Here is a 144179-nt window from a genome sequence, read left to right as displayed (position 1 = left end):
TGTCTCCCCCTTTTTTTCCACTTCCATTTTCGAGGTCTGTATTGAAGGAAATGGATATGAACTGAGCCTTGAGGCCCTTTTTGGAGAGCAAGGTTTCACCCCTGTCTCCAAGGCCTGTACTGGGCTGGTCTCAAGATGCCAGACTCAGTCCAACAGGTGCTGGAAAACTGTATAATTTGATATATTGCTGCTCAAGGAATAGTCTTTTCATTTGGCTTTTCAGTGTGAGCTGAAGTATTTAAAGACATTTTTAATCATCCATATCTTACAGGCCCCGCAGGAACTCGTAAGAGACATTGGACAGAACTTCCAAAAGCTTGTCAGGGAACTGCACTCTCAAGACTCCGCTGAGGCCATGGCCTACCTAAGGATTCTTGGAGATGAAGTTGGATACATCAAGTCCAGTGAGATGGAGCACATGGCCCCGACCCTAGCTATGTACTGACGTGTTCTTCAAGATAATGCCTCTGAAGGTAAATCATTGTTGACTGAATAGGTCATTCTGAGGGGGAAAGCATATAATAATATACAGTATGTGAAAACTAGATAACTAAACAAAACAGTAAATTACAAATGAAGCTAAACATTTATTTCTATACATTTAGAGTTTAACTGACCCACACCCAAAGTCTCTTTGTTTCAATTAGCCTTTTCTTTATTTTTGTACAGGCCATGCAGTCTCTGATGTCCAGCACTGACAATGAGCTTCATGCCCACTATATCTTCCTGGATTAGAGTTTTTCCCTTCCCTCTGTGTCTGGCTTACCCCTGAAATTCTCCTTGTCTGGTGTCTTTGCCCCTGGAGCTAAGGGAGGTCTGAACTTTTCCACTGGAATGGTAAACTGCCTGCTCTTTTGTTTCCATTCAATTAAATGTATAGGCCTTATGGAACATGTTTTATGGATTTTGACTATATTTGAACAAATTCTTTCATTTATTAGGATCCTAGGTGATTTTTACATGTAAATTATGCCTTTCTTACCTGTAGCAGCAGCTGTCTTTCATGCAATCTATTGATGTGGAGTATATTACACAAATGGGCCTCAACATTCCTGAGTTTGTGGTGGCTGGCATCGAGATGCACACCAGCATATACCATGAGAGTTCCCTGAATGCCAAAGTCACCATTAGCAGGAATGTTATCAAACTGTCACGCCCTGACCTTAGAGACCCTTTTTATGTCTCTATTTGGTTTGGTCAGGGTGTGATTTGGGGTGAGTATTCTATGTTCTTTCGTTCTATTATTTGTATTTCTATGTTTTGGCAGGGTAGGGTTCTCAATCAGGGACAGCTGTCTATCATTGTCTCTGATTGAGAACCATACTTAGGTAGTCCTAAGTTGTCTTTGTTTGTTGGCACTATAGCCTTCAGCTAAAGCTAGCCTTTAGATTGTTTATTGTTTTTGTCGGCGTCATATAAATAAAGTAATATGTACGCTGACCACGCTGCACCTTGGTCCTCTTCATTCAACGGCCTTGACACAAGCTCTCCATATTTGCACCCAAGGGAACCACTCAGCTGCTATTCAGCGTCAGGTGGGAATTACTCTAACTTCAACTTAAATTATTTTAATTCTAATAATTTAATTTGAAATATACAGTAAGTGGCACATTATGGTTAGCTCACATACATATTAAGAGTCCAGTTTGTATTAAATGCCATCATCTTTAAATGTAGACCAACTTGACTTAAACCAGCCTCAACTTGCATCAGTTATATTAAGCATTACTATATGATGTAAAAAGTTATATTAAATATTCTTAAATTAAATTCCTACAACTCTTCAAAATCCAGAAAAAAAGATGATGTAAGTGTCCTCCCCCCAGACTAAGATGGTGCCCTCAATAGGAGAGCGCATGACAGACTCCTGAGTGCCAGCTCCTGTTTACTGGTATGAATATCTGCACCACACTGTGTTACGCCAACGCAAACTCAGACGATGCTCCATACTACCCCCTTACAGGGGAGAGCAGGTGAAGGCTACGTCCATTGCTTGGATTTCCAAACATGATTGATTTCAACTGTATCATTCTATTTATTAAAAGGATCATATTTAAGAGACACATGTCTGTCAATCCATTAGGCTTGATGTGGAGCTCCAGAACAGGGGAGGTCACAGAATACACTGCTGCCATTACTTCTGAAACGCTCAGAGGGTGCAAGGAGGGACGCAAGAAAATGGACTCTCTGAAGCTAACCCCGAGGGTGGATGGTATGTGTGTCCAATGGAGAGAAAAAAAATCTAATTAAGACAGACAAATGCCATAGATATCCACATAAAATTAATTGGGGTCTGCAGAGCGTTCTGGAAGTATTCAGACCACTTGACTTTTCCATATTTTGTTACATTACAGCCTTATTCTAAAATGGATTAAATAAAAAAATGTCCTCAATCTACAAACAATACTCCATAATGACAAAGCGATAACAGTTTTTTTAGGAATTTTAGCAAATTCATTAAAAATGTAAACAGAAATACCTTATTTACTTAAGTATTCAGACTCTTTGCTATGATACTCGAAATTGAGCTCAGGTGCATCATGTTTCCATTGATCATCCTTGAGATGTTTCTACAACTTGATCGGCATCCACCTGTGGTAAATCCAATTGATTGGATATTATTTGGAAAGGCACACGCCTGTGTTTTGTGTCGAGGCATAGATCTGGGGAAGGGTACCAAATAATGTCTGCAGCATTGAAGGTCCCCAAGAACACAGTGGCCTCCATTCTTAAATGAGAAACGTTTGGAACCACAAAGACTCTTCCTAGAGCTATCTGCCCGGCCAAACTGAGCAATCGGTCAGGGAGGTGACCAAGAACCTGATGGTCCCTCTGACAGAACTCCAGAGTTCCTCTGTGGAGATGGGAGAACCTTCCAGAAGGACAACCATCTCCGCAGCACTCCATCAATCAGGCCTTTGTGGTAGAGGCCAGATGGAAGCCACTCATCAGTAAAAGGCACATGACAGTCCGCTTGGATTGTCTTGGAGAATACCTCCCTTAGATCCTGATATTCCTCCGGGATGTTGGGCTGAAGTGCAACCGACGTGTAAACAGAGGACAGGAAAGCAGATCTTCCGGCATTCAGGTGACCAGTTGGTGATTCTCATCCCCGACCATGAGATGGTAGGGTTATGGCGCTGAAGCCAAGGTAGGCCGAGGATGATCTTGTGAACTGGTGCACAGGTGATGAAGGGGATGTTTTCCTGGTGATTGGGCTCTATGGTGAGGGTGAGTGGTTGGGTGATGTGTGTGATGGTTCCGGATCCTAGAGATCGAAGGTAGAGACTTTGAACCGGAAAAGGAGAGGAGAGCGGGTAGGTAGTAATATTGAGAGAGGAGGCAAGGGTCTGAGTCCCCCGAGGCGCCAGAATCCACTAAAGCTGTAGACACAGGGCATGAGGGACAGGCAGCCAGAGTGATGGTACTACAAAGAATCTAACAGGAAGAGCAGTAGATTGAATACTCACTCCTGGTCCAGGGGATGTAACATCACGTGACCCTCCCTCTGCTCTAGTGGATCATGGATTCTGAAGAAACGGACACCGCTGGCGCTTGTGCCCTCCCTGGCCACAGTACAGACAGAGCCCCAGCTGTATCCGTCTGCGTCATTCCGCCACGGGAAGGCGTGTGACCCCTACCTCCATGGGTTCAGGCTCTGATCCCGAACACTCGCCGAAGGAGGGAGAGAAGCGATGAAGATGCCCACGCTCCCGGAGGAGGTTATCCAGACGGATGGCCGTATCAATGAGTGCGTCCAGGGTGAGGTTGTCATCTCGGCAAGCCAGTTCCGTCTGGATCTCCCCGCGCAGACCTCTTCTAAATAACGTGCTGAGCGCCGGCTCATTTCATCCACTGGAAGCTGCTACTCTCCGGAAGGTAAGCGTATACTCAGCAGCTGTCTGATTCCCCTGCTGGAGCTGAAGCAGATGCTCACCTCCCTCTCTGCCCTCCGCGGGATGATCAAAAATACATGAACCCCTCATAAAACTCAAGTTCCTCTCCTCTCTTCCAGACGGCCGTAGCCCATTCCAATGCCCGCCCAGTCAGCAGAAAAATAACCGTAGCAACCTTAGACTTCTCGGTGGTGGGGGCTCCCATCTGATGTGCGAAATAGAGGGAGCACTGAAGGAGGAAGCCACCGTATTTGGATGGTGTCCCATCATATTTCTCCGGGAGGGATAGAAGGGTATCGCTGACCTGAGCAGTTTGCTGGATGGGCTTGTGTGCTAACTCGTTGGGTAGACTGGCTCTAGAATATCCTCCGCTGTTGAGACATTGTAGACTGCCGAGAACATCTTCCATGGCCTTCTCCAGTTGAGCCAGCTGATCATTGTGTTGACGAAGAAGGTAACCTTGTTCATCAATCACCTGGGAGATGTCCGGTTGTCCTGCTGCTTCCATATTTTGAGTTGGTATTCTGTAATGATGGTGCGGTGAGTCGAAAGCAGGTGCAAAATTTTACTAAAACAACAAAACCAAGAACACGACACTAACATAATATCATGACACAAGGCGAGACCCAGATGCAGACACAGGAGGCAGATGGTTGGAGTCTTACAACATTTATTAATCCAATAGGGTAAGGCAAGAGAATGGTCATGGACAGGCAAAAGGGTCAAAACCAGTTCAAAAGAGTCCAAAAGGTACCGAAGGGCAGGCAGAATCAAGGTCAGGGCAGGCAGGATGATCAGGCAGGCGGGAAAGTAGTCCAGAGTCAGGCAGGGGTCAAAACCGGGAAGACTATCAAAAAGCAAAAAGCAAAAGGAGAATGGGGAAAACCACACTGATTGACTTGACTAACATACAAGACGAACTGGCACAGAGACAGGAAACACAGGGATAAATACACCAGGGAAATATGCGACACCTGGAGGGGGTGGAGACAATCACAGGAACAGGTGAAACAGATCAGAGCGTGACACATAAGGCAGAATGCCGATACACAAGAACAATACCAACTGGTGAGTGACCATGGGAGAGTGACATATAAAGGGGAGGAAATTATGAAGGTAATGGAGTTCAGTTGTGAATCATAATGATTAACAGGTGCGTGTAATGATGAGTGCCAGGGCCCTCATTTATCAATGTTGCCTACAAACAGAAACGTTCGTAAACCATGCGTGCGATCATTTCTAAGCAAAGTGTGGGATTTATTAATTTGTACTTATACTTGAGAATGTGCGTAAATTTAAGCACACCTCTCACCATGCGTACACACAGCACCTTGTGGTAGAAAAGTGAAACTGCTAATGAAATACCATCCACCAAATGGAGAAAGTATTGACATACTGTATCAAATAATAAACTATGAAGAAAAAAGAGAATACATTAATGGTTTATTCATGTATTTCGTTCATAGACACTTAAGCTAATAGTTTTCTCAGGGTGCTATCAAATTCATAAATATGAAACCATTTAAGCCTAATTAAATAATAAAGTAAATTAGAAAGGGAGTGGAATGTAAGGTTGGAGGCAATTTAGTTAAACCAGTTAAATAATATAAAAGGCAACACTGAGGCATTGTGACTTGTCCAACATGGCAAATCTTGCATTGCTGGAGGATCTGGCACAAGCTGCATTACACAGGGAGCGTATTTTCAATGAGCGTGCAGATGTTTTTGCTGAGAGCGACACTTGGCTTATTAGTAGATTTCATTTTCCAAGGCATAGTTTATTGTATCTCTGCAACCAACTCACTCCAGTATTAGAAAGGGAGACGAAACGCAACAATGCCATCCCAGTGCAAACCCAAGTCCTCTCCACCCTGGGATTTTTGGCCACTGGAACATTCCAACGGGAGATTGAGGATTGGTCTGGCATTTCACAACCAACCAGGAGCCGAATATTGCCTGCAGTCCTTCATGGCATTATTTAATTGACCCCACAATACATACCGTTTCCATACACTACTGTGCAACAGGCCAGAGTGAAAAGGGATTTCCACACCATAGCTGGATTTCCCAATGTCATTGGAGCAATTGACTGCACCCACATCACAATAAAAGCACCATCATTGAACAAATTCAACTTATTCAACCGAAAATGTTTCCATTCTGTCAATGTGCAGGTCCTCTGTGATTCACATTTGGCTTTGTTGAATGTAGTGGCCAAGTGGGACACACGATTCACTCATTGTGCAGAACAGTTCAGTAGGCCCTAACCTCCAGGAAGGAGCTGTTGAGGACGGATGGCTTATTAGTAAGTGACTTATGTTTTATTTGCAAGGTTTTATTTGCCATGTTAGACCTCTATTGGGAAACAATATCTGAATGTTGTGTTCATAACTGCAGGAGACCGGGGCTACCCATTACAATCATGGCTGATGACTCCCCTCACAAATCCCTCAAACCAACAAGAGGCAAGGTACAACCAAGCCCAAGCATGCACAAGAGCAACAGTGGAGCACACCATAGGCCTGCTGAAAGGGCATTGCCTGGCTGCAATACCAGCCTAGCAAGGCTTGCCTCTGCAATGACATTCCTTCAAATGCCATTACGTGAATGTAATACAATGTGCAAATTCCTTTTTAGGTTTACTACATTGTCAAGGCTTGCAGTGTGCAACATTGCAATCAAAATGGCATTCCCCTGAATGATCCACCCAGACCCAATGAGCCCATGCCTGACAGGTAGTGTTTCCCACCACCCATAGCTCTGGCACTGAGAACAAGAGTCAACATCATACAATGGTTTTAGGTATCTGTTCTTCCAAATATTGTAATCAAATCAATGAGGAAAACACATTTGCATTGCACCAAAATTTGTCTCACATGTTTGACACAGTCAACAGGTTCTTTCAATGATTGATTTATCTCTCTCAGGCTGTTGCATACATCCTCCAGCTGCTGTTTGAGTCCAATAACTGATGTGTTGATCTCTTCTTGTTGTTTCAGGACTGCATCAGTCAAAACATGCTGTGCAGCTGAAGCGCTCGCCAAAGAGGACACCCTTCTTGTAGGCCTGGTGATGAGGGGTCAGAGGATTCCCTTCTTGTAGGCCTGGGGATGAGGGGTCAGGCAAATCACCCACATCTGTCAAGATTTTTATTTTCATTTATTTTTCATTTCATTAACTGGTCTGCACTCAGATGAGGCAGAATTTACCCCAGCTCTAACCTGCTCCCAAGTAATATTTTGTATCTTATTTGTCAAGCCATTGCTGAGGTCTCCAAAAAGTATGGCTTGTTTTGCTTCCACTTCGGTGATCAAAAGTTATATTTCTGCGTCCGAAAAGTTTTTTTTCATTGATTTCTCCATGTTGGCGGACAGAAATTAGTGACATTTCTTGCAGCCTCAAAGGGAAGGTTTGTGACTATAAATGGTCATTTAGGGCGGTTCTTTCTGTAAATGAGACTTCACGTGCACTAGCACAGTGTTTTAGAATGTGTCTGATTTATCAAGGCAAAATACTTACAGGTGTGTGTAAATCAAGCGTACAAGCAATTGATAAATATCAACTTTTTTGTTTCTTGCGAATATTCAACATTTTCTTTGTACGAGTTAATTTCTAAGCTTTTCTACGCAACATTGATAAATGTGCGTAATGATGAATCCCACGACCGGTGGGTAGTACTCTGGCTACGCAGGAGCAGACGTGACACTTTGGTACAAGCCTCTGTATGTCCTTGAGCGGCCAAGCTAGAGCCCGGACTTGAAACCGATCTAACATCTCTGGAGAGACCTAAAAATAGCTGTGCAGCGATGCTCCCCATTCAACTGGACAGAGCTTGAGAGGATCTGCAGAGAAAAATGGGAGAAACTCCACAAATACAGGTGTTTGTAGCGTCAAACCCAAGAGACTCGAGGCTGTAATCGCTGCCAAAGGTGCCTCAGCAAAGTACTGAGTAAAGGGTCTGAATAGTTATGTAAATGTGAGTTTTCAGTTTTTATTTTATTTTATACATTTGCAAACATCTCTAAAAACCTGTTTTTGCTTTGTCATTATGGGGTATTGTGTGTAGATTGATGAGGAAAAGAAACGATTGAATCAATTTTAAAATAAGGCTGTAACGTCACAAAATTTGGAAAAAGTCAAGGGGTCTGAATACTTTCCGAATGCCCTGTATCTGTCCTCGCCATATTAGGTGCTGAGCCCACAGAGGCGACCGTAACACTGAAGCACTACAAGGACACTCTAACCACTGACGTCCAGATCCCTGATTAGGACATTGAGGCAGGGATAAAGCTGGCAGTCACAGAGAGCAACGTCAAGGGGAAGAAGATGCGTGGCACAATATTTCATAGTTGTTTCTAGTTGGCCGTTCCAGGTAAAAGAAATCACAGTGTTGTATTTCTTTCCAGTCTTCCTCTGTGCAAAAAGTAATTGTGAGATATGCTAAGTGTCAGACAGCTTTTTCTCTGTGATGTGTGACCTGATAATGTCAATAACAAAATGTAACTGCAAACAGTAATGATTAATGTCTTACATCTGGTTTTCCCATACAGATGACAACAAGTTTGAGGTGGAGATGATGTCCGACCTGAACTCTGAGATTCAAAACTCATCCCAAACACAGAAGATTACCAGAGGCAGCTACAAAAGCTCATTGATGACATACTAGAACAGAAAGTGGCTAAAACTGAAATGAAAGTGCAGCACATTGTTACCAAAGCCATTGAGGTGAGGGATGTTGCCGCTGTGTTTGAAATATTTTTTGGTGAATGCCATCGGCAGTAATTTTTCCAATTGTCTACTCCCAATTGCGGCAGATTTGTTTCCATTGATAACATTTCTCTACAATAATTATCAATCTCAAAAGTATCTATTTTTAGGCAAGTAACATTTAGACAAGGTTGCTAGACAAGGTTGCTGGAAGAAACAAGAGGAGCCTCGCTGAACTCACTCTGCCCACCGGGCCTGAGAATCTGTTTCTTCAATCGTAAGTATTTGACAATTCACATATTAAATGGGTTGGGGTTATTTCCATTTCAATCCATTCAATTCAGGAGATAAAATTAAATCTCAATTTAATATTGGCAAAGTGTCAGGGGAAACAGAATAAATTCATCACCAATGACAATAAATTAATTTGTCACTTTCTTGTTTTTCTGTTGATTTGTTTTTACAACAGTGATAGCCCTTACAAAAAAAGATTGCAGTTTTAAAACTGCAGAAAAACTGCAGTGTGCTGCAGTTGAACTGCAGTTATACTGCACTGTAATTGCAGTTCCACTGCAAACTTACTGCAGTAACAAACTTGTGTTATTTTGGACGCAGTATTTGCAGCATACTGCAGTTATACTGCATTCTAACTACAGTTATACTACAGTGTACTGCAATTATACTGAACTCTGACTGCAACCTTTTTTCGTAAGGGAGATACCAGTTCAACCAGAACAAAATGGCCGTCTCCCTTGCCTTTAGGAGGAAAATCTTCTGAAAAGCTAAACTTTCCCACTACCCTGTACATTCCTTCGATCGATGTTACTGAAATAGGTTGGATGACTCCTGCAAATGAGACCCAAATCCTAACTTTGACCATACCTCGCTCTTTTGACTTCATGCTGCCCTTGCTTAGCTTTGCTGAGGTGAACTCCAAAGTGATCAGCAACTTCAACAAATGGGAGGGATCCATCTCTGGGGGAAAAAACACTGTTTATAAACTGGGTGGTTCGAGCCCTGAATGCTGATTGGCTGACAGCCGATATATCAGAACATATACCACGGGTATGACAAACCTTTTATTTTTACTGCTCTAATTACATTGGTAACCAGTTTATAATAGCAATAAGGCACCTCGGGGGTTTGTGATATTTATTATTACTTTTATACAACGGGTTACCAACATATTCAAATAATGATTGACATATTTTCATTAAAAACGTTATTTTGATGAATTTATTGATACTATTTCATCCTTCCACAAGATATAGTCTAGGAACAAATCTAGGGTTGCTACCCAAGCCGGCTGGTCGTTCGTTCTATTGGTTCGGATGTCAGAGACGTGACCCAGTCGTTCAGTCTTTTTGTTCTGTATCTATGGACGTGACCAAGTCGTTCGTTCTGTAAGGAACGACGCTGCAGAAGAGAAGCAGGTACAGGGAGTTGACATTTAATTGGAACAGACATGCAACAGGACAGGAACAGCGTCAGAACTGGGAAACACAAAGACAGATGACAATCAATACAGCAGCGGGAAACAGAGCTGGGAAACTGACAAATATATGGGAGGTAATAAACAGGTGATTGAGTCCAGGTGAGTCCAGTATCGCTGATGCGGGTGATGAGGTAAGGCAGGTGTGCGTAATGATGGTGGCAGGAGTGCGTAACGCAGGGCAGCCTGGCGCCCTCGAGCGCCAGGGGGGAAGAGCGGGAGCAGGCATGACACGTTCTAAATATTCCATTGCCATACTGGCTGGAAACATTCTTATCCTAAGCTTGCTAGCTAGCCAACTACGGCTAACTTAGTCACGTCAAACAGTGCAGAAAGAATAAAATCAGTAGCTGCATTTGTTTAAGCTGTTTTCTAGTGACATTTATTTGGATACATCCATAACAATGAGCTAATGAGGCACGATTTCTCCTGGCATAGAAAATGTACTCTATCGTTAGGACACTGTTGTTCGGAGGAGCTACTCAACAACATAGCTTCACAATAACTTCAAACTGAAGCTGCAAAGACTGCAAACTAGCTGCACTTTGTTTCGTTGCACCTTTTTTCAATTGACTTTTCTTTGTATATATTCATAAAAATTATGCCAGCTGTTTCATGATTTCGACTGGCTGAGAAACACTGCCTGCCTCTCTCTCTCGTCCCGACTCCCGACCCTTCACATTCATTACTATGAGACAGTTGGTGATCGAATTTGAATATTGAAACCATGTTGAGAGACAGACAGTAAGGTTTATACAAATCTCCACTGTTGAAAACTTTATTTTAGTCTAAAAGAAATGTATGATAATGTCTAGATGCTTTTTATAGTGGAGATTTATAGTTTATAACTTCCCTGCCTGGGCTGGTGAGACAGTGAATTGCGCAGTCAGATGGAACAGAGTAAATAGGCATTTTAATGTCATAGATTTAGCCAGTGGTAACTTGTGGAATAGACACTTGCTGGAATGCGCTTTTAACCAATCGGCATTCAGGATTAGACCCACCCGTTGTATAAATGGCCAATATACCACGACTAAGGGCTATGTTCAGGCACTCCAAGTTGTGTTGTGGATTAAAACAGCTCTCAGCCGTGGTATTGTAACGTATACACTGGGAGTCAGAAAGCAAGTGCAGAAGGAGAGTACTGAACAGGACTGAACAGATACAAAATAACAGACTTGGGAAGTGTACTGAATGTGCAAGAAAACCAATAACACCTAAGGACTGATGACAACTGAGGGCTAAATAAAGGGGGAGTAATCATGGTATTGATAAAGTCCTTGTGTGCTTAATGATGGGACGCAGGTTTGTGTAATGAGGGTTGCCAGGTGTGCGTAATGAGGGTTGCCAGGTGTGCGTAATGATGGGTTGCCAGGACCGGTGGTTAGTAAACCGTCGACCTCGAGTGCCGGAGCGGTGGAGTGGGAGTAGACGTGACAGGTATATTGGCCTTATTGCTTAAATATAACGTCATGGCTGAGTCCCCTGTTAGCCCACTCTCCTACAGACTTGAAGGTAAACTTTGCTTATCTTTCCACATTTATTTAAATTTATATTTACCACACATGGTCCTCATATATTTAAGAATTTAGAATATAACGATATTTAGATAATTTTCTATAAAGTCACCATATCACAATGACAATGACAATGGTTTCATCCAATCATTTCAGGAACTGTGGAAGATAATCTGAAGTACCTCATCAAGGGTCACAGAGCCACAGCTCCATTGATGCCAGCTTCATTGTCTTTGAAACCTTGAGTGTGACAGACAAACTGAATGCCAGGGCCAACGACAAGATTGAAGCTTCAAGTCCTCTGGGCATGCAGACCTTTCTGTACTACTCTGCAAAGTCAGAGCACTTCTGAAGAGGTCACAGGGGATGATAACTTGGATGGAACCATCAGAGTGGGCTCATTGAAAGCTGACTCTTCCTACGGCCATAACTATGCCATTCACCCCCTCAATAGATAAGGAAGAAGAGAGTCCAACCTGCGGGTGAACTCGACACTTATACAGGCTCACAACATGATCAAGGGAGTGTATGCCAATGACAAGTTGTCCATTGTGTCCAAATCCAATGTGCAGGACGATGCTCTCAAGCATATGGCAGAGCTCAACTACAAGGATGGCCAACTATCCCTGAAGTGTGATGCTGTTTCCAACGCTCTGGGCAATATACTTAACAACAAAGTTGAGCTTGGAATCTCCAGTGAGGTAATCATTTTGAGAGTTGAGTCCCCTTCTCACAGGATCCATGAACTCTGATGGTCTTGAAGTCAACTCTGAAGGCTCCCTTACCTTTAAAGATGGCCATGGATTACATAAGGCCACTGTGACAGTGAACAGAAATGGACTGGTTACCAGTGGCACCAACAGCCTACAGTGCAGTCCCTTGACATTTGAAAACATCTACAATGGTGACATAGATAGTAGTGGCACCACCATGACCTACACGACCAAAGGAATGGCTGAATAAATCAGCGTCAAGCTAAGTTTGGAGGGCAGAATATCAAGTACTGAGGCTTCACTAGGTAGGCAGTACCTTCAGAGGCAACGCCTATGACTCAAACGCAAGAAGCACAATTAAACTGGCATTGAACAGGAGGGGGACCTTCTCCAACAACATGAAGGGATCTCTGCAGGACATGAAGACAGAAAACACCCATAGTCTGAGTCTCACATTATGGACCCTTGTTTTCTGGTCTTAGACAGACTACTTCATCTGTGAGGATGATACAAACATGATATAAAGGTTGGCATGAAGCCTTGTTTTACCTCCATTGACATGAAAAATGATCTCAAGTTCTTTGACCTCCGTATGAACAATGAAGGCCACGTGAAGATGGAGCCTACCAAGCTAAAGCTGACTGGAATTGTAAGAGGAGCCTACGGAGAAGAACATGAGCTCAGGCACACTTATGAAATGAACTATGCTGACCTACAGTAGCTGGCCCACTGAAGTGTAGCACAACTGGGAAGATAATGGATGCACAGATGAGACACAACTGTGAAATTAAAATTGCAGGACTGACCTCCAGTGTCAATGCCAATGCCATAATCAACAGCGATGGTCTGGTGGACCTGTTTGGGAAGCACACTGGGCAGCTCTACAGCAAGTTGCTTGTGAAAGCAGCAACTACTGGATGGGGCTGTAAGTACGTTAAAATCAATTGACTTCAAGCAAAGCATAAATTAATACATTTCTGGAGTCATCAAAACCATAAAGGAGTTTGACTAAAATATGTTTATTGACAATGCTAACCAGAAGATCAGTGAACTAACAAGTTATGTTAATAATCAAATTGAAGCATATGGAATCACTTTTCCGGAGAATCTTCAAATAATAGGAACAACTCAAAGAGCCAAAAGTTGTCATAGAGATGATAACGGATGTGATTGATACTACAGCCTTCGATGATATAAAGACGATTAAACAGAAAGCCCTTCAAGATATGAGAGATAGAGTTAACGGCATGAACATTAAAGAGGAGATACTCATCTATCTGCAAAAGGCAAGTGACTCCTAAACCAACAAGGTCGGCTACATTTCTGTTCAGCAGAACAAACTAATTGAGAAAATCTGCAAGGTGGCCAAGGACCAAGACATATTAAACAAGATCAGTCAGGCTGTGGATGGCATTCAGGATGGACTAAAGACAGCAGAGGTTGAGATTTCCTCCTTTTTAGTGTCTCTCTCACTGACCTCGTCATTCCCACCATCCAAATCAACCTGAACTGAACAGGCTGCAGGACATAAGCATTCCGGCCCAAAACTCAGTCCCTGAGTTCACCATTCGGAGTTCTTACACTTTACCAGCCATTACCATAGATTTTGAGGAAATCAAAGAAAAGATCATTGCATTCCTCGACCAGGTCTAAGAATATGAGGTTCCAATGCATCTACCCGAGGCCATCTTTTAAGACTTTATAGCACTTTACCTATCCGACCTCCCAGACCTGACCTATGCAAATTGCATAAAAATTTAACTAAATGTTCCATTATCTTTCAGGGTATATTGTCATAATTTGAATGTGGATATCACCAGCCAAACCTATGTTGGTGTGAGCTTCTGCGATGCTTCCCGCAAGGATGGCTTCACCACTTTCATGGCTTCGGTTGGTTTCCTCATATTCCTTCTTACCTCATATTCTCCTTCACCTTCACAGGTGTACGGAAAAGCGTTCAGCCGCTAACTGGTAAGAAACACCTGAATTACTGGCACTTTTATTTACTACACATACTACAAACCTCTTTACTATAAATTGTCATAATGAAAGCTTAGAGTTTTCTAGATGTTATATTTTATGGACACAATACATTGCATTATTTTTGCCGTAATTAGTGTTTACCCTGAAGGTATGAGACAAATGCTGATCCCCTCTTGTTCCTTATCTATCCAGTCTAACCCCGACAAGGATACAGACATAGTGTGTGTCAAAGCCACTCTGAAGAACTCTGAGAAGTTGAGTTTCCAGGTTGCCTGGAACATGGATACCATGCATTCCACCATTGAAGGGCTCAAAGAGCGGATGCCTGCCATCACAGATGTGCTGCTCAAGTTCATAAACAAGTATCACACAGCTCACTTTGGCTTCGATGTAAACCGTGCCTCCATGAAGCTGAAGAACTGTCTCCAACGTCATTGAGAGAGCCTATCATGATGTCCCAATGTGTCTCGATACACTGCAGATACACCCGGACTAGAGGAGAGACTTTCTGGACAGGAGCTCTATGAGAGGGCCAGTCGCTCTGTGTCTGCAACCATTGACCGGGTTGCCCAAAGGTTCTTAAATCTCATGGAGGCCATAACTGAGATTGAACGTTTCATTAAATGTTTTGAGTTCCCCCTCTCTGGTAGCAATGTAGTCTTCAACGGAAAGGATATTGTTGCCAATCTGAGGTCTGCCATTAAAGCCACCAAGTATTATATAACCGACGAAGAGAGCGACTTGGAGGATGTGAGTCTGGAGGAGCTGATCCAGGAAGTGAATGAACTCCTGCAACTATGTTTCCAGATGGCAGGAGAGCTGATCCAGGAAGTGAATGAACTGCAGATGGCAGGAGAGTTCCTCAAATTGGAGGAAATCGAGGAAATGGCCCGCGAAATCTTGGTTGTGGCAAGATCTGAAGCTGGCGAGTACAAATACTGCCAAAATGAAGATCCAGGAAACCTATAATGAAGTGACCATAGAGCGTGTGAACAGTGACCTCAAGGAGCTTGTCGCTATTTTACAGTCTCACTTTTATGGGGGACTCAAAGAATTTATCAACCTAATTGAGCAGGTATCGTAAAGCATGGCTCAATACATTAGAGTAAGCTTGAAAAAGATGGACGTTGATTTTCCCCTTCCCTTCTTCTGGAAGCCTTTCAGTGAGTGGCCAACGCAGATCAGGCAGTGAGTGAGCAATGCTTATCACCACTTGAATGAGAACAGCTAACTGCATTGACTGTGCTATATGGAAAAAAAACACTATACTAACATATACTTTATGCTTGAGCTGTGACTTTGCTATGGAAAACCAAAAAATATTACACTAACACATTTACATCATGTTTGAGCTGTTATTATATATGTATCTCTGTGTTAAATTTTAAAGACAGTTTTATTTTTAAATTCCTGAACAATTAACAATTCATGTAGCATGTTGTTTCTTTTTGATGACCATGTTAATTGAGACAAAAAGGGAATTTTTACAGCACAAGTGTAGTACTGTACATTGTTCAATTCCACGATATGGTCAACAATGCATTCAAGTGGGATTCTTACATCCCAACAATGGAAGATGGTTCACACACATAAAGTACAGACTCCAAGATTCTTCTTTTGTTGGAGCTCAAGGTTGGAATAGTATGGCCCTTAGATGGCAGGGTAGTCCAACTCATTGGAATATTTCTAGTTTTAGAAGTTCAGCTGTCTACAGCATAGGAAGCTAAAAACCTTTGTTTGGTGGGTCCAGTTATTCACCCTTCACCCTGCCTCTTCTCTCCCTCTTGCCCTCCCTTCTTTCTCACTCCAAATATCTCATACAGCCTCTTGCCCTCTTTCATACTGTGTGCCACATTCCCCCTGCTTATTTCCCCTGGTTACCTGGTTGGACACTTAATGCCCCCCACAGCTATTTCATATACTCTCCCGAAGAGGGGCCCATAACAAATGTTGCTAAGCATGGTGGCTGTCACCTGTTTGGAATTCAGGGCTGTGTTGGTCGCCAGAGCGTGCTGCTTTTCCCACAGTAGTCTATCAAAAAGTTTTATGTTTGAGTTTTGCTCAAACATCAAACTGTATGGACATCAACAATTTCAAAATATGTAAATGCATTCTATTTTATTAATAGCTCACATTAGACTAAAAAAGGTTCAAGATCATTGCTGGAAAGGTGAACCAGAAAGGACTTTGGCTCTATGTATTACTTCATTATGAGCAATCTCCTTCAGATTCAAGTGACTAAGTCACATGTCCAGCTTGGGCAAGTATCTGTATGAGTTTCATGTTAATTTCAGAAAATGTCAAAAATGAAAAGTTCAGTGTGGCTTTATTTTCAGGAACAAACATACATCATATTTCTTTAAATATTCATAGAGGTCAACAAATGACGGTGTGTTTTGGTGTTGGACACTAGCAAAACATTTGTTTTCATCTTTATCTAGTAAGACATATCACGTATGTAGAGTTATACAGTTGTAAACACATACTTTCTTCTGCTATTCAATCCTACTCCCTGCTCTCCCCACCTGACCCCAAAATGAAAGGCAAAAATAGAACACCCCATCCCTTTCCAATACCCCATTTCGTATTACATCGTCATACCAACATGATCACATATAGGCTTATTTCTCGAGCAGACATTGGTGGAATTGCATCATACATACTGTATGTCTGCAGGTGACCTGTGCACCTACTGGCTTGCCCAGAGGGTGCCACAATATGCTACAAGTGGCCAGACTTAACTGACGATGTTACTATAACACAAGCTATTGCCCAGATGTTAAAGTGACTTCAGAGGTCATTAATAAGATGTCCTATTGTTAAATATCCCTGAATTGGATTACTGCCAGCTTTGAGTAATCTAATTTCTGTGAAGGAGTAACAAGGCTGCAAAAGAAAACAAAATGTCTGTGATTTACGGGGTGCGTAAAAGGCAATGAAACATCCGCTGTGACACCCCCACCCCATTCCCATAATATTCCTCATGCACATTGTCAGCTGTGTGTCTTTAATGAGTACGACGCAAAGGATATACTACTTTGTCAAGACAAGGCCCAAATCCCTGTCATCAGCGTGAAGAAAAGACTGAGGAAAAGGGGGAGGAGGGCGGGGTGCCTTGTAAGAATTTGCAGACAAGTAGGTAAACCACCACTACCCTCCGTATTATTGGCCAACGTGCAATCATCGGAAAACAAACGGGATGATCTACGATTAAAACTATCCTACCAATGGGACATTAAAAACTGTAATAGCTTATATTTCACTGAGGCGTGGCTGAACGACGACACGGACAATATAGAGCTGGCTGGCTTCTCTGTGCATCGGCAGGACAGAGCAGCTACGTCTGGTAAGACGAGGGGCGGGGGTGTGGGTAACTGCTGGTGCGTGATGACTAATATTAAAGAAGTCTCAAGATATTGCTCGCCTGAGGTAGAATACCTCATGATAAGCTGTAGACCACACTATCTACCAAGACAGTTGTCATATATATCATTCATAGTCGTCTATTTAACACCACAAACCGATGCTGGCACTAAGACCACACTCAATGACCTGTATAAGGCCATTAGCAAACAAGAAAATGCTCAAACAGAAGTGTCACTCCTAGTGGCCTGGGACTTTAATGCAGGCAAATCTGTTTTACCTCATTTCTACCAGCATGTCACAAGTACAACCAGAGGGGAAAAAACTCAAGACCATCTTTACTGCACACACAGAGACACATACAAAGCTCTCCCTTACCCTCCATTTGGCAAATCTGACCATAATTCTATCCTCCTGATTCCTGCTTACAAGCAAAAACTAAAGCAGGAAGTACCAGTGACTCACTCAATACGGAAGTGGTTAGATGACGTGGATGCTACACTACAGGACTGTTTTGCTAGCACAGACTGGAATATGTTCCGGGATTTATCCAATGGCATTGTGGAGTATTCCACCTCAGTCACCGGTGCACCGGTGCATTGACGACGTCGTACCCACAGTGACCATACGTACATTTCCCAACCAAAAGCCATGAAATACAGGCAACATCCGCACCGAGCTAAAGGCTAGAGGTGCCGCTTTTAAGGAGTGGGACTCTAATCTGGATGCTTATAAGAAATCACGCTATGTCCTCAGACGAACCATCAAACAGGCAAAGCGTCAATACAGGACTAAGATTGAATCCTACTACACCGGCTCTGACGCTCATCGGATGTGGCAGGGCTTGAAAAGTATTACGGGCTACAAAGGGAAACCAAGCCGCGAGCTGCCCAGTGACGCAAGTCTTACAGACGAGCTAAATGCATTTTATTCTGGCTTCGAGGAAAGCAACACTGAAGCATGAATGAGAGCACCAGCTGTTCCCAGACAACTGTGTGATCATGCTTTCCGTAGCCAATGTGAGCAAGACCTTTAATCAGGTCAACATTCACAAAGCCGCGGGGCAAGACGGATTACCAGATGTGTACTCAAAGCATGCGCAAACCAACTGGCAAGTGTCTTCGCTGATATTTTCAACCTCTCCCTGACCGAGTCTGTAATACCAACATCTTTCAAACAGACCACCATAGTCCCTGTGCCCAAGAATGCGAGGGTAACCTGCCAAAATAATTACCGCCACGTAGCACTCACGTCGGTAGCCATGAAGTGCTTTGAAAGGCTGGTCATGGCTCACATCAACACCATCATGCAGGAAACCCTAGACCCACTCCAATTTGCATACCACCCCAACAGATCCACAGATGACGCAATCTTAATCAAACTCCACACTGCCCTTTCCCACCTGGACAAAAGGAACACCTATGTGAGAATGCTGTTCATTGACTACAGCTCAGCGTTCAACACCATAGTGCCTACAAAGTTCATCACAAAGCTAAGGACCCTGGGACTAAACACCTCCCTCTGCAACTGGATCCTGGAATTCCTGACGGGCCTCCCCCGGGTGGTAAGGGTAGGCAACAACATATCTGCCACACTGATCCTCAATACTGGGGCCCCTCAGGGGTGTGTGCTTAGTACCCTCCTGTACTCCCTGTCCACCCACAACTGTGTGGCCAAGCACGACTCCAGCACCATCATTAAGTTTGCTGATGACACAACAGTGGTAGGCCTGATCACCGACAACGATGAGACATCCTATAGGGAGGAGGTCAGAGACCTGACAGTGTGGTGCCAGGATAACAACCTCTCCCTCAATGTGAGCAAGATAAAGGAGCTGATTGTGGACTATAGGAAAAGGAGGGCCGAACAGGCCCCCATTAATATCAACAGGGCTGAAGTGGAGCGGGTCAAGAGTTTCAAGTTCCTTGGTGTCCACATCACCAACGAACTATCATGGTCCAAACACACCAACACAGTTGTGAAGAGGGCACGACAACACCTATTCCCCCTCAGGAGACTGAAATGATTTGGTATGGGTCGCCAGATCCTCAAAAAGTTCTACAGCTGCACCATCGAGAGCATCCTGACCGGTTGCATCACCACCTGGTGTGGCAACTGCTCGGCATCTGACCATAGGGCACTACACAGGGTAGTGCATACAGCCAAGCGTCCTGACGTCCAGGACCTATATACTAGGCAGTGTCAGAGGAAGGCCCCAAAAATTGTCAAAAGAATCCAGTCACCCAAGTCATAGACTATTCTCTTTGCTATCGCACGGCAAGCTGTACCGGAGCGCCAAGTCTAGATCCAGAAGTCTTCTTAACAGCTTCAACCCCCAAGCCATAAGACTCCTGAACAGCTAATCAAAGTGCTACCCAGACCCCTCTTTTACGCTGATGCTACAAGCCATAAGACTGCTGAACAATTTAATCAAATGTCCACCCGGACTATTTACATTGACCCCCCACCCTCTGTTTTTACACTGCTGCTACTCACTGTTTATTATATATGCATAGTCACTTTACAAATTACCTCAACTAACCCGCACATTGACTCGATACCGGTACCCATTGTATATAACCTCGTTATTGTTACGTTCTTTTCTTGTGTTACTTTTTGATTTGATTCGATTTTTTTACTTTAGTTTATTTACAAAATATTTTCTTAACTCTATTTCTGGAACTGCATTGTTGGTTAAGGGCTTGTAAGTAAGCATGTCACAGTACAACACCTGTTGTATTCGGCGCATGTGACAAATAACATTTGTTTTTAATTGATTTGATTTGATAAAAATCATATAAATGACTGTAAATTCTTGTAATGTTTCGTCTCAGTCCTAATTTGACCTTTAAGATCAGATGCAGCCGTGCTCCTGAGAGACCTTGGCATTTGGGTGTCATCAGCACCTTGCACCAGGATCATATTAGTCATAAGGTCAGTTTCCATTCCTTTAGGGAAGACACACTGGTACTTAAGAACGACACCAAAGCCAGCCAGTGGCTCTCTTCTCGCACCTGCTGACACCCATCGCTCTTGAAATGAAAAGGTTTTCCTTAAGTCAATCTGAGCTGACTTAACACCAACTTGATATAAAGGCAAATAAACACTATCTTCTGCCACTGAAATATTATGGCATGATACTCCTGATAATTTTGTACAAGCTTTTCAAATTACATTATTGTTTGTATCATTACTGTAAAGTAACGTTCCGCCTCCCTTACTAAGAAGGATGCCCCCCAAAAACAACTAAAGAACAAATCTGCAAATGGAAGAGAGGCACCTTTGACAGCAGGAGAGGGACATCCCACCACCTAGGAGGAGGAGTGATTTCATTGCTACACACAATGTGCTGATATTGTCTTCTCCGTCAGCCCTCAAACATTAACGGCTCCCAGCTTGTGGCTTCTAAATAATAAGGAGTTCAGGTCTGGGAACTTTTCAGCCACCCCATCACACCACACCACATCACACCACATTCCATTGGAAACAGCAGCAACTTCACCACCACTGTTGCCTCCCACAGGCTGCATGAGAGCCTCCGCTCTCCCTCCCTGCAGGTTTGGGAGCACATCCAATTTTGTGATGCACAGTGCCAAGCCTAGCTCCTCTTTGAGTGAACTCTTCACAGCTGGACCCAAATGACTTGCAGGTGTCTCTGTAGGCTGCACATCCCTGGCTCCCCACTCATGGCCAACGGGGGCATCACCTTTGCCACATTGGGGATCACAGCTGGTGCAGCGTAACACTCAGCAGGAAATGTCTGACAGCAGCCCGCCAGCGTGAATATGGAAAATGGAGAGAGAGAGAGAGAGAGAGAGAGAGAGAGAGAGAGAGAGAGAGAGAGAGAGAGAGAGAGAGAGAGAGCAATTGATGGGGTGGGAGGCGGAAAGTTGTTATGTAAATGCAACAGCCAAACAGAACATCTTTTGAATGTACTGTCCCATCTGACAAGGTGCAGGTGTAACAGTAAGTACTGTGATCATGAATTTTGCTGGACAATGGATGTGATGTTCAGTGGTTGTAAGTGTGCTATGGTTCTTACATGTTTCTCAATCATTGCCCAGCTGCTGTTTTATGGACCTGGTCAGGCATATATCAGCCCCTACATAGTGAAAGCTCGGAAATGTGGCTAAGTGATTTAGGTTTAGGCCAGATCCAATGAGTTGAGGAGAGTTTTATCTCCTCTCCCGAGGGAGGCTCTCAGTCCTGCATGTTAACGTGTTTCCTGAAATCAAAGCACACACACACACACACACACACACACACACACACACACACACACACACACACACACACACACACACACACACACACACACACACACACACACACACAGAGAGGCATCTGCATTCCCATCAACAACCAACATTAAATATTCTCTGTCCCCTCCTGTACTCCCTGTTCACTCATGACTGCATGGCCAGGCACGACTCCAACACCATCATCAAGTTTTCTGATGACACAACAGTGGTAGGCCTGATCACCGACCATGATGAGACAGCCTATAGGGAGGAGGTCAGAGACCTGGCCGTGTGGTACCAGGATAACAACATCTCCCTCAACGTGATCAAGCGGTACCGGAGCGCCAAGTCTAGGTCCAAAAGGCTTCTTAACAGCTTCTACCCCCAAGCCATAAGACTCCTGAACAGTTAATCAAAGTGCTACCCAGACCCCTCTTTTACGCTGCTGCTACTAACCGGTGCCCCCGCACATTGACTCTGTACCGGTACCCCCTGTATATAGCCTCACTATTGTTATTTTACTGCTGCTGTTTTAAAGTATTTGTTACTTTGATTTTTTATTTTCTATTTTTTACTTAACACTTATTTTTGTTAAAAACTTCTTAAAGCATTGTTGGTTAAGGGCTTGTAAGTAAGCATTTCACTGTAAGGTCTGTTGTATTCGGCGCATTTGACAGAAACAAAATAGCTTTGTTTGTTTGAAGAACAATGTTTTCACTCCAGCTCAGAAGGTGGCGGTAATGCACCTAAACAAGGTTTTGCACACTGGTATTGAACCTCAATGAGAAAGAAGAAGACGAAGCAAACGGCGACGTTTCAGACCACTTTTTTTGTAGTTGTGTTGCGCAGAATATCAAATCGTTAAGTATTGATGGGATTTCAGCCATATTAAACGCTGCTCCCATGTTTTAAAAGATCTGATACACAGCTGAATGGTCTCAGGTCCCCACAAATGCGGTCGTGTCTTCACGGTGTGATAATTTGCTGAACAGGGTTAAAATGTAGCTAGCTAATCTGGAACGACACCGAAGACTGTCAGACTGGACCAGCACGAAGCCGGGTGCGCGCTATCGCTCGTGCTTCTTCAGTCTCACTGGCACACACTACTAAGGCATCACCATCTTCTGTGTAGCAAAGCATTTGGAATACAGTAGCTGCGGCAAAACATTTAATTTCGAGAAGTAATTTGGTATGTAATTATCGCTGTGAAAATCTAGCTAGCTGACCTATTGCCAACATTAGCAACATAATGCTAGCTAGCCAGCTCACAGACAAATGTTCATATGTAATGAGCTAACAAATTAGCTAGCTAGACTTCAAATGCAAGACATGTCATGTCAAACAACCTAAAAACGATTCCTTAAATGCTCAACTAATGCTTATAGTATCATATAGCTAATGTATTACACTGACTGGGTGTCAAAGTTCATAACACGTTTAGCTGATAACAAATAGGTGAAAGGTTGAGTGTAGTGTGTTCTATTAATCTCAGTGAAATTGGATCATTCTCGAAAGGACAGCCTCTACTAGCTACAGTAGCTGTGCAGTTGAGATGCATAGAAATATTAGGCTACTTCTGTAAAGCTATTACTAAGGATAGGATGTATTTCATAGGGTGAATGTCTGATTATCTCCATAATAATGAAAGCTAGTAGCCAATATTCATCCTATGAATAAAAAACATTTTTTGTTGCGTAACAAACATAATGTAACATTTCCAGATGTACAGTATGAAATAACAATACATAACCCTGTTTATGCCTCTCTCTCTCTTGCTAAGCCTTTGAGATGGGATCCTCAGTGATGAAGGATGAGGCCTGCACAGAGCACCTATACTGCTGTGGTGCTGTCACAGAAGTCCTCAAATTCGGCACCCGTAACCTACACTCTGGCAATCAACCTAAAGTGCTTTTTCTCATCATACCAGGTGAGTGTCATTAAAGTATTTTCTTAATTCAAGGGAAATGCATTATGTTATCCCTGGTTAGATTATTGTGAGATGCCTGTAGTTTTCATCCTAAATCTGTATTGGTAAATCGACTACACCCAAGGTATTTTGAGTGGGCTATCCCTTTAAACTGGAGATATAAAAGTGGTATTGTTAATACTACAAATTAAATTATATTCCTGACTAAGCAGTTTGCTGTAATTTACCCTTGGTGTCTCATCATGTCATGTGATGTTGATATTAAATGTGTTAAGCCTTACTCACTATCCTGAGAGTCTGAGACTATATTCTCTGGACCAAATAGTACACAAACATCATTTGGGTCTCGTATGCCTCGATACAACTCTGCCTATGTCACCCACTTATTTGTGTTTAAATTTGGAAACTTTGAGAAAGATGAGCCATAGAGTCAGGGGGAGATTCAGTCATGCCAGTGACCTTTGAAAGGTCGCAGTGACTGGAGCTCGTTCATTGCCCTCTGAATATCACTGAACTTGGGGCTCAATGGACCCTTTATGGCTGACAGAGACACTGCGAAGGCCCTGTTATTGTAGACCAGCTGCCCTTTTCCCTGTGATCAGAGCACTGATCTTTGTGTCCAACCGGTGTTTCATACCCTAAAGCACTCACAGGTGCCTCTGTGTTCTCTGTAGGTGTGTGTGTTTTGATTGACGAATGGAAACCATGACCTCCTCCAATGAAACTTATGTTTTTTTGACTGTTTCGATAGAACACAGGTGCGACAGCCAATCATTCTAAAACGTCAATGCATGTAGCCGACTAGAATTATAGACATTCAGTAGATACTTTTGTGTATATATAGTGTATGTGGACACCCTTCAAATTAGGGGATTTGGCTATTTCAGCCACACCCATTACTGACAGGTGTATAAAATCGAGCACACCGCCATGCAATCTCCATAGACAAACATTGGCAGTAGAATGGCCTTACTGAAGAGCTCATTGACTTTCAATGTGGCACCGTCATAGGATGCCACCTTTCCAACAAGTGCTAAACAAGTGCTAGAGCTGCCCCGGTCAACTGTAAGTGCTGTTATTGTGAAGTGGAAACGTCTAGGAGCAACAACGGCTCAGTCGTGAAGTGTTAGGCCACAGAATCTCACAGAACGGTACTGCTGAGTGCTGAAGCGTTCAGCACTTAAAAATCTTCTGTCCTCGGTTGCAACACTCACTATCGATTTCCAAACTGCCTCTGGAAGAAATGTCAGCACAAGAACTGTTCGTCGGGAGCTTCATGAAATTGGTTTCCATAGCCGAACTGCCACACACAAGCCTAAGATCACCATGCACAATGCCATGCGTCCGCTGGAGTGGTGTAAAGCTCGCCGCCATTGGACTCTGGAGCAGTGGAGACGCATTCTCTGGAAACATGTTCTCTGGAGTGATGAATCAGGCTTTACCATCTGGCAGTCCGACAGACAAATCTGGGTTTGGAGGATGCCAGGAGAAGGCTATCTGCCCCAATGCAGTGCCAACTGTGCCAACGATAAAATATGGTGACAACAGACATGGCTAGTCTGCTTCTAGCTCTTAAGCAACTTTGCAGTATTTTGTTTTTTGTGTGTGTTATTTATTACATTATTAGCCCAGAACGTTTTTGTGTTATTACATACAGCCGGAAATAACTTTTGGATATCAGAGCGGCGGTAACTCACCAGCATTACGACTTTCCCGAATTGTATCCTTTGTTTGTAACCCACAGGACAATTGAACTTATCACAGAGGCTGCTCCAAGATGCCGCCGGCGGAGAAGAGGTATTCGGAGTGGACTTCTAGTCCGACTCAGGAGGCGGGCACACCATCCACCGCTTCTGAGTATATTGCTCGCTAATGTTCCGTTTCTGGACAATAAAGTAGACGAGCTCAGGGCGAGGATCCCCTTCCAGAGCGACATCAGGGACTGTAACATACTCTGTTTCACAGAATCATGGCTCTCTCTCACTCCAATTTTTATACCGCCCCAACAGATCCACAGATGATGCAATCTCTATTGCACTCCACACTGCCCTTTCCCACCTGGATAAAAGGAACACCTATGTGAGAATGCTATTCATTGACTACAGCTCATTATTCAACACCATAGTGCCCTCACAGCTCATCAATAAGCTAAGGACTCTGGGACTAAACACCTCCCTCTGCAACTGGATCCTGGACTTTCAGACGGGCCGCCACCAGGTGGTAAGTGTAGGTCACACGACATCCGTCACGCTGATCCTCAGCACTGGTGCCCCTCAGGGGTGTGTACTCAGTCCCCTCCTGTACTCCCTGTTCACTCATGACTGCACGGCCAGGCACGACTCCAACACCATCATTAAGTTTGCAGATGACACAACAGTGGTAGGCCTGATCACCGACAATGATGAGACATCCTATAGGGAGGAGGTCAGAGACCTGGCCGCGTGGTGCCAGGACAACAACCTCTCCCTCAACGTGATCAAGACAAAGGAGATGATTGTGGACTACAGGAAAAGGAGGACCAAGCACGCCCCCATTCTCATCGACCGAGCTGCAATGGAGCAGTTTGAGAGCTTCAAGTTCCTTGGTGTCCACATCACCAACAAACTAACATGGTCCAAGCACACCAAGACAGTCGTGAAGACGGCACGACAAAACCCGTTCCCCCACAGGATACTGAAAAGATTTGGCATGGGTCCTCAGATCCTCAAAAGGTTCCACAGCTGCACCATCGAGAGCATCCTGACTGGTCACTGCCTGGTATGGCAACTGCTCGGCCTCCGACCGCAAGGCACTACAGAGGGTAGTGCGAACTGCCCAGTACATCACTGGGGCCAAGCTTTCTGCCATCAAGGACCTCTATACCAGGTGGTGTCAGAGGAAGGCCCTAAACATTTTCAAAGACTCCAGCCACCCTAGTCATAGACTGTTCTCTCTTATGTGTTATTTGTAACTTATTTATTTATTTACCTATTGTTCACCTAATACCTTTTTTGCACTATTGGTTAGAGCCTGTATTTAAGTATTTCACTAAGGTCTACACCTGTTGTGTTCAGCGCACGTGACAAATAAACTTTGATTTGATAGACTGTTCTCTCTTCTACCGCACGGCAAGCGGTACCAGAGCGCCAAGTCTTGGTCCAAGAGGCTTCTAAACAGCTTCTAACCCCAAGCCGTAACACTTCTGAACACCTAATCAAAGTGCTACCCAGACTATTTGCATTGTCCCCCTCTCTTTTACACTGCTGCTACTTTCTGCTGTTATCATCTATGCATAGTCACTTTAATAACTCTACCTACATGTACATATTACCTCAACTAACCGGTGCCCCCGCACATTGACTCTGTACCGGTATATATAGTCTTGCTATTGTTATTTTACTGCTGCTCTTTAATTACTTGTTACTTTTATTTCTTATTCTTATCCCCAAAAAATGTAATTGCATTGTTGATTAGGGGCACCGGGGGCACACTGTCTGCCCTCCAGGACGCGTACAGCACCCGATGTCACAGGAAGGCCAAAAAGATAATCAAGGACATCACCTCACTATGTTCCAGAAGGCAAAGTCAGCACAGGTGCATCAAAGCTGGGACTGAGAGACTGAAAAACAGCTTCTATCTCAAGGCCATAAGACTGTTAAATAGCCATCACTAGCCTTAGAGGCTGCTGCCCTATGTACATAGACATGAAATCACTGGCCACTTTAATAATGGAACACTAGTCACTTTACTAATGTTGACATACTGCTTTACTCATCTCATATGTACAGTTGAAGTCAGAAGTTTACATACACTTAGGTTGGAGTCATTAAAACTTGTTTTTCAACCACTCCACAAATTTCTTGTTAACAGACTATCGTTTGGCAAATCGGTTAGGACATCTACTTTGTGCATGACACAAGTAATTTTTCCAACAATTGTTTGCAGACAGATTGTTTCACTTATAATTCACTGTATCACAATTCTAGTGGGTCAGAAGTTTACATACACTAAGTTGACTTTGCCTTTAAACAGCTTGGAAAATTCCAGAAAATGATGTCATGGCTTTAGAAGCTTCTGATAGGCTAATTTACATAATTTGAGTCAATTGGAGGTGTACCTGTGGATGTATTTCAAGGCCTACCTTCAAACTCAGTGCCTCTTTGCTTGACATCATGGGAAAATCAAAAGAAATCAGCCAAGACCTCAGAAAAATAATTGTAGATCTCCACAAGTCTGGTTCTTCCTTGGGAGCAATTTCCAAACGCCTGAAGGTACCACGTTTATCTGTACAAACAATAGTATGCAAGTATAAACACCATGGGACCACGCAACCGTCATACCGCTCAGGAGGAGACGTTCTGTCTCCTAGAGATGAATGCTTTTTGGTGCGACAAGTACAAATCAATCACAGAACAACAGCAAAGGACCTTGTGAAGATGCTGGAGGAAACAGCTACAAAAGTATCTACATCCACAGTAAAACGAGTCCTATATCGACATAACCTGAAAGGCCGCTCAGCAAGGAAGAAGCCACTGCTCCAAAACAACCATAAAAAAGCCAGACTACGGTTTGCAACTGCACATAAGGACAAAGATCGTACTTTTTGGAGAAATGTCCTCTGGTCTGATGAATCAAAAATAGAACTGTTTGGCCATAATGAACATTGTTATGTTTGGAGGAATAAGGGGGAGGCTTGCAAGCCCGAAGAACACCATCTCAACCGTGAAGCACGGGGGTGGCAGCATCATGTTGTGGGGGTGCTTTGCTGCAGGAGGGACTGGTGCTCTTCACAAAATAGATGGCATCATGAGGGAGGAAAATGATGCGGATATATTGAAGCAACATCTCATGATATCAGTCAGGAAGTTAAAGCTTGGTCGCAAATGGGTCTTCCAAATGGACAATGACCCCAAGCATACTTCCAAAGTTGTGGTAAAATGGCTTAAGGACAACAAAGTCAAGGTATTGAGTGGCCATCACAAAGCCTTGACCTCAATCCTATAGAAAATTTGTGAGCAGAACTGAAAAAGCGTGTGCGAGCAAGGAGGCCTACAAACCTGACTCGGTTACACCAGCTCTGTCAGGAGGAATTGGGCAAAATTCACCCAACTTATTGTGGGAAGCTTGTGGAAGGCTACCCAACATGTTTGACCCAGGTTAAACAATTTAATGGCAATGCTACCAAATACTAATTGAGTGTATGTAAACTTCTGACCCACTGGGAATGTGATGAAAGAAATGAAATCTGAAATAAATCATTCTCTCTACTATTTTTCTGACATTTCACATTCTTAAAATAAAGTGGTGATCCTAACTGACCTAAGACTGACCAATTTTTACTAGGATTAAATGTCAGGAATTGTGAAAAACTGAGTTTGAATGTATTTGGCTAAGGTGTATGTAAACTTCCGACTTCAACTGTATATACTGTATTCTATTCTACTGTATTTTAGTCAATGCCACTCCGATTTTGCAAGTCCTAATATTTATATATTTCTTTATTCCATTCTTTTACTTTTAGATTTGTGTATTGTTGTGAATTGTTAGATATTACTGCACTTTTGGAGCTAGGAACACAAGCATTTCGCTACACCCGCAATAACATCTGCTAAATATGTGTATGTAACCAATAACATTTGATTTGATTTGTAAAGTTTGGTGGAGGAGGAATAATGGTCTGGGGCTGTTTTTCAGACCCCTTAGGTCCAGTGAAGGGAAATCTTTATGCTACAGCATACAATGACATTCTAGATGATTTTTTACTTCCATCTTTGTGGCAACAGTTTGGGGAAAGCCTTTCCTGTTTCAGCATGACAATGCCCCGTACACAATGCAAGGTCCATACAGAAATGGTTTGTTGAGATCGGTGTGGAAGAACTTGACAGGCCTATACAGAACCCTGACCTCAACCCCATCAAACATCTTTGGGATGAATTGAAACACCGACTGCGAGCCAGGCCTTATTGCCCAACATCAGTGCCCGACCTCACTAATGCTCTTGTGGCTGAATGGAAGCAAGTCCCCGCAGCAATGTTCCAACATAATATTCCAACATCCAACAAGCATTCCAACATGCACCCGCAATAACATCTGCTAAATATGGTTATGTGTCCAATAAAACATTTGATTTTGATCTTGTTGAAAGACTTCCCAGATGAGTGGAGGCTGTTATAGCAGCAAAGGGGGGACCAGCTCCATATTAATGCCAATGATTTTGGAATTATAGGTTTGACGAGCAGGTATCCACATACTTTTTCATGTAGTGTATATTCCTTGTAAAATGTTTACATGAAAAATTTGTTCGTAAAAAGTTTGAAAACTTTTAATAACAGCACCTAATATGTTTTGTAATGTGTAGGCGAATGTTCTGTATTCTGTGTGATTGTGTTGTGTGTGTGTGCCTCTGACGTCTTGATTTCCTCCTGAGGATCAATAAAGTTAAATTAAATAAAACGTATAGAAAAAGTAACCAAGAGTAGCTCTCTTTAGCCTCAAGGGTAAATGGATAGGATAGCCTACTTGATACATAGGCCACCCTCATCGGCCACACTCCATCGATATATCCCTCCACCCTCCCTCCAGGCATCCCTCCATTCTCAACAGATGGAGGAGAGTTAAAAAGGTCAGCAAGATCAAGGGAGGGAATGGCAATTAAATGTTACCTCCAGGTTACATTCCAAAATCATTCCACCAAATATTTCAGCAATGTATGAAAAAAGCTAAACCAATAACTTGGGCTGACATTCCAGTGCTAGCCCTCAATCCACATGCCACAATGCTATTAGCAGTACCAGGCATGTCACTATTAGATAAACGTCTGAATTGTGCCCCTGTAATACCACCGTGATTAAAGTGAGTTAAAATACAAATTTTAACGTGCAGTGACTGCAGTCTGTAATATTTACCACTGCTCATTGATAACTTAAACTGCTTGATTTTCGCAGAATAAACCTACAAGGCAAATGTGTTTTTGGAAGTATAACTCAATCTTTGGAAGTGCAGTGGAAGCTCTAAGTGCACTGCAGGTGCGGGACTACGTCATTGCTGCGGTACTTCTGGCACCAAGCCGAGAGGTCAAAGACGCTAGGGAGGGAGGTCTGCACAGTGTTCAGCTCAGCAGGCCCAAATTTATAGGCACTAGAAAAGCGCCCTTTCTGGTGAGGGACGAAGGGAGGAAAGATAACAAGTGGGAAAGACTGGGAGGGGTTGGTTTGACTTTTCCTTGAATTACTCAAGCTTGAGGGATTCAGGAGTTGTCCTCTTCAAAAACTGATACATTTGGTCATGAGACATCCGTATTTAAAGAATTAGGCCTAATAGATACCCAATGGACTATTGTGTAATGAGTCAGTCTCACATTAAGGTAGTTACATTATGTCACTACATTAATAGTGCATCATCATGTGTCACTCTCTTATTGCCAGTGTCTGCTATATACCTCAAGAAGCACTTGCGCACTTGTTAACTGCTGTTGCCATTAATAAGGTGATTTTGGACCTGAACTGTGGCTAACAGGGAATTCCGTTAAAGGTGCACTATTCAGAAATTGCTCTGCCATTTCCTGGTTGCTAAAATTTTAATTGATCGCCTAATTTCAGTTTATGTGACAAAGCAAGCAAGTATAGTGTAGAGTCATTGTACCATCTTTACCGCTGTGAAATATATTTTCCATAACCAAAAATATCAGTAGCTGGTGTACAAGACTGAAAGTAAAAGACGCAAAAACTAAACTTTAGAATGGGAAGCATAGAAATAGTGCACATAGAACAGATGTATCACTTCTTAGACTTGCTTTCAATGAGAATGACAGATCTATAACTCATGTCTATGTGAATTTGGTCGGGTCGCCCAAATAGTTACATATTGAAGCTTTAAAGCGACAGACACACTAAAACAATAAGAATGTACTTTTATTGAGTTATTATATCTTAGAACCAAGGAATATTTGATTAAATAATGGATATTTCCAACAATGTAACATATAATAATAATAATAATAATAATAATAATAATAATAATAATAATGAAATAACTGTTTTACTAACTTTAATCTCTTACTAACTTATTCCCTAATCAAGAAGACTTCTGACTTTTCTTTCCCTCTATAGGCTGTCTGCTTCGTTCCTCCTATAGAGGGAGTGGTGTTACTGTCACACAGTGCTAGTTGGGGAAGGGAAACATATTAAAGTGTGGATTCAAGCCTGACAGCTCTCTCTCTACCCATTGTCTGCAGTTTGAACAGATGCAGGACCTCCCCTGGTATTTGATACTTTGACCCACAGATCTCTTTAAAGCATTATAAAGTAAACACCTTCTTCCTTAGGCTGAATGAAATACCATTATAGCCTCATAATTTGTCTGGGTCGACCCTGCAGACTTAAGTAGCATGTAGTTCACTCTGACTGGTTAAATAAACAGATATTATTTATTTGTAGTAAGACATTACATTACTAACTGGCTGCTCACCCTTTCAAGTTTTTCTCTCCCATTTTTTTTTTGTCAAGAGTTAGAATTATGTATTTAAAATACATTTTAAGAAGGCTATCTGTGAGAACCCCAAGAGAGCAGGGTGTGAGAGGAGATTGACTAATAAAGAGAGAGTGAATGATGACTGTCAAATCAAGACCGCTTGCCTGCAATGTGCAGCGTCGTCACAGATGGCTATGAAGAATGGCCTAACCAGTGAAGACTAGCATGCTGCTTATCCTTCATCTCCCTGTATATCCTTTTATCTCCCTGCAGTCTGTAATATTTATTGTATCAGTTACATTTTTGGTACCAGTTGCTGAAATCAAAAATTGTATTACATTTCCCAATTTCTTTAGGTGCATATGGGTACAGTGTGCTTGTGAAATCCTCATTGTAGTCTAAATTAGTTATGACTTGTTTGATGGCTAGCCGACATCTGGTGTGGCCTTTGCTGTTGCGGTAGATGGTGTAACTTCGTCGGAATTTCCCATCGCTGTCTCATCGAAAACAATGACATCTGAATTTCGTCCTGCTATTGTGCTTTACCTACAGTACCTGAGTACAACAATCGGAAACCCTCTTTGCTCCCACTACTTCAATACCTCTGTCATGGATCATTCAGTACTCAGGTGTTTACTACGACCACCTATTCTGAAGAGTCTTATTGTGGAGTTAAGTATTCAGGCTTTTCCCTCTCAACCACTGACTCATGACTCTGTGAGACCTCAGCCATCTCCCTCCATCAACTCATTTGTAACCCATTGTTAGTTCAGGTTTCTTACTATGTGCTCTGTCTCTTTCAGCCCACAGACTTAACATTGTGTACTAATGTCATTTGTTCTATTCATTTGTTTTTGTCCTATTTTTTTCACAAAAGGGGACTTCTGCAATCTCCTTCATGACCTCTCTTGAGTGAGAGGTACACTCGTCGCAACATAGAACCCATGTAATCCGCCCCTGGTCCATCAATTGGCTGTGAACACCAGACAGATGTAACCTCCAGCGATTCACATTCCAAACTCAGCTTTGCTGATAGAGACAGATGTTGGGCCCAAAACTCATGCAAATACTGAAGCTTATGTTCATAAAGACCAAGAATCAGTTGAAAGTTCATCTGTTCACATCCCAATTATGTGTTCAGATTCGGGTACCTGTCTACTTCTTGCAAAAGCGCGGTCTGAGGTGTGGTCCCAGACTGCTACAGTATAAAGCTGTTTTCTTTTCTACACTTGCCTTGAGTTCAAACTGATTCAAGCTGTGTGACAGTGGGATTCAGGGGGCCTTCATTACTTCTCTTGGGAGTGCAAGCCACAAGCGGGAGAATGGGGGCGTTTGTGGTGCCTAGCAAAAATAGCACTGTCATTTCCAATGGCACATCTCTGGTATGGGCTAGGTTTCTGAAAACCTGCTTCTTGAGCATGTCTGGGGCCATCTGGGAGAGATTTGGAAACCCAGCGTGAATAAAAACATACAAATGTATTTAATCAGTAGGTTAGGAGGGGCTGTGGACGGAGTCTAGAAAAGGGTGCTGCATTTAAGGAAAGCCCATCCCCTGCACACTCCCCACTGTCTGGGAGAAAGAGGGAGTTGACTGTTTACTCAGCTTGTGGAGAGCAGGAGAGAGTCAACACAATGTTCAACTGCGGGAGCCTGGCAGATATGGAGAAAGGTTGCCCAGTGATGAGGGAAAAGAGGGGGCCTTATCTGTCATGGTCGGTTAAAGGGGAAAGTTGGATTTCACGTTCAAAAAGGTCAAAACAAAGTGATGGTGTCCATTCTAACGGAATCTACTACAGTAGAGGCATGAGCTTTCATGAGATTCAAATGAGTTGTTTTTTCACTGATCATCACAACCTAGGCTTACTCCTGTCAATTAAATGAATAAGACTGAATAAGTTTCCACCTCCCTGAACTCTTACTAGGGGGAATTGTCCCTCTAATAACGTGTGCTTCATAAATACAGTGCCTTCAGAAAGTATTCACATCCATTGACTTTTTCCACATTTTGTTGTGTTAGTCTCAATTAAACATTTCTTAAATAAAACTTTTCTGTCACTGGGCTACACACAATACCACTTAATGTCAAAGTGGAATTAGGTTCTTCAAATTTTTTACAAATTCATAAAAAATGAAAAGCTGAAAAATGTCTTGAGTCAATAAGTATTCAGCCCCTTTGCTATGGCAAGCTTAAATAAGTTCAGGAGAAAAAAATGTGTACAAGTCACATAATAAGTTTCATGGACTCTCTGTGTGCAATAATAGTGTTTAACATGATTTTTGAATGACTGCCTCATTTCTGCACCTCACACATACAATTATCTGTAAGGCCCCTCAGTCAAGCAGTGAATTTCAAACACAGATTCAACACAAAGACCAGGGAGGTTTTCCAATGCCTTGCAAAGAAGGGCACCTTCAGGATAAAAAAGTAACGGAATGGAGCTAAGCACAGGAAAAATCCTAGAGGAACATTTGGTCCAGTCTGATTTGCACCAGACACTGGGAGATGAATTCACCTTTCAGCAGGACAATAACATAAAACACAAGGCCAAGTTGCTTACCAAGAAGACAGTGAATGTTCCTGAGTGGGTTTTGACCTAAATCTGCTTGAAAAAAAATCTTTGGCAACACCTTAAAATGGTTGTCTAGCAGTGATTAGCAACCAATTTGAAAAAGTTTGAAGAATTTTGAAAAAAATAATGGGCAAATGTTGCACAATTCAGGTGTGGAAAGCTCTTTGCGACTTACCCAGAAAGACTTGCAGCTGAAATTGCTGCCAAAGGTACTTCTACAAATTATTGACTCAGCGGTGTGAACTTATGCAAATGAGATATTTCTATATTTCATTTTCAATAAATTTGCAAAAAAGTCAAAAAAAATGTTTTTATCCGTTTTGAATTCAGGCTGTAACACAAAATGTGGAATAAGTCAAGGGGTATTAATTATTTCTGAAGGCACTGTATCTGTACTCTTCTAAGTCTATTTGCCTCCTATATTTACTTTTGTACACTCGGCTCAGCAGAGAAGCTTGCCTGCTCTCACACAAAGTGTTGTGCAACATCTTCAGCTGCATTTGGCTCTTGATTAATGACTCAGGATATGTGAATGAAAATATGGAAACACTACCGAGAACTGCGGCAAGTGTTCTGAACTCGGGCCCACTGTAGTGAGAGTTCAGACTCCGACTACAGGTTTTATCCCATATCCCATATCCCTCACCCTCAAACCACTGTTTATCATTATTTCCCACAAAAGCCTCATCTATGGTAGGTTCATGTACTTTATGGTTGCCGTCATCCACCTTAGAAGAATAGAGTTGAACTCATAGTAAATGTTTATGATTGTTTCAAGATTGCATCAGCTTTCACAAGGAATCCAAGCCCTTCTGCCAGGCAAAATAAGACAAGTTAATTATTTTGCTGATATTAACTATGAGTGATTGTTACTTATTAGCTTGTTAACTTGATGGGAGCATGTGGTTAGCTGATTTCAGAATGCAATACATGTGGATTCAAATCCAAGACGGTAGAGCTCTTAAATACAAAAACATCTAGATTCACATCTGTGTGTTGCAATGGCTTTACTTCGTCCTGAGAACATACCAGGGGGAAAAGTATGGGGTCTGCGTGTTGCCAGTTATTTCTTATGCATTTTATACACACCCAATATGCATAAAACTAATTGGATGTATTTTGGGGATAATAGACAAAAATTTATGTAACAGAAGCAATGTGTTCACTCATTGGCTGTATTTTCTCCCACCAAGAAATGTTCCAACATTCAATTTTTAACAGTGGCATAAGAACTATCCAACCAACAAACAACTCAACACCATTTTAACAAACAAATCACCCAGGTGAATTTTATCCAAAGTGTTAGATTGCTTTAGCTAATTGTTCCACATGCTTTAGCCTAAATGTGGCATGTTATTGAACGATGATTGTCTATGTGTTCTTGTAACACTCCTAATGGGAGTGTTCTTCCAAAGATTGCACCTGTGGCTCTCTCTCTCAGCACCCTCTCACGGAGGCAGTTATACATTGAACACTCATGAAATGACACATACAGGCAAAATCATCATAACAAAGATTCCAAAAGAATGCAGTTAACACACATCCGGATAATACGCACTCACGCTTACAGTATACATCAAAATACCATATATATGCATACAAGCAACTCAAACAAGCTCTATACAAAACATTGACGAACATTTGTCCTGTTGTACAAAAAAAGACAGACCACACAGAGTAGCCATTGTTCTTTAGCAGCTGCTATACAGTTTTTTTTGCACTTTTATCGCACCCTGATAGTTCGAAATAAACCCCCACCCAGGATAAACTCTCCTTTTTTACCTATGGAATAAAAGTCCCTCTTTGTTCTGTGTAAAGACATCAGTACCATGAGCTAAATAAAGTTCCTAGCTAGCAGCTGAGCTACCTATGACATGCTGCTGTATGGGGGCTGATGAGATTGATGGCAAAGGCCAGGGAATGACAACCGTTACATGGCCAACACTTTGTTGTCATGCGTGACATCTTCAAGAGTAGAGAAGAAAATGATTAACATACTAAGAAGTTGGTAAGGTTGGCTGTCAATATATGTTTTATATGGTTTGTTTTATAGCATTTAGTCATGTAGCCTACCTCCATAAAGTGTAGTTTATGTTTTTGTTATGGATGTGCATCTTTCCCTTTCAAGATGATTTGATACATATCTGGAGACATGGGCTCCGATACAATACAGGAATGATATGTTTGAGTATAAAACGATTCGGTTTGATTAGAGAACGAATCAAAGTGATTCTGTGCGATACGATTCCATGCACTAACATTTGGTTCATAAACACATTCATTTTCCATTCAAAATAAAAATCTGCTGCTGTTGGAGCTCATGAGCTGACTTGTGTAAGTAATTATGTATGTCTATAGGCACCTGATCTGAGCCATAATGGAGACTAGGCATCTACCACTATCAGATTAGGGGAGGGCAATGTAGCCTATGTTTTTTGTCTATGTATCCAACACCAAGACACTGAATATGTGGTCTAGAGACCAAGACCAGTCTCGAGTACTACAACACTGCGGTTTGTGGTCCACGGACAGAAGCAGTCGTGTATTTTATCTTTATTTAACTAGGCAAGTCAGTTAAGAACAAATTCTTATTTTCAATGACGGCCTAGGAACAGGTAATTGTGTTAACTGCCTTGTTCAGGGGCAGAACAACAGATTTTTACCTTGTCAGCTCGGGGATTCGATCTTGCAACCTTTCGGTTACTAGTCCAATGCACTAACCACTAGGCTACCTGCCGCCCCAGCTTGTGAATCTGTGAATCGCTACATCCCTAGTTTTTATCATGTGGTGTTACATTTGCAGAGCACTTTATGATGTTTATAGTGTTTTCGGCATCTTTGCAGGTAACCCAGGTGTGGTTGGCTTCTACAAGACCTTCATGCAGACGCTTCACCAGACATTGGGGCGGCGCTACCCTGTCTGGGCAGTGAGCCATGCTGGACACTGTGTGCCTCCTGATACTATGGACATGATTGAAGGTACATAGCTAATTCATATCTCTTATTGAGAGTGCTTTGTGCAGCTGGACTTTCTATGAGTCCTTATTGCTGGTGTATCCACACTGATCCACTTCCATTTATTCACATCAACAGCACATCTCCTGACCACTAATGACTGATTAGCTAGCTTTGAAATGGGCACGTCCTTGTTAGCTCACTCTCCAATACTAAAGACGATGCTAAGGATGGCGCAGGAGAAGAGGAATGTTAGCTGAGCTGGACGAGTTAGCCTGAGCCAAGGGGCCTCTCCCTCTCCCTCTCTAGCCAGCACCACCATATGAGCCCTGTAATATTCATTCATAAAGCAGTGAGGACGTTTTTATTGTGGCTGATACATGGGAAAGACATTACCAAGCCCTCACATGTAGTAAGTTAAATCCCTTCTCTGAGGGCTCATGAGATACATTGGACGATACAGTTTGGATCTGTCCACCTTGAGAAGGACAAATGACAAATATATCCATCTTGAGGGTTTGTAAAGGACAGGTAAGTGTGTAGGTGTAAGTTAACATTCTGTCAAATTGTACCCTGGTAGGTAGCCTCATTTGGATGTGCGATAACTAGCATGAGTTCTGATGATAACTTGACGGAAGCCTTGATTTCCAGGCTTCTCTTTACGTAGCTCAAAAGCCTGGAGACTGACATGACAAAGTCACGTAATCAGACAACCTATTTTGACCATATAGATACCAATGTTGATGTCAGAGGATTATGGTCATGACACAATATATATATTTTTTATTATAATGAGAAATAATGATGTAATACTTAGTCTTTTCCAGAGGTTTGGTATAGTTGGTCTAGATTAAATAGACATTCATGTAACAAAGTCAAGCATTGAACAGTTCCTCTTTTATTGTGAACACATGGCACACACTTGTCGAAACTTCCAACTCATAAATGATTCATGGAACACACAAGGCAAAGTCTGGAGATAGTCAATAGATACAGTAAAAATAAAATCAGACAACCCTGCCAATTCGTAGCATGTCATCCGATCATCAGAGAGAATAAATGAAAACCACTCTGTTCAGCCTGGTGTTCCAGGGGGTGACAATGAGCAGCAGCCCTATCTCAAGATGGGCAGGGAAGGACTCATCTTTTATCCCAAAACCTCAACAACGGCCCTGATTAAGACCAGAGAAAGGCTCAAATTATCTAGCAGCAAGTCCTGTGTTCATCTCAATAGTCCTTCATCATGTCTTTCCATTTGGTGAGATGCCCTTATCCAAGGAAATCTGCTCACTATGATTAGGATTTACTGTAAATACTACTAAATAATTTATCTGCTTGTGGCTATGATAGCCAGGCTAGACCTGCACGCTCATGTGGTTATCATGCAGTATTATTCCAGCATTACTAACTAGGTGTTCATTCTTTGGATGGCACTTTCCATATCCACTCGACTATTACCCACATCCAACATGGAAACACAAACATGTCTGACATATCAGCTTCCTTTTCACCTCTCTTCTTGCGGCAACAATCCAAGCCTTTGGGGATTTACCACCCTGGTCAACCCCTTGAATGCTTGCCATTGATTTACAACTCGTCAAAGAGCATTCAGTTTGCTAAGGGATAGGGTGGCATCGTAGAGCAGCAGCTTCTAAAACCTCTGGGACGTCCAAGGAAAGGCCTCGCCGATACAGAGAAACCCATACAGCATTGATTGGGCCTCCTCTGACTTTCCAGTGACTTGTGCAAATTAAAGACTGGCAGTTATTATTATTAACAGCTAATGCATACTTGATGAAGTTGAAAAAAAGTTTTCCAGTTTTGGAAAAACAAACAGAGTAAAAAAAAGTGCAGCATTAAAGGTTCTATTCCAAATCTTCCAGTGGTAGAAGTGTTCCTGTGGCAAGGCAAGTTTTCCTTGATGGTTTTGATGACTGTAAAAATATCTGTTAATGCAAACACAGGGAACATTCTCCCTGTGCCAGCATCAATAATCCATTCCTGGGTCACGGGATCCTCCAGGGGCCTCAGATCTCATTCATTTTGTCAGAATGAGTTTGCAACACTACTTTTCACCAGCAACTTTCTCACTTTGATATGGCTAAATTGCACACTATTAATGTCCAGAGTACTAAAACATGCATTCAGAAAATGTAATCCCCCCCAAAAATGCTACACCAGCCAAGGTCTAATATCTCGAGAGGTTTTTATGGAGTCTTTCTGATTCCAATTATGCTCCCACCGCTATCGTCGGTCACGTCTACAACTCCATGTGATTTGTGCCATGGATATTGGTTTGTTGATTGTTTGAGCATATCTTTTGAAAATAAATTTTGGAGAGAAATGGCATAAAGCAGTAGAAATTTGCAATAATGACTTAAACCTTTTTGTTTACCACCACTTTATGACATTTTGGTCTGATGCCCAGCTTTTCAATCTGATCAAATAATTTCAAGACAACCTTCACTTTATCTTGTTTCTTGATCTCTCGTTTTTTATGCAAGGTCGACAACTGTGGGCTACCACTGTGGTACAGATGTTGAACCCAGCTTCACAAACCCTTTTGAGAAGGAAGTTTGTATTCTGAGAGGAAGTATGCACAATGCAGTACAGGACCTAGGCTGTTGCTAATCTCCTTCTCATCTCTTTCTCCGTATCCTCGTCAGCTTCATTTATGGTGCCACCACACCCAATTACAGAGGAGAGAGTAAAAAAGAAAGAAAAGAGCCTACACCTCCCATGTTGCAATCAGTAACACCACAAGTTAGGTTTCTTTTGACACATAGGAAATCAGTTACCTTTTCCCTAGAAGAAAAAATGCAGCACACATTTATTGCACATTTGTGAGAAGGCTTTAATCGCTTAACGGGCCGCCCCGGCCTGGGATGTTCTTTCTCTTGCCAAGAGGATCATTATGTTGTGTGGGGGAATTTGTCTTTGCCATATGTTATTCTTTATTGATCCATTAATCACAATTTGCACTCATTTTGTTTTTTCCATTATACAGTAAGCATATCCCCAACCCCCACAACCTTCCCTACCCGATCCTTATGCTGTCTACACAGAACGGCTGCTCCAAATTCCACTCTGAAAGAATCAAACATCAAGTCCCTCACCAATTATGCTCAATTCTAAGCGGATTGATTTTTTTCGTTATGAAATTAATTTTGAATTTGTCTTTTCCCGCCCGCTAAATCACCATAGACACATTATATTCTTCCTTTCGGTCTTTCTTACCTTCTCTTTCATCATCTCTCCATCTCCTTTTCTCATACCCTCTAATCGTAACATTGTCTTGGATTTGACTGCTCTGCACAGGTAGGGAATTGTTAACCGCTTCCTTCAAAGCTTTGTTCTGTCCCTAGATTTACAGCATTATATGATAAAATATCGTTAAATATCTTTCCAAAAAGATTACAGAAATGAAATCAAGATGTTTCTAGAATACTTCCTAACTTCGATTGCCATTTGAATGTTCTTGTTTTAATTTTGTTGTCAAAGGGTCCTGAGTACTACTAATGAGAGGACATCAGTGAATGAAACAGTGGACATTACCATAGCATGATGTCCCTGGGCCTATGTTGGGGTGATCCATGTGCCAAATGTAAATAAAGACTATCTTGTGTACAGAGACATTGATGAATGATGCTGGCTCAAGTACTCATGTCCTTGGTCCTTGAATAGATGATGTCATACTGATGTAATACTGAATACTAATGATGAACCTTGATCTTTGCAGACCCAACAGTAATGGCAGTGGGGGACGTGTTTGGTTTGAACGGGCAGATAGAGCACAAGCTGGCCTTCCTCACGGAGCACGTTCCCAGGGACTTTCGCCTGGTCCTGGTGGGCCACTCCATTGGCTGCTACCTCATCCTGGAGATGATGAAGAGGGATCCTGAGCTGCAGGTGAGTCCCCACTTTGATTCAAGTACTACTGTAGAAGTGAGGTTGTAGTGTAATGTCTATAACATGGAGATTTGTCAAGCTTTAAGTGATCTATGAAGGTTTTCATAGATCTCTACAACCTTCTTGACCAACAGTTGACCCGCTTTTAATGTTCATACGTTAGAATTACTGCATTCATTTTTGAGAATTATGACATTCATTTACCACCATGATAAAGGATGTCTTTAGGCTGCCTAAATGTGTTAGCCAAATTGGTGCATATGGGCCTCTGAGCATTGATTCCCATATAGCTGCCTCTGCTTCATGGCACTCTGCTGTCCAGTGATGGGTTAGGCTGATTCAGGGTGGGAGCATGGCACATTGCGAAGTGCAGTGAAAACACTGCCTCAGCATGGGAGAGGTGCATGTTAGAGACGGCCTGTGAAAACATCCTAGGCCGAGATATGACTCCCCCTGTAACTTTCCCAATCCGCTCGCAACGTTAAAGGTTAATGGATTGAATAACAAGAAATCATATTTTTTTTCTGGGGGGCATTCCAGCTCTTATTTCAGATAGAGCCTTTTCACAGGTTGTTTTTGTCTTGTTTCTCTACTTGTCTGTAATTTCCCTTCTCTGTGGGGCTTTTTCCTATGTCCTATGTGTTGTAGAGACCAAAATGTAGAAACATTGGTAACTGCTCTGTCTAATCTTAATCGTGCTATCTTTAACATATCCTCAAGCAAATAGTGCTTAGTGATACAGTTGAAGTCGGAAGTTTAAGGTCCCCACCTTAGCTGAATACATTTAAACTCAGTTTTTCACAATTCCTGACATTTAATCCTAGTAAAAATTGCCTGTCTTAGGTCAGTTAGGATCACCACTTTATATTAAGAATGTGAAATTTCAGAATAATAGTAGAGAGTGATTTATTTCATCTTTTATTTCTTTCATCACATTTCCAGTGGGTCAGAAGTTTACATATACTCAATTAGTATTTGGTAGCATTGCCTTTAAATTGTTTAACTTGGGTCAAACGTTTTGGGTAGCCTTCCACAAGCTTCCCACAATAAGTTGGGTGACTTTTGGCCCATTCCTCCTGACAGAGCTGGTGTAACTGAGTCAGGTTTGTAGGCCTCCTTGCTCGTACACGCTTTTTCAGTTCTGCCCACACATTTAGGATTGAGGTCAGGGCTTTGTGATGGCCACTCCAATACCTTGACTTTGTTGTCCTTAAGCCATTTTACCACAACTTTGGAAGTATGCTTGGGGTCATTGTCCATTTGGAAGACCCCTTTGCGACCAAGCTTTAACTTCCTGACTGATGTCTTGAGATGTTGCTTCAATATATCCACATAATTTTCTTTCCTCATGATGCCATCTATTTTGTGAAGTGCACCAGTCCCTCCTGCAGCAAAGCACCCCCACAACATGATGCTGCCACCCCTGTGCTTCACGGTTGGGATGGTGTTTTTTGGCTTGCAAGCCTCCCCCTTTTTCCTCCAAACATAGTGATGGTCATTATGGCCAAACAGTTATATTTTTGTTTCATCAGACCAAAGGACATGTCTTCAAAAAGTTTGATCTTTGTCCCCATGTGCAGTTGCAAACCACAGTCTGGCTTTTTTATGGCTGTTTTGGAGCAGTGGCTTCTTCCTTGCTGAGCGGCCTTTCAGGTTATGTTGATATAGGACTTGTTTTACTGTGGACATAGATACTTTTGTAGCTGTTTCCTCCAGCATCTTCACAAGGTCCTTTGCTGTTGTTCTGGGATTGATTTGCACTTTTCGCACCAAAGTACGTTCATCTCTAGGAGACAGAACGTCTCCTTCCTGAGCGGTATGACGGCTGCGTGGTTCCATGGTGTTTATACTTGTGTACTATAGTTTGTAAAGATGAACGTGGTACCTTCAGGCGTTTGGAAATTGCTTCCAAGGATGAACCAGACTTGTGGAGGTCTACAATTATTTTTCTGAGGTCTTGGCTGATTTATTTTGATTTTCCCATGATGTCAAGCAAAGAGGCACTTAGTTTGAAGGTAGGCCTTGAAATACATCCACAGGTACACCTCCAATTGACTCAAATGATGTCAATTAGCCTATCAGAAGCTTCTAAAGCCATGACATAATTTTCTGTAATTTTCCAAACTTCTGACCCACTGGAATTGTGATACAGTGAATGATAAGTGAAATCATCTGTCTGCAAACAATTGTTGGAAAAATTACTTGTGTCATGCACAAAGTAGATGTCCTAAACGACTTGCCAAAACTATGGTTTGCTAACAAGAAATGTGTGGAGTGGTTGAAAAAACAAGTTTTAATGACTTCAACCTAAGTGTATGTAAACTTCCGACTTCAACTGTATGTAGGCCTTTATAGATATACAGATCTGTAATAGTCAAGGAATGAATAATAAAGTGATTAGTCTGAAAACATGTAGTACATAAAAATAGCTAATTCTATCAGGTTCTTTTATTGGATCTCATGTTTTCAAGTAAAAAACTTAAACAACCAGTTGGCTTTAAGTACGGTAGTGTTACCCAAATACCCCACGACCAGGCTACACGTTTATGCATCAACCTTGAGCTGCGTCACTCTCCCTCTCTGTCTCTCCTTGAGCTGGTATCTCCTCTTGAGATTTGGCACAGCCCATTCTGTGGTCCAGCCGGCTCTGCCATATTCTTGTCGGTAAAAAAAGAATGAGGAGAAAAATACTTCCTTTCCCACTGAAGATTGCAGGCTGCCAAGAAGAAAACACAAGCGATTATGTCCTGTAACGTATGATGTGTGATAATCAGAAACTCCTGTTCCTTTGGGTCTCAGGTATTTGTGTTGGAATAATGGCTTTCCTTATGGGTTGGGACACCGACGAGGCCTAGGTAAGTGGTGGCGGGGCTTTTAGTATACTTACGGACAGAAAAGGAGTCCAAGTTCAGCTTGTAGCAGGGACCAGACTGGGGTGAGTTAGCACACTTCCAGAGCAAAGCATCTGGCACGCTGCCTGCCCCTGAAAATTGGATTTGGGAGGAAGGCCTGATGAGAATGTCTAGGTTATGCCCAGAGTTTTCTCCAGGTGCATTATGAAGAGTTTATGTTTGGCCTGGTCTTTCTAACACCATGTTCATACAATACTACAAGCTTTGCTTTGCATCTGACACAATTTGGAGAGAAGTTGTTGTTTGTGTCTGTTTGTGTGTGTGTGTGTGTGTGTGTGTGTGTGTGTGTGTGTGTGTGTGTGTGTGTGTGTGTGTGTGTGTGTGTGTGTGTGTGTGTGTGTGTGTGTGTGTGTTTGTGTGTGTTTACAAGGTAGCATACAAAACATTATGAACACCTGCTCTTTTCAGGACATAGAATGACCATGTGAAAGCTATGATCCCTTATGAATGTCACTTAAATCCACTTCAATCAGTGTAGATGAAGGGAAGGTGACAGGTTAAAGAAGGATTTTTAAGCCTTGAGACAATTTAGACAAGGATTGTGTATGTGTGCCATTCAAAGGGTGAAGACACATTATTTAAGTGCCTTTGAACAGGGTATGGTAGTAGGTGCCAGATGCACCGGTTTGTGTCAAGATCTGCAACGCAAGGGCACCCGAGTGGCGCAGTGGTCTAAGGCACTGCACCGCAGTGCTAGCTGTGCCACTAGAGATCCTGGTTCGAGTCCATGCTCTGTCGCAGCCGGCCGCGACCGGAAGACCATTGGGGCGGCTCACAATTGGCCCAGCGTCGTCCGGGTTAGGGGAGGGTTTGGCCGGCAGGGATGTTCTTGTCCCATCGCGCACTAGTGACTCCTGTGGTGGGCCAGGCGCAATGCACGCTGACACGGTCGCCAGGTGCACGGTGTTTCCTCCTACACATTGGTGCTGCTGGCTTCCAGGTTAAGCGGGTATTGTGTCAAGAAGCAGTGCGGCTTGGCTGGGTTGTGTTTCGGAGGACGCACGGCTCTCGACCTTCGCCTCTCCTGAGTCCATATAGGGGTTGCAGCGACGGGACAATACCGTAACTACCAATTGGATACCACAAAATTGGGGAGAAAAAGTTGTAAATAAAAAAGAAATAAAAGAACTGCCACGGATATCATATTGGTCCATCCCCCAAAGGACATCCAGCCAACTTGACACAACTGTGGGAAGCATTGGAGTCAACATGGGCTAGCTTCCCTGTGGAATGCTTTCGACACCTTGTAGAGTCCATGCCCCGACAAATTAAGGCTGTTATGAGTGCAAACAGGGAGGGTGCAACTCAATATTAAGAAGGTTTTCCTAATGTTTGGTATAGTCTGTGAATATTGGTTAAAAGATCTGTCTGATTTTTCGGGCAGCACCATCATGTTTTCTTTACCGGTATAGAGAACTGAGTCAAACAAAAAGCTCTTTAGAAGCCAACTCACTTAACCTATCCCTTTTCAATCTCTGTACCTGTCATTTACACACAAACACCATCTCCCGTTGACTCGACAACAGATGGCTTTCCATCTTGCTCATACAGTTAGTATGTAAGAAAGGTGTCTCTGGGGATTCTCTGGTCAGAGGAGCGTTCTAAATCATTTTCAGCTTTGGGGCTGGCAGTTCTAACTGGAATCCAATTAATGTGAAATGATAGGTTAGACCATGTTGGCGCGAGATAGCCATCAGATCATGTTGTATACATCCAATATGACTTTAAGGAAACCAGCTGCCTCAAAATATGTTTAGCGTGGCAGCTCTCTCTTCCTACCGCCTTTCACCACAAGGCTTGTTGTAGTAATGGAGAGGGTGATACCCTGATACTGGGCACAGCACAGCAGGCTACAAGGAGCCAAGTCTGTCTTATTTCAAATGGAAATCCTCACACTGTTTCCACAATGGCACTTTGGTTCAATGGAGTGTGGCTTGAGTGAGGCTTATGCTGGAGCTTTCTGGCTGCCCATCACTGAGTAAATGCTGTGATTCACATTAGAATGACGTCACCTGTCAGAAGACAATGATCTATGATATACATTGACATCTGTCTCCCCCGAGATCATTGTCTAAGGCCAAGATTAAGAGCACAGCTGCCAAGAGTGGTCTTAAGTGGGAGACTACACTATTGAGACGCCATCTTTGAATGGCAGGGGAAGGCTAGATTCAAACCAGCATGTTGAACATTTATGCATTTGTTTGCTGCCTGCCCCCATGTCTAATGTTTATGCTACTGTGCAAATACTACTGGGGTTTTTGTTGCCCAAACTTCAGAAGCAGACATTGGGGTCCAGTAGCAGGGGATAGCTGGAACACTGCTGGAGTGCAGGCATGAAGAGCTGATAGCCTGAGGGGTCAGGAGAAATATGCCGCAGGAATGTAGCCTCACAACCCACTGCAACAGGGGGTGCTGGAAGCTATGAAAACAATGGTCGCACGCAGTTCAGGGAAGTTTATATTTGAGTCTGTCTATGTTGGCTATTAACTGCAATAGATCAATACTATGTGTTCTGAGTTTGTGCTTACAGTATATAGATACATTCTAAATTCTGTCTACACTAATTGTATTTTATTTTATTTATTGAAACTTTATTTAGCTAGGCAAGTCAGTTAAGAACAAATTCTTATTTACAATGACGGCCTACCCCGGCCAAACCCTAACCCGGACGACGCTGGGCCAATTGTGCGCCGCCCGATAAACAGTACTTTTTAGTAGGCTACGTTGTGATTGTATATTTAGCACTGTTTGGAAGAACATTGGATATGATATGCCAAAACAGTGATTTCACTGGTAACCACCGCTGACTTGTTTATGTTAATCTCCAGGGGATCATTATCAGGCCAGACAGACAGAAGCAGATTGGCAGAGAAATAAAGACAGAGTGGAAAAGTGATTGTTGGATATCTGGACCAGGTTGTTTATGTCTAGAGGAAGAATATGTATGGTATCTAGCCTATAGAGCCTATGTGTTGCCAAGCAGGGTAACTGACCCAACAGCCTTCAGTTTCATCTTCTGTATCTTAACCTTGTTCTGAACACCTCCAAAACAAAGGTCATGTGGTTCGGTAAGAAGAATGCCCCCCTCACCTCATACAAGAACTTGGGAGTATAGACTTGGTTTCCTCTATCATAATCGCTCCTCTTTCACCCCAGCTGCCAAACTAATCCTAATTCAGATGACCATCCTACCCATGCTAGATTACGTAGACGTAATTTATAGATCGGCAGGTAAGGGTGCTCTTGAGCGGCCAGATGTTCTTTACTATTCGTCCATCAGATTTGCCACCGATGCTCCTTATAGGACACATCAATGCACTCTATACTCCTCTGTAAACGGTCCATCTCTGTATACGTGGCGCAAGACCAACTGGTTGATGCTTATTTATAAAACCCTCACCCTTAGGCCTCACTCCACCCAATCTGAGATACCTACTGAAACCCTCATCCTCCACATAGAACACCCATTCTGCCAGTCACATTCTGCCAGTCCCCAAAGCACAAAATTAGGAAGCTACTGCTTCCCTCTTTAATAATACCTTTCCTGATGACTTGAATCAGAATACTAAAGTCATACATTTCCAGAAACAGGCAAGATTCCCAAGTTCTGGTGAAGTGAGGCTCCAGTTACGAGGAAGTTGATACTCCGGTCCACACAATATGAAACATCCTTTTCTCTTCAGTGCTGGGCCCTGACCTGAGGCTGGTCTGCTGGTCCACATTCACTCTCTTTTAGCACCCTTCTTTGAACGACGGCATGAAAAAGGCAAAGACAAAATATCCAGCGTGTAATCATCGTTTCTAACTGCAGTGTAGAGTTTCCTCTTAAAGAAACGTTTTATATTTTACAGCCTCTTAAATCAAAAATGTAATCAAATTGTATTTGTCTAATGCTTCGTAAATAACAGATGTAGACTAACAGTGAAATGCTTACTTACGGGTCCTTTTCCAACAATGCAGAGTTAAAGATCAAATAAAAAATATAAATTATGACACAAGGAATAAATATACAGTGAATAATGAATAACAATAATGATGTTATTAACCACATTGCTTATAGAAAACCTTTACTGCTAGGGGGGCATTAAAACCCCCTGGTCTAATTAGCATAATACAAAAATCCCCAAGGAATCCGTCATTTAAACTAGAGAGATCTGTTTATTTTTGCATTGGATGCGTCTCAATCCACCACATGTATGTAACATTGCCACTTTTGCAGTGAATAGTGACAGAGCTAAACATCCTGAAAATTGGTATTTTCATAAAACAGCTTTGCACACTCTTGGCATTCTCTCAACCAGCTTCATGAGGTAGTCACCTGGAATGCATTTCAATTAACAGGTGTCCCCATTAGAAGTTAATTTGTGGAATTTATTTCCTTAATGCGTTTGAGCCAATCAGTTGTGTTTTGACATGGTAGGGGTGGTATACAGAAGATAGCCCTATTTGGTAAAAGACCAAGTCCATATTATGGCAAGATTAGCTCAAATAAGCAAAGAGAAACGACAGTCCATCATTACGTTAAGACATGAAAGTCCGTCAATACAAAATATTTCAAGAACTTTGAAAGTTTCTTCAAGTGCAGTCGCAAAAACCATCAAGCGCTATGATGAAACTGGCTCACATGAGGACCGCCACAGGAAAGGAAGACCCAGAGTTACCTCTGCTGCAGAGGGTAAGTTCATTAGAGTTAATTGCACTTCAGATTGCAGCCCAAATAAATGCTTCACAGAGCACAGAGTTCAAGTAACAGACACAGCTCATCATCAACTGTTCAGAGGAGACTGCGTGAATCAGGCCTGGTTGAATTTCTGCAAAGAACCCACTACTAAAGGACACCAATAAGAAGAAGAGTCTTGCTTGGGGCAAGAAACATGATCAATGGACATTAGACTGGTGTAAATCTGTCCTTTGGTCTGATGAGTCCAAATGTTTAATTTTTGGTTCCAACCGCCGTGTCTTTGAGATGCAGAGTAGGTAAACGGATGATCTCCACATGTGTGGTTCCCACCGTGAGGCATTGAGGAGGAGGTGTGATGTGTGGGGTTGCTTTGCTGGTGACACTGTCAGTGATTTATTTAGAATTCAAGGCACACTTAACCAGCATGGCTACCACAGCATTCTGCAACGATACGCCATCCCATCTGGTTTGCGCTTAGTGGGACTATCATTTATTTTTCAACGGGACAATGACCCAAACCACAACTCCAGGCTGTGCAAGGGCTATTTGACCAAGAGGGAGAGTGATGGAGTGCTGCATCAGATGATCTGACCTCCACAATCACCCGACCTCAACCCAATTGAGATGGTTTGGGATGAGTTGGATAGGCATATTTGGGAACTCCTTCAAGACTGTTGGAAAAGCATTCCTCATTAACCTGTCTAGCTAGCGGAACCCCTCGCCAACAGCCAATAAAATTGCAGGGCGCCAAATAAAACCCCCCAGAAATCTCGTAAATCAAATTTCTCAAACATACAAGTATTAGGCACCATTTTAAAGATAACATTCTCGTTAATCCAGCCACAGTGTCTGATTTCAAAAATGCTTTACAGCGAAAGCTTCACAAACGATTATGTTAGGTCACCACCAAGTCACAGATAAACCCAGCCATTTTTCCCGCCAAAGAGAGGAGTCACAAAAAGCACAAATAGAGATAAAATGAATCACTAACCTTTGATGATCTTCATCAGATGACACTCATAGGACTTCATGTTACACAATACATGTATGTTTTGTTTGGTAAAGTTCATATTTATATCCAAAAATCTTATTTTATATTGGCGTGTTAAATTCAGTAGTTCCAAAACATGCAGTGATATTGCAGAGAGCCACATGAATTCACAGAAATACTCATAATAAATGTTGATGCCAATACACGCCAATATAAAATAAGATACAGCTATTATACATGAAACTTTAGATACACTTCTCCTTAATGCAACCGCTGTGTCAGATTTCAAAAAAACTTTACGGAAAAAGCATAATCTGAGAACGGCGCTCAGAGCCCAAAACAGCCAGAGAAATCTCCGCCATGTTGGGTAGTCAACATTATTCATATATAAATATTCACTTACCTTTGATGATCTTCATCAGAATGCACTCCCAGGAATCGCAGTTCCACAATAAATGCTTGTTTTGTTCGATAATGTCCATCATTTATGTCCATTTATTTAGAATTAGGGAGCTTGGTAAACAATCCAAAAGTGCGATCTAGTCCATTTGGACAAAACGTTCAAAAAGTTATATTACAGGTCGAAGAAACTTGTCAACCTAAGTATAGAATCAATCTTTAGGATGTTTTTATCATAAAAGTTCAATACTGTTCCAACCGGAGAATTCCATTGTCTGTAGAATTGCACTGGAACGAGAGCAACCTCTCAAGTGAAAGCGCATGACTGAGAACGAGGCTGTAGGCAGACCCCTTAGTAAAACATCTCCCATCCGGCCCCCCTTCACATGAGCAGCCTGAAACCACGTTCTAAAGACGGTTGACATCTAGTGGAAGCCTTGGGAAGTGAAAAATAACCCATATCCCACTGTGTATTCGATAGGGGTGAGTTCAAAAACTACAAACCTCAGATTTCCCACTCTCTGTTTGGATTTTTCCTCAGGTTTTTGCCTGCCATATGAGTTCTGTTATACTCACAGACATCATTCAAACAGTTTTAGAAACTTCAGAGTGTTTTCTATCCAATACTAATAATAATATGCATATATTAGCATCTGGGACTGAGTAGGAGGCAGTTCACTCTGGGCATGCTATTCATCCAAAAGTGAAAATGCTGCCCCCTATCCCAAACAAGTTAAGCTGGTTGAGAGAATGCCAAGAGTGTGCAAAGCTGTCATCAAAGCAAAGAATCTCAAATATAAATATATTTTGATTTGTTTAGCACTTTTTTGGTTACTACATGATTCCATACAGTATGTGTTATTTCATAGTGTTGATGTCTTCACTATTATTCTACAATGTAGAAAATAGTTTTAAAAAAATCCTTGAATGAGTAGGTGTGTCCAAACTTTTGACTGGTACTGTACAAGCTCTAGGATTCCCACAGGCCTTAAGACTCATCTGAAGGTCCCCCGGTACCAGCTGAAAAATTTTAATGTGTATTTAGTGACAAAAATAAGGGGTTAAAGACAAAACATTTTTGTAAATGTTTCCTGATCTTTCTTATATACTTCTTATATTTCTTAAAATTCTAAATCAAATAGCAAAATTATCCTTGGTATGACCTTCTTAAAACAATTCCATATAGCTTAGTAGACCCCCCCCCCCCCTCCCCTGGCTTAGACGGGGTTTAGATAGTAAAAAATAAAGGGTTAAATACATGTCCAAAAAAATAACAAATGTTTCCTGGCTTGAGAAAGTATTCACCCCCCTTGGCTTTTTTCCTATTTTGTTGCCTTTCAACCTGGAATTAAAATAGATTTTTGGGGGGTTTGTGTAATTTGATTTACACAACATGCCTACCACTTTGAAGATGCAAAATATTTTTTATTGTGAAACAAACAAGAAATAAGACAAAACAATATATAGATAACTTGAGCGTGCATAACTATTCCCCCCCCCCCAAAGTCAATACTTTGTAGAGACACCTTTTGCAGCAATTACAGCTGCAAGTCTCTTGGGGTATGTCTCTATAAGCTTGGCACATCTAGCCACTGGGAATGTTGCCCATTCTTCAAGGCAAAACTGCTCCAGCTCCTTCAAGTTGAATGTGTTCTGCTGGTGTACAGCAATCTCAATTGGATTGAGGTCTGGACTTTGACTAGGTTATTCCAAGACATTTAAATGTTTCCCCTTAAACCACTTGAGTGTTGCTTTAGCAGTATGCTTAGGGTCATTGACCTTCTGGAAGGTGAACCTCTGTCACAGTCTCAAATCTCTGGAAGACTGAAAAGAAATTCCCTCAAGAATTTCCCTGTATTTTGTGCCATCCATCGTTCCTTCAATTCTGACCATTTTCCCAGTCCCTGCCAATGAAAAACATCCCCATAGCATGATGCTGCCACCACCATGCTTCATTGTGGGGATGGTGTCCTCGGGGTGATGAGAGGTGTTGGGTTTGCACCAGACATAGCATTTTCCTTGATGGCCATATGTTTGGGGAGTCTCCCACATGCCTTTTGGCGAACACCAAACATGTTTTCTTATTTTTTCCTAACCTGTTTGGAGAGCTCCTTGTTCTTCATAGTGCCACCTGCTTGGTGGTGCCCCTTTGCTTAGTGACGTTGCAGACTCTGGGGTCTTTCAGAACAGGTGTATATATACTGAGATCATGTGACAGATCATGTGACACTTAGATTGCACACAGGTGGACTTTATTTAACTAATTATGTGACTTCTGAAGGTAATTGGTTGCACCAGATCTTATTTAGGGGCTTCATAGCAAAGGGGGTGAATATATACGCACGCACCACTTTTCTGATTATATATTATTATTTTTTGAAACAAGTTATTTTTTTCATTTCACTTCAACAATTTGAACTATTTTGTGTATGTCTATTACATGAAATCCAAATAAAAATCCATTCCATTTAAATGACAGGTTGTAATGCAACAAAATAGGAAAAACGCCAAGGGGGGTGAATTTTTTTGCAAGGCACTGTATTGGGCTAATAGCAGTAATGGCAAAAATATTATTTTCATATGTTTTATTGATACTTCAAGGGGTCTTACAATTCTAATCTGGTATGACCTTCTTAAAACAATTCCATATAGCTTAGTAGTTCCCCCGACCTGCACCCGACACTATAATATTGGGACCGCAGCGCATCCCGCCATAAGGAGAGACTGCTATCACGACCCAGCCATAGCCACATAGAATTGAGCTGCCACAAACTCGATAACCACTAATATCATAAATATTATAACAACAGCCAGTAGCCTACACTTCCCCATGAATGTGTCTAGTTTAGTTCAGGACGTTACACATTAACACATTAACAAGCAGTCTCAGGCCATTCTCAAATGGCAGTTAAATTACTTGATGTGAAAAAGGTTGTGAATCCCTGTGATAGCCTAACATGATAAATCTTGTGTTATGATAAATGTGACCCACCGCCTTGATTCAGTCTTATGTAGCAAAATTTGATATTGTGTTTTTTACCTTGGATAAAAGCAGAGACACAGAGCTACAAAATGGTATATCATACACTGCATTTGAAGAACAATGGGAAAGTAATTCTCCTTTGAAAGTTGATAAACTTGTAACTTCACTTTTGAGAAAATGGCCTTTGAATGTTTTGATCCGAGCGTTCTGTCCTAACAACAACAGTCAAGCACTCAAGCTAACTGGCTAACGTGAGAGAACCGTTCACTGACCATTTTACTCGCCCTAGCAGAGCTGGTTAGGCTGTTTTTATGTTATCCAGAGCTTTGGTGACTCCAACTGTGCTGCTGGCAACAATTTATGCTTTTTTGCCAAAGTTTACTGACACCAGCCATATTCAACAGGTGTTGAGCGTTCGTAAATGTGTCAGTTATTTTGCGCTCTGGCACACTCAGGCGAGAGTGCTCTGAAATCGGAGTAGGTAGCCAGAGCGAATTTACCAGCTACGTCTATCAACAGTTGTCGCGGTGACATTCTATTGAAATGGTTACTTGTATAGTGGAGTCTTTTGTTAAGACATGTAGCTAGCTAGCTAGGTAAACAATGAACCATAATCCCAACTCATGATGTTTCTACCCTGCATGAATCTGCAGGTAGCTAACCAACCAGGTTCAATGTTAGCTAGCTAACATTAGGCTATAACTAGCAAAGCAAATGGCTCTGAGATACGAATAATAAGATCATACACGTAACGTTAGCTAGCGAGCCAGCCAGCTAACGTTAGCTTGCTAGCTAACAGTACACTTTAACTTGAAATGAAAATTACTTTAGAAACGTGTAATATCATGGATGTATGCCTCTCCCTGTCACAGATGCCATGGTTGCCCTTAGTTTGAAGATGTAATCCGGATACAGGTGTTTTCTCCATCTCCTTAGCTATTATACTCTAACTCCACTGATTTCAAACCTCGGTCCTCCAGAAAGTAGAGAACAACACTTATGCAGTTCTACTACGTGATACATTTTTTTTTAAAGCTGCGTTAGACAGGATTACCTACTGTACACATACTGATCAGCTCAAATAGACAGAAATGTGCTATATGGCAGACCAATCCGAACTCATCTCTCGGCATGTCCAGCCCGCTCATTATCTCAGCCTATCATGGCTAGCGGGAAGGTTGCTGACTTTTTCTGTGGCTAAACCAACTAGGCTCGTAATTTAACAATTGTATTTGTATTTACAGATGGCATACACGTCTGTTATTAAGGCACATGAAACTTCACATGTTCCAGAAGGCATCTTTGCCAAAAAAACGTATTTTAATTTAAAAAAAAGTTTGTTTAAATGTCTCTCCTGTGAAGTAGTGACCCGAGACATGCGCCTAGTTTCCTGAAACGAGTAACAAATATTAGTTAACATGTATAATGATGGGAAAAATGAATCTTCAGAATTTCTTATAGAAGCTATGGTGTGATGACAAATGGTGACAAGGCCTCAAAACACAAGCCTCTGGAAAGACGTCAGATCTGGGAGGCCCTTAAAATCTCACTTTTTCCTAGGTGCTCAAACTGCCCCAGCTGTTTCTGTTGAATGGCAACATTTTATCACACCCATTATTCATGGTTTTGACATCGCAAAGCCAGGCTATACATCTCCACCAGGCTCAGAACATCTTTCACATGGGAATGTGAGGCGGTAGTTAGAAATGGAAATGTACTTTCCTGTGGGACTGAGTTATCATCAGTACCGTAGTAGCCCTATGAAGTCTTTGTCACTGTTTTGGGGTGGATGCTGAAACTAAGAGAGTAATGGCCAAGGTTGTGTACCACGCCTCAAATGTTGAGTGACTGGAGACATGGGTTGGACATGGATAGAAATGTTTTGAATGGCTTTTAATGGAGATATGTGTATCATTAATGCAGCTCTGTAGCTGTTCAGTGCCTCACAGCAGGAGTGTCAAAGTAATTTTGCCAATGGGGCCATTTCTGTAAAGCCAAATTTCAGGAGGGCTGCATATTGGTGACGACAAAAAAGTACATTGTTACACACTTATGTAGCCTATATACTTACTTGTAATCTGGCAATTGCCTTGACTGCATTAACAAGCAGTTTAAACAAGTGGGGTCCTAAAATATCCCCTGAGCCTCATGTTTGACCCCTGCTCTAGAGGTTCTATATACAATGTACACACCCTATATAGTGTAATGGAGTCTAATAGTGTAATGGAGAATATTGATGGCTTGTTAACTGTTTGGGTGGGCTCTGGCAAATTTTACAAACTGGATCATTTTCATCAGCCTGATGGGAATATTACATCTACAAATGAATACATAAATGAATACATATTGAAACATTTTAATCTGCTTTTGTCTTTCATCTTGATAATGAAGGTGTTTCTATAGAGCAAGAAAAAGGTTGACCTCTCATTACCTTTCTCTGTGATCAGGATTATTCATTAAATTATGACCTTCACCATAAGTGTGTCGTCACAAATCTACCTGTCATCCCCACATACGTTCTCTGTTCCAGCTTTCCATAACTGTACTTTCCACCTGATGTCACTTACCAGCAGAGACAGCTGACACACGTAGACACCACATCATACGCCATGGAGACTGGAGAGTGAGCCCTTAGGTCAACTCCATCTTTCCCAGTCTCCAGCTCCCTCCTCTTTCCTAGTCAGAAAATCCATGGGCAGGCCTATAGCAGGGAGTTTGGGCATATCAATGGAGCCTGAGCAGTCCCCAGGCTACTTCTCTCTTATGAGGTGCGAGAGAGGTACGCGAGGAGAGCTTTAGTGCAGCCCTTAACCCACACTCTGTCACTTAACAGCAGCGGCTGCAATGGGCTGCACAAGGCCCTCCACACGCTCCATGGCCAGGTGGCCTGTACACTAATGTTTTACGACCAGAGGAACACCTGCTGTCTAACAGTGCACTGGGTCTGGCCTGGCACTGCGTGGCCTGTCGGTGCATTGGACCTCGTTACAGAGTGTGTTAGGGCGGGCTGAAAGACCCTGACCAACGTTCCATGCTGTTCCCAGAAACTTCTGTTAACTTTCCTTCTCTCTTTCCTACTCCTTTCATTTCTCAACTCAGCAACAATAAAAATGGAAGGTAATATATCTATAAAACAACTAATGCTGGACGGTTTAGTCGTTGACAAATTGTTCCCATTTCGGAAAACCATTTGGTTTCCTTAGTTCCTGGGTAAAGCTGTACCTCTCTGAGCTTGTGTGTTCTTTACAAATGTTTCACTGTCTCAGGAGTTTGACTTCAGGAGTTGACTTCAGTAAACAGTACGTACGTGTGCATGCGTGCGTGTTTTATTTCACGAAACAGACTGAACATACACCCAAGTGAAATGTACGTGTCCTGTTGGCTGCAGCTCTGGTGCATCTGTAAAACATTAACATTCCTGCTCTGTCACATTTAGAGCTCAGGTCTTTAGAAATCAGCCCTTTTCACTGGGACATCTTAAGTCCACTCCGTTCGTCCATCCTCTGTCCAGCACAGTACAGCCAGATGCTGTTGCAGGTTCAAGGACTCTTCTGACCCGGCCACAGGGACTGGTCGTGTGTGTGTCCTAAGAAAACAAGCAGTGATTGAAGGAAAGACATGAAGCTTGTGTACAGTGCTTTCAGAAAGTATTCACACCACTTGACTTTTTCCACATTTGTGACCCAACACCTTGATTCAGTCGTATGTAGCAACATTTTAAATTGTGTTTTTTACATTGGATGAAAGTATAGACTCAGAGCTAGAAAATATTATATCAAACATTGCAGTTAAGGAACAATGGGAAAGTAATTCTGCTTTGAAAGTTGATAAACTTGGCCCGTGAATGTTTTGGTACACCTACTGCTCTTCATTGTCTACACCCATTCAGCATTGCTCACACTCTCTTAAGCCTTAGCCCCACCCATCTCTTTTAGGATTCACATTTGAGGCCATGTGCTAAACAGAGTAAAGTAGTGTAGTAAACAATCAAAGATTAAGACTAAAAGTGCTGAAAGTAATAGTAAAAATAGTCTTTATCTAGTCCTTGGCCTATATCCTAATCTGACTTTGGTGCAGGTCATGTTGTTCTTCACATTACCGTCTCTGGTAAACACACACTATATCAAATAAAATCTAAGTTTATTTGTCACATGCACAGGATACCGAAGGTGTAAACACTACAGTTTAGACCTGTAATCCCAACCCATACTACACTATATATACAAAAGTATGTGGACACTCCTTCAAATTAGTGGATTCAGCTATTTCAGTCACACCTGTTGTTGACAGGTGTATAAAATTGAGCACACACAGCCATGCAATCTCAATAGACTAACATTGGCAGTAGAGTGGCCTTACTGAAGAGCTCAGTGGCTTTCAATGTGGCACTGTCATAGGATGCCTGTAACGGCTTTCCTCTTCCTCTTCATCCGAAGAGGAGGAGCAGGGATTGAACCAAAATGCAGCGGTTTGATACGACATGATTTTTAATAAACAAAACAGAAAACACGACGAACACTTGAATAGATACAAAAACAATAAACGACGTAGACAGACCTGGACGACAAACTCACATGAAACACGAAGAACGCATGAACAGGAAAACTGACTACATCGAACGAACGAACAAACAAAACCGAAAACAGTCCCGTGTGGCGTAACATACACTGACACAGGAGACAACCACCCACAAACAAACAGTGTGAAAGCACCTACCTTAATATGGCTCTCAATCAGAGGAAATGAAAACCACCTGCCTCTAATTGAGAGCCATATCAGGTCACCCTTAACAAACATTGAAACACACAACATAGACTACCCACCCAAACTCACGCCCTGACCGTCAAACACATACAAAATAACAGAAAACCGGTCAGGAACGTGACATAACCCCCCCCCCTCAAGGTGCGTACTCCGAACGCACCACCAAAAGTCTAGGGGAGGGTCTGGGTGGGCGTCTGACCACGGTGGTAGCTCAGGCTCAGGGCGAGGTCCCCACCCCACCATAGTCAATCCCAGCTTACGTCTCCCCCTCAGAATGACCACCCTCTTACTCCACCCACTTAATTTAAGGGGAAACACCAAGATAAAGGACAGCTCCGGGACAAGGTAGCTCAGGACAGAGAGGTAGCTCAGGACAGAGGGATAGCTCAGGATAGAGAGGTAGCTCAGGATAGAGAGGTAGCTCAGGATAGAGGGGAAACTCCGGACTGAAGGGCAGCTCCGGACAGAGAGACAGCTCTGGACTGAGGGGCAGTTCTGGATTACTGGCAGCTCCAGGCTGGCTGACGGCTCTAGACGCTCATGGCTGGCTGACGGCTCTGGACGCTCATGGCTGGCTGACGGCTCTGGACGCTCATGGCTGGCTGACGGCTCTGGACGCTCATGGCTGGCTGACGGCTCTGGACGCTCATGGCTCGCTGGCGGCTCTGGCAGATCCTGTCTGGTTGGCGGCTCTGGCAGATCCTGTCTGGTTGACGGCTCTGGCAGATCCTGTCTGGTTGGCGGCTCTGGCAGATCCTGTCTGGTTGGCGGCTCTGGCAGATCCTGACTGACGAATGGCTCTAGCGGCTCCTGACTGACTACCGGCTCTGACGGCTCGGGACAGACGGGCGGCTCTAATGGCTCGGGACAGACGGATGGCTCAGACGGCACTGGGCAGACGGATGGCTCAGACGGCACTGGGGAGACGGATGGCTCAGACGGCGCTGGGGAGACGGATGGCTCAGATGGCGCTGGGGAGACGGATGGCTCAGATGGCGCTGGGGAGACGGATGGCTCAGATGGCGCTGGGGAGACGGATGGCTCAGATGGCACTGGGCAGACGGATGGCTCTGGCCGGAATAGGCGCACTGTAGGCCTGGTGCGTGGTGCCGGAACTGGAGGCACCGGGCTAAGGACACGCACCTTCAGGCTAGTGCGGGGAGAAGGAACAGGGCATACTGGACCCTGGGGACGCACATTAGGCCTAGTGCGTGGTGCCGGAACTGGTGGTACCGGGCTGGGAACACGCATCTCAGGGCTAATGCGGGGAGCAGCAACAGGATGCACAGGACTCTGGAGACGCACAGGAGGCTTGGTGCGTGGTGCCGGAATTGGTGGTACCGGGCTGGAGACACGCACCATAGGACGAGTGCGTGGAGGAGGAACAGGGCTGAGGAGACACACTGGAAGCCTGGTGCGTGGTGTAGGCACTGGTGGAACTGGACTGGGGCGGGGAGGTGGCGCCGGAAATACCGGACCGTGCAGGCGTACTGGTTCCCTTGAACACCGAGCCTGCCCAACCTTACCTGGTTGAATGCTCCCCGTCGCCCGACCAGTGCGGGGAGGTGGAATAACCCGCACCGGGCTATGTAGGCGAACCGGGGACACCATGCGTAAGGCTGGTGCCATGTATGCCGGCCCGAGGAGACGCACTGGAGACCAGACGCGTTGAGCCGGCATCATGGCACCTGGCTCAATGCCCAATCTAGCCCTACCAGTGCGGGGAGGTGGAATAACCCGCACCGGGCTATGAACACGTACAGGAGACACCGTGCGCTCTATTGCGTAACACGGTGTCCGCCCGTACTCCCGCTCTCCACGGTTAGCCTGGGAAGTGGGCGCAGGTCTCCTACCTGCCCTCGGCCCACTACCTCTTAGCCCCCCCCCCAAGAAATTTTTAGGTAGTACTCGCAGGCTTCCAGCCTTGCCTCCGTGCTGCCTCCTCATATCGCCTCCTCTCGGCTTTCGCTGCCTCCAGCTCTTCACGAGGGAGGCGATATTCTCCCGGTTGTGCCCAAGGTCCCTTTCCATCTAATATCTCCTCCCATGTCCATGAATCCTTGATGCCTTGATCCTGTTGCCGCTTGTCATGCTGCTTGATCCGGGTTTGGTGGGTCATTCTGTCACGATCGTCTTGATATGAGAGATTGGACCAAGGCGCAGCATGATATGAATACATCTTCTTTTTTATTATACGAAGACGTAACACGAAACACTTATACAAACTAACAAAAACAACAAACGACCGTGAAGCTACAAACGCAAGTGCACACACAAACTACTTACGTTCAACATAGACTAGACATAGAAAATGACCCACAAACAGCTAAAGCCTATGGCTGCCTTAAATATGGCTCCCAATCAGAGACAACAATAACCAGCTGTCTCTAATTGAGACCCAATTCAGGCAACCATAGACTTTCCTAGACACCTACACTGAACATTAAACCATCTATTCTACTAAACCCCCTAAACCAAACAACACCCTAGACAATACAAAAACCACATACTTCACCATGTCACACCCTGACCTAACTAAAATAATAATGAAAACAAAGATAACTAAGGCCAGGGTGTGACAATGCCACCTTTCCAACAATTCAGTTAATCAAATTTCTGCCCTGCCAGAGCTGCCCCGGTCAACTGTAAGTGCTGTTATTGTGAAGTGGAAACGTCTAGGAGCAACAACGGCTCAGCTGCGAAGTGGTAGGCCACACAAGCTCACAGAATGGGACCGCTGAAGTGCGTAACACGTAAAATGTGTCTGTCCTCGGTTGCAACACCAACTATCGAGTTCCAAACTGCCTCTGGAAGCAATGTCAGCACAAGAACTGTTCGTCGGGAGCTTCATGAAATGGGTTTCCATGGCCGAGCAGCTGCACACAAGCCTAAGATCACCATGCACAATGCCACGCGTCGGCTGGAGTGGTGTAAAGCTCGCCGCCATTGGACTCTGGAGCAGTGGAGACGCGTTCTCTGGAGTGATGAATCACGCTTCACCATCTGGCAGTCCGACTGACGAATCTAGGTTTTGCAGATGCCAGGAGAACGCTACCTGCCCAAATGCATATTAACAACTGTAAAATTCGGAGGAGGAGAAATAATGGTCTGGGGCTGTTTTTCATAGTTCGGGCTAGGCCCCTTAGTTCCAGTGAAGAGAAATCTTAACGCTACAGCATACAATGACATTCTAGACCATTCTATGCTTCCAACTTTGTGGCAACAGTTTGGGGAATGCCCTTGCCTGTTTCAGCATGACAATGCCCCCGTGCACAAAGTGAGGTCCATACAGGAATGGTTTGTCGAGATCGGTGTGGAAGAACTTGACTGGTCTGCACAGAGCCCTGACCATAACCCCATTAAACAGCTTAAGGATTAATTGGAACGCCGACAGCGAGCTAGGCCTAATCTCCCAACATCAGTGCCTGACATCACTAATGCTCTTGTGGCTGAATGGAAGCAAGTCCCCGCAGCAATGTTGCAACATCTAGTGGAAAGCCTTCCCAGAAGAGTGGAGGCTGCTATAGCAGAAAAGGGGGTACAAACACAATAATGCCCATGATTTTGGAATGAGCAGGTGTCATGCAGTGTACCATGCACAATGCATGAATCTGCAGGTAGCTAAAGCTAACCAACTAGGTTCAGTGTTAGCTAGCTAGCTAACATTAGGCTATAACTAGAAATGCAAATAGTTTTCTGAGATACGAAACAGCTCATACACGTAACGTTAGCTAGCGAGCCAGCCAGCTAACCTTAGCTAGCTAGCTAACAGTACGCTTTAACTTGCAATGCAAATGGCTTTCTGACAAAATTAGAAATGTAATATTCCGCATTCAAGACAACTGGGAACTTGGCCAAAAATGAGCCCTGACTGGGAAAAGTTGTTTTGAACTGTCATCTAACTTGGAATTCCAACTCGGGAACTCGGGCCTCATTCTAGAGCTCCCACTTTCCGACCTGAATACCACTGATGTCATGATTTGACCTCGTATTTTGCTGAGTTCCCAGTTGTCTTGAAAGCACCATAATGTCTGAAAATGTAGCTAGACTTTTACCAGTATACATGGATGAACGCTTCTCCCTCTCCCTGGTTGCCCTTAGCTAACCAACTATGATCAATGTCAGCTAGCTAACTAGCTAACACTAGCAAATGAAATGCAAATAATATTACTACACAGCTCATACACATAATGTTAGCTAGAGAGGCAGCCAGCTAACGTTAACTAGTTAGCTAACAGTATGCTTTAGCTTGCAATGAAAATGACTTTCTGACAAAATGTCAAACTTAAAATAGCTGAAAATGTAGCTAGACTTATACCCGTACACATGAATGAATGCTTCTCCCTCTCTGTCATGGATGCCATGGTTGCCCTTAGTTTGAAGATGTAATCCTGTCTAGCCATCCTTGTTCTTTTTTCGACTCCCACCGCATTTGCAACCATACTCTGCTTCCACCGGACATTCCACTTTCAAAACTCTGTCAACTTCTTCCGTGACAACAGCACTGATGATCGCCGTATCTTCCCCATCACTTTCATCAGAAGACTCTACAATGTCTAGTTCATTTTCAGAGTCAGCATTGCACAATCGTCCTCCAGAATAGTCCATCAGAACTTTTCCCACAAAATCTTTGTTGATAGTGCCTTTTAAATTCAGTTGTGAGCAGTAGCAACACTTTTGCAGTTCTTTGGGATATCTTTCAAAACATCTACGGTAGAATGGATTATCTACACATACTGAGCAGCTCATGTTATAGACAGAAGCATGCGACATGGCAGACCTATCCGAACTCATCTCTCGGCATGTCCAGCCAATCCATTATCTCAATCAATCATGGCTACTAGCAGGAAGGTTCCTAACTTTTTCTGTAGCTTAACAATTTTATTCGTATTTACAGATGGCATGCAAGTTTGTTATTAAGGCACATTAAAGTTCACAGTTCTTGTTCCAGAAGGAATTTCTGCCAAAATGTTCAAATGCCTCTCCTGTGAAGTAGTGATGTGTGACATACGCCTAGCTTCCTGGAACGGGTCACATTTTGGTGTTACAACCTGAATTTAAAATGTATTAAATTTAGATTTTGTGTCACTGGCCTAAACACAATAGCCCATAATGTCAAAGTGGAATTATGTTTTTAGACATTTTTACACAATTATTTAAAAATGAAAAGCTGAAATATCTTGAGTCAATAAGTCAATAAGTCAATAAGAAAATGTAGTCTATTTCAGAAGAACAGAATAGCATACTCTGAGTTGTCCTTATGTTAGGTCCTGATCTGGCTATGCCATATGACTGTGTGCTAGTTCATAGTTCATTTAGCAGACAAGATTTGCTTAGAATTCCGTGGCATTATTTTATAGTATGAAGAATACAATTGAACATAGCTGAATAAAATAGAAAGGATATTTTCTCCAAACGATTTGAGGGAGTGCGCACATCCGGCTATTCTGTGTTGAGCGTTAACAAAGAAACAGGTACTCCTATATGCTTAATTTAGAGTTATTTATGTAACTTTAGTCGTGATACAAATGTTGGTCTATATGTTTTGATTTGTAATACATTTTAAGGCTGCATGCAACTCTAATGATGATTTGAAAAAAGTCACATGAAAGGCATAAGCTCTGCTTTGTTTTTTTTGCGCAGGCTGTACACACTTCATCAGTCTCTCATTCACAATTTGACAAGCACTTGATAATGCCTCGAATTTCCCGGCTGCATCCCCTCTGTGTGGCCGTAATGCCCCCTAGAAGAATCCATGCCCTTTGCAGCTAGCAGCCATTGTGCCCTTGGGCTGAATATAAGAATTATAATTCCCTTCTCCTGGGTGTGTGCCAAAGCACCTCTCACTCACATGGCTCTCCGTCATGTGATCGGGTCTTTTTCACAGGCTACAAGTGAAGACAGACACATCGGGGGCGCAACTGCGCACGTCCTTATCCATTTCCGGGGCGCATATTGAAGATATTGGAAGAACTGTCCACATTTACTTTTCGTCAGCCAACAAGATGAGTAGGCCTAACGAACAGCAAAAGCAGTAGCCTATGTCAATCTACTATCCCCCATAGTACAAAGGTTGACCTATTCTATTCCGTGTGAGAAATAAATATTCCAAACAAAGTCTGGGACAGTTATGGGATGCGATAGATCCCAAATGAATACAACACTAGCATTAAAACCCAGTTTTAAGCAACGAGCCTGACGCAACAGATGAGAATGTTTAGCTTAAAAGGGCTTCACATTATAAGCGCAGCAATGCGCACACGGCAATGGGCTATAAGCGCAAATGTTCCATTAGCAGGAAAACACCATTCTCAAAAGTGACCACAAATGCGACTGTGCATGTAATGCTTTTATTATAATTTTCACCATAAAAATGCACCGTTGTCTTCCTCACCCTTTGTAAAGCGGATTAATGTGATTCATTTTAAGTAGTTATTTGGCCACTTTAGTTGTGATACAAATCTTATCAAAACATATAGGCCTATGGGCTAGGCTACATGAGGTGTGCGACTATGATTTGAAAAAGTTGCCCAAAAAAATGGAATCTATGCACTTCAATAGCGAATGGAGGACGCTTTTCCCGTGGTTCCTTTTCATACCAGCCAGGTAGTCTATACTCCTGTTGTAAAGAGAAGCAATCTGCTTAATATTAGGAAAGTTGATAAATAAATATAGTAGGCCTAGCCTATAGAAAGCTGATGGGATCTTCCTCTTTTTAATAGAGGCCATCACTCTGTTTTCTCACGCAATTGCATAGCCTATAGAAATGTTGCGCAACATGAGCTTGATTCGATTTTCGATTACATTTGTATTGATGTCAGAGTCATTAGAGGGACAATAGAGTGCTAAGTACAAGGCAGTTAGCAAGTTTGGTATAATGGCCATCAGCAGCATTAGAGCTTGGAGAAGCCTGATTACCGTTACTAAACGGTCACCTGGAATTTGACTGCCATCATGACTCGTGACCGCCGGTGTGGCGGAAATACGGTCACTGTTAAAACAGTTAGAGTTTAATGGCTGTGATAGGAGAACACTGAGGATGGATCAACAGCGTTGTAGTTACTCCGTAATACTAACCTAAATGACAGAGTGAAAAGTTGGAATAAAAAATATGCCATAACATACATCCTGATTGCAATAAGGCACTTAAGTAAAACTGCAAAAAATGTGGCAAAGGAATTAACATTATGTCACGCCCAGGCCATAGAGAGGCTTTTATTCTCTATTTTGGTTAGGCCAGGGTGTGACTAGGGTGGGCATTCTAGTTTCTTTATTTCTATGTTTTGTATTTCTATGTTTTGGCCGGGTATGGTTCTCAATCAGGGACAGCTGTCTATCGTTGTCTCTGATTGGGAATCATACTTAGGCAGCCTTTTTTCTTTTTGTGTTTGTGGGTAGTTGACTTTGTTAGTGGCACTATAGCCCTAGTAAGCTTCACGGTCGTTTCTTTGTTTCTTGTTTTGTTGGCGACATTCTAAATAAAAGAAAATGTACACTCACCACGCTGCACCTTGGTCCGGTCATTTCCAACTAGACGACAGCTGTGACACATTATGTCCTGAATACAAAGCGTTATGTTTGGGGCAAATTCAACACAACACATCACTGAGTACCACTCTTATTTTCAAGCATGGTGGCTGCATCATGTTATGTGTATGCTTGTCATTGGCAAGGACTAGGGAGTTTTTAGGATAAAAAGAAAAGGGATAGAGCTAAGCAGAGGCAAAATCCTAGAGGAAAACCTGGTTCAGTCTGCTTTCCAAATTTACCTTTCAGCAAGACAATAACCTAAAAGGTAAGACCAAATATACACTGGAGTTGCTTACCAAGATCACATTGAATGTTCCTGAGTGGCCTACTTACAGTTTTGATTTTAATCGGCTTGGAAATCTTTTGCAAGACTAGAAAATGGCTGTCTAGCAATGATGAACAACCAACTTGACAGAGCTTGAAGAATTTTAAAAAGAATAATGTGGCAAATATTGTGCAATCCAGGTGTGCAAATCTCTTAGAGACGTACCCAGAAATACTCACAGCTGTAGTCGCTGCCAAAAGTGATTCTAACATGTATTGACTCAGGCTTGTGAATACTTATGTCAATTAGATATTTATGTATTTCATTTTCAAGAAATTAGCAAAGATTTCTAAAACATGTTTTCACTTCGTCATTATGGGGTATTGTGTGTGGATGGGTGAGAATAATAATACATTTAATCCATTTTGAATTCAGGCTGTAACACAACAAAATGCTGAATAAGTCAAGGGTTATGACTACTTTCTGAAGGCACTTTAGGTGTGCTAGAGGGAGAGGAAGAGACCGAAGAATAAAGTGTGTTTGTCTGTGCATGTGTGTGGTTGTCTGGGTGTGTTTTGTGTGTCTTTTAATAGTTATTATATTGGTTAGTTAGTATTATTCTTTCATTAGGGTGTGTCTGAGCCTATGCAGTTTGTTCCGTGTTTAAGCACCAGCCTCTTCTTTCTACAGTCTTTAGAACATTCCTCTGTTCCACTGGAAGAGTAGCTGCTTCCCATCAAAACTACCGCTTTACACATCAAAGCTCACCTGTGTCCCTCTGCGCACCCTCTTTCTCTGTCTCTCTTTTGCTCTCAAACATACTACATTTTCTCTCACGCTCACACTCACACTACCACATATTGGTATCTTTCAACATCTCCATTAATCTATAGTTACAAGGCTACATTGGTACTTAATGTTGAAGTATTGCCAAAGCGGGCCATGAAATTGGAAGATTAATGCAACTTTGATTGTTTTAAAAGGGAGAGCCTCTAATTGAGCCCCACATGAGCCTCACATAACACCCATAAAACATAGCGGTTAAACACCGAAATGGTTACAACTGTTTTTTCACAATTCATTTTATCCAATGTGGATTTTAGAAACACTTTTAAATAAGGGCTGTGTTTCGTGTAACTTACCCTGGCGTGAATTTTTGATAACTTTGTAAATCTCTCTTGGACGAGGTGACTTTTTTATCTATAGATTCGTCTCTATTTACTTTCAGATTAGAAAATGCTAATTAGCATCAAAGTAGACCATGTAAGACTGCAAATCCCTGCAACCTCCTGCACACCATCTCTAGCTGACACCTTTGCTGTCAGCTAGCTAGCTACTTTCTACCTTGATCTAAAATGAAAGATATATTGCATTTTTTAAATTTACTGTTCCATATTTTATTTAACTAATATTTAACTAATATAATATTAACTAATGTCTTATTTATGCATTTGGTCTTGTGTCCTGTACAGAATATTATCCTAGTAGCAGTAAAGATATTTATAATGTGCCATGAATACTATGCTAGTTTTTCTTTTATAAGAAGCTATATAGCTAGCTAGCTACCTACCTAGATGATATTAGCAACATACCCTTATTTTACTAGATCCTCTTCTTCAGCCGGTGGAAGTCTTTCTTTAATCCATTATAATTTCTGCCAACTATTCATGGTGTCAGAATGCACTGCTGTATTAAAGCAATCCTGAACTAGCGTGTTGACATGTTCTGTTGCAGATTCAAAGCCAAATTAACTAATTGCAGAATGTATCGGTGATGATCTGGGGGTGCTTCAGCAAGGCTGGAATCGGGCAGATTTGTCTTTGTGAAGGACGCATGAATCAAGCCACGAACAAGGTTGTCCTGGTTGAAAACTTGCTTCCTTCTGCTCTGACAATGTTCCCCAACTCCGAGGATTGTTTTTTCCATCAGGACAATGCTCCATGCCACACAGCCAGGTCAATCAAGGTGTGGATGGAGGACCACCAGATCAAGACCCTGTCATGGCCAGCCCAATCTCCAGACCTGAAACCCATTGAAAACACCTGGAATGTGATCAAGAGGAAGATGGATGGTCACAAGCCATCAAACAAAGCCGAGCTGCTTGAATTTTCGCCAGGAGTGGCATAAAGTCACCAAACATGAATGTGAAAGAATGGTGGAGAGCATGCCAAGGCGCATAAAAGCTGTGATTGAATATTAGGGTTATTCCACTAAATATTGATTTCTGAACTATTCCTAAGTTAAAACATTAGTATTGTGATGTTTAAAAATGAATATGAACTTAGTTTCTTTGAATTATTCGAGGTCTGACAACACTGCATCTTTTTTGTTATTTTGACCAGTTGTCATTTTCTGCAAATAAATGCAATATTATTTTTATTTGGAATTTGGGAGAAATGTTGTCAATAGTTTATAGAATAAAACAAAAATGTTCATTTTACCCAAACACATACCTATAAATAGTAAAACCAGAGAAACTGATAATTTTGCAGTGGTCTCTTAATTTTTTCCAAAGCTGTATATGCATTGTTTACAATTTTGATTTCCTTAAAACAATGTAATTGTTTGAGTTCAGGTGTTTGACGAATTGATGGGTGAATAGGTGCATTCTTGTCAAATAAATATGCTTATTCATTCATGATAAAAATACTTTCAACCTGAAACACAATTATATATAAATGCATGCTCCACTCTCAAGTTGGAGTTGAACTTGTTGACTGATGCATGCGTTTATACATAATTGTGTTTCAGGTTGAAAGAGCTTACCTACATTGAACAAAAATATAAAGCAACATGCAACAATTTCAAAGATTTTGCTGAGTTACAGTTCATAGAAGGAAATCAGTCAATTTAAATACATTTATTAGGCCCTAATCTATGGATTTCACATGACTGGGAATACAGATATGCATCTGCTGGTCAAAAAAAAGGTAGGGGCGTGGATCAGAAAACCAGTCAGTATCTGGTGTGACCATCATTTGACTCATACAGCGTGACACATCTCCTTTGCATAGAGTTGATCAAGCTATTGATTATGACCTGTGGAATGTTGTTCCACTCGTCTTCAATGGCTGTGCAAAGTTGCTGGATATTGATGGGAACTGGAACACGTTGTCGAACACGTCGATCCAGAGCATCCCAAACAAGCTCAATGGGTGACATGTTTCGTGAGTATGCAGGACATGGAAGAACTGGGACATTTTTAGCTTCCAGGAATTGTGTACAGATCCTTGCGACATGGGGCCGTGCATTATCATGCTGAAACATGAGGTGATGGCGGTGGATAAATGGCATGACAATGGGCCTCAAGATCTCATCACAGTATCTCTGTGGATTCAAATTGCCATCGATAAAATGCAATTGTGTTCGTTGCCTGTAGCTTATGCCTGCTCATACTATAACCCCACCGCCAACATGGGACACTCTGTTCACAACGTTGACATCAGCAAACTGCTCGCCCACATGACGCCATACACGCTGTCTGCCATCTGCCCGGTACAGTTGAAACCAGGATTCATCCGTGAAGAGGACACTTCTCCAGCGTGCCAGTCGCCATCGAAGGTAAACATTTACCCACTGAAGGGTACGATGCCGAACTGCAGTCAGGTCAAGACCCTGGTGAGGAGGACGAGCACGCAGATGAGCTTCCTTCCCTGAGACAGTTTTTTGGGTTGTGCAAACAAACAGTTTCATCAGCAGTCTGGGTGGCTGGTCTCAAGACGATCCCGCAGGTGAGTTAGCCTGGATGTGGAGGTCCTGGGCTGGCGTGGTTACACGTGGTCTGCGGTTGTGAGGCCGGTTGGACGTACTGCCAAATTCTCTAAAACAACATTGGAGGCGGCTTATAGTAAAGAAATGAACATTAAATTCTGTGGCAACAGCTCTGCTGCAGTCATAATGCCAATTGCATGGGCCCTCAAAACTTGAGACATCATTGTGTGCCCTTTTGAGACATTTTAGAGTGCCCTTTTATTTTCCTCAGCACAAGGTGCACCTGTGTAATGATCATGCTGTTTAATCAGCTTCTTGATATGCCACATCTGTCAGGTGAATGGATTATCTTGGCAAAGGATAAATGCTCACTAACAGGGATGTAAACACATTTTGCACAACATTTTAGAGAAATAAGCTTTTTGTGCATATGGAACATTTCTGGGATCCTTTATTTCAGCTCATGAAACATGGGACCAACACTAACTTTCATGTTGCGTTTATATTTTTGTTCAGTTTAGTTGAGAGGTGATAAGACTCAGGCACACCCATTGGCTCCAAAAAAAGCTTGTTTTGTACGTAAATGTAGTCATGTAACCAGGCTAATGTTGCTAACTAGCTAACCATGAGCTAGCTAACTAAATAACAGGCATTTTCAATGTAGAACTTGCCCAAGACAGTTCACAGAATTGTCTATTTAAACAACTTTAGCCAATTTATTCATTATAAAATGTAGCTAACATTAGATAGTTAATACAAAAATTCTTATGTTTGCCTCGATTCGGCAGTCTCTTCCAGATCATCATGGCCCTGGTGAGTGATGTTAGGCTGGACACATTACACCGCTTTTTTCTGATTAAAAACTAGTTCATTGCATCGGCCGTGGAGCCCAGTTTCATAATATGACCATATTTCTCAGCTGCTTGCCGTCGTTTTGAAGCAATCACAGGCCTTATTTTAGGGCATTTTTCACCCTGCCAGCTCCCATTAGTTCTATTGAGCACCGTGGCACCAACTCGCTTTCCGAACATTTTATTCCCAGCTTAATGTTCTACGTCACAATGCCTGCTTCGCTATTGTTGGCAGTGAGACCTGCTCACGTTGTTGGTAGTTAAAATGTAAACAACAACAAAAAATTACTCATGGAACTCTGAGGTCGTCCCATTGTTTCCTATAGGGGAATTATAGGCATGTCTGTCTATTTCACCAAATATCTCGCAATGTGTATATTTACATTTTTTTCAAGTCAGACGCCGTTTTAATCATGAGAATCTCCTCTTTCTAATTATGTAAGTCTGGGCAGCGAGCTTGGTTGTCATCAAATGCTAGCCCCAAAATCAAATCAAATCAAGTTTATTTTATATAGCCCTTCGTACATCAGCTAATATCTCGAAGTGCTGTACAGAAACCCAGCCTAAAACCCCAAACAGCAAGCAATGCAGGTGTAGAAGCACGGCGGCTAGGAAAAACTCCCTAGAAAGGCCAAAACCTAGGAAGAAACTTAGAGAGGAACCAGGCTATGAGGGGTGGCCAGTCCTCTTCTGGCTGTGCCGGGTGGAGATTATAACAGAACATGGCCAAGATGTTCAATGGTCAAATAATAATCAGGAGTAAATGTCAGTTGGCTTTTCATAGCCGATCATTAAGAGTATCTCTACCGCTCCTGCGGTCTCTAGAGAGTTGAAAACAGCAGGTCTGGGACAGGTAGCACGTCCGGTGGACGCAAAAAAACTTTTTGCCCTTGGAACGCTGAGCTCTCCCCATTGTTTTCCTATGGAAAGGCATGCCGGTCTATTTAACCAAATATCTCACTGTGTATATTTAGATTTTTTCAAGTCGGGCACCATTTTAGTCATGAGAATCTCCTCTTTGTAATTATGTAAGTCTGTGCAGCGAGCTCGGTTGTCATCAATCACTAGACCAGAAATAGTCAGAAGTTTTCATTTTTTCCCTACTTTCTCATTATGCAGACATTAGCACAGTTGACACCATCGAGGTGCTGATGTTTAAGTAGTTTTTTTCCAGTTTCGTCCGACGAACAGATAGTAGTGGTCAAATAAAAAGGGATAAAAAAAAATTGTGCAATTTAGGCAAAATGGAATTCCAAGCATCACTCCAGTCAAAACAGGCTCTGTGAATGTTCGATTCCATTCATTTGCTATGGGCTCGCGCTAGTGTTCCAGCTTAGCCAATGTTCTTTTGCCGTTTTTCAGCCTTGGGTGAATTTTGACTCGTTCTATTGTCCAGCCTAGTCATGTGAAGCTTGAGACATTCCTTTTTAGTTCTGTATGATAGCCACATTAGCAGCTAATTAGCATTTCATTTTGGTGGTGGTAAATATAGGCTAATATATTGATAAAAGTCACCTTGCCCGAGTCAGATTTACATGGTTATCAAAACGTCATGCCAGGGTAAGCCTACACGAAACACAGCCCTTATTTGAAGTGTTTGTAAAATCCACAATAGATGGAAAAACAATTGGAACCATTTCCGTGTTTGACCGCTAGGTTGTATGGGTATTATGACTCATACTGTGGTAAACTATGAACGTCACAGGTTTCACAGTAGTAGATCACTGTTAAAGCATGCTATTATGTTATGTCTTAATATGTGGTTGCTTGCCCCCGTCCCCCTCCCCATGTAAAAAACCCCGCCTTTCTTCCTACTACCTGGTCTTAAAGGGATGCCTTCGTCTTTTAGTGAGTTTGTTTCACCCACTTTCTCTCTTCCTCACTCCTTGTCTCTCTCTTTCACCCTCTTCACCCCTTTTACCCCTAAATTTAAACCTATCCTTCCGCCCACCTCTCCATCCATCCCTTATGTCCCTGGTGCAGTCCTTGAAAAGGAGTTAAACCTCCGGGTCCCCATAAGGATCTCTGGATCTAGTTAATCAATCCCTGCTTTGAACTGGTAAGAAAACGAGAAATACAGCAACCACAAAGGATGGATAATATTCACATCCTTGCTCTCTCTGGGTCGATGACTGACTGTTATGTTGAGGTTTATCACTCTTCCAGCCTGCTGCTGGCCAAACAGGGGCAGGTGCTTCCTGTTTCCTAGGACTGGTGTCTTTTCTCTCTTTGACTCTCTCTTTTTATCTATCTATCTATATATCTATCTCTCTCTCTTTCACTTTTTCTTTCTCCTCTTTTATTTGTTCTCCAGCTCATGTAAGCACATGCGTTGCCCATGTCACTCCCTCTCTTTTCCTGGACCTATCATCGCTTTTACCGCTTTCATTCTACTACTCCGACACACACATGCTCTCACCAACAATATATTTATTTATATTCTCTCTCTCTCTCTCTCTCTCTCTCTCTCTCTCTCTCTCTCTCTCTCTCTCTGTGTCTCTGTTTCTCTTTCTCTCCATCTGTTTTGTCTTTTATGCCTTTGCTCCTCCACTTAAGCAACTCCTTCTTCACATAGTGCCCCCTGGCAGCACTAGTGTAGCATAACATTAGAGTTGCACACAACTTTTAACTCAAGACTGAATGTTGCAATAAGATACCTGCACATTGTCAAAAAGTTTGGAAAAATCCAAAACCAAATTCATCGTATTTATTCAAACATGATGCCCAAAAAGTGCAATAGTCCATCTTTAAAACTGAAGCCATAAAAAGCTGAAGTCAGGTGTCTGTGAATGTCATGAAATATCTATGCTTCTATATTTATTGTAAGACACACACTGAATGAATGCATAGAAGAAGGAGGTTTAAGTTGGGTATTGCTAACATCCTTTCTTCACCACGTTCTTGTGCAGGTGGTGAAGTCAGTGATGCTGTTCCCCACCATCGAGCGCATGGCGGCGACCCCTCAGGGAAGGGTCATGACCCCGGTGCTGTGCCGCCTGCGCTATGTGGCTTACCTGCCCATCTTCCTCCTCTCTCTTCTACCTGATGTACTCAAGGCCTTCATGGTTAAGCTGGTCTTCGGAGGGCTGCGTTCACTGGACCACTCGACCGTGCCGCCTGCTGTTAGCCTCATTAACGTGGACACCGCTGGTGAGTCTCTCCCTCTGTTCTATTCAGTTTAATTTCACTTCAGAGCCAAATAAGAAGGGGAAACCAGTGAACTCAAGCTTTGTCAAACTAAAATGATTAACCTGTCCATGTAAAGACAATCAAACTTTGGTCTGTCCATGTCTGTCTATATTATCATTTCCATAGTCTGTACATGCTCACAACTACAGTTGAAGTCGGAAGTTTACATACACCTTAGCCAAATACATTTAAACTCAGTTTTTCACAATTCCTGACATTTAATCCTAGTAAAAATTCCCTGTCTTAGGTCAGTTAGGATCACAACTTTATACTAAGAATGTGAAATGTCAGAATAATAGTAGAGAGAATTATCTATTTCAGCTTTTATTTCTTTTATAACATTCCCAGTGGGTCAGAAGTTTACATACACTCAATTAGTATTTGGTAGCATTGCCTTTAAATTGTTTAACTTGGGTCAAACGTTTCGGGTAGCCTTCCACAAGCTTCCCACAATACGTTGGGTGAATTTTGGCCCATTCCTCCTGACAGAGCTGGTGTAACTGAGTCAGGTTTGTAGGCCTCCTTGCTCGCACACGCTTTTTCAGTTCTGCCCACAAATTTTCTATAGGTTTGAGGTCAGGGCTTTGTGATGGCCTCTCCAATACCTTGACTTTGTTGTCCTTAACTTCTCTAGGGTAGGGGGCAGCATTCGGAATTTTGGATGAAAAGCATGCCCAAATTAAACTGCCAGCTACTCATCCCCAGAAGATAATATATGCATATTATTAGTAGATTTGGATAGAAAACACTCTGAAGTTTCTAAAACTGTTTGAATCATGTCTGTGAGCATAACAGAACTTATTTAGCAGGCGAAACCCCGAGGACAAACCATTCAGATTATTTTATTTAGGTCACTCTCTTTTCAATGAGTTTTCATTGGGAAACCAGATTTCTAAGGGACCTGCTTGCGGTTCCTTGGGAAACCAGATTTCTAAGGGACCTGCTTGCGGTTCCTACCGCTTCCACTGGATGTCAACAGTCTTGAGAAATTGGTTGAGGTTATTCCTTTGTGTAATGAAGAAGTACGGCCATCTTGAACGAGAGTCACTCGAGGTGTCCTGTTAGATAGAGGCGCGAGACCAGAAAGCTAGCTACAGTTGGTTTTAATCCTGTATTGAACACAGATCATCCCGTCTTCAATTTTATCGATTATTAACATTAAAAAATACCTAAAGTTGTATTACAAAAGTAGTTTGAAATTTTTTGTCAAAGTTTACAGGTTACCTTTGAGATATTTTGTAGTAACGTTGCACAAATTGGAACCGGTGTTTTTCTGGATCAAATGCGCCAAATAAATGGACATTTTGAATATATATAGACAGAAATAATTGAACAAAAGGACCATTTGTGATGTTTATGGGACATATTGGAGTGCCAACAACAAAAGCTCATCAAAGGTAAGGCATGAGTTATATTTTTATTTCTGCGTTTTGTGTCGCGCCTGCAGGGTTGAAATATGCTTATCTCTCTTTGTTTACAACGGTGCTATCCTTAGATAATAGCATCGTTTGCTTTCGCCGAAAAGCCTATTTGAATTCTGACATGTTGGCTGGATTCACAACCAGTGTAGCTTTAATTTGGTATCTTTCATGTGTGTTTTAATGAACGTTTGATTTTTATAGTCATTTTTATAGTAAATAATTTGAATTTGTCGCTCTGCATTTTCTCAGGCTTTTTGCCAAGTGAGACAGTAGCGTCCCGCCTAAACTCAGATTTTTGGATATAAATATGAACTTTACCAAACAAAACGTACATGTATTGTGTAACATGAAGTCCTATGAGTGTCATCTGATGAAGATCATCAAAGGTTAGTGATTAATTTTATCTCTATTTCTGCTTTTTGTTACTCCTCTCTTTGGCTGGAAAAAAGTCTTTTTCTGTGACTTGGCTCATACCTAACATAATTGTTTGGTGTGCTTTCGTCGTAAAACCTTTTTGAAATCGGACACTTTGGCTGGATTTACAACAAGTGTATCTTTAAAATTGTGTAAAATACTTGTATGTTTGAGTAATTTAAATTATGGGATTTCTGTTGTTTTGAATTTGGCGCTCTGCAGTTTCACTGGCTGTTGATGAGGTGGGACCCTACCGTCCCACATACCCTAGAGAAGTTAAGCCATTTTGCCACAACTTTGGAAGTATGCTTGGGGTCATTGTCCATTTGGAAGACCCATTTGCGACCAAGCTTTAACTTCCTGACTGATGTCTTGAGATGTTGCTTCAATATATCCACATAATTTTCTTTCCTCATGATGCCATCTATGTTGTGAAGTGCACCAGTCCCTCCTGCAGCAAAGCACCCCCACAACATCATGCTGCCACCCCCGTGCTTCATGGTTGCGATGGTGTTCTTCGGCTTGCAAGCCTCCCCATTTTTCCTCCAAACATAACGATGGTCATTATGGCCAAACAGTTCTATTTTTGTTTCCTCAGACCAGAGGACATTTCTCCAGAAAGTTCGATCTTTGTCCCCATGTGCAGGTGCAAACCGTAGTCTGTCTTTTTTATGACGGTTTTGGAGCAGTGGCTTCTTCCTTTCTGAGCGGCCTTTCAGGTTATGTCGATATAGGACTCGTTTTTCTGTGGATATAGATGCTTTTGTACCTGTTTCCTCCAGTATCTTCACAATGTCCTTTGCTGTTGTTCTGGGATTGATTTGCACTTTTCGCACAAAAGCACGTTCATCTCTAGGAGACAGAACGCGTCTCCTTCCTGAGCGGTATGACGGCTGCGTGGTCTCATGGTGTTTATACTTGCGTACTTGTAACGGTATTCGTCGTCTGAAGAAGAGGAATCATCGGACCAAAGCGCAGCGTTGTAAGTGTTCATGCTTTTATTATTAAAACTGAACACTATAACAAAAATAAACAAGAGAATAACCGAAAGAGTCCTGTAAGGTGAAAACACTAAACAGAAATTAACTACCCACAAAAACCATGTGGGAAAAAGCTACCTAAGTATGGTTCCCAATCAGAGACAACGATAGACAGCTGGCCCTGATTGAGAACCATACCCGGCCAAAACAAAGAAATAGAAAAAAGAACATAGAATGCCCACCCAAATCACACCCTGACCAAACCAAAATAGAGACATAAAAAGCGGTCAGGGCGTCTACGGTCAGGGCGTGACAGTACCCCCCCCAAAGGTGCGGACTCTGGCCGCAAAACCTGAACCCATAGGGGAGGGTCTGGGTGGGCATTTCTCCGCGGTGGCGGCGCTGGTGAGGGACGTAGACCCCCCCCCCCCTCGCCGCCGACCCCGGACTGGGGACCCTCGTTGTGGGGGCCGGACTGGGCACCCTTGTAGCGGGCCCCGTACTGGGGACCCTTGTTGGGGACCCTTGTTGGACTGGAGGGCGTCTCTGGAAGCTCCGGACTGCAAGGCGCCTCTGGAAGCTCCGGACTGAAGGGCGCCTCTGGAAGCTCCGGACTGAAGGGCGCCTCTGGAAGCTCCGGACTGAAGGGCGCCTCTGGAGGGTCCGGACTGGAGGGCGTCGCTGCAAGCTCCTGACTGAAGGGCGACACAGGAGGCTCTGGACTGGAGGGCGTCGCTGGAGGATCCGGACTGGAGGGCGACTCTGGAGGGAGGAGACGCAGAGACAGCCTGGTGCGTGGGGCTGCCACAGGGCCCACCAGGCTGGGGAGACCTACAGGAGGCCTGGTGCGTAGAGGAGGCACCGGATGAACCAGGCTGTGGGGGAGCACTGGAGCCCTGGTGCGCAGCCTTGGCACCACTCCTCCAGGCTGAATGCCCACTTTAGCCCGGCCCCTCCAGAGTGCAGGCACAGGTCGAACCGGGCTGTGGGGGAGCACTGGAGATCTGGTGCTTAACACTCGCACCTCTCCATTAGGCTCAATGCCCACTTTCGCCGGGGACGGGCAGAGCGCAGGCATAGGACAAACTGAACCCTCCCAGCGCCCCGGAGACACAGTACGCAGAACCGGCGCAGGATACCCTGGGCCAAAACGGCGCACCGGAGACCAAACGCGCTGAGCTGGCACAATCCGCCCTGGCTGGATTCCCACTCTCGCATGGCACTTGCGGGGGGCTGGCATATAGCGCTCCGGGCTATGAGCGCGTACTGGAGACACCTTGTGCTTCACCGCATAACACGGTGCCTGATCAGTACCACGCTGCTTCCGGTAAGCACGTGGAGTTGGCTCAGGTCTATCGCCTGACTCCGCCAATCTCCCCGTGTGCCCCCCCCCCCCCCCCAAATGTTGGGGCTGCCTCGTGCCTTCTGCGCTGCCTTGCCTCATATCACCGCCTCTCCGCTTTAGCTGCCTCCAGCTATTTTTTCGGGCGGCGATATTCCCCAGCCTGTCTCCAGGGTCCCTGTCCGTCCAATATCTCCTCCCAAGTCCAGGAGTCCTGAACCCTCTGCTCCTCGTTACCACGCTGCTTGGTCCGTTTGTGGTGGGTAGTTCTGTAGCGGTATTCGTCGTCTGAAGTAGAGGAATCATTGGACCAAAGCGCAGCGTGGTAAGTGTTACATTTACATTACATTTAAGTCATTTAGCAGACGCTCTTATCCAGAGCGACTTACAAATTGGTGCATTCACCTTATGATATCCAGTGGAACAACCACTTTACAATAGTGCATCTAAATCTTTTAAGGGGGGGGGGGGTTAGAAGGATTACTTTATCCTATCCTAGGTATTCCTTAAAGAGGTGGGGTTCATGCATGAAGTGTTCATGCTTTTATTATTAAAACGGAACACTATAACAAAAATTAACAAGAGAATAACCGAAACAGACCTGTAAGGTGAAAACACTAAACAGAAATTAACTACCCATAAAAACCATGTGGGAAAAAGCTACCTAAGTATGGTTCCCAATCAGAGACAACGATAGACAGCTGTCCCTGATTGATATCCATACCCGGCCAAAACAAAGAAATACAAAACATAGAAAAAAGAACATAGAATGCCCACCCAAATCACACCCTGACCAAACCAAAATAGAGACATAAAAAGCTCTCTACGGTCAGGGCGTGACAGTACTATTGTTTGTAAAGATGAACGTGGTAACTTCAGGCATTTGGAAATTGCTCCCAAGGATGAACCAGACTTGTGGAGGTCTAGAATTGTTTTTCTGAGGTGTATTGTAAATGTTTAGCACCACAGCTTTATGACAGCATTTTCTAAACTGCAGAGGGGGTTCTTGCTATTATTTTGTTAAATTAACATTCCAACAGTTTTCCCTCCAATCAGTGAATGGGAAATAGATCAAGTAGTGTATGTGATTTTAGAGTGTGGGTCAGAACATTCTCCTGGTGAAACTTTTGTCATTTTTGAAAATGACAAAAGTTTCACCAGGAGAATGTTCTGACCCACACTCTAAAATCACATACACTACTTGATCTATTTCCCATTCACTGAGGTGACATCCCATGATGTCAAGCAAAGAGGCACTGAGTTTGAAGGTAGGCCTTGAAATACATTCACAGGTACACCTCCAATTGACTCAAATTATGTCAATTAGCCTATCAGAAGCTTCTAAAGCCATGGCATAATTTTCTGGAACTTTCCAAGCTGTTTAAAGGCACAGTCAACTTACTGTATGTAAACTTCTGACCCACTGGAATTGTGATACAGTGAAATAATCTGTCTGTAAAAATTACATGTGTCTTGCACAAGGTAGATGTTCTAACCGACTTGCCAAAACCATAGTTTGTTAACAAGACATTTGTGGAGTGGTTGAAAAACGAGTTTTAATGACTCCAACCTAAGTGTATGTAAACTTCCGACTTCAACTGTATGTGTATATTCTCCTACAGTGTTCTCTTTTATCCAGTAGTGACTTCCCCCATAAAACGTTGCGTGTGAATCTCATGTTGCTTTATCCAGTCTTTTGAAAGAAGAAAGAAAGTATCTCCGTTTTGGCAAACGAAGGCATACATTACTGTAGCATCAGGAGATACGATGTTTGTAATTAGGTTTATATAAAGCGAAGATAATCCCAGCCGGGAGTGGCTGCCAAGAGGAGGATGGCATATTTCACTGTCAGAGATTATATGTTATTTATTAGAACTCCTAGAATATATCCCCTCCTCTTTATTTGCCAGATGATTGCTGGGGTATGGGTATGAGCGGGAGTAATTAAGACGGCTCTTTGGAGGAGGAGAAGAGCCAGCCATCCCTCCTTCCTGCACAGAGTGGAGGAAAGCTCACTCTCTCTTTCCCTCGGATTTGAAGTGCGCTGTGTTTTCCCCCACCGTCTGTCCTGGGAGGGGAGAGATTGATGTTGTGGCGGCCCGAGGGCCTATGCCAAAAAAGGTCTCTACAGCAAGTAGCCATGCCCTCAGTCTCTCCTGTGAGGTCAGAAAGCCTCTTCTTCTTCTTGCCTCAGCTGAGCATGTTTTTAATCATTAGCACTTCCCTTTAATTTGCTTTTGGAATTTTTATTCCCTCATGGTCAAAATGCTTTGCGTTTTCCTGCTCAATTAATTATTTTCGGACTAGTTAAATAAGGCTTTAAACAACCTAAATTCTTAATAGTTTTATACCTTTTTTCGAAAAGAGAATATAATTTTTCTTTGATTTCTAAAGGCAAGGTGGAATAGAGTTGCTCCTTATTGGTGTTGCGCTATTGAACATTGGCCCTACAGATGGTTCTCTGTCATGTGTTACATACAGTATATAATAAATGGCCAGTTGACAGGCCTAATTAACAAAACATGTTGCGATTAGATGGAATTTCCTGCGTACATTTCAGCGTTTATTTTTTCTGAAATCCCTCGCAAAGAAGCAGAGAACGTTGATGTTTTGGTGCTGACGGAGGGTTCTGGGTGCTCAATAGCAGTAGCAGTCACAGGCCGCCACCATTCTTATAATGCTTTGAAGGGAAAGCAATAGTCTGTACCCCATTTCTTAGCTTGTACTGCTCTAGACAATTGAGTTGACCATAAATGGTAGCCTAATGCCAATTATTATACAATATGAAATATATAGAATTTTGTTCACACTTTATTGTTTGAAGTATTAATTTGATTTATTTAGTAAGTATAGCTTACTTATTAACTGAACTGTGTCACAGACACTCCATCCCACCCATCTGTCTCTTGGAATACAATATTTGTTTGTTCTTCAGCTTATTTGAACACATCTCATTGTTCTCTCATTCCTGCATGCCTTTGCTTGTTGCTGGTATTCATCCTCTGTTTGCTGGTGAGTTGGCAATCTAGTCAGAGACTGACTCCACAGCCTGTCTCTTCAGACTCAGGGGCCAAGTGGAACAGAGTTAGCAGCATATACATCAGGAGCACAGCAGGAAGGGGATTAAACTCCTCTAAGCAGGCAACCTTGCACCAGGTAGAGCAATGTCATCACTCAGCTGGAGGGAGACTGGCCTTTTTTCTTCTTAAGGAAGTCCAAGTAACACAGTGAACAATATCCTCTCCACGTACTCCATACTGGGAAGAGGGATATGCAGCACGAAGAGAAAGTCTTGTACTAACTTTCTTTGATATGTGTAATGTTTTGCCATCATTACCTAAACACAGGGTAAATGTGACTGGACTTATCAACTTCCTCATCGTACTGGTCTTTGCTGATTGCATGAGATTTTCTACGTTATAAAATCGATGTTATGCTACAGGTAGATTAAAACCTCACAAAAACAGCAAGATGATAGCCTGTTTCAGCCTGTTTCAGGTGGGAGTGTTTCGCTATAGTAAGGCACTGTAGCTACTTATTAGTGCTGGCAGCAGCAGTGAGACAGTGGTTTCAATCTGATCTGGGATCTGTGCTGCTGATTCTCTCTGGTCTTATCTCCTCAGCCAGTCACTAACGAGCCACATGTGTGAGGATCTGTATATTGGGCTGGAATGCCATGCCCTACCAAGTACAACCCCCCCATCCACCCCCCAACTCCACTGCTAGAGATAAGGGAGCTTGCTACAGCTGGGGATGTCTCCCCCAACAGATCTCATGGACAGGTTGGATTCTCCCTCCCCTTTGCTCTCACCCCCCCCCCCCCCCCCCCCCCCCACACACACACACACACACTCTCTCTCTCTCTCTCTCGCTAAGTTCCTTACATGAATTTCTTCACATCTATCTCTTCCTAACTTCCTATTACTCTTACTCTCTTTGTCATCCCATCTGTTTTCCTTACTGTGCTCTAATTTATCTTTACTTACATGCAACTCAAGCTGCATCACATGTCTTCCATTGACATTGATGCATGATTTACCTTGACTTCCTCAAGTTAGGATTCTGTCCTCAGTCATGTGTTACAGAAAGACCAGGAACGTAGCCTAGAGGCTACTATGTTCAAACTTGACTGGGGTAAACAGAATACTTTAAACATAATATTGCTGATATCGGCGGGTACACATGAGTCACCATGGTTACGCACGGAGGAAGGGGGTACAGATTTTGTTTTCTGTCATAATACGCAGATAACTGGCCATTTGTGAGAGATCAAACATCACCCAACCCAAATGCCTAAAGGCTTTGAAATCAAGGTGTATTTGCGTTGAGGTTGGTTTTTCCTATATCACCATATACAGTACTGTATATTCTCTCAAAATAGTAAAACATCTACCTGAAACAGGATCTAGTTGGTGTAATACTCAATAAATATTTTACTTAAAGCCACACTGTCAAATGTGCATACCATCAAAGAGGAATACGTTGGAAACCTTTATTTTGATGTAGTATTGCTCCATAGGCAACAGTAAGGCTGTGTAACTAAATGGAAGTAGAATAACCATTTATGAGTAATTACACAATGGTGGGAAGAGAAATTATTCAGCTTGACAAGGTTAAAGACCTTTGGAACCAAGGGGATGCTATCATGAAGTAATTTACACACTCAGAAAAAGCTGGATTTTACAGAGAGTGAAGATTTACGGAGATAGTTAAAAATGTGTGTGGAATGTAGGAAGTAGCTCATAAAGACCCGGGTAGCACCTCAAGATGGCTCACAAACAGGAGTTACTGGTTGAGTTTTTCTAGACAGCTAGATGTTGATTGAGACAGGGTTATGGTGAGGTTTCAATGTTTCCTATCATTCGATCTATAATAGTTTCCCCCCTGTCTTTTGAGTGTCTGAAAGCACAGTCTCACAGAAGCTATGATTGACTCATCTTGGATGTACAATTGAATTGCTTATTCAATAGCCAGATGGTAATATAATATCACATTTTGATTTCATTTTCAAGGGAGACTGTATTTTAGAAACATATGTGCAGCACATCTGTTGAGATCCTTCAGGTTGCAGTGTGTCGCACAGTTTTTGCACAAATTGACACACACACACACGCACACAATGCCTGCATTCACTAGGCCGTTCTCTCCTGTTGGCCATCCCTCTGCAGCATAAATCAGAGAGCTAAGTGTGTCCCTCTTGTCGCTGTGACGCTGTTGAAACCCCCAACTCACCGGGATCTCTGAGAGACGTACAAGCTGCCTTACAACCCTGGGCTAAGCTCTCAAAATGTAGGAAATTACCTCAAAGACTAAACAAACCAGTGCTATATGAAAGAATCACACCCTCTTTACTGACTTGGAACTTTTCGTCTTTCACTCTTTCTGCCTCTCACCCTTGGCCTTTGGAGTAAGAAAAGCATTCTTTCTCTCCAGTCCTGTGCCAGGTACAAAGCGCTTCAAAGCCGGCACTCCACAATACAAGGCGACGCCGCTCACAGATTATGATTAATATGCGCACAAGTGGTGCAGATTTGCAAACGGACCCTCGCTTCCTCCTCCTCAGAACAGCAAAAGATAGAAATATGAGTGGCTTGCTACGGGGACCTGAATCCCCCCTCCCCCTTCCACACACAGACACCCACACAGACACACACACACAAACCCCCCACTGCCACCACCTCATCCAGAAAGGGACCGTGGCAGTGAGGAGATAGGCGTGAGTGATCACTCACAGGACAGGAGGATATTTGTACAGGATATTAACAGTTTTCTCATCCATATATTCCTCCCCAACCACCCACTGAGTACAGCCTAGAGATTACTCTCACTGAACATTTCCTTGAATCATTGTGTTGAGCAGAAATTAGCTATTCGGTTCTATGATTTTGTGTGTGTGTGTTTGTGTGCGTGCAGCTTGCGTGTCTGAATTATTGATGGACTCTCAAAACTTCTGAAATAGCAGCAATATTTACCAGCGAGTGCAGCTTTAAAAAATAATAATAATTTGTCCCTCGACTAATGTTTTTAATAAAAAGTACATGCTGCTGAAAGGGAAATGTAATGGAACGTAGAATCAAAGGCATTGAGTTACACTGCTCTCTGGGGAGGGTTTACCCCATCTTTCACTCACATTTTTACCGTTATCATTTCTGGTATCCAATGAGCCATCCATGTCCCCCCCTTCTTCCCCATTATATTTTCCAGCTGTGTAAGATTGAGATGGATAATTGGGAGTTAGTGGGGGGGTGAGATACATTAATCTCTGATTTCTTAGTCCTCGTACTCTTTCCTTTGAATTTTTGTTGAATGTTAAAACAATGATACTACACATGCCTGTGTGATACTACATGTCTGTCTGTGTGTTTTTACAGCTTGAGAAAATAGAAGGAACAGTGTTATACACTCAGTGGCCAGTTTATTAGGTACACCCATCTAGTACCCGGTCGGACCCTTGTAGCATGAAGGGATGCACCTGGTCAGCAACAATGTTCAGATATGCTGTGGCGTTCAAATGTTGCTCAATTGGTATCAAGGGACCTAACGTGTGCCAGGAAAACATTCCCCACACCATTACACCATCTGTATCGTTGACACCAGGCAGGATGGGGCCATGGACTCATGCCGCTTACGTCAAATCCTGACTCTGCCATCAGCATGACGCAACAGGAACCGGGATTCGTCGGACCAGGCAATGTTTTTCCACTCCTCAATTGTCCAGTCTTGGTGATCGCGTGCCCACTGGAGCCGCTTCTTCTTGTTTTTAGCTGATAGGAGTGGAACCCGGTGCAATAGCCCATCCGTGACAAGGACCGAAGAGTTGTGCGTTCCGAGATTCCGTTCCGCACACCACTGTTGTACTGCGCCGTTATTTGCTTGTTCGTGGCCCGCCTGTTAGCTTGCACAGATTCTTGCCATTCTCCTTCGACCTGTCTCATCAACAAGCTGTTTTCGCCCACAGGACTGCCGCTGACTGGATGTTTTACGTTTGTCACACCATTCTCAGTAAACCCTAGACACTGTCGTTTGTGAAAAGCCCAGGAGGCCGGCCGTTTCTGAGATACTGGAACCGGCACACCTGGCACCAACGATTATACCATTCCTAGGTCACTCGTTTAGCCCATTTTAACGTTCAATCGAACAGTAACTGAATGCTTTAATGCCTGTCTGCCTGCTTTATATAGCGAGCCATGCCCTAGTTTCATGAACCTAACCATAACCTAATAAACTGGCCATCGAGTATGATAACAACAGCTTAATTATATGACTTTTTTCACCTCTTTTATTTCAGCCAATGCTATGTACATGGGGAGTCAAGAGATGTTGGAAGTTCTGGAGAGAGACAACTTCACCATCAATCAAAACCTTGACAAGGTAGGAAACATACAGTATGTATTGTGATCTTGTTGGAATATACAGTGCGTTCGGAAAGTATTCAGACCCCTTCACTCTTTCCACATTCGTTACATTAGAGCCTTATTCTAAAATCGATAAAATATTTTTTTTTACTCATCAATCTACACACAATACCTCATAATGACAAAGCAAAAACAGGTTTTTAGAAATTTATAAAAAAACAAAAACAGAAATACTTTATTTACATAGGTATTCAGACCCTTTGCTATGAGACTCAAAATTTAGCTCAGGTGCATCCTGTTTCCATTGATCAACCTTGAGATCAAATCAACAACAAAAACAATGTATTAGTCACATGCGCCGAATACAACAGGTAGACCTTATGTTGTACAACTTGATTAAAGTCCACCTGTGGTAAATTCAATTGATTGGACATTTGGAAAGGCACACACCTGTCTATATAAGGTCCCATAGTTGACAGTGCATGTCAGAGTAGAAACCAAGCCATGAGGTTGAAGGAATTGTTCGTAGAGCTCAGAGACAGGGTTGTGTCGGGTAACAGATATGGGAAAGGGTACCAAAAAATGTCTTCAGCATTGAAGGTCCCCAAGAACACAGTGGCCTCCATCATTCTTAAATGGAAGACGTTTGGAACCACCATGACTCTTCCTAGAGCTGGCCGCCCGGCCAAACTGAGCAATCGGGGGAGAAGGGCCTTGGTCATGGAACCATCTCTGCAGCACTCCACCAATCAAGCCTTTATGGTAGAGTGGCCAGACGGAAGCCACTCCTCAGTAAAAGGCACATGACAGCCCGCTTGGAGTTTGCCAACAGGCACCTAAAGAACTCTCAGACCATGAGAAACAAGATTCTCTGGTCTGATGAAACCAAGATTGAACTCTTTGGGCTGAATGTCAAGCATCGCGTCTGGAGGAAACCAGGCACCACTCATCACCTGGCCAATACCATCCCTACAGTGAAGCATGATGTTTTTCAGCAGCAGGGACTAGGAGACTATTCAGGATCGAGGAAAAGAAGAACGGCACGAAGTACAGAGAGATCCTTTATATAATCCTGCTCCAGAGCCTTCAGGACCTCCGACTGGGGTGAAGGTTCACCTTCCAACAGGACAAGACCCTAGGCACACAGCCAAGACAACATAGGAGTGGCTTCGGGACAAGTCTCTGAATGTCCTTGAGTAGCCCAGCCAGCCCGGACTTGAACCCGATCGAACATATCTGGAGAGACCTGAAAATAGCTATGCAGCGACACTCTCCATCCAACCTGACAGAGCTTGAGAGGATCTGCAGAGAAAAATGAGAGAAACTCCCCAAATACAGGTGTGCCAAGCTTGTAGCATCATACCCAAGAAGACTCGAGGCTGTAATCGCTGCCAAAGGTGCTTCAACAAAGTACTGAGTAAAGGGTATGAATACTTATGTAAATGTGATATTTGCGTTTTTATTTTTAATACGTTTGCTAAAATGTTTAAAAAAAACTGTTTTTGAATCCATTTTAGAATAAGGCTGTAACGTAACAAAATATGGAAAAAGTGAAGTGGTCTGAAGAATGCACTATAACTCCATCCCGATATGGGCTTGATAAAGTTTACCCATAGATACAGGGTGAATACAGACGGTAAAACAAACCATCTCTGCTGGACATATTGAGAAATGGACTGACATGTTACATGCTGACCCCACCACCCGCTTTGCGTGTGCGAGCGGTGCGTGCGCGAGCGTTGCAAAATAAATGTACACATACATGTTATTCATTCATTTCATCCAAATTGCTCGCACGCCAATGAGCGTCTGCACAGCCAGGCGCTAAAATAGAACTTGGTTTTATGTTTAATGCTTGACGCCCTGGGAAAACCCACCTCTCCCATCTTCTCATTGGATTTTAGGAGCATATACCCACATGGGTGATTGAAAGATGAAATGAGGTCCACACTCCAGTCAAAGGTGGTGGCTAACCGCCATATAAAGTCCACAGAAGAATAAGAAGACTGAAGGAGGAGAGATTACTAGAAGCTAACTAGGTTTCCCCTTTTATCTGTGGATTATTAGTTGGAGTAGAGAACTCAAAATTTTGTGTGACTCAAAATGGGAAAAAATTCTACAAATATCCCCAAAAAAGGAGCTTGTGCATTTCAGGTGAAATAACAACCCAATGTTTATATCCCAGGACAAATTAGCTAGCAACAGCAAACTAGCTAGCTAAATGTCCATTAATGTTTCATGTGTTTCCACCTGTCCCCAAATTAATATAGTTGGTTCAGAGTTCGTTTTGATATTTCAACATGCTTGTCCTGATCACGTCTGTTGGGGATGGACAAAATCAAAATGCGCCTAATGGCATATGCGGACGCACGCACATGCCCGGTCTAGTCAGCATGTTAATATAAGGTGTTGTTTGAAACACAGTGACAGAAGTTCTCCCATGTGCCAGTCCTTCAAAGTGTTAGTCCCTCTCTGACCCATTTAAACTACTGGAGGACCTGCAACATATCCTCCTACACACCATCCATTTACCTTCCCATTACCTATTCACAGGGAGGTGTTGAACTCCTGAGGACTCTTGGCCCAATGCAGTGGAACACTTACAAACTGCAGTTAAGAGATGTCTCAGTTGATCCATTTTATTAGCCTCATAAATCTGCTGTTCATATACCCTCACGTTTTAATGTTTCCTTGTTGGCAGATGTGAATATTTTATGGGTTACACTCTCTGTAGCTATAACATTCTCACACATACACTCTCTCTTTCTCGAACACACACACATACACAGTAAAGACAAAAGCCAGACATTAAATGGCAGATACTCCTTTTCTTCCTTTTCAAAGAGAGTGGAGAGGTGAGTGTCACATTCAAGCTGATCAAAGGGAGATAAGCTCTTGCTTCATAGTTAATGTGCAGAGGGTGTGGTCAGATTATAATAGCAGGTGTCACTGTAAGGATCCCCCTTCCACTGTCTCTATCAGGGTTGGGCTCAAATCAGAATTAAATTGAGGATGCCTCACATATTCCAATTAAATTCTTGTATTTGAACTGAATTTGAATTTAAGTTTTTATTAAAGGAAATATAATTGAATTCAGGGAAATAGCACCAACCCTTCAAAAAGAAGCCAAACAAACAAAATGGTTGATGGAAATATAATTGCCTATTCTTTAGCACTAAGGCTAAAGGAGTATTATGAACCTTGTTTCCAGAGAAAAGTGATGTATTCTTTGGTATCTGGAAGTGTGACCTGTCAGATTCAATGAAACTCATGTTTTATGACTGAGTAGAATTTATTTGAATTGCACTGAATTAAATTCTACTTACTTTCACTCAAATTAAAATTCTACATCCCATGTGGTGTGGCCAATTCAATTGGATTTCAACTCATGAGGTGAATGCGAGTCAATTACAAAATTCTGAATTGAGCCCAACGTTCTCTCTCTCTCTCTCCCACTTTATTCTTATCCATTTTTTCATCAAGAATAATGTGTATCCCCTTCAGTGTGTGTGCATGCGTGTATGTGTTCTCGCTAGTGTACTCCTTCTCTCTCTGTGATATTAACCAGAATCCCCATCCTCACAGAGGATGGGCGGAGGCGATGGATCTGCACTGGTTGACAGTCTTTGGACTTCATCTATTGTCGGTTAAAAAGGAGAATTAAAATAAGTGAATGAAAACCTTTGAATCTTCCAGTGCCAAGTGTATCCACAGATCAAATGGAGTTGTAAATTCATAATGAAAAGTGTTAATGCTATGTTAGTTATGGATATTTTGTCATTCCTCTGTTCAGCTTGTGTTTTACTATGGAGCCAGTGACCACTGGTGCCCTGTGCAGTATTATCAGGAGATCAAGAAGAAGTTTCCAGAGGGAGACATCAGACTGTGTAGTCGAGGAATTCGTCATGCCTTCGTCTTGGACGCAGGAAAGGAAGTGGCTGGTATGATCTTTGAATGGATCCGCAAAGATTTGCAAACATGGAGCTAGTTTCAAATACGCTCCAAGCAGCATGACAGTGTGACCGTGATTTAAGGAAATTGTCATCTAAATATCAATTGGATAATGATGTTGTCGGGTTTATGTTACCTAAATTAATGTAAAACTTTTAAGGAGTGATGACATCTGGTAGTGAAATGAAAGAATGAGATATTTGTCCAAATCATTGTCAAAGCTCTTTAAGCACTAAACTAGTTCCCTAGGCTATAACGTGTGATTATAGCCACTACAGTACCATCACTGCCTTATAGTTACAGAGATATCAGGTAGGCTTCAACAACAACATAGTTTTTATGAAAATCCCAAAATTGACTTGTATTTTGACATTGGACCCCAAACTTTGTTCTGTCTGTTTTCTTTCCCGATTTTAAATTTTAAAATAAGTTTTTATTTCAATATACTGTATAGCTAAGTAATGTATAATGACCAAAACTTTGATACGATTATTAATTCTAATTGTATTGATTTGCGTATCGCGTTATATCTTTATTGGACCACCAATCATATAAATATGTATTTGTTGTTACCAAATTTCTGTTGGGTTGGCAGGAAATTGTGATACTTCACTTTGTAAAGTAATGGTATGTGTTTGCTGAAGAGGACCAAGAGAAATCAGCTGGAATCTATTTATACATTTGATTAGTTCATAGGTTCTTCATTACCCTGTAATGTAATGTAACATATGGCACTATTCAATCAAAAACAGCATCCTTTTTGTTTTGCAAAAATGCACATTAGTGTCAAACAAACTCAAAGACATATTAACTCAAACATGCTTTCCTGATGCATGGAAAGAAAGAATGCTGTTTCTGAATTATCCCAGACACGTGTTGAACATGTTTGATTGCACATGGCAAAATGTGTTGGCAGATCAACTCGATGGTTTTATTTGATTTATATTTTTCTGTGTTCTGTCAACACAGCCTGATACAGATAACTTGTCTCCATTTCCTGCCCTACAGTGCAGTGCCGGAACAATGTGTTTTTAGTGCATGTTTGATTGAATTTAGCCATACATCTGTGATGAAATAACAAGGCATGCGCATCATTCCAAAAGGTTAACTCCATCTAAAGTTGGATTTCCTATATTTTGGAAATCTAAGAAAGTCTATTTCTGACAAAGGAATCTGCAGACTTAGTGTTCATCTTTGACCTCCAACCTCTGACCGAGCACTCCTTCCACTGTTGGCCACCAGCCACTGGTGATGTAACCATTTACAGGAAAGCTCTTCAAAAAGCCTTCCTTAATTTATGTGTTTGATGGGGAATCTTGGTTTATTAGTTGTCTGGATGCATTTGATATCTGCCCATTTTGAAATGCAAATGAATATGGAAGGCTTAGTGTTATCTGAGGCTTAGGCTCCTGTTGAATACACACTGAGACTAATGTTGTTTATACCAGTGTGATGGATGAGATCTGGGCGGAGAGGGAGAGAGACTTACAGACTAGATGGGGTTTCGTTCATCCTTGTCATGACTGCAATGCAATAGAAAGGATTTCAGATACAGAGACTAACAGAAATTCATTAAACAAAGCAATTGGTGGTTGATCCTCTACAAAAAATGTTTGAGTTGTGCTCATGTGTAAATTTGGTTTTACATTACTTTAGATTATATTACTTTAAATTACTAATCATTATGTACCCTGTATTAACTAAATGTTTTGTAATTGTCATGAAAAATATGAAATCAAATATATATACAGTACTAGTCAAAAGTTTGGACACACCTACTCATTCCAGGGTTTTTCTTTATTTTTACTATTTTCTACATTGTAGAATAATAGTGAATACATCAAAACTATGAAATAACACACATGGAATCATGTAGTAACCAAAAATATATTTTAGATTTTAGATTCTTCAAAGTAACCACCCTTTGCCTTGATGACAGCTTTGCACACTCTTGGCATAGTATATGTTACTTGAACTCTGTGAAGGATTTCTTTGGGCTGCAATCTGAGGTGCAGTTAACTCTAATGAACTTGTCCTCTGCAGCAGAGGAAACTCTGGGTCTTCCTTTCCTGTGGTGGTCCTCATGAGATCCAGTTTCATCATAGCGTTTGATGGTTTTTGCGACTGCACTTGAAGAAACTTTCGAAGTTCTTGAAATTTTCCGGATTGGCTGACCTTCATGTCTTAACGTAATGATGGACTGTTGTTTCTCTTTGCTTATTTGAGCTAATCTTGCCATAATATGTACTTGGTATTTTACCAAATAGGGCTTTCTTCTGTATACCACCCCTACCTTGTCACAACACAACTGATTGGCTCAAACGCATTAAGAAGGAAAGAAATTTCACAAATTAACTTTTAACAAGGCACACATGTTAATTGAAATGCATTCCAGGTGACTATCTCATGAAGCTGGTTGAGAGAATGCCAAGAGTGTGCAAAGCTGTCATCAATGCAAAGGATGGCTACTTTGAAGAATCTAAAATATATTTGATTTGTTTAACACTTTTTTGATTACTACATGATTCCATATGTGTTATTTCATAGTTTTGATGTCTTCACTATTATTCTACAATGTAAAAAATGAAGAAAATCCCTGGAATGAGTAGGTGTGTCAAAACTTTTGACTGGTACTGTGTGTGTGTATGTATGTGTAATATATATAATTATTAAAAAGTGACAGCTTTTGTTCTATGTAAATATTTCGAATTGAAATAAATTAAGGAAAAGTATTTATCTGGGGAATGTATGTTCTTTCACATCCATTGACTTGCTTTGTGATTGCAGTGCCTCTACTTTCACATTTCCTTAAAAAAATATATAATTTGTGAGACAAAGTAATGTATCATTGATGACTAACTATTGGGTTTTTAAATTCTATTTCCCAGCTCCACAAAGAAAGACAATGTAGTGGTGTGTGAGTTAATATTTGCTCTGACATTTCAGCATACCCTTTTAAAGCCATGGCATGGTCCCTTTATATCAAATTGCCCACAGTTCAGAAAATCCTGTGACTTTTTTCCACCTCTTAGAAGGAGGGGTTAAATAGTCAATTTCTTCCATAAAAGTACAACAAGATGGCAATAGAGACAGACATGTGCAGCCAAAACACACAAGAGCTGATTCAGGACAATTATCCCCATTCTGAAGATGAAGTGGCATTTCCCTCAGTCGTGTTTTACAGAGGCAGGCACCAAAAACACTCCTGGGCCTCTATAAAGAGTCTCAGAGTAGGAGTTCTGATCGGTTTTGCCTTTTAAATCTTAAATTAATATGATTATATGGACAGAGGGGACCTGATCTCAAAATATGAGTTTCTCACAGTGTATCAACGTTGCCAGAATTGCAGTACTTTAATGTACGTTTTTCTGAACCTGGACAATTATTGGAATTTAACAATTTATTGACTGCTTAAGTGAAGGCGATCTCTTTGAGTTTTGAATACAAAATCAATTATTTGACAAAAATATACTAATCTTGGATGTAAGAGTTTGCTTTTGTCAGAGTAAGCTGTCAACCCTTTTTGGGTCAGGAAGGATGTGTTGAGCTTGCTGACATCTGAAGGCTTTCAAATTCTAGGACTGTAAAAAAGAAAAGGTTCTTAATTTGCCTTAGGGCAAAGTCATCTAAAATCTAAATGTTTTTTGAAGGAGTCCATATTTTGTTTTTGCTTGATTTAAATCAACTCAAGCTCAGGAATGACACCAATGGATTGAACTCCATTGAAGTTCTAAGGACTAAATCTTGGTCTGAGCATTGGCTACACATTGTTATATCCCTCGTGGTCATCGTTTAGATTTTTCTGTGAATGGACTTGGCATTGACCATGGACTGACGGCCAAGGTGCCTGTGCATGCTCTATCAAAGATCTGCTTTAGGTAGATGTCATATCTTACCCTACCCAAACCCCATGCTAGTTTTTACTTATGGAAAACATAGAGGGAAACATCTCCCTAGAGAAAACCATCACCAGCTGCATTGTGGAGACATTGGAGGAAAGAATCCCTGTGTAAACCAAGCCTACTTTAATCTCCCTCTTTGGCCCCATCAAAAGGAATGACAAAACCCCTTAATTAACTTATCCTTGATTTAAACCATGAGACAAGGGTATTTTGTGGCGGGAAATAGAGTAATCCTGCCCTGGTGGTTTAAACTGTGGCAAAATCAAACAAGCATTACTGTGTTATGTGTCTTTAGTGGTGCAGGTCCCGGGGACAAAAAAATATCCAGAAATATTCTGTATTTCTCCTGTTCCACCATCGTCTGCAACAAATCATAATTTTACAAAGTCCCTTTATTGTTTCCCTTTGTTATGTTTTGTTTTGACATTGATACAGTAGCTTCTTTTCAGCCTTCCTCAAATGTTTATAACAAAATTACATCATTTCATTTCCAAATCCCACAACAACAACTACAGTGCCTGAAGAAAGTATTCACACCCCTCAACATTTTCCACATTATGTTGTGCCTACAATGTCAAAGTGGAATTATGTTTTTTGATATGTTTACAAATTAATTCAAATGAAAAGCTGAATTGTCTTGAGTCCATAAGTATTCAACCCCCTTTGTTATGGCGCGCCTAATTAAGTTAATGAGTAAAAATGTGCTTAACAAGTCACATAATAAGTTGCATGAACACTTTGTGCAATAATAGTGTTTAACATGATTTTTTAATGACTACCTCATACAATTATCTGTTTGGTCCCTCAGTCGAGCAGTGTATTTCAAACATAGATTGAACCACAAAGACCAGGTAGGTTTTCCAATGCCTCGCAACGAAGGGCACCTATTAAAAAAGCAGACATTGAATGTCCCTTTGAGCATGGTGAAGTTATTAATTACACTTTGGATGGTGTATCAATACACGCAGTCACTACAAAGATACAGGCGTCCTTCCTAACTCAATTGCCGGAGAAGAAGGAAACCGCTCAGGGATTTCATTATGAGGCCAATGTTGACTTTAAAACAGTTACAAAGTTTAATGGCTGTGATAAGAGAGAGCTGAGGATGGATCAACAACATTGTAGTTACTCCACAATACTAACTTAAATGACAGAGTGAAAAGAAGGAACACTGTACAGAATACAAATATTCTAAAACATGCATCCTATTTGCAATAAGGCACTTAAGTAAAACTGCAAAGAATGTGGCAAAGAAATTAACTTCATGTCCTGAATTCAAAGCGTTATATTTGGGGCAAATCCAACACAACACTGCGTACCTCTCTTCATATTTTTAAGCATGGTGGTGGCTGTATCATACTATGTGTATGCTTGTCATCGGTAAGCACTAGGGAGTTTTTTAGAATAAAAAATAAACGTAATAGAGCTAAGCACAGGTAAAATCCTAGAAGAAAACCTGGTTCAGTCTGCTTTCCAACAGACACTGGGAGACAGATTCACCTTTCAGTAGGACAATTACCTAAAACACAAGGCCAAATATACACTGGAGTTGAATGTTTCTGGGTGGCCTACTTACAGTTTTGACTTAAATCGGCTTGAAAATCTATGGCAAGACTTGAAAATGGCTCTTTAGCAATGATCAACAACCAACTTAACTGAGCTTGAAGAATTTTAAAAAGAATAATGTGCAAATATTGTACAATCCAGGTGTGCTAAACTCTTAGAGACTTACCCAGAAAGACTCACAGCTGTAATCATTGCCAAAGGTGATTCTAACATGTATTGACTCAGAGGGTTGAATACTTATCTAATCAAGATATATTATGTTTTATTTTATATGCATTTTTTTAACAAATAATATATTTTTTCTTCCACTTTGACAGTATTTTGTGTAGATCATTGACAAAAATGGACAAATCCATTGTAATTCCACTTTGTAAGACGACAAAACTTTTTAAAAGTCTAAGGGTGTGAATACTTTCTGAAGGCACTGTGTGGGTTCTTTTTGTCCCAAGGTCAAAAAGTCTGTGTTTCAAATCTAGCTAGTGCTATACAGGGAAGACCGTGGTTGTCACAGTTTTTGCTCTTACCTGTATTACTAAGGCTCTCAAAGTCACTTACAGGAAGACTCAAAGGAAGATTATTCATATTATTATGAATACAATATTTAATAAAATAATCTTTACAAAAAAAACTGGTGAACATAAAATGAGGATAAAAAGTGTGCTTACATATACTTTTTCAAATATATACTACTATAAAATATTTCCAAAAGAGAAAAGAGCTGTTTACAGTTCATTTACATTATGTACAGACCTTTATAACCCATAGAATACATACATACATACATACACACAGTGCATTTTACATGAACACATAAAAAACTAATGGCCGTCTAACGGTTAAATCTCAAACATTTCCCTTCTCAACAAAATATGAACTTCACCAAGCTTTCACTTGTACAATGATCTTTATACAGAAGCTTACATGTCTTTAAAAATATGTGGGGGACTTTCATACAATTTGTGTTTCTTGCCAGAAATCAAATGCTCTCTAATATTCAATAAATCCAATCAATAAATGTGGAAAGGAGGAGAATGAAAAGGAAAAGGTTACCTTTATCTGAATTTCCCTTGAAAAGCATGGGGAAGACATCATATTTGATTAGGTTAAAGCAGAATTATGGCGAAATACACATTGCATAGATGTTGTTAAGATCTGTGAATTTCATATCAGAATCCCAATTCAATAACAAACCAATGCTCTTACACAAACAAAACTCAAAATATATTTTGTCAGTGTTAACAGCTACTAACTTTAACATTGCCCAGGTCAAACCGCAACTGATGATATTGTTAAATTAGAATCAAGCATGCAGATCTCAAGTCAGAATACCTCCCACAGTGCATTTGGAAGAGAGACCATCCTTGGATAAGCCGACCCGGGAGTCGGTCAGATGTTCACAACAACACTTTGTACTCGTGAAGCATCCATGAGTCTTGAAACAACATCCATCCTAACCATTGCACAGCTTTCACCTTTTGTTGCGTTAGAGTCTAGGATTTTGAGGCATTTTCCCCCAATGATCTTTACAACACTCAACACCAAATCCTAACATGTGTCCATTGTTCTTGGCAAAATTGCTCAAGCTTTGTCAAGTTGGATGGGGATCGTTGATTTACAGCAAACTCTGTCTTGCCACAGATTTTCAGTCGCAAAATGTGCAACAAAATGTAACAACTGTGCAGGGGGAATACAATTTCAAGACAATGGACATGCTAAGACAAGCTTGCTGAAGTAAACATGCAATGAAGTATGGAACAGCTCAATCACTTCCTTGTCCTGCCATTTTCATGAAAATGTGTTTGGCATTATGGATCACAAAGAAGCAGAAAAAAACCAGTCATACAAAGTAGCTGTAATAGGACACGCACACAAACAAAGTGGAAAAAATACAAATGTATCTAATATCAAGGCATAGCATACCAGAGGAGCTACTCTCTGGACTAAATTAGCTTTTGGGGTTTATTTTCTGCCTGCCACTTTTGTTTTATTATCCTTTGCCGTATTGATGTAATTTAGATAAAGGGTATACACGCTAATCAAGAAGCTCTTATGGTAACTATTTTCCACTGAGCAGAATGTCACTGCAGTTGAAAAGATATTCAAAAAGGAGGGTAACTTTGATAGTAATCATGTTTCCATCGAAAATATGTGCAACAGGAATTTACAGGAAGTTGTATCATTACACCCCCTTTTTCTTAATGTTTGGGCAGTTTCATGTTTACATTTAAATAAAAACTCTGGAAAATTGATTCAAACATTGCTATTGATCAATGAATGTTAGGTGAATTCAATGTTTGGAGAGTTGCATTATAGCCATGTATCGGCCTCCTGGAAATTATGTGCCACTAAATCTCCTCTGCTGTTTGAAAATATAACACAAGCAGAGAATTTCTTGTTTGTTTTTGAGCGTAGTCCTTAGTTCAAAATGCCACTATAGTCCGTTTTGCAGGATTTTGTTTTAATTCATAAAGAACCAAATCGGTTTAACATAATCGTAAAAGAAAACCGTAAAAAGTAAACAATCTCTGGTTTGGACTAAAACATGTGGAACAAAATGCATGAAAGCTGCTTTGGATTTTGGTTAGAAATGAAATGAAATATTTTAACAAACAGAATTCCAAACAAAAGAAGCAAACACTCAAATATGATAATTAGTACATTACATTTGACTCACATATTGTATATCAGTACAAATACTCCTGTACTTAGAAATGCACTAGTCTGTAGTCATAAATTATCGACTATTTGCCTTTTGTGCAAAAACATGGGAATATATCTATTTGAAGAAATACAACTAGATGTACATAAATCTTGATACACCACACGGGGGTCAATGCAGACAGAATGGTTTGGTCATTTCAAATTATATTCAAGAATCTTTGTTAGAATTTGACTTGGAATTACAGGAAATATAATTACATTTAAACTGAGACTCAGTGATATGACGTTACCACAAACAGTGTTAAATATATTACACAGAGAGTGTGATGCAAAAGGCTGATCTCTTTCACCAATACTATGAAATATCTGTAAGGGAGTTCTCTCCTAGGGACACCACATATGATCTGTGCCTAGTTTACACTTTGCAAGTGGTTTTGTTTCCTATGTGTTGACTGTGCATATTTAGTTACCTTGTATTAATGTGATTCCACTGGGATTTGTGAAATAATATACAGTGGGGAATTTACACTTAATTACCACCTTTGAAAAGCAGGTAATAACTTATTTCTTGCTGTGATACCTGTATGTTTGGAATGACAATGAACAAACACGGCAGGGAAGAGTTGGCTAAAGCACAAACATACACTACATGACCAAAAGTATGTAGACATCTGCTCATGGAACATCTCATTCTAAAATCTTGGGCATTAAATTGGAGTTGGTACCCCCTTTGCTGCTATAACAGCCTCCACTCTTCTGGGAAGGCTTTCCACTAGATGTTGGAACATTGCTGCAGAGACTTGCTTCCATTCAGTCACAAGAGCATTAGCGAGGTCGGGCACTGATGTTGGGCTATTAGGCCTGGCTCGCAGTCGGCGTTCCAATTCATCCCAAAGGTGATCGATGGGGTCGAGGTCAGGGCTCTGTGCAGGCCAGTCATGTTTTTCCACACCGATCTTGACAAACCATTTCTGTATGGACCTCGCTTTTCCGCAAAGTTGGAAGCACAGAATCATCTAGAATGGCATTGTTGGATGTAGCATTAAGATTCCCTTCACTGGAACTAAGGGGCCTAGCCCGAACCATGAAAAACAGCCAAGACCATTATTCCTCCTCCACCAATCTTTATAGTTGGCACTATGCATTGGGGCAGGTAGCCTTCTCCTGGCATCTGCCAAACCCAGATTCGTCCGTCGAACTGCCAGATGGTGAAGCGTCATTCATCACTCCAGAGAACACGTTTCCACTGCTCCATAGTCCAATGGCGGTGAACTTTACACCACTCCGGCCGACGCTTGGCATTGCGCATGGTGATTTAAGGCTTGTGTGCGGCTGCTCTGCCATGGAAACCCATTTCATGAAGCTCCAGACAAACAGTTAGTGTGCTGACGTTGCTTCCAGAGGCAGTTTGGAACTCGGTAGTGAGTGTTGCAACCGAGGACAGACGATTGTTACGCCCTACGCGCTTCAGCACTCAGCGGTCCCATTTTGTGAGCTTGTGTGGCCTACCACTTCGCGGCTGAGCCGTTGTTGCTCCTAGACATTTCCACTCACAATAACAGCACTTACAGTTGACCCGGGGCAGCTCTAGCAGTGCAGAAATTTGACAAACTGACTTGTTGGAAAGGTGGCATCCTATGACGGTGCCGTGTTGAAAGTCACTGAGCTCTTCAGTAAAGCCATTCTACTGCCAATGTTTGTCTATGGAGATTGAATGGCTGTGTGCTCAATTGTATACACCTTTCAGCAATGGGTGTGTCTGAAATAGCCAAGTCCACTAATTTGAAGGGGTGTCCACATACTTTTGTATATATATATATATATATAGTTGGACCAGCAGGCTAACATGCCACTCTGGACTGAACTCTAAAATAAAATGGAATAGATGGATATTACATCCAAAGACCAACACATGTTGCTGTTTGATCAATAGTATTTAGCAAAATCATGTGCTCTTATAATTCAGTACCTGGAGTGTTAAATGGTGAATTCCAATGTTCCATTTCCCTGACAAGGAATTCCTATGGACATTATATAGCCTATAGGTTCTGTGCTGTTGACAGGGAAATGAATCGCCATATCAATCAAAGTTAGCACGGGATCTGCTTGTTTAAGTCATGTACATTACCAGCTGTAGTAGAAAGCCTACTGCAAAAAAACGAAATTTCTCAGTTGCAAGCAATAATAAATCGGAGTCATGCCATAAAAATCTGCTTCAAATTCACCTTGTCGCCCTTCATTCATACCGCCTTCATTCATACCTTAAATGTTCCATATCATATACCTCTGATCTTTGCATAGTAATGATATAGAGTGATATAAGCAAATGCATTGTGACACAGCTATTTTTCTAAGTTAACTGTGTAAATGGGTCCTATAGCATATCCCTAACTAAAGATCACGGTTCCTCCAACTTGGGCTGATAGACAGAGGTTTCTACAGCAGACAGCTCCATAAATGGGAGACGTTTTCTGTCTTGCTAAAGAGATGCATAACAATGTCCAGATTTTTCAATACTGACAGCAGCATTATCTAAAACATGTCCAAGAGATGACGGTAGGGTCTTGTGTGATGCAAACTGCAATATTCAAAAGTCCTTTTTGATTGTGTCCTCCCATACATTTGAAATGTTGTTTTAGTTAAGAGCAAGCACAGTGGGAGCAGTTCAGTGGAACTAAAACTGTCTTACAATGTCTTCTGATAGTTAAAGATATCAAATAATTTACTCCCATGCCTCTCTTATAGGCACACACATGTACTCTAACGCTGTTGTCATAACGCTAGAAGTCTGGGGTTTTGTTCATTTCAATTCATTCTGTCTGCTGTTCAGCTAATTTAAAGCTAGGGCTGATGTTTTATACACTTTATCATAAATGAATTACTAAAGTAATGTAATAGAACCAAAGTCAGAAGCATAGCAGTTGTTTAAGAATGGGATATTTACTAAAGTTGACAGCATCGAACAACATGCAGAGCCAAGGGGACAGAGAGAGAGAGAGAGACGGAGCATGTTATGAGTAAAGAAATGCTAAAGAGCTCATGAAATTAAATAGCAGCTCAATGACAAATTCTAATAAATTAAGCAGCAAATTAGATTATGTTCCACTCAAGTTAAGGCAGATCAGTAATGAGCATACTTGTCGGGACTTTTTTCAGCAAATCACAAAATACAGTTGGTTTAGGGGGAAGAGATAGGGGAGGCCTGCGTTAACAAGCGCATCAAACCACCAATTGATTTTCCGACAAGACAATCAGACATCCCCCTCTGTCGCAATGCTACCTGCAGCCACAGCTCTCCACCACCATGTCCTCATACTGCTTGTAGACCACATTGTTGCCAGAGTCAATGTAGAGGATGCTGATGGGGCTGAGTTTGGAGGGGACACAGCAGCTGGGAGGGCTGGAGTCAGGGTCCATAGAGTTCATAAGTGTCTGAATGATGGCGTGATTTGTTGGCTCCAGGTGTGAGCGCAGCGGAAAGTCACACACGCCCTCACAGTGGTGCGCCTCATAATCCAGCGGTGCGATGATCCAGTCGTCCCAGCCCAACTCCTTGAAGTTGACATGGAGCTGCCTGCGGCTGCATCGAGTCTTCCTGCGCCCGCTGCCTCCACCACTCCTTCCTCCTCCACCTCCTCCAGCACCGACGCCTCCTCCTCCCCCACCAGCTCCACCTATAGATCTGCTGGTCAGGGCAGTCCGGCGTCTGCGACGCCTGGATAGGTGACCAACCACGTCACCAGAGAGGTCCAAAGGATCCAGAAAACCCATGTCTCCTCGCACTGCCTTTATCTGCTCCCTGATCTCCTTGAACAGGTTCTCTTTCCTGCGGGTGCGAGAAAAAGCCACCAGCAAGGCCCTCTCCTGGGGCTGCCGAGACTGGCGTCCCAGCCCTACTGTAAGAGGGTTGGCTGCCTCTTTGGTCAACTCCGAAACGACCAGCAGGTCAAAGCAGGCCACAAGGAGGTCGTTGCTCGCTGCTGTCCTGTGGCTCCTTCGTCGAGCCTTCACGCTTGCCCACACGTCAAATACATCCCATTTGGGAGGCTCGCCATCCAGAACGTCGACTGTCCTGGAATCCAGCAGCCGTCTCCCAGAGTTCCCCTCAGACGAACAAGTGTAGAGGAGGAGGCGATAAAGATTCCTGCCCCATGTCAGCACAGGAAGGAGATCCAGCGGTGGCTTTCTCAGGATCCTCAGTTCTGCCTCCACAAGCTCATCAGTCCTGGACAGACTGGAGAGGTCGAAGAGATAGCGCTGGCCACTTCCCCAGGAGGAGTGATCTGTAGTGGAATCAAACACAGGCTAGTCACTTGAATCTAACACTAACACACACATACACAGTTATTAAAACACACCTATTCCAAAAGAGGGTGGGGAACGCAAACCAAGCACTGGACGTCAGCTGACTTAAATCTCTTTGAGTGTCTGCGGCCATATGTAAACAAGTCTTCAACGTTTGGCAGGAACTCCCCTTTGGTCAAGTGCAGTGGCTCTCTACGCTAGACAGAAAGCCTGTGGCCATGAAGCCCTGTCTGTGTGTCTCCCCCTCGGTGGGAATACCGTTTCCACATGCAAGCAACAGAGCTGACAAAAGCTGCAGGAGCAGGCCAGGAGGAAAGCACTTGGCTGACCTGTAGGCAGGCTCAAGTCCTTGGCAGTATGTGCTAATTACACTGATTGAGTGAGAGGAGGGTTTGGCGAGACACTGGAGAAACTGAAACTGAAGTGGCCTCAGTTCCCTTCCTTTCTTCCTCCTTCGGTCCATATTTCTCATAGAGAGAAAGTGGTGGCTTTAGAGATTTGAACACACCAAAGTGATGGGGATGTAATGTATATTTAGTAGAATGTTTGGATTTCATATAGTGATGGGTGCACATACAGCTATAGTCCACAAACAAACAGAAACCTGACACTCACCTGAAGTATCACATACATGAAAAAGAAAGACAAACAAAATAATATTTAAATAATTTCTATGCATCTGATATGTTAGTCACGTCTACGTCCTCCCTCCCCAGAGAATTCAGTTTGGCACGTAACAGCTATTCACAGCATCAGCCATACCACAGTTGCAACCATGACGGAGATGTGGCAATTGGCAGGGGGGAAAGCTTGCTAAGAGGGAACAGACTATCGCCTAACTTTCAAAAGTTTTCATGTTGACATTCAACCCAAGCAAGAGGTCTTGGGATACGGTGCAACCTGAGGACGAAACCGCAGTTCCATGGTTAAAACATGAAGGGACTTTCTTCTCCAATACAGATGGGTAGCATAAGAATCCAAGGCCAGATTGTGGTGTCGTGTCATCGATGCATTATGGAAGGGACCTCAAAATAAATGGAATTGTGCACAGTGAGGCTCCTGCTGGAAAAGGACATTCAAGCCTTTGTTGAGTGCAGATGATCTCTAGCCCTTGTCCCCCTCTGAGAAAGACCAGCCAGGCAGGCTTAAGTGGAATACCCAGACAATGAAAGGTGAAGGGAGCAGCACTATCCTAGCAAATATCCGCTTGCAAAACAAAACAATGACATAACCCAGACTATGTTGTAATCTCAGTGAATAAAAGATAAAGCTGCATTCTTTTCATATATTCTGTGTCTACATGTACCTGACGTGAACTTGCTCTGTGAGCTTTATGGGGGCAAGTGAATAGGAAAGTCAGTGCACACAGTTAAACTCACACATAGGTGCACATTGACTAGATTACTTTGTTGGCAAAACTAAATTACATCAATAAAAAACTATAATATTGTCTCTTAAGACTACTACTAATTGCTGACTTTGAAACCAAAATACAAGGAAATGATACTTCTCATCTCTGATGCATTTAAATGATTGTGCATTAAGACCGAAAAGATGTTCATGCCTGTTTTGGAATCTAGTTTAAAATTATTTTTAATTACCTCCACTTTTACCTTCTAATTGTGTTTGTTCTTTAAAACAAGTTTGGAATCATCAAAAAGATTATGTAAAATGACTATAGTCCTTTGAAAATAATAACACATTTCTTAACACACAAGAATAACACACAGTTATAACATGTTTTGAGAGGAAGTAGAGAAATAATTCCTTGCCATAGGTCTACAAACCAAAATGTTGAATAATCATTGCTGTTATTGTTATTGTTGTTATTATAGTTACTATTATTGTTGTTGTTATAATGTATAGGTTTACATGAACCTAAAACAGTGTCATTGTTATTATATTTACATGAAAACGTATTCCTTAAAAATCCTGATTAACAAATTGCACTATGCCCAATAAAAAACAGTTTTGGACATAGTTTAGGTACTTGAATTCCTGCTATTTACTTTGATGGAATAGGCCTACTGACAGAGTATACTTATTCAAACAAATATTCTATGTGAACACCCGTTTTAAATTACAAGTATGTTTTTATCAGCAACACCTGGACTCGGGGAAAGCAGGCCTTTTCGAAGTGTTTAGCTCAAGGTGCCAGTGAGGTTTATACATCACAGATGTTAGAAATACGAGACATTTGACTTCATATTTCGTTGGAAGTATTTAGAGTATTTAGCAAACTCCCATATAAATTAGAAACAAATGTAGGCTACCTCCCCAAATAGACTAATGTTTCAGTTGTAGGTAGCCTACTTTAGACTCCTTAATACTTTTCAATAACGCATTGTTGCCAACGTGACAGATGTCGGGATGTGGCGTAGGGGAGCATTTCAAATGAATGCATTCATCTTAAAATAATGACTGCTGGAGAAGGAAATTGTCAAGCAATTCGCTGTAAGGTTATCAGGTTTTTCAAGATATTGCAATTCAATGTTTCTATTTTAATTAATGAGGGGAAATCATGTTTTTTTAAATGGCAAAAAGTTTTTTTTAAACCCAATGACAGACATTTTTCTAAATACTCCCAAATCAGTTGTCTCGTATTTACCATATAATTTTCCAACACAGACTTGTCCAAATAGGTTGACCTATAATACAGCAATTTGCAGTAGGCTATGGATATTTGGATAACTGATTGATTGTAACCCATTAATCACAATTAATTTATTACGTCCAGTAGAGTCAACTATTTGAATTGCCTTCAAACCCAAAATAAATGGCAACCACCATGATTAAGTCTACCTTGAGTGATAATAATAAACCTACTGATTTCACTTTCACCCACCTTTTCCTTGATCCACGAAACTGGTCACCGTGTTGGCGTGTCTTGCGGTGCGAGGAACACTGCTGTTAAGCCCTCTGCTCTCTATCTCAGATAGTGTCCTGTATAGAGATACCATATACTCATGGGGGACGATAGTATCATTTATCGGAGGGTCTTTCCTGGACACCGCTGTCGGCTCTCTGCGACTCCGCTCATCCAGATGTGAAACAAGCCCGTTATCATCCGCACCGGAGGGGTACTGCAATGATCCAAGTACCGCTGCCTCCAGAATATTCCCAAAGCACAGGGAAAGCCATAGCAAAGGAACAGCAGCCCTAATAGGATCCATTTTCAGTGGTCTATAGCTGTAAATGAGAAAGTTGGACGGGTTTGATGACTTTGGAAACTCCCCTTGCTCTTTAGATTGTGTTAATATCATGGATTTGGCTGACACTGAGTGGCTACATTGTATTCTCTATTGCACTGTGTTCAACCAGCGCCCCTAGCGAGGAGCAACAATTGTAGGATACTTTTTCAATCAAGATGCTTTGAGTCTCACCATCTTTCCCAGCCAAAGTATAGGCTAGCCTACATATATTTCGGTAACTAGTCTGCTTAATAGGATTTATTCATAAACCGTTACAAATTATTGTATATGGGGTTTATGAATAGTTTATGAATATGTAATAAACCGTTAAAACACATAGGTTGAAATTGTGTGCTTGTTTTTTTGTTCCTTGCCAAATAGTGAGTTTATGTGACTTCACTGTAGCCCATTGATAATTAGCCTGTTATTATTGCCAGTGCATGCAGCTAATGACAAGGACACATATCAATGTGTTTATTTATAGATGCATAAATTATATTGGATTAATCTAATCATTAACCGTTACAGTATACCTACGTAAACTCTTTTATACATAATTTCAAGTAGGCCCTATACCTTAATGTAAATAGTTAGCCATTTTCAGTTATTCATATGCTGAGACATATTGGAGAGGAAATGATCCATAAAGATCCTGATCTACTTTCAGTAGGGATGTTAATAAAAAATAGTCCTACACAACAAATTAACACTTTTTACTGCCTTCGTTTTTTACTCATATTGTACGTGTGTAGGCCTACATTGCCATCTGCCGTTTCATTGAGGGTTTGCATTTCAGAACAATCTTTTAACCTGAACAAACTCAAGACATATCGCATAACAATTTCACCATGTCTTGCCCGTCTGCTTTTTGTTTTCTTACCATTCTTTAGTGTTTATTTATAAATACAATTATAGTACATACTATTGTTATTAGTAGCCTAGGCAAGTATTAGGCTAGTAGGCTGAATCAGTTGTATTGTTACGAGGCAATTTGTCATTCTATTATTGTTAGGTTGTTGTTCATATTATAAAGTCTTTATAACAGGTGTGTATGACTCGACCCAATTTGCTCAGGTTGACTATAAAATGCTTAGTGGAGAGGATAACTTCAGCATACCGACAAGGTCACGTTCCTTAATCTGGGTGAGGGAGAATTCAAACACGATTCTAAATACCCTGATCTCTTGGAAGACGCCGCTGGTGTAAATGCTTTCTTGATCGCGACGTTTTAGTCTGTTACCTGTATGTTTTATTCGATTAAATGTCTGCCATCAGCTCTCTCCGCTGCTGAATGCCTTTATTTAAAATACATACCCTATAGATTAAAAGCAAATACATCACGCTTTTTATGTGCAAAATTAACAAAGGAAACTGGATAGACACAAGCAACTATCTCTACGTTGGAGCAAGCAATCTAAGTAAACTCAATTCTGAAATTCGGCTGCTTCAGCGAGTGAGAGCAGTACAACCACCGTTTGAGGATGACACCAGAGAAGAGGTACCACTCATATTATGCTGCCATACAATTTCCACAAGTCTTGCTATAATAAAAGCAATACATGGTCGAATATTGATGACAATCGAAAGATTCAAGATGTACATTCGTACATCAGATGCCTGCTTTTACTCAGACCTTACTGTATTCAGGTGTAGCCTAGGATGAACAAGGTGGAAATAAAGCTATATTAAAAAAACATTAAAACATTAACGGGGTATGACGATTCCTTTTATCCTGTTATTTAATAGTATTTTTTATAGTATTTTCCTATCAAGAATGAAGCAAATTGTTTCAATTGCCTATAGGTTTAGGTAGATTTATATATATATATATATATAAAATATGAGTCAAGCAACCTTGCAGTGAATTAAATATGAGCTTCATAGATGTGGGGTGGGGGGGGGGGGGGGGGGGGGGAAGGATAAACATTGTGAATAAAACATCAGAAGACCTCAACAATGGTCATGAAATGTTGAATGGTTTGAAATTCAAAATGCTGTGTCCATTTACATTTACTTACACTATCCTCCCTTTTTTTGTATGCTTTGAATTAACAGCAGAAGCACTTGAATGTCACGCCCTGACCTTAGAGATCCTTTTTATGTCTCTATTTTGGTTTGGTCAGGGTGTGAGTTGGGGTGGGTATTCTATGTTCTATGTTTTCTATTTCTTTGTGTTTGGCCGGGTGTGGTTCTCAATCAGAGGCAGCTGTCTATCATTGTCTCTGATTGAGAACCATACTTAGGTAGCCCTTTTTTCCACCTGTCTTTGTGGGAAGTTGACTTTGTTTAGGGCACATAGCCTTTGAGCTTCACGGTTTGTTTTTGTAGTGTTTATTGTTTTGTTCGGCGTCATTTTGATTAAATGAAGAAAATGTACGCTCACCACGCTGCACCTTGGTCCTCTCCTTTCAACAGCCGTGACATTGAAACAATCCCTGATCAAGTCCCTGTGTAAAGAGAGCATCTGGAAAGGCCTGCTGCTCTCCATGCTCATGTACAGCTGCAAAGGAGCCATGGTGTGGTGTCATTTCACCAAGGTGACCCGCCTCACCTTTGACAGTGCCTTTAAAGGGAATTCCATGATGTACCATGACAGCCCCTGTTCTGATGGCTACGTCTACACCCCTCTGGCCTTCCTACTCATGCTCTACCTGCTCTACCTAGTGGAGTGCTAGCACCATGACAAGAGTGAGCTGCAGCATAAAATGGGGCGTGGAAGGCATTTATGAACGTGTTCAAAGGATGCAGCAAGCTAAACCCTGCATCTGGTGGAAGACCATTAGCTACCACTATGTTAGACAGACCCGGCAGGTCACATGCTACCGTAATGAGGACGCCTACACCAGCACCCAGGTCTACCAATAATGGGTCAACGCCCATGTGGCTGAGGCGGAATATGACAACGTTCACTGTGGGGTGAAGGACGTCTCAAAACAACTGCATGGCCCCACTCACAAAACTGAGGTTCACTGAGTGTTTTAGTTTTGCTAATGTGGAGTCTGAGAACTCCTACCTCACCCAAAGAGCAAAGTTCTTCATAACGAGGAGCTAGATGACTGTATGGAGGTACGGGGGGATGCACCTGAAGGACATCAACTTAAAGGAGTATGTGATTGTGTTTTCTCACCCTGACCACCGTCCATGGTATGGTGTCTCATCATGTGTTCTGGGCGGCATCCTTTCTCACCTTCTCATGGCCCCTGAGGGTTGTCACAGAGTACCACACTACCTACGTCCATTACCGTGTGGAGAAGCTCTTCAGGGCGGTTTACGTCCCTGTGACCCCTCTCAACGAATGACCTTACAGCCACCGGATCCCCCGGGTTAACACAATCGACAGAACAGATCTGGAGTGGCACTTCCGTTCCAACCAGCAGCTGGTGCCTAGCTACGCTGAGGCTTGTTTCATGGAAATGGCCCAGTGCTCCTCTGGTGGCTTCAGACAGAACTGCAAGCGCTGTCACTGGGCAATGAGCAGCTCCTCCGTTTTCTCCGGCAGTGCCCTCAGCTTATGTACCAGCAGTAGCCCGCGCGTCGGCCAGGTGTCCTACAGCGACAACCGCTTCTCCTTGGGCTGGCGTTATGGCTCGCAGCGCAGCTGTTTCTGGAGGAGTAGAAACAGTTTGGATGAGCAGTTGAGTCCCAGTGAGAACATCCGCTGCCTGTCCGGACGCCTAAGCACTGACGACGAGGACCCCCCTGGATTACCAGGATGCTCTCTGCTTCCCAGTGCTCATTGTCCACTGTAGTGAGAAATGCCACAATCATGTCCACTGCAGGGAGAACTACCACAATCACAGGTCCTTCCATAGGAATGGCTCCAATGTGGAGACCTCCCTATGACAATGCAGTGTATTCACAGATACCATGACTTTGTGTATGAACAAAGATGTATGTCCGCAGGAAACTAACAACTACTGAAAACCTCATGGCATAAGATTGTAAATGGGTCTGTATATATGTAAATCGTAGGTGATTAGTCCTTCAGTACCTTTTAACTAGTAATCTCTAGGGGTTACATTTTGGCTGTGATAACACAAAAATGTGGAGATGTTACCAAAAAGAGAATTAGAGGCAGCATACTTAAATTCACACAGGACACCGGATAAGACAGGAGAAATACTCCAGATATAACAGACCCCCTAGCCTCCCGACACATACGCTATTGCAGCATAAATACTGGAGGCTGGAGGATGTTTCTACAACTTGATTGGAGTCCACCTGTGGTAAATTCAATTGATTGGACATGATTTGGAAAGGCACACACCTGTCTATATAAGGTCCCACATTTGACAGTGCATGTCAGAGCAAAAACCATACCATGAGGTCCGAGACAGGATTGTGTTGAGGCACAGATCTGGGGAAGGGTACCAAAATATTTCTGCAGCATTGAAGTTCCCCAAGAACACAGTGGCCTCCATCATTCTTAAATGGAAGAAGTTTAGAACCACCAAGACTCTTCCTAGAGCTGGCCGCCAGGCCAAACTGAGCAATCGGGGGAGAAGGGCCTTGGTCAGGGAGGTGACTAAGAAGCCGATGGTCACTCTGACAGAGCTCCAGAGTTCCTCTGTGGAGATGGGAAGACCTTCCAGAAGGACAACCATCTCTGCAGCACTCCACCAATCAGGCCTTTATGGTAGAGTGGCCAGACGGAAGCCATTCCTCAGTAAAAGGCAAATGACAGCCCGCTTGGAGTCTGCCAACAGGCACCTAAAGGACTCTCAGACAATGAGAAACAAGATTCTCTGATCTGGTGAAACCAAGATTGAACTCTTTGGCCTGAATGCCAAGCATCACGTCTGGAGGAAACTTGGCACCATCTCTACGGTGAAGCATGGCGGTGGCAGCATCATGCTGTGGGGATGTTTTTCAGTGGCAGGGACTGGGAGACTAGTCAGGAATGAAGGAAAGATGAACGGAGCAAAGTACAGAGAGATCCTTGATGAAAACCTGCTCTAGAGCGTTCAGGACCTTGGACTGGGCCGAAGATTCACCTTCCAACAGGACAAGACCTTAAGCACACAGCCAAGACAATGCAGGAGTGGCTTCGGGACAAGTCTCTGAATGTCCTTGAGTGGCCCAGTCAGAGCCTGGACTTGAACCCAATCTAACATCTCTGGAGAGACCTGAAAATAGCTGTGCAGTTACGCTCCCCATCTAACTTGACAGAGCTTGAGAGGATCTGCAGAGAAGAATGGGAGAAACTCCCCGAATACAGGTGTGCCAAGCTTGTAGCGTCATACCCAAGAAGATTTGAGGCTGTAATCACTGCCAAAGGTGCTTCAACAAAGTACTGAGTAAAGGATCTGAATACTTACGTACATTTATATTTTCAGTTTTTATATCTAATAAATTTGCAAACATTTCTAAAAACCTGTTTTTGCTTTGTCATTATGGGGTATTGTGTGTAGATTGATGAGAGTAAAAAACCGATTTATTCAATTTTAGAATAAGGCTGTAACACAACAAAATGTGGAGAAAGTCAAGGGGTCTTAATCCTTTCTGAAGGCACTGTATACAGCGCCTTCAGAAAGTGTTCATACCCCTTGACTTATTCCACATTTTGTTGTGTTACAGCCTCAATTCAAAATGGATTAAATAGATTTGGGATGAGTTGGCTGCAGAGTGAAGGACAATCAGCCAACAAGTGCTCAGCATATGTGAGAACTCCTTCAAGACTGTTGGAAGAGCTACCTTATGAAGCTGGTTGAGAGAATACCAAGAGTGTGCAAAGCTGTCATCGAGGCAAAGGGTGGCTACTTTGAAGAATCTCAAATATAAAATGTATTTTGATTTGTTTAACACTTTTTTGGTTACTAAATGATTCCAAATGTGTTATTTGATCGTTTTGATGTCTTTGCTATTATTGTACAATTTAGAAAATAGTAGAAATTAAGAAAAACCCTTGAATGAGTAGGTGTGTCCAAACTTTTGACTGGTACTGTATATATACATATATATATATGTGTGTGTGTGTGTGTGTGTGTGTGTGTGTGTGTGTGTGTGTGTGTGTGTGTGTGTGTGTGTGTGTGTGTGTGTGTGTGTGTGTGTGTATAATGTACTGTATGTATATATTAACAGTATAACATGTCTGGAAAGTACATCAAATATGCAAACATGACAGTGATGGGAAAGGTAATTATTGTGCAATGTAAATAAGATTTTGCACCAAAATCATCACAAATCAAGAGATTGCAAAAACAACAGGTGGTACAGGAGGCATAAATAGGCTACATTGTCACCAGTTTTTGAGGAACCTCAAATACTTTGAATTATTAAAAAACCATCATTAACAAACACTGATGAAGGTTTTTTCATTGAAATGCTGGAAATTATTGATGTAAAAGTTATGCCGCAAACAATAATAGTTTTCGTGAGGTGTAAATCCACCTGTACACCATCTTTTCAATAAAAAGCAACAAACTCCTACTCATCCCCCCCCTGCAATCTGCTTTTGTGCAGATTGTATATTCCTCTATTATGTCTCGTAGAAATGTATGTGTTGGATTACTAGTCAGATATGATGATTATGGTGCCAATGGTCCATCTTTTTTGCCTTCACAATTAATTTTCACTGTTTACGTCTCTTGTCTTAGGTCTCTCTTTATGTAGTGTTGTGTTGTCTCTCTTGTCGTGATGTGTGTTTTGTCCTTTATTTGTATTTATTCATGTTTAATCCCAGCCCCCGTCCCCATAGGAGGCCTTTTGGTAGACCGTCATTGTAAATAAGAATTTGTTCCTAACGTACTTGCCTAGTTAAATAAAGGTTAAATTAAAAAAAATACAGCGGACTTTTAATTTGAAGGATTGTCTAATTTGACGCGGAAGTGATATTACTGCTGCTGACCTTCACGCGGGTCATGTTATAAGTACCTAGCTAGCTATCAAGCTAACTGAATGAAGGAGACTCATCTCAAAATTAAGGTAACTACGACATGAATGGGCTTAGCTACAACCAGTAATCATGAGGGGAAACAACGTTTATTAGCTACTAGCTGTATTGCTTATCTCTATAGCAAGGTATTTATTTCAGTTAGCAACGTTAGCTAAACTAATGTGACACATTACAAAGTAAGCTCACTTTAGCCTAGGTTGAAGAAAACAATTATTTGTAGTGTTATTTTTTTTAGACTTATGTTAGCTAGCTACATATCATGTACCCTAGCTGAGGACGAGAAGAGGTTGAGTACACTGCATAATATAAACAATGTGATTATGTAGCTAGCTACTGCATGTCAACTAGTTAACCTTAGTTAAAAACAAACGAGGTAACGGTAGCTTGTGCACTAGTTAGTTAAAGCTATTCAACCCTAATGAATGCTGCTCTTATGGCCACACCCCCACATTTTTAAAAACGTTTTAATTTAACCTTTATTAAACTAGGCATGTCAGTTAAGAACAAATTCTTATTTACAATGACGGCCTAACCCGGACAACGCTGAGCCAATTATGCGACTCCCAATCACGGCCGGTTGTGATACAGCCTGGAATTTAATCAGGGTCTGTAGTGACGCCTCCATCACTGAGATGCAGTGCCTTAGACCGCTGCACGACTCTGGAGGCATACCATTACCATAGTGGGCCACCAACATAACTTGACAATGTATCCTATCTATATTACATATATAATTATTGATTTCCTAAAGGCTTGTTGTACCAAAAATCCACATTCAACTGCTCTTTATAACTCTATTGTTGTAAACGACTGTCTACTTTTTTCAAGTCACAAGGAGGAGCTACAGCATGCAGGGATTGTTGATACAGGCACTGGCCCTGAGACAGTTGGGAAGGCTGAGTACCCGAAAGCTGCTGAACCCTGGACTGGGACCTTACTGGACAGAATGGTGCCCAAGGACACTACACACCTGCCAGCTGTGTGGTTCCCCCTCTTTCCTGACCCTTGGGACACACAAGCTTCCTAAACGCTGGAATTCAGCTAGGAGCAGGTTGGTTCTTCATCACGTGAGGTTCAAAAGCAGCAAGAAGAAAGGAGGCGCAAAGGTCGTACAGGAAGAGGAAGAAGATGATGAAAAGGACCTGGAGGACAGTGACTATGAAGATGAACCTGAGGATGACCCCAGTGTGCCAAAAGACTACAAAGACATAGAGAAATATGTGCAGTCCTTTCGATATGATGTTATCATGAAAGCTGGCCTTGACATAGCACGCAAGTGAGTTGTTACAGAGATATGCCTTTGTTTTCAAATGGATGCACTCAAGGAGATAAAGAGGGTTGGGTTATGGTATCATTAATATTTGGCATCAATATTGATAACAATTTGAGTGTATCCAAATGGGTTGACTTTGAGCACCTCTCCTGAAAGCTTCAATGAAGAGATGAGGTCAAATTATTTGATTGATATGGAATTACTTAAAAGGCTCTAATCTAGGCCTATCCTCAGTGGCCAATTGATTTTTTTGTTGTCTTTATTTCAGCAAAGTGGAGGATGCATTCTATGGCAACAAGCTTTGGCTAAATGGACAGAAACTTGTCAAGAAAAGTAAATTGGTGAGTTACTTTTGTGCCTAGTAATGATGTATAAAATAAACAATATTTCTGTCAACCTTCAACATCTTACAGGACTCTTAGGATCCAAACCCACCCCCTGTGAACTGAAGTGGTAGAGCAGTCTAACCAACTGGATTGTCAGGGACAAGTCTAAGGGCTCGATTCAATCCGTAGCACTGAATATCCGCACTATAGCGCGACTGAAATTTAAAGGCAATGTTTCCTCGTTCGGAGACTGTATTTACGGTAAATAACCTTAATTTTTAAATTGTGCTTGTAATACCAGCTGAAGCGTCACCCATATGGGTGCTGCACTTTTCATGGTTTAGCTGTTAAAGCCTACCTACAGAGGAGGAGTAACTGAACTTCAGAAACAGAGGTGCCTAATGAACAGCTCCGGGCCTGTCTGATTAATGTTTCTCCCTCCCTGACCATCGACACCACCTCCACCCAAGCTACTTCTTTAATGAACTGCATCATCATCCAGCTGTAGAAGACCATCTCCCATGAACTGCCAGCTCCCTGAAGTTTATTTTATTTTTTAAATCGACTGAGATTCTGTATGATAAGCGCTATATAAACAAATCTATACTGAACAAAAATAAAAACACAACATGCACCAATTTCAAAGATTTTACCCGTTACAATTCATATAAGGAAATCTGGCAATTTAAATAAATGTATTAGGCCCAAATATATTCATTTCACATGACTGGGCAAGGGTGCAGCCATGGGTGGGCATAGGCCCACCCACTTGGGAGCCAGGCCTGGCCAATCAGACTAGTTTTTCCCCACAAAAGGGCATTATTACAGACAGAAATACTCCTCGGCACCCCCTCAGACGATCCTGCAGGTGAAATAGCCGGAAGTGGAGGTCCTGGGCTGGCGTGGTTACACATGGTTGTGAGGCTAGTTGAACGTACTACCAAATTCTCTAAAATTACATTTGAGGCGGCTTATGGTAAAGAAATTAACTTTCACTTCTCTGGCAACACCACTGGACATTTCTGCAGTCAGCATGCCAATTGCACGCTCCCTCAACTTTAGACATCTGTGTGGTATTGTGCTGTGACAACTGCACATTTTAGTGGCCTTTTGTCCACAGCACAAAGTGCACTTGTGTAATGATCAGTGTTTAATCAGCTTCTTGATATGACACACCTGTCAGCTGGCTGGTTTATCTTTGTAAAGGAGAATTGCTCACTAACAGGGATGTAAACATTTGTGGTCAAATTTGAGATAAGTGTTTTGTGCGTATGAAACATTTCTTATCTTTTATTTCAGCTCATGAAACATGGGATCAACACTACATGTTGTGTTATATATTTTTGATCAGTAGATAACGCAGATCTTCAGCAATATGGATTGAATCAAACCCTAACTTTCTTAATTGTACCCATCTTTGGTTCTCTCTTCAGGTTAAAGTTGGGGACACCTTGGACCTGGTATTGTCAGAGAACAAAGAAACAGACACTGTCATGCTTTTGAGAGTCATCATTAAGAAGGAATTGGGTGAATCCAAGGATGGAGACCGGTACAAAGTTGTTCTGAGGCGCTGGAAAAACATAGAACTTCCCAAGCAGAATGCCTTTAAACAATGAGTTTGTGTACAATACTGAATATACCACTCCTCATTGACAAGGGATTTGGAATATCTATGTCTATGCATGATGTTACATCAAAGTAATGGTGCATTTTTTTTAACATAGTCTTCTTGGTATGTGTCATCATTGGCTTATCTGGTTTCAAATGGCCTTGGGCCTTGACACAATTTTCTATTAACAAATATTAGTAAGACTCATTCTCAATATTACTATGTAATTATGAAATGGATGGTCATGGTTTGAATCCGATGCAAGGGGATAAGTTATGGAGTGCTAAATGCTAATAAAGTGAAATGCTGAAAATCGACTGACTTGATTACAAATGGCTTAATGGGATCTGTTGCCATGGTTTAATACATATTTATAATACAAACTTCTATAAGAAGGTATAACATTGTTATAAAAGACAAGTAGTGCCACAATGTGACAAATAAGCAATGGAAAAAACGATCACCATCTTTGCCTGTGATCTACTGTCTTTATAATATTTACATGGTTATTGTTTTTAAGGCTACACATCTTATATACAGGGTAAATTAGATGAGCTATGACACTTGTTTTGGTGTATACATACAGTCTATAATCTCAAACAAGCAGACGATGAAAAACTAAACTGTCTAATACTGTAGTTCAATATTACAAATACATTGAGTACTAATGAAAAGCCTTTACAAGTTGGCCTTATCCTACACAGAACAGTGTGCAAAGGCTCCACTATGCTATTCAGCTTCTGTACTTGTGCAAATATTTAGAATAAAATATAAAAATTGTCTTTAGCTTTGCTACTAGGACACAGTATTTGATCTCTTGGCCTTCTTCAGTATGTCACACTTCTTGCGGTTGGGCCGCCGGCATCGCTCATCTATGCTTGGCACACATTCATAATGCCAGACCTCCTCCATCTTCTCAACTGGGTACACGGCGTCTACATAGTGGCGGATGAGCCTGAGACGCACTGGATCCAGCTGCTTCTTGTTGCAGGCGCCTGAGTGGTTATACTGAAGCCGCAGGTTCTCCTGAGTGAAGAGCTCAGGGAAGAGGCGCACCAGTAGGCGGGCGGCAAAGTTTCCCACTGAAAGGCTCTGCTGGACAATCTCTCGCACCTCAGTGTCTGAGAGCAAGTAGACCAAAGGCACTGGGAAGTCTGGAATCGACACCGTCAATTCCTCCAGGGGGATCATGCAGAAGTCTTTGCTACTTTTTTCAGGGGGTAGTGGAGGGATCTCAAAGTCCTCCAAGTGCTCTGTGTTAAGCTGGTTCACTTGGCAAGCAGCCACAAAGTCCACAGGCCCTTGCTCCAACTCAGGAGCATAGACTTTGGGTTGCTGCTGGTACGACCGCCGTTGTTCCGTGTCTCGTCGCCTGCACCGCTCGTCCAGTTTACCCACAAATTCCAGGGTCCACACTCTGTCATTCTTGGCCTGTGGATATAGTAGCTGTACATAGTGGCGAATAAGGTTGACCCGCATAGGGTCAAGCTGTTTCTTCCCGAGAGAGCCACTACAGTTGTAATGCTTCCGTGTGTTCTCGTAGGTGAAGAGCTCAGGGAATGTAAGTACCAAGAGGCGAGAGGCAAAGTTCCCAATTGACAAGCTACAGTCATAGTTGTTCCTCAGTTGCTCCCTAGAGAGCAGATACTCTTGAGGCACACTGAAATCTGGTAGGGGGATCTCAAGTTGTTCAAAATCGACTGGCACGAGCAATGACTTTTTTGACCTACGACCTGGTCTCTCGTAGTCACACATGTCATTGATCTTGATGATAGAGACATCATCAGGGAGGCTTGTGGAGTCATAGCTCTCATCATTCATGTTCTCAGGCTCACTGCCATTACTGTTATTGTGATAACCCTCTATTGCATCTTCTATGCGCTGCACACACACATGCAGCCAACTATCCTCTGGGACGTCAGGAAAATTAGCTTCCATGTACTTACGGATAATCTCTATCCTGTCCGAGTCCAGGATCATCTTTCCCACACTACCCTCTAGGAATTTCCCCTCCTCAAAAACCTCTGGGAAAACTCTGTTTACAAGAAACATAAAGTCTTCAGGGGAGGAGAGTTTATCAAGATCCTCTCCAACCTCCTGAGTGTCAAACACAAGGTCTGGCACTACTACTTTATTGTTGGTGTGGTCACTATTGGAGTCTAATTCGAGGTGCACTTCTTGCCCCTCCTCATTTATAAAATGGCAGGGCTGGTTCCGTTCAGCTTTTAAACCAAAGTCTGTAATAGTCTGTCTCCCACATGACTGTGGCCCACTCTCCATATCCTTCTGAGCCCAGAAGCGGTTAAAGAAGTTATTAATCTGTAATAGGCATTCATCCTGCCAAATGTTGTTATTCTTTACCAGAGGAAAACACACCTTCACATAGTTGCGTATTAGCTGCAGCTGTAGGGAATCCAACGTTCTCTTGTTGGCGATACAACCAGGAGTGCACTCCTTGGCTTTAAAAAGTTCTGGGAAGAGATGTACTAGCAGTCGACAACCCAACTCGCCAGCATTTGATGTCTGCTCCATCAGTTGACTCAGCTCCTCACTTGTCAACAGGTATTCTGGAGGAGGCTGGAACTCAGTTGCCATCTCTGAGGGTTTGATCTGTTTTTTGATGCGAGTGACCTCCAGGGAAAGTAGATCCACCTTGCTGTGCAGTTGGGTCATGCTTGAGTTGAGCGTATTGAGGATGAAAAACATCTTCTCAATGAGGGAGTATAGATTAGAGTCTGTTGAAGACATGGACCCTGCTGCCCCCAGGGCAGAGAGGGGTTCACTTCGGCTGTGCTCCCCTGTATTGACCAGTTGAGGGGATAAGAGATTGCTGTAGCTTAGCTGCACTCCTCCATCATGCTGAGCCTGCTGGTCCAGGCTTGATGTGTGCTTCTTCTCTGTGATTCTGTGAGAGATGCTGTAGAGAGGCTTCCTGTAAGAGGCTATAGTCTTCTCCTGGGCAGGGTCCTTCTCCGCAGATGTCAGGCAGAGGGATTGTGGCCTCGTGGACTCTTCAGACAATCTCCTCAGCAAGCGCCGCCCTGCCTACACAGAGACAACAACAACATTATGCATTTCTTATCTCAAATAAAAAAATAATGTATTTTTAATGTCCTGTAAATAAAAACAGGAATAAGCAACCCTATGTCTATTTGATGACATTTGTCTATTTACCAAATTAAGTTAGTCATAATCATAGATTATGCCATTTCATTAATTTACCTCACTAGAGACCCTGATTCTTTTGCCGCTGGTAGACTGAAGCAATTCAGAATTGTGTGCGTCACAGCCCATGTCCTTGGCAGTACGTTTCCTGGTGGCCTCACTAGTTCCAAGGTACCATCTTCGGGGTCCTTCAGTTGTCTCACTAATAGTACATTCATCTGTCTCCGTCTTGATGTCTTGAATGGGTTCTCGCTCTGCAGAAAATAAACATTTCAAATCATTATGTTATTTCCAATATACAGCTTGATTAGATTTCCCCACTTTAGCTGTTGCTAAATCCAAACAGTTTGGAAGTGAATAGTTGCAATAACAGTAGAATATTAAATGGTTTATACTTACCTATCTCAAGCATTTCGCCATCTGAGCTTTCCCTATGGTCAGAGGAATTCATATCCTATAGTAAAACAATAGAATCAAAATAAATAAAACCTGCAACATCACTGTTTATGCCATTTTCAGAATTCCAATGTCACTGCACTGGAAAATAACCTTGACTGTGGTAATTTCTCTAAATAGGCACATTACTTTGATTGCATTGTCCTAATGTTGTTATATTGTTGGAGACTTCATCTTTCAAATTAAAAGTCACATTCTATGCTTCAACAACAACTGTGATTGTTGTTCCATAGAAAAAGCAAAGCATTTGATGTAATATTGTTGGAATCAATCAGGCCCTTGTCTACTGCACCGCTTTATATATTCTGAACCCGTGCTATTTGATCAGCTGCTTGGGCGCATGTTTACTTAACGAAAATATTGGACAGCGTCGCAGTAAGCTACGTTAATTTTACAATTCAATATAAGACACTAACTTGTGCTCTTTTGTTTAACTTCTAACAGTGTGTGAGTTTTGTGTTCTCTGATGCAAGAGGACTCAGTCTGTGGAGGCTTTATATGATTTGCTTCACTCGCCCCCTTCGGTTTCTGTCCCATCCACTTCCTCATTCTTCTACACTAGAAGCCCATGAACCAAAACATGAACACACACACACACACACACACACACACACACACACAACTGTTTTACTTTTCCCACTGGAAATAAAAACTCCAGCCTTTCGTGGCAATTAAAAAACGCTATGACATGTATTTGAATACACAGAAAATATATATTTCTACTTCGCATTACAGCTAGCTTATCATTTCGTGACGCGTCAGTGTATATCCTTGTACGAGTTTTCCCCACTCTTCGTGGAATTGTCAAAATGAAAACACAGATGCTTTAGCTCGAACTCACCTTTACGGTTTAATGTAGTCCTTTGCAGTAATGGAAGACGTGGTCAACATCTCTGCCGTGGGAATTTCACACTGTTCGTGTTTCTCCTTTTTTGGAGGGGGGGGGGTCTTTGTCGTCTCGCGTGACGTGTCGGGGCGCGCGCCTGCAGTGTCATTTCCGCACAGCTGTGGATGTGTCTTGTGTGGCGGTGTGGCCTGTGAGGCTAGCGACAATAAGAATTAGCCACAAAAGAGGAATTTGCGATTTGCCTTCAAAGTGTATTAGACTGCATAATTGTGTTGTGTTTTGTGGGTGTCCCTGAGTAGGCTGATAACCCCATTTCATTGGTGTGCACTCCATAGTACAGTCCAATATTAATGTTCAATAACACAATAGACTAACTAGGGAGGTGATTTCCCAGGGTCAAAATCATGCAATAAACTATGACGCTAATATTTGTGTAAACTCTTTGGGATTGTAATCTGTGTGTGTCACTGACAAGGCTGATACCTAATTTCCATAGTTAAGGCTGCACATAGCACTTGATATGACTCTCAGTTCCATTACGTTACACATAAGAGTCATTGGACGAAGGCGTCTTCTCTACGGTGAGTTTTGTTAAGAGCCCCAACGCTCAATCTGAACATTAACAACTGTCGCTTGCGGTACGGTTTTGAAAGCATAAGGACCTTATATTTCATATCAGCGAGAAATTATATATTAAAAAAAAAGTTAAATTGATACACACCTTGATAGGGTTAGTGTTCCCACACGGCCATATTTTCATGTTACAATGCTTGTTTACGGAAGACATGAGGCGAACGACCACCTGTGCTAATTACCTATCTAGCATGCTCCGAACACCTGTGTGTAAGCATAACTCGGGAAGTGTAGCAGAAGCGTAGTTTCGTGGATGGAGGTACCCATAGCTTTATGGATATGTGCAAAACTACTACAGTAAGTTAATCATTTTTATTTAAAGGATTCTTTCTGATGAAAGATGAGGCCCATATGTTTCTAAAGACGTACCGCAAGCAACGATTATTGGCATTTCTAAACGTTAAAACACAGTGTTGGGATTGTAGTCGTGGGAAAAGCTAATGGATGAAAACTGTAGGGATAAGGCAGAATGCCACCTTGAGTTTGAGGGCTAGGCTGTATATTGAATAACTGTATGTATGCCCCCAATGCAATTATGCAGTCTTATACATTCACAGTGGGATTTGAACATTGTTTACAGTTTCTTGTGAAATTAATTAATTATTCTATTCATTTTTAAGTTATATAACATTCCAACCTTGTTTAGCATTATTCCAATATTTGGATCATTTTCAAAGGGGGATATTTATTTAGAAGGCGAACCGCAAATTCCATTATTGTGATTTATACTTATTGTGGTTAGCGTCACAAAGGTGGCCGTGTGCATGATGACCGAGAAACGATGGCCTAAATTGCGCGCAAGTTGGTTTACTAGTATGTATGGGATACATCATCCAACGATATGCTTACTTGCAGGTTCCTTCTTGACAAGGCAACAACAATAAGAAATAGTACGTACATTCCCCAACCAGAAGCCATGGATTACAGGCAACATTCCCACTGAGCTAAAGGGTAGAGCTGCCGCTTTCAAGGAGCGGGACTCTAACCCGGAAGCTTATAAGAAGACACTTGCCAGTTGGTCAAACCATCAAACAGGCAAAGCATCAATACAGGACTAAGATGGAATCGTACTACACCGGCCCCGACGCTCATCGGATGTGGCAGGGCTTGCAAACTATTACAGACTTCAAAAGGGAACCACAGCTGAGAGCTGCCCAGTGACACAAGCCCACCAGACAAGCGAAATAACTTATATGCTCGCTTCGAGGCAAGTAACACTGAAACATGCATGAGAGCATCAGCTGTTCCGGACGACTGTGATCACGCTCTCCGCAGCCGATGTGAGTAAGACCTTTAAACAGGTCAACATTCACAAGCCCGCTGGACCAGACATATTACCAGGACGTGTACTCCGAGCATGCGCTGACCAACTGGCACGTGTCTACACTGACATTTTCAACCTCTCCTTGTCCGAGTCTGTCATACCAACATGTTTTAAGCAGACCACCATAGTCCCTGTGCCCAAGAACACAAAGGTAACCTGCCTAAATGACTACTGACCCGTAGCACTCACATCTGTAGCCATGAAATGCTTTGAAAGGCTGGTCATGGCTTACATCAACACCATTATTCTAGAAACCCTAGACCCACTCCAATGTGCATACAGCACCAACAGATCCACAGATGATGCAATCTCTATTGCACTCCACACTGCCCTTTCCCACCTGGACAAAAGGAACATCTATGTGGGAATGCTATTCATTGACTACAGCTCAGCGTTCAACACCATAGTGCCCTCAAATCTCATCACTAAGCTAAAGACCCTGGGACTAAACACCTCCCTCTGCAACTGGATCCTAGACTTACTGACGGGATGCCCCCAGGTGGTAAGGGTAAGTAACAACACATCCGCAACGCTGATCCTCAACACAGGGGCCCCTCAGGGGTGCGTGCTCAGTCCCCTCCTGTACTCCCTGTTCACCCACGACTGCATGGCCAGGCACGACTCCAACACCATCATTAAGTTTGCTGATGACACAACAGTGGTAGGCCTGATCACCGTCAACGACGAGACAGCCTATAGGGAGGAGATCAGAGACCTGACCGTTTGGTGCAAGGACAACAACCTCTCCCTCAACGCGATCAAGACAAGAGGAGATGATTGTGGACTACAGGAAAAGGAGGACCGGGCACGCCCCCATTCTCATCGACGGGGCTGTAGTGGAGCAGGTTGAGAGCTTGTCAAGTTCCTTGGCATCCACATCACCAACAAACGAACATGGTCCAAGCACACCAAGACAGTCGTGAAGAGGGCACAACAAAACCTATTCCCCCTCAGGAGACTGAAACGATTTGGCATGGGTCCTCAGATCCTAAAAAGGTTTTACAGCTGCACCATCATGAGTATCCTGTTGGGTTGCATCACTGCCTGGTATGGCAACTGCTCGGCCTCCGACCGCAAGGCACTACAGAGGGTAGTGTGTACGGCCCAGTACATCACCGGCACCAAGCTTCCTGCCATCCAGGATGTCTATACCAGGCAGTGTCAAAGAAAGGCCCAAAAAATTGTCACAGACTCCAGCCACCCTAGTCATACACTGTTCTCTCTGCTACCGCACGGCAAGCGGTACTGAAGTGCCAAGTCTAGGTTCAAGAGGCTTCTAAACAGCTTCCACCCCCAAGCCATTAGACTCCTGAACAGCTTATCAAATGGCTACGCAGACTATTTGCACCCCCTGCTACTCACTGTTATCTATGCATAGCCACTTTAATAACCCTACCTGCATGTACATAATTACCTCGACTACCTCGACACCGGTTCCCCCGCACATTGACTCTGAACCGGTACCCCCTGTATATAGCCCCGCTATTGTTATTTGCTGCTGCTCTTTAATTATTTGTTTTTCTATCTCTTACTTTTTGGGGGTATTTTCTTAAAACTGCATTGTTTGTTAAGGGCTTGTAAGTAAGCATTTCACTGTAAGGTCTACACCTGTTGTATTCAGCGCATGTGACAAATACAATTTGATTTGATTTTTGATTTAAAACATGAGAATACAAAGTAAATGGCAGCAATAGAATAAAATTTTTAGCATAAGTGTAATACAGGAAGGCAATATTTACATGTGTATTGGGGAAGGGTGAAATGGGGGGCAAGTGTATAAATTGAGCAATATAATAGGAGTCTGATAGCTGCAGTTGTGATGTGTGTTAAGGTGCAGAGAATCAGAGAATCAGAGCAGGTGAAGGACAGGTGGTCAGTCCAGTTCAAGTGTTCAGCAGTCTGATGGCTTGTAGATACCAACAGGTTCAGAGACAGTTTGTCAGACCTCATGCTCTGACACCGTCTGCCCGATGGTAAGGGAGATAACAGCTCGTGGCTGGGGTGATGTGGACGCATAGGAAATAAAAATGTGTGACTCTCTTTACTACAGTCCCATTGATGTGGATCGGGGCATGTTCCCTCCTCTGCTTCCTGATGTCAACATCAACAACTTTGTTTTGCTGATGTTGAGGGAGAGGTTTTTGTCATGACACTACAATGCCCGTTCAAATACCTACTCCCTATAGACTGACTGTCGTTGTTGGTTATCAGGCCTACAGCCGGGGTATCGTCACCAAGCATGATGGAGTCGGTTTCGTGTAAAGCCACATAGTCGTGGGAGTACAGCAGAGGACTGAGGACACACCCCTGGGGGGGTGCTGTGTTAAGAGTCAGTGTGGAGGTGTTGCCAATCCTCACCGCTTGTGGGATGCCCATCAGGAAGTCCAGGATCCAGTTGCAGAGGGTGTTGTCCAGACCCAGGGATCTGAGCTTGTCGAGCTTGCAGCATTCTCACATAGGTGTTCCTCTTGTCCAGATGTGTTACAGCCGTGTGAATGGCGATGGAAATGGCATATTCCATGGATCTGTTGGAGCAGTAGGCAAATTGGAGTGGGTCCAGTGTGTCTGGCATGCATGCCTTGATGTGAGCCATGACCAACCTCTCGAAGCACTTCATGATGACCGAGGTGAGTGCGACTGGGTGAAAGTCATTTGGGCATGTCACCTTGTTTTTCTTTGGCACTGGGACAATGGTGGTATCCTTAAAGCAAAAAGTAACAATGTCCACTCAAAAGCTACCTGATTATTTTATTCTTAGACCAGTGCATCAACAGGAATAGCCCAGAGCCCTTTAACTGGCATAACATTTAAACTGGCGTAACTGTCTGGGACAGAGACAGGTTGAAGATATACGAGAAGACACCCGCCAGCTTGTCAGCACACACTCTGAGGACACAGCCAGGGATGCCATCTCAGCTGGTGTCTTGGTGAGTATTGTGAGTAGGTCATAGCAGTACTTGTTCCTGTCCTCAGCTGTAGCCTCAGGGTTGTCTGTGAAAGCCCTGTGTGCGGTAGCCCTATCCTTTAGTTTAGTGCCAACCTCAGTGTTAATCCAAAGATTTTGATTGGGGAAGCAGCGAACCTTAACTGTGGGGACAACGTCGCCAATGCATTTCCTAATGAAGCCATTGACGGAGGTGGTTAGCTCGTCAATGTTATCGGCGGAGTCCCGAAACATAATCCAAACAGCGCGAGCAAAGCAGTCCTGTTGTATATCTAATTCTGGAGACCATTTCTCAACGGAGCGAGTCACAGGTAATTTCTGTTTGAGTTTCTGTTTGTAAACAGGAAGCAGGAGTACAGAGTCACGATCTGATTTGCCAAATGGCGGATGTGGGAGGGCCTTGTATGCTTGCTTGTGGGTAGAATAATAGTGGTCTACGACTTTATTGCCCCTAGTGGCAAGGGAGACGTGTTGATGGAAGTTGGGCATCACGTATCTTAATGACGTGGAATTAAAATTGCCGGCAACCAGAAAAGTTATAGCCTCGTACAGTTTAAGTGCCAGTTCATAATTTTTCTTGTCCTGAGATGGAATGTGTACAACAGTCACGATAACAGCTGAAAAATCCTTCAGGAGGTAAAAGGGTCGGCATTTGACAATCAGGTATTCCAAGACGGGTGAACAATGGGTCGACACTTCCACCATTCTCGAGTCAGCACACCAGTTGTTGATGAAGAGGCAAACCCCTTCCCCTCGATTTCCAAGACTCCACTGTCCTGTCAGCACGGTTAATTAAGAATTCGAGTTGGATAGCCATGGGGGATATCTTGTCCAAGAGCCATGTTTCAGAAAAGCAGAGAATATTGCAGTTTGAGAGTCCTGTTGATAGCAAATCTGCAATCGGAGGTCATCCATCTTATTATCAAGTGACTGGCAAGTAGAATGGAGGGAAGAGGTGGACGGTTCTCCCTTCACCTTAATCTTGCAGGAATCCCCCCTCTCCTGCCTCTAACGTCAAATTTCTTCTTGGGTCGGAATTACAGAAAGAGCCCAGGGCAGATGAGTCGAAGTTGAAGCCAGAATTGAGGTAACTGCCGATCTGATTTTCAAAAGTTAATATCGGTTGTAAGAAATAGTAGCGGATAGATTGAAAAAATAAAGTACGAAATAAATGACAAAATAATCACAAAATAGCAAACTTGGGTCTGCGCTAGCAAAACGGCGGCCATCCAGTACGTCGCCATATTTTCAGATGTGACCAAAGTCGATCAGTATTCTCAAAACAATATTTTGATTGCAGCATTAAGTCTGCCTCCTCTGTCCAGCACCTCACTATTCTCTGTGTTGGTGGCTCCCTCTTGAGTTGTTGCTTGTAGGCGGGGAGTAGGAACCGAGATGTGATCTGATTGGCCGAAGTGGGGGTGGTGGATGGTTTTGTAGGAGTCGCAGATGTTTGATGAACAAATGACGTGGTCAAACCAAAACGTGCACCCCTCGGGGGGCAATGCATGCCATGCATGCCGTAATATTATCATAAGCTGTTATATGGATTCAGATAGCTGATATACTGAGACAGTGACAAAAAAACCCAGCTTGGTGTTCTTACAAATAGTCAAAAAGGAAATGTTAATTTGAGAATACAGACACAGAACCCCTTCCCCTCTTTTTTTGCAGGAATGTGATTAATCAACATTGACACTAGTTCATTTTAAATAGTTTAACAATTTTAACACTTCACATCAAAGATTCAACACTTCAAAACGTACAAATAAGCTAAGTTGTATGTAAAGATTAGACATCTTTGTCTATACAACAATAGATAATTGAGTAGTAACACGTATGCTATTATTACTAAAGCATCATTTCAGATGAACAAAAAAATCTCTATACCAGCGGTAGCCAACATTGCTCCACTGATCCCTGATCTACTGGGTGAGCAGACTTCTATTCCAGCCCAGCAATAGCCCACTTGATTATCAACGCATTAGGTTTGATAAGTTGAATCAGGTGTGTTATTGCTGGGCTGAGACAGAACCCTGCACACCCAGCTGACATCCAGCAAGGTTGGCCTGCTCCAATTCTAATAGGTTTATACATTGTGTGTGTTGTTTAACTGTTTTTGTGTATACAACATGTGCTAACATAGGTAGGCCTCCACATATAACCCATGGCATATAGTACCAGTGGCCTGGCTTTGGCCCCAAGTGAGAGCAGGTCCGCTGGATCCATGGCTCAGTGAAACGGGTGTGCCGGCCTGCGTAGATGGAAACAGAAATGTCTGAGCTTTTGGGTAAAACACTGGGGTAAATCCTGTATGGAAATGTCACTCGGGACATTGAATTCCAAGGCGGCACTGCAGTGGAGCGGGTCGAGAGTTTCAAGTTCCTTGGTGTCCACATCACCAACAAACTATCATGATCCAAACACACCAAGACAGTTGTGAAGACGGCACGACAAAACCTTTTCCCCCTCTGGAGACTGAAAGGATTTGGCATGGGTCCCCAGATCCTCAACAAATTCTACAGCTGCACCATCGAGAGCATCCTGATCGGTTGCATCACCGCCTGGTATGGCAACTGCTCGGCATCTGACCGTAACGTGCTACAGAGGGTAGTGCGTACGGCCCAGTACATCAGTGGGGCCAAGCTTCCTGCCATCCAGGACCTATATAATAGGCGGTGTCAGAGGACAGCACATAAAATTGTCAGAGACTCCAGTCACCCAAGTCATACTGTTTTCTCTGCTACCGTACCGCAAGCGGTACCAAAGCGCCAAGTCTAGGACCTAAAAGCTCCTACCCCCAAGCCATAAGACTGCTGGAAAATTAATCAACTGGCCACCGGACTATTTACATTGACCCCCCCCCCATTTGTTTTGTACACTGCTGTTACTCGCTGTTCATTAACTATGCATAGTCACTTCCCCCTACCTACATGTACAAATTACCTCAACTAACCTGTACCCCCGCACACTGACTCGGTCCCAGTACCCCCTGTATATAGCCTCATTATTGTGTGAGCGGACCAAGTAATTGGGCGTCACTCTAAAGCGGAAAGGTGGAACAAACGAGTCAGGAGTAGGTTTTCTTGATTGAACACAGTTCTCTATTGAGGGCATTTGGTCAACACAAACACTCCAACATAATCAATGAAAATCTCCCAAGGAAAAAAAACATACATCTTCTTCTCCAGATCAAACAGGAACACAATACGATTATCTTTAAACTACAACAAAAGTCACGGGATTGTCACCGTCTTAGTGGTTCTTCATGGATAGCTCCTCTGTCTCGGTGGCCATCTTCCAGAGATAGTATTTTCCCCATCTCTGCTGGTTCCATACTCTCTCTTATAGGGGAAGGGGAATATGTCATTAGTACCGTCAGCTGTGCTTAATTGCCTCTGGTTACCTTGTCTCCCATGCCTTGTTGGGATACTATCCGTGAGCCCAGCCTGCCCTCTGGTGATCCTTCCACAATTGTTATGTTATTGTGTTACTTAAGCAAAAGTTTAAAAAATTCTATTTTGTAAGTGTTTTCTTAACTCTTCTTGAACTGCACTGTGCTGACAAACTGCCTGGGAGCTCCTCAGTGGTGAAACTCCTCCTCCTTCAATCAGTGGTGAACCAGGTGGAACAAATCTTCCAGGCAATCTGGGCGTGCCAGCACCTGGCTCTGCTGTTGTCTTTAGACCGCAGTGAAAGGAGCATTTATAACACCACAAGACCAAGGAAACTTCATCTTTGTGATCAAGGTGACTGTGCAAGTCCAAGCCCTCTACAAAACTGTGAAAGACAGCCGGTAAGCGCCATATTGGCCATGCTTGGTTAGACTGACTTAAGCAGTGCACTGCTAATGATACTCTGGAAAACACAGACTCTTAACTCTTAACTTTGATAGGACTTTTGCAGTGGTATTTATAACTTCAAATGTTGTTTGTGGGGTATAAAGGAAAAGTAAGAAGAGCCAAATTCATTGTTGACAAAGAACTTGTTTGAAATGGTTAAAAATAATTTAAACTTTGTAGAAATCTTAGTAAATCAAGTTCTTAATTCAGTAACAAATGTATAGTCTAAAAAATCTTTGGCTAAAAAAATGTAAGATTTGTCTGCTTAAAACTACTGATTAGAAAATAAATGTAATTTTTTACTACTAAAAATATTTTGAATATATTTGGCTAAAATGCAAATTTAGATACAAATATACTGATTCTGCTCATTTGATTAAAAATGATGGGTTTCTATTTTGGGAAACATTTGCTTAAAAGTGGAAACCTTGTATTTTATAATGGCAGAAATGTGTTTATCTGAGGTGAATGTGGATAATTTTGTGTATTTAATTAGGCTGTCAACTCAAATAATAAAAAAGAGATGACAAATACAAGTTGAGGTTTTTCACCTGTTTACTGCCAACCAAAGAATGGTAAATAAAAGACAAACAACTGATTCCATGGCTGTTTATTGAGTGAAATCCAGTTAAAATCTTCATGTGGAGGGACTGTCCTTTTCAAGTGGGGAATTGCACAAGAAGGAGGTCAAAACTTGACAGTGAAAAACCGTGGCTCAAGACTGGAAAAGGACCAGAAAAGTGACCACACGTGTCCAGAGAGACAAGTAAAGACTGTTCCCGCCTGCTGCTGTGATTGAAATGGCTGATTCATTACTGGTGGAGCAGCTAAAGACCGCAAGGACATCAGCGAAGCGTCAGTTTTCCCGTCTGGCCAATAATGTGCTACGAATGCATACAATTATGTCAGAAGAGGAGCTCAGAGACAATTTTAGGAAGCTCACTGCAGAAGCTGGCAAAGTCCTGGAAGCCAACGATGATGTAGAGGGGCAATGTATTGAAGAAAACTCTGATGCAGAGGAGTTGAGCGAGCAGCAGAAGTCTGACTTGGTCAAAACAGCCAGTGAGTGTGAGAAAAAACTGCAAGAGCTAAAGGACCTCATACAAAAGACATTGTGGGCCAATTTCGGGGAATATGAACTGACACAAGCAATTACAACAGCAGAGTCGCAAGCAGAAAACGTGGGAGCTGTGGACCCAAGTAAAAACCCAGATGCATATCTCTTCATGATCGGACAACTAGAGAAACTTGTGAAGGCTGCGAAGGAGGTGCATAAACATTGGAAGTGCTGGGCCCCCCCAGCAGAGCAACAACATTTCCAGAGTCGTATCAAAGACCTTGAAACTATCCTGCCAAATCTCACAATAAGACAAGCAGACTTTACAGGGGCACACGTTAGAGGAGAAACCAGCAGATTGAGTACTACTTCAAACAGTTCTGTGGCCACACCAGCAATTAAATTAAAGCCTGCTGCCCTCCCAAAGTTTTCTGGCATCCGCCGAGAGTTTCACCGGTGGAAAAAAGACTGGGAAGCGCTCCAGATGCAGGGAGAACCTACTGGATCCAGAGAGGTTAAAAAGTTCCAACTTCTCGACAGTGTGGAGGAGAAGACCATACGAGACCTTCACCTGACAACTTACACAACTGCTGAGGAGGTTTTCCGGGTCTTGGAGAACCGCTTTGGAAATAAGACAACTATAGCCCTTGAGATAGTAGAAGAGCTCCAAAGACTCCAAGCAGTTAAAGGTAACCAGCCCAGGAGGATTGTTGAGCTCATCCAATCAGTAGAAAAAGCCCTGGTCGATCTGAACGAGCTTGGCAAGACCGGTGCTATAAAGAACCCTCTTGTAACAAAGACAATAGAGAGTAAACTTCCTGATGGCCTGAAGAAGGAATGGCTTCTTCATGTAGCTGGCAAAGGTGATGAAGCTGAAGAAGACAAGCGATTTGACTACCTCCACAAGTTTCTTCAAGGTCAAGAAGCCATCTATGAGGAGCTGGACCAACTGAGAGAGGAGGAACCAAAACCGAAATCTGAACCTCGGCAAGCTCGAACCAGAACCTCCATCCAACTAAGCGACCAGGCTCAAGGATGTGTGGTCTGCGGAGACTGCAAGCATAAGAAAAGGCTATATTTCTGCCAAAAGTTTCGCACGCTTAAGCTGTCAGAGAAAAGAGATGCTGTCAGGAAGCTGGGAGCCTGCAAAAGATGCCTGGAGATTCACAAGGAAGGTGACTATTGTAAATCAGAGTTTCTGTGCAGGAGGCCAGACTGCATAGAACAGCGTGCTGCAGAACACCACTATTACCTCTGCCCGAGAGCTGGTACATACAAAGGGAATGTCGTCCAGAGGTCCAATAACAGCAAAGTGGGAGGTGACACGAGAGCTTTATACCCAAGCCCAAGAAGAGTTCATTAAAAGTCTCTCACCTGAACTTGCAGAGAAGTGTTGCAATGCCTTTTGCAACACTATAGCCAGAACCTCTCTTGTGTCCAACCAACCCAGTCTTCTAGCAGAGAATGGAATAGTGGAGTGGCCAGTCATCATGATGCTCTTAGAGGTCACGGCAAATGCAGGACAAAGTTGGGACTTTGATCGACCTGGCATCGGATACAAACTATATAACTCATGATGCAGCTGATCGTTTGAACCTTAGAAGTGAAGCCATAACCCTTGTTGTCCATGGTGTGGGAGGAATGAAAGTTCAAGTCACCACAAAACGGTACCTCCTAAAGATCCGGGTCCGCACAGAGCAAGGCAATGTCAGATCCCACCAACTCCTCTGCTATGGTTTGGACAGCATTGCAGAGATTCACAAACATGTGACAGCCAAAAGACTCCAAAAATTATTTCCAGATGTCCCCCAAAATGAACTTGTTAGACCAAGACAGATACAGCTTTTGATAAGCCATAAGGAAGGGCGACTGGTCCCACAGAAAATACGCACCGTTGGGGACCTTGTACTATGGGATGGGCCATTGGGAAAGACAATTGCAGGGACACACCCTGGTCTGTTTGAAGAGGCTACAGTTACAGCACACCAGTCCAGAGCGCACTTCGCCAGATCCATGAGAACAGCAGCATTGATGTATGAAGAACATATCTGCGCCAAACCTACCATCAAGTCTTCTTATTCTGCTATTTCCACTCGGGATTTTATTGAGTGGTGGAGATGGGATAGCATTGGCGCCCCCTGCACCCCAAAATGTGGAGGATGTCGCTGCGGCAGTTGTCAACTTGGTGGCAAAGAAATGACTCTGGCTGAAGAAAGGGAGCTGGAAGTTGTTAAGGGTGGCCTGACTTATGTTGGTGCTGATGACCACAGTGATAGTCCACACTGGCATGCAAGTTATCCATGGCTCATTGACCCATCTACATTGCCAAACAACATAAAAGCAGTCGAGGCAACCTTTCTCAGAACAGAGAGACAGCTCGCCAAAGAACCGCAGTGGAAAAAAGCCTATGGTGCTCAAGTCCACGAAATGGTTGACCGCCGGGCTGCAAGAAAGCTGACCAAAGAGGATCTAACCAACTGGAATGGACCTGTCTGGTATATTAGTCATCTTATCGCACCCAACCCCCACTCTGTTACAACTCCGGTAAGACTTGTCTGGAACAGCAGTCAGAAGTACAAAGGCCAAAGTCTCAATGACCTTCTGATGAAAGGCCCTGACGTTCTAAATCCGATTCGAGCTGTCCTCCTCAAGTTCCGCCAAGGCTCCTAAGCCGCTCTAGGAGACGTCAGAAAAATGTACAATTCTGTGTGGCTCGAGGAGAGGGAAGTCCATCTACACCGGTTCTTGTGGCGGGATTCAGAGGGCGACGAGGTGGAACAATACGCCATAACCAGAGTGAATATCGGGGACAAGCCAGCAGGGTGCATAGCACAACTGGCCATGAGGGAGACGGCTAACCTGCCTCAATTCAGCCACCTCACAGATGAATGCCAAGTATTACATGAGCACAGCTACGTCGATGACATCTTGACATCCCACAACTGCCGTGAAAAACTCGAAGTCATCACAAAGAATGTGGAGCTGATTCTAAAAGCAGGAGGGTTTGCACTGAAGCCTTGGGTCTTCTCAGGCCAAAATAAAGGAGAAAGAGAAAAGGCATCACCAAATATTGTTGTCCTGCCAAATCAGCTTAAGGAGGAAGACAACAAGGCGCTCGGTCTCGGCTACATTGTGGATGAAGACATGTTGCATGTCATGGTGAGGGTCAACTTCTCCAGGCGGAAGAAAAAGATGAGACTTGGGCAAGACTTACTGCTAGAAGAAGTACGAGCACAGACACCAGACCCGCTGACAAGACGTGAACTGCTGAGTCAAGTTGCTGGTTTGTACGACCCAGTTGGCCTGACAACGCCATCAAAGCAAAGAGGGGCTATCTTGGTCCGAAGGGCATTCCAAGAGGCAAAATCAAAGTGCAGCATGGTCAAGGACACATGGGACCTTCCCCTGTCGGATGAGCTCCGCAAAGATGCAATTGGAATTTTTGAGGAGTACGTCCAGCTAAGCAAAGTAATGTTCCCAAGAGCTCTTACTCCACCAAAGGCAACAACTGAACCAGTCGCTGTCACTTTTTCAGATGGCAGTGAAAGCTCCTATGGTGCTGTCCTCTACCTGCGGTGGAACTGCAACAAACAATTAACAATTCGACTAGTGGAGTCAAAAGCAAAGCTGACACCACTAGACCAGAAGGGGGATGCAGTCAAAGCAGAACTTTGCGGTGCAGTCTTTGCAAGCCGCCTGAAAAAGTACTTTGAACAGCATACCCAGATCCAGATAAAAAGGTGGTACCATTTGTTAGACAGTCAGACTGTTCTTGGAGCTATCCAGCGTGAAAGCTATGGATTTCAGACTTTCTTCGCTAATAGAATTGGAGAGATCCAAGAGAGCACACGGCTACAGGACTGGTGGTGGATCCCTGGACCACTCAACATAGCCAACATTATCACTCGAGGAGCTGGGCCAAAGGAACTTGATGCCCATTCAGAGTGGCAGCAAGGGCCAGAGTTTCTATATCTTCCAGAGAGCGAGTGGCCAATTATGTCGTCAAAAGATGTGTCTGTGACAGCTCGAGAGAGCATTAACAATATGCAAAAGAAGTCATTTGTGGCAGCACTCACCAGAGCCCAAGCGAAAAGAAGTCTTCCAAGTCTTGTGGGACGATTTCCTGCTGGTGCAGCTGTCCTAAACTTGGTGGATGAGAGGCGCTTTAGTAGCCTAAAGTGTCTAATCAAGACTGTTGCTTTTATCTGGAGAGCCGCCAAAAAGTTTAGATCTGCAACAAAGTCCATCGAGACCCCAAAGTGGGAGGCGATTCCCACAAAAGGAGTTATCACCGCCACAGAACGTCAAGAGGCAATAAGAGACATCTATCTTGCTGCTCAAGAGGGGGTGATGTTCCCAACTACCACTACGGACCGCTTGGTTGTGTACAGAGAGCCAGAATCTGGGTTACTAGTCTGCGGTGGGAGAATCCATGGCTTCAGGGAGGATGGCGCTGCAGTTCCCCTTCTGCCTTTCAATGCATGGGTCTCTACTTTATTGGCACGGGAGGCGCACGATGAGGGTCATGAAGGTGTGGCTGCAACCCTGCTGAAAATGAGGAGGAAAGCCTGGGTCATCCAAGGAAGAAAAATTTGCCAAAAAGTAGTGGATAACTGCCTTTTCTGCAAAAAGTCAAGAGCAAGAAGGTGCGAACAGGTAATGGCTGACTTACCTGCTGAAAGAGCCACACCTGCAGCTCCGTTCGAGTTCACTACAGTCGACCTCTTCGGACCGTACCTTGTCAAAGATGACATCAAGAAACGGGTCTCAATGAAAGTGTGGGGTGTCGTCTTCAGCTGTATGGCCAGCAGGGCAATTCATGCAGACCTGGTCAACACAATGTCGACAGAGAGCTTCTTGATGGCTTACCAACGCTTTACTGCAATTAGAGGGCACCCAAGAAAGATCTGGTCCGACCCAGGGACAAACTTCATCGGCGCCAAACCTGTCCTAAGAGAGCTGTACCAGTTCCTGGATGCTCAGAATAGAACTTCAATAGAAGAGATGTCGGCTCAAAAAGGTACCAAATGGGAGTGGAGAATTCACCCTGCTGACTCACCTCACCGCAATGGGGCTGCTGAAGCCGCTGTTCGCATTCTCAAGAAGGCACTGCAGAGCCTGGGCAACAACACTGGCCTTAGCTACAGCGAGCTTCAGACAACACTACAACTTGCTGCAAACCTTGCTAACGAATGCCCAATAGATGCCAGGGTGCAGAGCCATGAAGAAAGCGTGCAGTATGTGTCACCCAACACACTTCTCCTGGGTCGGGCCTCTCCAAGCGGTGAGATCAGAACATTTGGCTTTGTGAACTACCCTTACAAGAGACTCAGAGAGATGCAGAACCAGGTCAACAAATTCTGGAGGTCTTGGAGCCAGCTTGCCGGCCCAAACTTATTTCTGAGAAGTAAATGGCACACTTCATATCGCAACGTTGCTGTCGGAGATATTGTCTGGTTGTGTGACCAAAATGCAGTGAGGGGCCAATTCAAGCTAGGACGGGTGGTGAGCGTTAATCCAGATGCTAAGGGCATTGTTCGAGACGTGAACGTCAAAGTGGTCCAAAGCTCCTGCCTTCCTGTCACAAAACCCGCACTAAACCGGCCATCGGCCAAAGTCCTGAAAGAAGCTACGCAAACCACAGTCCTGCACAGAGATGTTCGACGCCTGGTTGTCTTGCTACCAGTTGAGGATCAAACTCGGAGCTGACCGGCAGTATGTAGGTGCTGATTTACGATCTTTCCATCGGTTCCCGTGGGAAGATTGAGTGGGAGGTGTGCTGACAAACTGCCTGGGAGCTCCTCAGTGGTGAAACTCCTCCTCCTTCAATCAGTGGTGAACCAGGTGGAACAAATCTTCCAGGCAATCTGGGCGTGCCAGCACCTGGCTCTGCTGTTGTCTTTAGACCGCAGTGAAAGGAGCATTTATAACACCACAAGACCAAGGAAACTTCATCTTTGTGATCAAGGTGACTGTGCAAGTCCAAGCCCTCTACAAAACTGTGAAAGACAGCCGGTAAGCGCCATATTGGCCATGCTTGGTTAGACTGACTTAAGCAGTGCACTGCTAATGATACTCTGGAAAACACAGACTCTTAACTCTTAACTTTGATAGGACTTTTGCAGTGGTATTTATAACTTCAAATGTTGTTTGTGGGGTATAAAGGAAAAGTAAGAAGAGCCAAATTCATTGTTGACAAAGAACTTGTTTGAAATGGTTAAAAATAATTTAAACTTTGTAGAAATCTTAGTAAATCAAGTTCTTAATTCAGTAACAAATGTATAGTCTAAAAAATCTTTGGCTAAAAAAATGTAAGATTTGTCTGCTTAAAACTACTGATTAGAAAATAAATGTAATTTTTTACTACTAAAAATATTTTGAATGTATTTGGCTAAAATGCAAATTTAGATAAAAATATACTGATTCTGCTCATTTGATTACAAATGGTGGGTTTCTATTTTGGGAAACATTTGCTTAAAAGTGGAAACCTTGTATTTTATAATGGCAGAAATGTGTTTATCTGAGGTGAATGTGGATAATTTTGTGTATTTAATTAGGCTGTCAACTCAAATAATAACTTGTATTTGTCATCTCTTTTTTGAGGTTTTTCACCTGTTTACTGCCAACCAAAGAATGGTAAATAAAAGACAAACAACTGATTCCATGGCTGTTTATTGAGTGAAATCCAGTTAAAATCTTCATGTGGAGGGACTGTCCTTTTCAAGTGGGGAATTGCACAAGAAGGAGGTCAAAACTTGACATGCACTGTTGGTTAAGTGCTTGTAAGTAAGCATTTCACGGTAAGGTCTACACTTGTATTCGGTGCATGTGACAAATAGTTTGATTAGATTTTTCATTGGGACCTCTCTTCAGCTGCAAACAGTCTCACAGCTTTCCATATCTGAGGACAAAAAACAGGCTTCATTACATGCCGACTAGACTAGACTGGGCGAGTGTCCGCGTCTGCATGTGCATGTCGATTTTGTCCATTCACACCAGACACGATCAGGACACGCATGTTGAAATATCAAAACGAACTCTGAAGCAACTAAATTAATTTGGGGAAAGAGCGAAACACATGAAACACTCAGGGCCATTTAGCTAGCTTGCTGTTGCTAGGTAATTTTTCATAGAATTTAAACATTGGGTTGCTATTTTACCTGAAATGCACAAGGTCCTCTACTCTGACAATTACTCCACAGATAAAAGGGTAAACTGAGTTAGTTTCTAGTAATCTTAACTCGTTCGGTCTTCTTCTTGGACTTTATATGGCGGTTGCAACCAACTTTAAGGTGCATTACCATCACCAACTGGACTGGAGTGTGGACCTCCGTTCATCTTAAAATCACCCATGTGGGTATATGCTTCTAAAAATCAATGAGGAGATGGGAGAGGCGGGACTTGCAGCGTGTCAAAAAATAGAATCAAGAGCGGTTTTAGAACCTGTTGTGACGTTTGACTTCACCAGCATAATCCACTTTCAATAAATATGAATTGCAGACTGTCGGCCACATTTGATAACTTGAAATGAGCATATGCATCAATTCTCTACAAAATGTGTCCTACCCGGACGGTGACTTACAGTTGAAGTCGGACATTTACATACACTTAGGTTGGAGCATTAACTCGTTTTTGAACCACTCCACAAATTTCTTGTTAACAAGCTATAGTTTTGGCAAGTCGGTTAGGACATCTACTTTGTGCATGACACAAGTAATTTTTCCAACAATTGTTTACAGACATATTAAATTATAAGTGAAATAATCTATCACAATTCCAGTGGGTTAGAAGTTTACATACACTAAATTGACCGTGCCTTTAAACAGCTTGGAAAATTCCAGAAAATTGTCATGGCTTTAGAAGCCTCTGATAGGCTAATTGTCATCATTTGAGTCAATTGGAGGTGTACCTGTGGATGTATTTCAAGGCCTACCTTCAAACTCAGTGCCTCTTTGCTTGACATCATGGGAAAATCAAATGAAATCAGCCCCCAAAAATTTGTAGACCTCCAAGTCTAGTTCATCCTTGGGAGCAATTTCCAAACGCCTGAAGGTACCACATTCATCTGTACAAACAATAGTACGCAAAGTATAAAACACCATGGGACCACGCAGCCATTATACCGCTCAGGAAGGAGACACGTTCAGTCTCCTGGAGATGAACGTACTTTGGTGCGAAAAGTGCAAATCAATCCCAGAACAGCAGCAAAGGACCTTGTGAAGATGCTGGAGGAAACAGGTACAAAAGTATCTATATCCACAGTAAAACAAGTCCTATATCGACATAACCTGAAAGGCTGCTCAGCAAGGAAGAAGTCACTGCTCCAAAACTGCCATAAAAAGCCAGACTATGGTTTGCAACTGCACATGGGGACAAAGATCATACTTTTTGGAGAGATGTCCTCTGGTCTGATGAAACAAAAATAGAACTGTTTGGCCATAACGACCATCGTTATGTTTGGAGGAAAAAGGGGGATGCTTGCAAGCCGAAGAACACCATCCCAACCAGGAGGCACTGGTGCACTTCACAAAATACATGGCATCATGAGGAAGGAGAATTATGTGGATATATTGAGGCAACATCTCAAGACATCGGTCAGGAAGTTAAAGCTTGGTTGCAAATGGACAATGACCCCAAGCATACTTCCAAAGTTGTGGCAAAATGGCTTCAGGACAACAAAGTCAAGGTATTGGAGTGGCCATCAGAGAGCCCTGACCTCAATCCCATAGAACATTTGTGGGCAGAACTGAAAAAGCGTGTGCGAGCAAGGAGGCTTACAAACCTGACTCAGTTACACCAGGTCTGTCAGAAGGAATGAGCCAAAATGCACCCAAATTATTGTGGGAAGCTTGTGGAAGGCTACCCTAAACGTTTGACCCAAGTTTAAATTGTTTAAGGCAATGCTAACAAATGCTAATTGAGTGTATGTAAACTTTTGACCCACTGGAAATGTGATGAAAGAAATAAAAGCTGAAATAAATCACTCTATTATTCTGACATTTCACATTCTTAAAATAAAGTGGTTATCCTAACTGACCTAAGACAGGCAATTCTTACTAGGATTAAATGTCGGGAATTGTGAAAAACTGAGTTTAAATGCATTTTGCTAAGGTGTATGTAAACTTCCGACTTCAACTTTATATAAACACACAGCACACCTTCTACGGGCGTGTGGGGGGAGGGGGGTTCTTTAAATGTAACATCCAATCAAAATCACTCCCAGCGGACCATTCAACCCATTTTTGCAGTACAAAATTCTCCAGACATCCTAGGGAGGGGTGACAAATTTTTGTCAAAAATAGCTAGGAATGTTAGCTAGCTAACATCCAGTGGTGTCCCCTCAATGTTAGCTAGCTATAAACGTTATACCACAGAACAATGAGCCAGATATTTTACCGGATGTTTAAGTGGGAAGTATCTGGTTGGCGTTTCCACTCACTTTTTATTTATTTAACCTTTATTTAAATAGGAAAGTCAGTTAACTTCTTGACGCTACGGATCCCGTTACCGGGATCATTTATCAACAACAACCGCTAAACTGCAGCGCGCCAAATTAAAAAATAAATAAATACAAAAAATATTTATAATCATGAAATCACAAGTGAAATATACCAAAACACAGCTTAGCTTGTTGTTAATCCACCTATCGTGTCAGATTTTGAAAATATGCTTTACAGCGAAAGCAATCCAAGCGTTTGTGAGTGTATCAATCACTGCTAGAACAGCTAGCCTTAAATTAGCTTGGTCACGAAAGTCAGAAAAGCAATAAAATGAATCGCTTACCTTTGATAATCTTCAGATGTTTGCACTCACGAGACTCCCAGTTACACAATAAATGTTCTTTTTGTTCGATAAAGATTAGTTTTATAACGCGCAAACCAAATGGCGGTTTTTGGTTATGTTCAGAAAACCACAAGCTCGTTCCGGTCCTGAAGGGCAGACACAAATTCCAAAAAGTATCTGTAATGTTCATAGAAACATGTCAAAGGTTTTTTATAATCAATCCTCAGGTTGTTTTTAACATACATAATCGATCATATTTCAACCGGACGGTAAAGTGTTCAATACTACAGAGAAAGAAAATGTCGAGCCACACATCTCCTGCGCAGGAACTAATCAAAGGACACCTGACGCGTTTTGATAAATCTCGCTCATTTTTCAAAATAAAAGCTTGAACCGATGTCTAAAGCCTGATCACAGCCTGAGGAAGCCATTGGAAAAGGAATCTGGTTGATACCCCTTTAAATGGAGGGGCAAGCAATGGAACAGGGATAAAAATAAAAATAAATGCACTTCCTGGTTGGAGTTCCTCAGGTTTTCGCCTGCAAAATCAGTTCTGTTATACTCACAGACAATATTGACCGTTTTGGAAACTTTAGAGTTTTCTATCCTAATCTGTCAATTATATGCATATTCTAATATCTGAGCCTGAGAAATAGTCTGTTTTACCTGGCATTATGCAAATTTTTTCATTGATGAAACATTTGATCTTAATACCGTTTTCCTTTCCCAACACTAGAATCTGTTACAGAGTGGACTATATTCTGTAGATGTGACCCTTTGCCAAAATAAAATAATTTTAAGTTGTTTAGGAGTGCAAGGGTTAATATGGAAATATGCAAATACTGTACATGCTAGAATGCACCAATAGGCTCTCGCTAGCTCGTGCACGTCTCTGCCCCCCTCCTTGTTTGTTCTGTCCACTATGACCCATTTGTTCACATTGGAAATTACAGGCTGTGGTGTTATCTTGGGTTAGTTATACTGTCAATCTGACGATGTCAAAAGGTTTTCTTACTAATTTTATGCCTCCTTTTGCAATGTCATTTTATTTCCAAGCCACTATAATGCACTTTTGATAATCAGCGCTCATTGACAATACATTGAGTAGAATGCTTGATGCATTGCGGACATGCTTCTCAGGTAGGGGCTTGCTTGTTCTTGAGAATAGCTATCATAGTGATCCCCCTCGAGTAGTTAATTTCAGTGCATCATTCATATAGCTTGCTAGCTAGATATGTCTGTTCTAGAAATTATATCATGCTAGCTCATGAAGCTTCCCATGTCGGTCAAGGAGGTCAGATTAGTTTTTTCCGTCTGCTGTAGAGCCTGGAACTCAGAATTCTCCGTAAACTAATTACAACACCATCTATATTGCTCAACGACACATCTCCCAATGCCTCAAACGGAGGAGAAAATAAAAGTTGATCAACTCAAGCAAACCAGCCATAATGTCAACCTGTGCATGAGAGGATGCCTTGCTTGCCAAGTACCCTATGCTACCGTTTCAGCATAAAAGGCTATTTCTCATGACATGCAACCGGATTATTTCGTTTTGACATCTTTCTCATAAGAATTATTTCGAAATAACGTGAGCTTATCTCGTAATAATTATATAAAAAAATGTTTGAGTGGCAGCAATACAAAAGTGCATATCAGACCGAGAGCCTAATGCTTCTTAGGTAGGCCTAGTTCTTAAGTTTTAGTTGAGAAAATGGTCTCGCAGCAGAAGCAAGTTACAGGGATGGTTAAAAACAGCATGATTGCCATAGCAACATCAGGGAAACTTCAAATAAGCAGTTCTGAAACATCTTTAATTGAGCCTCTCATTATTCTTAATTGCCGGCCTCACCACGTTACAGAAACCAATGAACTGTATAGGAAGCTCTGGGGACAGGTCGTTTGGATACTGGACAGCCAATAAAGTGGCAGATGCAAACAGATGATCATCTTTAGCGGACAACAGTTCTTGAGGGCTCAAACAAAACAAGCGGTTTCTGATTTCGTTCATACTGGTGAACCGGCGCTTGAGTTGTGTGGTTGCAATATCAACAGTCTCTGGTATACCTTAGCAGCGCAATGGACATGCACTGAGTACACAAAACCTTATGAGCACCTGTTCTTTCCATGACAGACTGACCAGGTGAAAGCTTTGATCCCTTATTGATGTCACTTGTTAAACCAGTGTAGATGAAGGGGAGGAGACAGGTTAAAGAAAGATTGTTAAGCCTTGAGACAGTTGAGGCATGGATTGTGTATATGTGACATTGAGGGTGAATGGGCAAGACAAAAGATTTAAGTGCCTTTGAACGGGGTATTGTAGTAGGTGCCAGACGCTGCTGGGTTTTTCATGCTCAACAGTTTCATGTGCATCAAGAATGGTCCACCACCTAAAGGACATCCAGCCAACTTGACAACTGTGGGAAGCATTGGAGTCAACATAGGCCAGCAACCCTTTGGAACACTTGCACAATATAATGCATAGTGTCTCAGGAAAGAGTTGAGTTTATTTTATTTTTACAGGGACAGTGCACATTAATCAACATTTCAGTAAAAGTGCCGGTTTTAGCCAGCCGGCTAATTTTCAACCGCAGTCCCTGGGCAGGTTATTAAAAACAATTACAATATAGACAATCATTGAGCAGTGAGCACACACAGGGCAACATAGGACAAGCAAGACGTAGCATACAGACAGAGCAACATAGGACAAGCAAGACGTAGCATACAGACAGAGCAACATAGAACAAAAAGCAGCAAGACAAAATTCATAAAAGCAACAAAGTGTTTCCACACCTCACAAGCTACTGACAACAGACAACATGGAAAGCGGCAATACACAGCTAGGGATTATGTTCACAAATCTGATTGACCTTTAGCCATGTCTTCATGCATTTTGTGAAAGTGTGATATGTGTGTCTGATGGCAGTGTATTCCAGACATGGGAAGCTCTCACAGAGAAAGCGGATTTACTAACAGTCACCTCTCATGGCAGACCTTGTGGATCTGCTGCCATATGTTTAGGTTTTCTGTTTAACAAAAATACTGAGTGGAGGGGGAGCCAGGCCATTTAGGATCTTGAATACAAGACATGTGTCGGTGTATTGCACAAGATTTTCCCAACTCAGGAGCTCATGCTTTCTGAGGATGTAACAGTGATGATGGCTATTGGGCTTCCTATCAAGCACTTTGAGAGCCTGTTTGTAGACAGACTGAATAGGTGTAATGTTGTACAGCAAACTTGGGCCCAACTAGTCAAGCAGTATGTTAAGTGGGGGAGTATCATAGATTTGAAGTACAGTTTTGCTACCTCTGTAGTCAAACAATTCCGTATAAATTTGGAAATTAGCTAGGTTGAATTTGGTTATCTGAATTACCTTTTTCACATGCTTTTTAAAAGAGAGGTTGGAATCAAGTATGATGCCAAGGTACTTAAAATCAGATACCACCTGGAGCTTCTCCCCGACACATAGACATCTGGCTCAGTAGCATCTGTTGCCCTCTTTGTGAAGAACATGCAAACAGTTTTTTTCACATTGAGATGCAAACACGAGTCACTGAGCCACTTTGTAACCTGGACCATTACAGTAGTGAGTTCTTGTGCAGCTTGTTGTTTGCTCTTTGCATGCACATATCACTGTATCATCTGCATACATTTGAACTTCAGACCCAGTACAGACAGAAGGCATTAATGTACAGGCTGAACAGGAGGGGCCCCAGTATTGACCCTTGGGGCACGCCCACATCATAGCTCTGACACACTGAGTTCTGCCTTCAAGGTATGATTTCATCCATCTCAAGGCATCGGGGGAAAAGTTGAACTTGGACAATTTTGTGATGAGAATCTCATGGTTAACAGTATCAAAAGCCTTACTTAGGTCCAGAAACACAGCCCCAACAACACCCCCTTTGTCCATCTTGGACTTCACATTTTCCAGAAGAAAGCAGTTGGCCGTTTCTGTAGAGTGTTTCGCTCTGAAGCCAAACTGCATGGAGTGTAATGTGAAGGGGCTGTTGAGGTGGGCAATCAGTTGTTCTGCTACACACTTTTCAACAACCTTTGACACCACAGGTAGTATACTAATGGGCCTGTAGTTACTCACGTCAGCAGGGTCGCCCGATTTAAAGATAGCCGTTATTATGGCCGACTTCAATACCCTTGGAAACACCCCGAGACCAATAGATGTGTTGGTGACCTTAGTAATGGGGCCAATGAGTGACTCTGTAGTTTTTAAGAAAGGTAGAGTCCAGCCCAAACACATCTTTGGCTTTAGAGTTCTTTAGTGAGCTAATCACCTTGTTCACCTTTGACTCAGAAACCTCCCTTATGATGAAGACAGGTTTAGTGTCATTTACTAGCACTGAGCCCAAGAAACCAGTGGAGGGGTTCTGTGTCAGTACCCTGACAGAGTCAATAAAGTAGGAATTGAAGGCTATTGCTGTTTCAACTGCATCCTGTGTTAGATTGTTATTCACCATGATTTCTAGTCTTTTTGCAGTGTTACTATGGTCTTTCCCTGTTAACTTTTTTAGATTCTCCCAGATCAATTTAGAATTTCCCTTTGCTTCACCAATTATTTTAATAAAAAAAGTTTGCCTTGGCCTGTGATTTCTTTCATCACCTTATTTCTCAACATAGTAAACCTACGTCTGTCATGCTCTAATTTGGATTTTAGGGCTATTTTTAGAGCATAATCTCGTTCTTTCATCAATTTCCAGATTTCTCCATTTAGCCAAGGAAGAGTGCTCTTTTGGCCAGGTTTGGATTTGATTTTCTTTAGGAAACCATTTATTGTAGTCTGGATTGTGGATAGAAAAACCTGACTATCAGCTTCCACGTCTGTATAGGACAAGAGATCATTCCAGTTAATTCCCTTAATTGCGTTTTCAAAATAGTTTAATTCACTCTTAATTATTCTTAGTTGATCCGGCTTTCTAACAGTAGA

General features: G+C 42.5%; 4 protein-coding genes and 2 pseudogenes across 6 annotated transcripts; 4 read left to right on the top strand and 2 right to left on the bottom strand.

Annotated features, from left to right (window-relative positions):
- Positions 1-15277, top strand: part of LOC120060023 — a 16606-nt pseudogene extending 1329 nt beyond the window's left edge.
- Positions 15278-22718: 7441 nt separating this feature from the next.
- Positions 22719-91282, top strand: LOC120060386 (lipid droplet-associated hydrolase-like). Of its 2 annotated transcripts, none has more exons than XM_039009673.1 (7): positions 22719-23101; positions 23693-23839; positions 37702-37836; positions 41552-41721; positions 73718-73958; positions 85443-85525; positions 89303-91282. In XM_039009673.1, the coding sequence occupies exons 2-7, from the start codon at positions 23701-23703 to the stop codon at positions 89495-89497; spliced, it is 963 nt and encodes a 320-aa protein (XP_038865601.1). In that variant the 5' UTR covers positions 22719-23101; positions 23693-23700; the 3' UTR covers positions 89498-91282. The 2 variants fall into 2 exon arrangements, with proteins under 2 accessions (XP_038865601.1, XP_038865602.1); XM_039009674.1 differs by lacking the exon at positions 22719-23101 and adding an exon at positions 23414-23527.
- A 9246-nt stretch (positions 91283-100528) lies between these two features.
- LOC120060385 (growth/differentiation factor 6-A-like) lies at positions 100529-105067 on the bottom strand. Its single transcript, XM_039009672.1, has 2 exons — positions 104740-105067; positions 100529-101872 (listed from the first exon to the last, which is right to left on the bottom strand). The coding sequence occupies exons 1-2, from the start codon at positions 105065-105067 to the stop codon at positions 100866-100868; spliced, it is 1335 nt and encodes a 444-aa protein (XP_038865600.1). The 3' UTR covers positions 100529-100865.
- A 1612-nt stretch (positions 105068-106679) lies between these two features.
- On the top strand, positions 106680-108928 carry LOC120060022 (annotated as a pseudogene).
- A 2978-nt stretch (positions 108929-111906) lies between these two features.
- On the top strand, positions 111907-115505 carry mtres1 (mitochondrial transcription rescue factor 1). Of its 2 annotated transcripts, none has more exons than XM_039009669.1 (4): positions 111907-112009; positions 112809-113256; positions 113522-113594; positions 115013-115505. In XM_039009669.1, the coding sequence occupies exons 2-4, from the start codon at positions 112829-112831 to the stop codon at positions 115193-115195; spliced, it is 684 nt and encodes a 227-aa protein (XP_038865597.1). In that variant the 5' UTR covers positions 111907-112009; positions 112809-112828; the 3' UTR covers positions 115196-115505. The 2 variants fall into 2 exon arrangements, with proteins under 2 accessions (XP_038865597.1, XP_038865598.1); XM_039009670.1 differs by lacking the exon at positions 111907-112009 and adding an exon at positions 112029-112105.
- LOC120060383 (BEN domain-containing protein 3-like) lies at positions 115152-120385 on the bottom strand. Its single transcript, XM_039009668.1, has 4 exons — positions 119651-120385; positions 118753-118807; positions 118411-118607; positions 115152-118233 (listed from the first exon to the last, which is right to left on the bottom strand). The coding sequence occupies exons 2-4, from the start codon at positions 118802-118804 to the stop codon at positions 115984-115986; spliced, it is 2499 nt and encodes an 832-aa protein (XP_038865596.1). The 5' UTR covers positions 118805-118807; positions 119651-120385; the 3' UTR covers positions 115152-115983.
- Positions 120386-144179: the final 23794 nt, after the last annotated feature.

Source organism: Salvelinus namaycush, chromosome 15 (assembly GCF_016432855.1).
Source record: "Salvelinus namaycush isolate Seneca chromosome 15, SaNama_1.0, whole genome shotgun sequence".
In the NCBI taxonomy this organism is placed as follows: domain Eukaryota; kingdom Metazoa; phylum Chordata; class Actinopteri; order Salmoniformes; family Salmonidae; genus Salvelinus; species Salvelinus namaycush.
This window is presented reverse-complemented; position numbering and strand designations above follow the sequence as displayed.

What these genes read in the sequence shown, in the direction of transcription:
- LOC120060383 (XM_039009668.1), bottom strand. Translation starts at nt 118,804, where the DNA reads ATGAATTCCTCTGACCATAGGGAAAGCTCAGATGGCGAAATGCTTGAG. An exon ending in TGGCGAAATGCTTGAGATAG is followed by an intron (nt 118,608 to 118,752) that starts GTAAGTATAAAC and finishes TATTTTCTGCAG; the next exon opens with AGCGAGAACCCATTCAAGAC. An exon ending in GAATCAGGGTCTCTAGTGAG is followed by an intron (nt 118,234 to 118,410) that starts GTAAATTAATGA and finishes GTCTCTGTGTAG; the next exon opens with GCAGGGCGGCGCTTGCTGAG.
- LOC120060385 (XM_039009672.1), bottom strand. Translation starts at nt 105,067, where the DNA reads ATGGATCCTATTAGGGCTGCTGTTCCTTTGCTATGGCTTTCCCTGTGC. An exon ending in TTTCGTGGATCAAGGAAAAG is followed by an intron (nt 101,873 to 104,739) that starts GTGGGTGAAAGT and finishes ATTCCACTACAG; the next exon opens with ATCACTCCTCCTGGGGAAGT.
- mtres1 (XM_039009669.1), top strand. Translation starts at nt 112,829, where the DNA reads ATGCAGGGATTGTTGATACAGGCACTGGCCCTGAGACAGTTGGGAAGG. An exon ending in GGCCTTGACATAGCACGCAA is followed by an intron (nt 113,257 to 113,521) that starts GTGAGTTGTTAC and finishes TCTTTATTTCAG; the next exon opens with CAAAGTGGAGGATGCATTCT. An exon ending in TTGTCAAGAAAAGTAAATTG is followed by an intron (nt 113,595 to 115,012) that starts GTGAGTTACTTT and finishes TTCTCTCTTCAG; the next exon opens with GTTAAAGTTGGGGACACCTT.
- LOC120060386 (XM_039009673.1), top strand. Translation starts at nt 23,701, where the DNA reads ATGGGATCCTCAGTGATGAAGGATGAGGCCTGCACAGAGCACCTATAC. An exon ending in CATTAACGTGGACACCGCTG is followed by an intron (nt 73,959 to 85,442) that starts GTGAGTCTCTCC and finishes CTTTTATTTCAG; the next exon opens with CCAATGCTATGTACATGGGG. An exon ending in TCAATCAAAACCTTGACAAG is followed by an intron (nt 85,526 to 89,302) that starts GTAGGAAACATA and finishes TCCTCTGTTCAG; the next exon opens with CTTGTGTTTTACTATGGAGC.